General features: G+C 24.7%; 1 protein-coding gene across 2 annotated transcripts; it reads left to right on the top strand.

The window, feature by feature from the left end:
- Window positions 1-45497: 45497 nt before the first annotated feature.
- LOC129612432 (ATP-binding cassette sub-family C member Sur) lies at window positions 45498-119166 on the top strand. 2 transcript variants are annotated; one of them, XM_055526021.1, is made up of 25 exons: window positions 45498-46035; window positions 46232-46411; window positions 48061-48230; window positions 72923-73150; window positions 73481-74929; window positions 78231-78368; window positions 79480-79642; window positions 82038-83612; window positions 83796-83901; window positions 90219-90480; window positions 91288-91425; window positions 92210-92337; window positions 95060-95159; window positions 95473-95553; window positions 98253-98599; window positions 98675-98797; window positions 98886-98974; window positions 100544-101277; window positions 102937-103094; window positions 104602-104797; window positions 106392-107253; window positions 112853-112980; window positions 115991-116282; window positions 117158-117354; window positions 118648-119166. In XM_055526021.1, the coding sequence occupies exons 1-25, from the start codon at window positions 45732-45734 to the stop codon at window positions 118783-118785; spliced, it is 8286 nt and encodes a 2761-aa protein (XP_055381996.1). In that variant the 5' UTR covers window positions 45498-45731; the 3' UTR covers window positions 118786-119166. The 2 variants fall into 2 exon arrangements, with proteins under 2 accessions (XP_055381996.1, XP_055381997.1); XM_055526022.1 differs by lacking the exon at window positions 95473-95553.
- Window positions 119167-144179: the final 25013 nt, after the last annotated feature.

The following is a 144179-nucleotide window of genomic DNA, read 5'->3' as shown; positions in this document are numbered from 1 at the left end:
AATTAAGTCAGAGAGGAAGTTATGTACATACTAACTATATGAAAATTTAATGATTGTTTATTTATTTTGAGCTTCTCGATGATGCCGACCACAACACAGCATTTCCACTAACTTTATACATAGCTCTTTTTAAATAAGTTATGCAAATTTACAAAGGGAAGTTAATAAGCTTGAAAATTGAAAATAAAATAAGTAAAAAAGTTCATATCTCATTAAAAATTAAAAATTCGCGTATTACTAGAGAATTCGAAATTCAAATCAATTTTCTAGAAAAGAAAAATTTCTATATAGCCTATAGATAGACATTTTTATTTATCTTAAATTTTTTTAAAATACTCATGGAACTTTTTAAAATTTTTGCATCAGCAATAGAAGAAAGCGAATCTGCCTCATTTAGAGTTTTAATCTGTAGGCAAAAAGTATACATAAGTATATCTTTGGAAAATTTCGCGTCTTGCCGTTCTCAAACGTGTATTTTAGCAAACAACCTGGTGGACAGGGGAATTCCCGCAAATCTATCTACTTCAAATTTATGCTAAGCAAAAAATTACATATTTCATGTGTTCTAAACGCTTGCTTCTTTATGTTATATAAAAAAACCCAACTACAGATAGTGCTTAGGATTGTGAATAGGTTACACATGTTAGAGAAGTGCGTTCTTTGAGTATTTGGTTATTGAACAATGAATAACGTGCGCTGTAGCTTATACTATTTCAATTTGGATTAAAAATTTGATTTGATGATTTCTGTACGTACAAATAGGATAAATTCAGGGAATATTTCCACAATACTTATTAGCTTTAGATTACCATCGCAACGTAATAGCAGTAATATTGATTAAAACTCCACAAAGTTTTCCGTTCCAATGAAAAATGTAAATTATATGATTGTTATTAAGTGTTCCGTGAAATTTCTATATTTTTCTTTGTACCTTCGTAAAAAAATGTTTATTTATAATTGTCACCTATTTAAAAGTAATAATGTGGTGAATTCATTAAGAGTAAATATTGAAGCTATTGAAATTGAAGCTATAAAACAACATACTCATACATATTTTGTACATTTTTTATGTTAAATAATAACGCTATATGATCTCATGTCATATATGTAAATATATGGACGATGGGATTTCCTTTGTTTTTACAAGATAAAAAGAAAAATTAAAATAAACATTTTTTTCAGTTTGGTAATTACATTTTTATTTTGAAATCCCTTATATGTATATTCATTTCCTTCAATAATTGTTTTAAAATTTGTTTAATGTCATCATTTCAATTGCTGAAAATTATAATCAGATTTAAAAAAAAAATTCTTGTTGACATAATTACACTCCAAAAAAGAAATATTGATCTTAGATGATGGTATCTTAGATTCTTGGAAAACAATTTAAATAAAGTTTTCGTAAGATTATGAATAACAAAAAGTTAGACAATAGTGAATTGCAAACAGAATAGTAGTTCAAACAGGATCTCTGAATCACCTCATCTTACATTTTTGTACCTCTTTAGCGATTTGCAAACTTTTTTGAATTACTTCCAAATGTATGCAATGTTGTGAGTTTTCTTTTGATTAACGTCTTTATTGGAATTAATGTTGGACGAAATTATTTTGGTCAAGTTTTATTTCAGTAAGTTACTTCTTGCACTGGAATAGCTGACTCATTTCATTAAATTTCACCTAGTCTGTAGATAGTGAGCCTATTTTTGCCATGATTTACTTAGGGATTATTACTACTACATTGTAATAATTTTAATTACCTTCATTAACGTAATTAATTACCTTAATTTTATAAATGTGCAATTAATTTATTTTAATAAAATTAGAATAATTGTGAAAATCATGAGCTCAAATCTTATTAATCTTATTAATCAGAAATTCACTGAACTAGATTCGTTTACAGAAAACCAGTGTATTTAATAAGTTCGGCAACAAAAATAAATTCCAATTTAACAATTTTAGTCTCCATATTTGTGAAGAGAAGAAAAAAGTTTATTACTGGAAAATATTTTATTAATGGTTACTTTATTTTAAAAATCGCTATACTTACTTACTGCAAAAGTAATATCCTTAATTAGCCCTCATTGTATAAAATATTAAATAACGATAAAAATTGTTGAACTTTGTTTGGGCGATCACTGATCTACGCCCATACATATAGATATTAGAATATTATTAAGTCATTTATTTTTTTAATTCTCTTTCATTTTTATTCTTTTGTTTTAGAGAACTAGCTAATTTCTGTTATTACGAGATTCTGAAATGAGAAAAAAATATTTTTTGTCTTTCATTTTTTCATTAACAATATTATACAAAAGCAATACAAAGATATCAAGTTGCTATTCACCAGTACTGTAATGAATTTTAGAATATTTAAGGCTAAACTGCGTGTAATACCATTTGATGCTGCAACTTTGAATAAAAATAAAGGCTTTCATATTGAAAACAAAAATTTTATTAATAAAATAAAAATAAAGAACGTGGCCGACCACTGTATCATAAAAATATTGCTTCAGGTACCTACCATTTTATTTATGCTGTGTGGTAATTTATTTTGGAAAAGAAAAAAAGCGCGCAATCCTTATAAAATAAGATTATTTTTTTTGTATTTGGGTTATTTCTGATTTCCGTAAATCCTTAAAAGGCAATTATTACTTCCTTAAATAATTTTCAATAAAATCATTTATCTTCTTGATTATACGGTCTCCCCTATATATCTGATTTTTTTTTTTTGATCGTCTTCTTTATAATAATTAATATTTCGGATTAAAAAGGCAGAAGGGAAAACGTGCATTCACTTTATAGCCTCAAAAACACTTTGCGCCCTCACAGGCAAAAATTTGCGGTTTGAATAGAATGCGGTTTATAAAAATATCTTAATACATACATACATATATATTTATTTTTATTTAAATGGGTATACATGTATGTATATATATGAAATTTTAAGTTCTTCTTGTATTGTATGTTATTCTGTACTATAGTATGACATATATACTCAAACATTTTAAACGTATATAAAATACGAAATGTGAATTAAATATTTGAGTCGTAACCCATAATATTAAGACACTATACTAATTTGTAGAGAAAAACGGAAGAGATTTATGTTCATATGGCTTCCATATAATTAACCTAATCGTTTTTAGAACAACATAACGTACTTGTAAATTCTTTATGCAAGAACACGCGAGATCATCTGAAATGATTCAATTTTTGTTTTTGTTTTTGATTTTCGGCGGTTCAGCATTTCTAAAACATGCGTGCATTTCATAGATACGAGTATATTCACAAACGGACATATATATATATTTTGTATAATGATTTGTAAAATTTATTTTCTGCCTGTAAAAGGTACTCTTTCGTATTTTTTCTTTATTTCATTATTAAGGTATGTATATAGGTATACCGTTAACATACGAATGCAAAGTATTATTGATATTTTATATTCATGAAGTTTAAAAAGGCAAAATTTATGTTTATTATGTGTATGATTGTACAACATATTATGATAATAAATAAATGTAGGTACTATAAGTACTTAAATGCACTGAAAAAAGGATATTTGTATTTACAGAATGTTTTGTTAAACGTACATTACATACTCTACTTTTTTTCATAGTTAAGAATTTTAAAAATGTTCTTGAGCACAATTATTATCTTTTCAATATTGGGTTCACTACTTTTAGAAGCAATTTTATTGTTCTTTTATAATTTCAATGTTTTAATAACATATTGTGTATATATAGGAGCTATTCAAGTGGAACTTCCAAAAATATTTGGGTTTTCCTTTGTTGACTTTTGATATCCTTCTTATTATATACACATTTTTTTGGTCTTTTTGTATAAATTTACCTATATACAATACTAATACAAATATATTATAAGCTAATACAAAATTTTAATTAATACTTTATTCGTTAGATATGGGAAACAATGAAATAAATTGATTTCAGAAGAAATTTTATACAAATAGATTTGACAAATAGGAAGACGCAGCTTAGAATATAATGAGAAAAGAGTTGTGTAGAAATAGCTATTTAAAAAAGTTTTTTAAAACTATAAAATTAATTCTATTGATTAGCATTACTGGGCCAAATATCTTTTAATTTGTTTTAATTAAATTTGTATACATATAGGTATTAAGTAAGTAAATATTAAGTAAGTAGTAATATGAAGTTCCCAGAACAACCAGAAGTATGTTTAACGTTCTAAAATTTTCTTATTATCAATAGTAGAAAGTGAAAGGGAATTTTAAAATTTAGTTGTACTTTCATTGTTGTTTAGTTTCAAGGCTTAATTTTTCAGTTTAATTACTCAAATTGTGAATGATTGTCCAGGTTCTAGCAAATATTTCTAAATATATATAGGCTAAGAAGTCTTCTTAAAAATGTAGTAATATCTAAATATATCTAAAACTAGTAGCTACATAGTATCACAAAAGCTGTGTAGCGTTGTTAGACTTAAACAAGTGGTATGAATAATTAGTGCGATCCTTACCCAAATTTTTCCTTTTATTTCAATGTAGGTTCAATTTTTAGTTGCTGATCATCTAATTTATCCTATGGAATATTCCTCCATTGTTATTTTAAAGAAACTCATTAAAAAAATTTTTCATTAATATTTTTTAATAATTACTTTAATTTTAATGATAATATTTGAATTTTTGTTTTTTAATGTTTAAAGTTTTATGAAACGTAAGCTAATGTTTTCCTTTTTATTTTCACATATGATCGCAATTTATTTAAATATTCATAACATAGTCGTGCTAACTCAAATTTGCATAATATGATCATATGAGCGAAGAAAATCTTTTGTATGTGAAAATACAAACACATATCTCATATTCTATACAAACACTTTCATTTGGTATTATTAATATTCTCTTCGCACATGGTACCCACATATTAAATGCCTGTATTTGATTGACACAATGATGTTGTGACGTCATTATTATAGCACATGGTAAGGTTTTTTTTGTCTTTTTGTTTTGTTTTATTGACACAAAAAATTTCTTTTTCTAAACAATCCAGTAATAATAATTACAATATGTGTTTGGTTTTCTATATAATAAAAAAAAAAGAAAAATTTTACAATACGTAGGTATGATTGTACCACCAGAGTACCATCAGACAAAATTATCATATTATACACTCGCATATAAGAGAAAAAAATAATTTTCTGTTCTAAATGATCGAGATGAAATGAGGAGAATATGTTTTTGTTTCTATTTTAAAATTTAGTTGATCTTAAGTTCTCAATGATTGCGGTCGCTTTTATTAATTGAAAACTTTAGTGGATGAAAATTTTTTTGCCCGATCTTTTCTTATTTTGTTTGGTTTTTTTTTTTTTTTTAATTTTCTTTTATAATTGATATTGTAGTGTAAAGATGAGAAAAATTTTCATTATAAAATAAGAAAGTTTTCCTTAATTTGAGAACAGTTTCATTTGAATAGTTGTGGAGTTAAAATGGTGTAAAAGAATTCTTAAAATTGTAAAGAAAGATCAACGGAAATATTGGAATATAGAATTTTAATGCATAATATAATGTAGAGTTGCTACCAATTAAAGAGTTTTTGGTGTGTTGATCGAATTTTATTATGGCCGTGCAATATCTTTAGTTTATTTTGTGTACCCTTGGTATGTTATAAAAATTTCGGGGCCACATTTAAAACAAAATTTTTCGAAACTTTTTTATTTTTATGTCGAAAATGAAAATGAAAACAAATTAAAAAATCTTGAGAAATGATTTATAAAGATTTAAAAAGAAAAAAGTGAGTGAAGTGACTAATTAAAATTTAAAGTGAAAAATGGAAAAATTTAAAACGAATTGAAATTCTTGTTTTTTGTTTTTTTCTCTTTTTTATTAAATTCGGAAAATACAGTAAAATTTTTTTGGCGAATTTCATATTCTTCATTCATCATAAAATATCTGAATATTCTGAAAAATTAAAAATAAATGTTTATAATAATTTTAACATTTGTTCCATAAATTTTAAAATAAAAATTTTCACTGAATTGATTTTTCAAATTTCCATTTTAGCTACACTTATATTTTTGTTCTAATACAGCAGTTAAGAAATAATTGCAAAATAAATTTCATTGTGCTGTAAAAAACCAATTTTATGTGGCGACGCATAAAATATGTAAATTGTTGCTATGCGTCACTTCATATAACAAATAATATACAACCATTTATTCATGTTGAAATATTTTCCAATATTTTTGTAATTTATTAGAAATATTCAAATAGGATACATTTAATGATCGGTAATTAGTAACGCCCTCAGAGTGTTGTTTTCTTTATTTTTCACATTTCAAAAAATTTTACATTGTGATTTTTTTTTATTTTTTATAGATCTAGAATTTTATATTGATAAATACTAGAAAATTTTGTTAAAAATTATAATATGTTAATAAAAAATATAAATTGCATTATTATGTATTTTTTAAAATTAAAAATTTTCTTTTATAATATCTACATATCTCAATGGGAAAAGTCTTAACAAAATTCATTTGCACGACGCCACAGTAAAATTTTATAATGGTATATTTGAGTTCACATATTTTCTTCAGCATTTTGTTTCTTTGAACCTATGTGTATAGTTACCTATAAGAATAATAGCTTGTTTATCTTATCTTTTAATATTGGCAAAGTTCCCAAAATAAAGAAGCAAAAAAAAAAAGAGAAAACCAAACATCAATCTGAGTGTATGTATGGAAAGGGCAACTAAGCGTACAGGAGATTTTGTTTAATTTTTTAAATTATTTATGGGTTTAATAGCATATATGTAAGTATAATATTGAATTGAGTGGAGAAAACACCGTTGAAGTGTTCTTATCACAAATAAAACAAAAAAATAAAAAATATTCACAGGCGAAATAAATCGTTTTTTTTTTTGCTTATTTTCGAGATTGTTTTTTTTTTCCAATTTGTTTCGCTTTTTTTCAATTTTCGATGCGGTGATTTGCTGTAGTAATTAACGTATATTCGCGAACTCGAACTTTATTAGATACACTTTTGATCATTTAATATTTGTTTTTATTTTGCTGTAATTTTCTTTATTTTTTTCTTGTTTATATTATTGGGAAATATTTACATAAATCTTGAAGAAAATGAATTTTAAGAAAAATTATTATCGTTTTGAAAAGTTTTACAAAATGAAAATTATATGCTGTATGTAGCTAGAATAAAGGAAAGAAATACATATTAAATAAAGTTGGGTCAAACCAATGGTTTGTATTGTAGCACTTTTCCTTTCAACAAGTGAAAATTCTGCTTTTAAATACAGTCTATGTATACCTATCACACTATAAAAATTATTTTCATTCATATACAAAACTATTTCTAGGATTGCATATATTTAGGATGACGCATATATGCAGTCTTTGAAATAAAGCAAAAATTAACATAAAAAGGGGTTAACATAATGCTCGATTTTAAGGGTTAATTGTGTGAGTTAAGAAAAATAATTATATTTTTTAGTGTCATGGAATTTACCGTTAGCTTTTTGAGTTTATAAAAATTTGGAAAGGCTTGCGGTTTCGGAAATATAGGGTGTCAAAAATTCAAATTTTACGAATTTCAAGACGTGATAACTTGAGAGGGGGTGGAGATGGAAAAAAAATTTCTTCTAACGAAATGAACTATTTGTTAATGTCTAAAAGCCCCTAAAATTTCAAAGTTCTAGAATATAGGATCTAGAAGAAAACCGACATCAAAAATTTGGAAAAAAAGGACTTTAGATAACGGTAAATTTGAACGGCCATTTTGTTTTTCTAAAATTTAACTATAGTATATCACGCTAGGGGAAGCAAGCCGCTGCCTTTCTGCATTTGCAAAATTTCAAAAATGCTTATGGTTTCATTGCAACAAATATTTAAAAAAGGCCATTTTTAGGGTTTTGGGGGGGGTATAACTTCTAGAGGGGGGGAGATAGGTAAAAATTTTGTTCTACGAAAATAAGTTTCTAGTAAAGATCTATGCATATATAAAATTTTAGCTTTCTATCTTCAAGGGTGTAGAAGTTTTGTAAACAGACACACGGACGGACGGACGGACGGACGGACGGACGGACGGACGGACGGACGGACAGAGTGAAACTAATAAGCACTTTTTTCAAAAAAATTTTTGGAAAAGTGCTAAAAAAAATAAATAATAAGAAGGCCAAATTAATTATCAAGTTTTTAAATTCAAATATTTTGCAACAATGTACATAGGTTACATATATATATGTATATATATATATATATATTTATGTATCTATACAGACAGAGTGTATAAAATTGGATCTGATTTATCTTTATAGTATAATTAGATCAAAGCATGAAATAATGTGTTAATATGATTTTAATGATGCAATTATGTAGAAATAAATTAATTTTTTTTTATTAATTTCATAAGAGTATAGTTTATTATAAAAAATTTTAATAACTGCAAGTCTTCTTCTTAATGATACAAGGTTGAGTGCCTTATTATGCTTTCTTTATGTAGTAACATGCATACAAAATAAAAAATTGTCGGTGTTTACAATGGTTATAATTAATTTTCTATTTAATTTGATATAAAAATAGGTATAATAAATTTTCACCTTAATTTTCGAGGACATTTGAATTAAATGGGGGATTTTAGAGAAAAAGTGGTCCAGATAACGACTTTATACTTTATCACGTCATAGTTTATATGATATAGAATAGGAAAATTTTGTTGTACCACTTTTGACTGAAATGTCCTTGAACTAGGACCTTCAAAGATAAAATTTTTAAAATATTTAAAACTCTATATTACTTAAATCAATGAATTTTTTTAATATAAACATATCAGTTTTTCGCGATATTGAGTTTTATAAAACGATTTGTTGAACTAGTTATCTAATTTCAAACTAGTAGCATTTAGGCGAACACTTTCTCATCTCCAATTTGTGACAATTTTCTTATATAGTAAAAATATGTTAGTAGACTTTTAAAAAGAAATTCTTTTGAAACACTATAAGTATTTATAATTTATTTATACAGGTGCGCCACATATCTATTAGTGATATGCGAATGCTAACTACTCGTTATTTTAATACTCATTACTTTGAGGACTCGAAGTAGCTGGTTCCACGTAGATCAAGAATACTTGTTACTCATTATTCGCACAAAATCTTACATATTGTCAGAGCATGTACCTAGTATTAACTAGTGTAATTTGCTATATGATGTGGGATAATCAGAATGTGACTGATTCTTTTTAAAATTTTTTATAGGTCCGGTTATTGCATGTGATGTTAATTGCATTAAAATATTTTACTTATGTATAAAAGGAAAGAATTTCTGAAATTTTATTTTTACATTTCAATACTGTCAAATTATTAATGTATGTATGTATATAAATGCAAGTGTAAAATTAAAATTTGTTTGAAATAGCGTTAACGTTACATTATAATTATGATTAAGAAAACGTGTCACTGGATTTTGATAAAGAACTTTAATATTCTCTTATTAAAGAGTTCTGATATCTTGGGAACCATAGCTCCTATCGGCTTAGCTCAAAAAAAGTACTCACCGATCCTGTAATAGGAGAGTAAAAGAACAACAAAAAATTTAAAAAAGCCCCGAAAAGTGGCAAAATATTTTTGGAATCGTATTTTGTTTTGCAAAGCCGAGCGGCTGTACTTTACAATGTTTTTGGTTGAACTTCTGATTTTCAAGATACAAAGCTTCATTACAGAGCCTCAAAAAAAATTTTTAGGAGTACTTAGTAACGGATATCGATTAGTGAAATAACGAGTATTTATGGACACATCAAAGTAACTGGATTGCACATCTTTAATATCTATTTATTGTATGGCTTTTTTTTTCCTTTTTGAATATCCCTAATTAAAAACTTGATTTTATTTTGAAAAAATTATGTCATATTTCTCCTTAATTTTATAAAATCGATTAATTAAATGCATAAATTTGAATTTCTGAATGATTGATTAAAAGGCCTAAAATATAATCGTACCATAATTTTTTAATGTTCTTCAAAATTTCAAATATTTGTTTAAAATTTTTTAATAAAAATTTTTTAAAAAAAAATTTCTTGTCAACCCTTATTCTTCAGTTTGTTTTGTAATCAATGTACCATTCTACCGTAAAACAAATTCATTATCCTTTTAATATTTATAGGTTTGCATATTAATATTTTGAATAATGTGTAATAGTTCCCATTACTTTTCAAAAGATTTAATGTTATACTTAAGGCAATTTATGTGTATAAATTAATTTACGAAAATCTAAATTTTGTTAAATTATACTTTTTCTTAAAATTTAATAAAAAGTTTGCAAATTTTTAATAAACTAAATCTTAATAATGAACAATAAGATAAAAACCAAGTCGATAAAAATGTTTAAAATATTAAAATTAAAAATTAAATTGCAACCGTAATAAATGCATTTAATATTATAAATATATAAATTATAAAATATATTATACACGAATAACGAAATCGATTTAAAATAAAAAATATTTAAAATGTTAAATTTTAATATTTGTAAAATAACAAAAAGTTTTTCAACCCCGAATAATGCTGGAGGTGGAACAAAAGAAGGCGAGTCTCCATTAATGGGAAAATTTTCTGAAAATCTCAAAAATAATATTAATTTTGCTACTGTAATCATTGATGAGGACAACATTTGTCTCACAAATTTATGGCAGCTAGTAATAACAATTGCAGCATGCCTTATATTGATATTAGTCGGATTGTACCACTATTTTGGAGTTAAGAAGAAGATTTTTTCAAGGTAAGTAAAAATAATATTGTTTTTTCAATTAAAAATACTTCATTCAGTTCCTTAATTAATTTCGTGTAAATTCTGATTTTTTTAAATAAATTGTAAAAAAAGAGAGTTTTGCTAAAAATAGCCTAAATTTTGTTATTACAAAAAATTTTATTAGATTTTCAAAAGCTTTCGATAAGTCATCAAAATGTAAAATTTTGATTTTTACATTTTATATTTATATAAAGATTTAGTAAGGTATGATTAATTTGTTCAATCACTCATAATGCTGCTTATACAAAGGAAGATGTTGATTTATAATTTTATATAAAGAAGATCTTCATATACTTAATGGGTGCATATTATATCTCATCTACCCTGATCTATGATGAACAGTTGATCTTAAATTTCGGCTTTTTCTAGCGGATTTTAGATAAAAACTTTAAGATATTTCCACACCATATTATTTTTCTTTATAAATATTGACATGTTTATGTGCAATATAAATATTGTCTTCAATTTTAAAAAGGAAGTAAGCATTTGATATTCAGCTTATAAGAACTAATAATACTTAATATTCAGTTGAAGATCTGAAATTTGGCGCAGTCACATATGCCATCTTTTACCGCGGGAAAATTCGTATATTTTGCACAAGTGAAGTGAATGGCACAAGTGAAAAAATTTGAATGTCATTGCTGCGAGGTGACAAATCTTAAATAAGGTTTTGAGCAGATTGTTCTATTTTCTATAATTATAGTATAATATTTTAACGTTTGATTAAAGTCGCAGAAACTATTTGAAATGTAACTTTATCGTAGTGTTCGAATTATTGGCACACGGTTATCTTAAAGTTGATGGTAAAACGACAATTTACAAATATATTACATATAGCTCTATATGTACTTGTTAAATTTTGTTCTTATTCTCCATTTTTTTCCAATTTATTATTATCCTTGAAATTTCTTATATTACTTTTTGTTTTTAATCAAAGATTAAATTTAAAATCAATAATAATGAAATTGTAAAATAAATTTTCATTTATTTGTTTTTTCTCAATTTCGATGAATATTGTACTTTTTATTATTGATTTAGAAAAAAAAATGAATCTTACACTCTCTTCAATGTGCAATAAGTAACAAAAAAGTAAGGGAATAACGAGAAATAAGAAAACTCAATTTGTTACAAGATTTTTTTTTTTAAAAATAAATAAAAAAATCTGATGTGGTCAGCACATAACCGACCGCATTGTGTATTGTCTAGTTAAATGAAAGTGTTACAGAATATTATAAAAATGTCTTTTAAATACTTCTTTCCAATTTTTAGGACATTAGTAAGCTTATAGTTAACATACTTAGAAAAATGTAAATTTGGCTCTTAGTAGAGTTTCGCTTTGTGCTACCCGAATTCCCCGAAATGCTCGCCAGTTAGTTTGGTTAACAACCGGAACTCAAATATCAAATTTCAAGAAATTCCATCAATTTGTTCTGTGGATATGGTGAAAAATGTAAAATCGGCCCGCAAATCAGTTCTCGAGCCCTGATCTTTCCAAAAAAGTTATATGTTCATTGCTTTAATATGAGGAATTCATATATTAAATTTCAATGAAATCTGTTGATTATTTCTCTTTATATACACAAAAATGTATATTTGGCCCGTAGTAAACGCCCAGTTGCTGATGCCTGATTTCTTCCAAAAGTTAGGAATTTTTGCGTATGATCGAGCAAAGCTTATATATGAAATTTCAAGTAAATCGGTTGAATACTTTCTTCAAAATGGTGAAAAATGTAAAATCGGCCCGCAAATCCGTTTTCGAGCCCTGATCTTTCCAAAAAATTTATATGTTCATTGTTTTAATACGAGGAGTTCATATATTAAATTTCAATGAAATCGGTTGATTATTTCTCTTTATATACACAAAAATGTATATTTGGCCCGTAGTAAACGTCTAGTTGCCGATGCCTGATTTCTTCCAAAACATACGAATTTTTGCGGACGGTCGAGCTGAGCTTATATATAAAATTTCAAGTAAATCGGTTGAATACTTTCTTCAAAATGTTCAAAAATGTAAAACAGGCCCGCTAAAAAGTGCAGTTCCCGAGGCCTGATATATACCAAAAGTTGATCGATCCGTGCCATGGTGGAAACAAACTTACATATAAAATTTCATCAAAATCGGTTCAGCCGAACTTGAGATACACGCGTGCACACACAGACCGACAGACGGACAGACCGACAGACCGACAGACCGACAGACCGACAGACCGACAGACCGACAGACCGACAGACCGACAGGTTGCTAAAAATAGTTTATTTACACTTCCCTACTATGGAGAAGTACGTTCCCACCGAAAACTCGATATGCAAAATTTGTTGCCATCACATAACCTACCTATTGTTTACACAATACGGTCGGTAAAAAGAAATTAAAGGAAAAATTGTAAATGAAGCCATGCCAATTTCAAATGTAAATCTTATAAATTAACTTTTGCATTTGATATGCTGCTTTTATATAAGTGGGTACATAGAAAAATATAGAGTGCCTTTAACGTAAATATTTGCGAAAATTATTTTACATCACGATGACGTTTTTTGTAATGGTTTTGGATATAAGGGAGTTAAGAGGTTAGACTAGTACGTTCAACGTACGTAGTATGGTAGTATTCAACGTAGATAGTATTGTTTTCACGTGGAGTACACTTTATAATCTTTTTTTATTTTTACTGCCCCTGATCTTATTATATGTATATAAAATCCTGTAGGTTTGTAAAATATATTAAATATTTTATAATTGCTGTAAATATTATGATAGTTTTCTAATATCGCGAAAATATTAGTGAAATCGTTGAATTTGAAGTGTGCCAGTTTTGTCCTGTTAAATATAAGAAAACAATGCAAATTTGCAAAATCATTAAGTCATTTAAACTAATTGTTTAATTAATAAAAAAATAACTGTTTCAAGTCCAAAATTACAGCCATAAGACGTATGAAATGAAATACAATTCAACTAACGAGTGGTATTGCTGAAATTTGCTGCAGTTTTGAAGTGATGATGATTCAGTGGGAAAATACTTTTTTTATGTGATATGTAAAATAATTGGCGTTCTCACATTTTACACAGCAATATTTTCAATAGAAAAATTTTCTTTAATAATATTAATCCACAATAAAATTACCAAATTTCCTCTAGGCATTTATTATTAAATTTTAGTTTCATAAAAACTCAAAATCTACTTTGCCTTACCTTATGCACTGCCGAGGAAAATAACAATAATTTCTTAGCACAAAATTATTCAAGCTAACATTTGTGGATCAACACAAATTTATTTTTTAATCTAAAATCCTTTTTACTATTTGACATTATATTCCTACATAGCAGAGAAATACATCCATGTATACATTGTATGTATGTATATCAAAATCATCGTTGTCATCAAAACATTATTTTTATGATTCTATTTAAAAATTTGTTAAACATTTTAATAATGAAGTGACAATAAATTTCATTCTCAATTTATTTTTAATATCATCATCATCAATATCATCATGAGATTGTTTTGTTGCAATTCAATTTGAGTCGATGAATAACAACAAGAAATACGTACACAATAATAATGAATGATAATAAAGTGGGCAACTCAACTATATAAAAAAATTCCTTTTCAATTCAACCGATTCAACCAATTGTACTGCACATTTGATATTTTGTTTTTTCTTTCTTGTTTTTGTTTTTCATTTTACTTCTGAATTCTGATTGTTTTATTATTCATCGTTTATTTTATTTTCTGTCTCTCTTTTCTGTTTAAAAATTGAAACAAATTAATAAAAATTGTTGGTTGGTGGCGGCATTTGCCGGCAGTGCTATAAAATATGCGGTTAAAGTTTCTTATTTGAATCGAACTGGCATACAGAAAAAAAATGAACATATTTTATGTGTAAATTTTTTTTAAATTTTTTATGCAATTTTAATAATGTGATAACACAAATCATAGAATTTTGAAAATAAAAAAAAAAATCTCGATTTGAAATTGTTTTCCGAAAATATAAAGAAGAATTATTGCATATGACTTAATCTGAAATGAATTCGCACTGATATTGCATTTATGTTGAAGTCTTGTGATTATCACAATAAAAAAAGAGACACCATCAAAAACCTACTTCCGAAAATATAAAAAAAACAGAGTTTAAAAAAAATGATAAAGAATTCGATTCAAGAAACACGTAAAGAAATATTTAAAGAATTTAGAGAATAGCTCTGAAGAATTTTTGTATTTTTTAACTAAAAATAATTGGTTAATTTTATAATATTGTTGATTGAAAAGAATTTTTATTACTCCCTTGTTTTACCAAATCGTATACAAGAAGAATATTTATTCAAATATTTCCATGACAAGGTAATTTAGTTTCAATGGAAAAACATTGCAGGAGAACTAAATGGTAACGTATAAGTTTTAAAATTTTTATAAAATATACAAAGTATTTTGTATAAAGAAATCTGACTTCAAAGTTTTTGTCCGAAGATCCATGTCTTTGTGAAAAAACTCTTAAAGTTTGCCAAAATTGCATAGACAAATCTATTTAATATAATTGCATACGCTTTTCAAATACTTTTACTCTTGTAGGAGTCTAAAATTTCAAAAGTTATAGACATTAATAAAATAATTCAATACATCAGAAGAAAAATTTTCTATCTCTTTGCCGTGCAATATTCCAATCTTTCAAACTGACAAAACTTCGATTTTTTGTAAATTTTCCTTGAAAAATATAAATTTTTGCAATTTTTTATAATAAGTGTAGACTAACAGTAAATATTTTCTAATCTATCAATCTATTCATCTATTATAAATCGATAATTGGGTTTTCCTATTAAAACTAAAATAATCGAAATAAATTGCAGTCGAACTTCACTATTGTGCTAATGCTTCTTTTTATTTATATTCTCATTCAAAAGGCATGTAATAATTTTAAGAAAATAATGTAAGTAAATCGTCGTTTTTTATAAAAGAAATAAGAGTTTTGACGCAATTAAAAATGATTCAAAGGAAATTTGTCTTTTGTAAGCTATTTGATCTGAATTTATTGGTATCTACGCGATTATTCGAAAGCACGTTTTTATAATGTTGAATACATTAAATATACGTAACTAACTATAAATTTAGACTCCAATGTCATATGCGATTTCACAAAAAGGATTTGTTTCAGTTGCAAACTCAAACGACTGAAACTAAAATAAACTTGCTAAATATTGAATTCTTTCTTCTTTCGATCTTTTCGCACTCTGAATTATACAAAATTCATAATACATAAGCCTTAAAAAAATAAAAATTTACATTTTCCTATTACCACCTTAACAAATTCTCAATTAGAGAATGAAAAAGTTCGAAACTGTGACTCTTTCTAACTTGCAATTTCATTTTTCTATAGAAAGATGTATAGTACACATGATTTGAACATTATATTTAAAATTGATTACAATATAACAAGGCAGCTCTCTAACAAATAAACCAATTTAAAATTTTATTAACATAACTGGGGAGGACAGGCTTAACGTATCATAAAACTATCGGCTTTTAAAAAATTGTATGTCGTTTGTAAAAAATTTAATTATAAAACTGAATATTATAGATGAAGTTTCAAATTTTTTATGAATATAATTCGAATACATAATAATAAAATCATTTTTCAAATTAAATAATTATATTGTATGCAAAATTTTATATAGACATTATACATAAATACAAACATACATAAACTTTAATAGTACACTACTATCACAATAAAATTCTTGCGAGCAAAAATTTGTATGACAAGAATGTTGACAATAAATTTAAAGCACGAACTACGATTTTACCAATAAAAATTCTTGATTCGATAATACTTTTGATTTTTATATATTAATGTCATGTTGTATAAATATACATACATACTAGTTATAATAAAATATGTAAAGAAGGATTTCTATCCTGGCAAAATAATATCAGACTTTTTTCGCTATTTTGAATTGAGCGAATTGTAATGTGTGTGAAGGTACTTTAAAAAATTTCAAGGTTGGAATTTATAAAAAAAAAACTCATTGTTTTTATGAATTTAAAATATACTCGTAGCATAAATAGGGAGGAAGCTGTAGTGAATAAAATAACAATCTATTGTTTCTTTTTATTCCAAGATTTTATCGTCTTTTAAAATCGTATATTTTGTCAAAAATGATTGCGGCTTTTATTGAAACATTTTATTTTCATTTTATAATATTATAAGAAGTTTTTGGTACCATATAATATTAGACATTTCGGATACATAAGCAAAAGAAAAATATAAAAGACTAACAACATTTGTAATGATTTTCAATTATGCATGTTTTTCATGTGATAACATTTTTGATTATTTCTGGTATTACAATTGAATTTGCATGTACATATTCGGAATGATATATGATTTTTATCTATATATGTATAAGAATAATAAGGGTAGGTATTTATACTATATTGTTAACATTGACAAGATAAACAATTTTATTTTTTCCTTGCAAAATAATTTTTTTATATCAAATTTCTTTTTTCACATATTATCAATACACAATATATTCTGATACTTTTTGTACATACTTTCAATTTTCATAAGAGAATTTAAAAAGGAATGGAAGTATTGAATTTCAATTAACTGTAATGTAATGTTAAACAAGTAAAAACGTTTCAATCGGTATAAACCGATTGAATTATACCCTGCACCTTTTATATTGTGTAGCAATTACTCGAACCTGTGAAATCATTCTATAGAAACTTCACGGATATGTCTGACCTATAATTGGACATCCGACTGCCAAGTTTCATGAATCTGACTTTATTATTTTTCCAAATATTTAGAATAAGCTTTTGGACTTGTACGGGAGCTGCTGGAACCTGTCAAGCAATTCCATCAAAACTTCAGAAATATGCCTGACACATAATTGGACACACGACTGCCAAGTCTCTTGAATCTGACTTTATTATTTTTCTAAATATTTAAAATAAGCTTTTAGACTTGTATGGGAGGTACTCAAACCTGTCAAGCAATTCCACCAAAACTTCGGAAATACAACTGACCTATAACTCGACAAATAACTGCCAAGTTTCATGAATCTGACTTTATTATTTTTCCAAATATTTTAAATTAGCTTTTGGAGTTGTATGGCAGGTACCCGAACCTGTCAAGCAATTTCTCTAAAACTTCAGAAATATATTTGAGTTATAATTGGACACATGACTGCCAAGTTTCATGAATATCACTTTATTATTTTGCCAAATATAAAAAATTTGCTGTTGGAGTTGTATGGCAGCCACCCGAACCTATCAAGCAATTCCTCTAAAACTTCAGAAATATATCTAATCTATAATCGGACACACAACTGCCAAGTTTCATGAATCTGACTTTATTATTTTGCCGAATATAAAAAATTTGCTGTTGGAGTTGTATGGCAGCCACCCGAACCGGTGTAGCTATCCCATTATAATTTTTAGACCATATGTAGAATATAATTGGACACATGTATACAAAATTTTATATTTATAGCTTTATTAGTTTTCGAAATATTTAAAATAAACTCTTGGAGTTTAATGGCAGCTACCCGAACCCGTTGTCCGAATTAGTCCAATAACAATAGGGTTCGTCCTTGGCACAAAAGAAAAAACTTGTGAAAGTTTGGTGTCGATTGCATTATTCGTTTTTGAGTTATCGTGCGATCGGACGGACGGACGGACGGACGGACGGACGTACGGACATGTCTAAATCGACGCAGAATTTTACGCTGAGCAAGAATATATATATATGTCCATACCGCAGATGACTCCTTCAAGTAGTTACAAACTCCATACCAAAGTTAATATACCCTTCACGAAGTGCAGGGTATAAAAATGCTAGAAATCGTTTGTACCGGAAATTATACTTAAATTTCCAAAATTTTGTTTAATTATTTTTGAATGTTGAAAATTAAAAAATGTTTTAAACAACTTTTTTAGTTTATGTAAAGTAGCTATACAGGAGCAGGGCTTCAATTAAACAATGTCTTCAAAATAAATTTGGTTTCTTTTCTCAACAAATTAATAGGTTTTAATAAATTTCTGTTTTACCGCAAACTCTAAATACAAAGATTTTCGAGCAGGACTTCCAATATATCAGTTTTGTGACACTCTTTTATTCTAGAAGAGCAGTTTAAATCTAATGTTAAATTGATATATATATATAAGCATTTAATTCCTTTAGCATATGTATGTATGTATATACACGTAGGTTTGTACATTTCAGTCATGATCAACATGAAGAGTCGCATCTAAATATTTTTTAACTTAAAAAAAGTACTTACATTATCACTTCAAATATTTTTTCAGGATGTCCAAAGGAATTCTCAAAAGTTTGGTATGTGCCTTTAGTACATGAAATATGTTAAATTTGATTATCAAACAAATTCTTGAAAATTTTGTTATTTTAATGAATCAAAGAAATGAACTTCTCTTCCCCCATTCTTTGTAAAATTCTTCTTTTATACTTAACAAAATTAATTTTTCAAATTCATAAAATATTTATTTTGTCCTCCATATACTGCATAGCAGAGTAGATATAAGTAATATTCTTCATCTCATATCTTCTGAATTTTTGTTTTATTCTTTTATGTCTAATGAAAAGAAATTATTTATAGTAGCAATAAAATGAAAATTAATATCGCGTATCACATATATTGTATATCATATGCGCACAATTGTACATATTTCATGCAATATTTAGTTATAATAAGTATACATGTATACATATGTAGGTACATGCAACTACTAAACATATAAGGACCTACATCATAATGTAAATCTCTTGCACGTGATATATTTCAAAATTATTCATTATATTGTTCTCCTCTGATACAATATTTTGCCACACATTAATTTTTTTTTTTACTTTTATGAAAACGGTGTTTAGGAAAAGCTTATTATGTAGACAAAATAATTACATATTTCAATAAAATTTAATAATATCCATACATGCGTATAAAAGATAATATAAATTGACTTTTCAACATCCTAAAATGTGACAAATAGGTATAGCGTTCCCATATTATGAACATTTAAAATCCATACACTCTAACATTACTCATCCCCTATGTTTTACAATCACCGACGGTAAATTTTTATATGATGTATATACATATTGTACTAGAAATTTTAATACATAGTACTAAATTTTACATGTTCAGAGAGAAAGACCCTATTGTATAATATGAACAATTTATGTTAATTATTTTTGTTAAAATAAAGTTGGGTCAAACCAATGGTTTGTATTGTAGCACTTTTCCCTTCAACAAGTGAAAATTCTGCTTTTAAATACAGTCTATGTATAGCTATCACACTATTAAAATTATTTTCATTTATATACAAAACTATTTCTAGGATTGCATATGTTTAGGATGACGCATATATGCAGTGTTTGAAATAAAGCAAAAATTAATATAAAAAGGGGTTAACATAATGCTCGATTTTAAGGGTTAATTGTGTGAGTTAAGAAAAATAATTATATTTTTTAATGTCATGGAATTTACCGTTAGCTTTTTGCGTTTATAGAAATTTGAAAATATTTGGAAAAGAAATTTGAAATATAAGGTGTCAAAAATTGAAATTTTACAAATTTCAAGAGGCGATAACTTGAGACGGGATGGAGATGGAAAAAGATTTTCTTCTAACGAAATAAACTATTTGTTAATGTCCAAAAGCTCCTTAAATTTCAAGCTTCTACAGTCTGGGGTCTAGAAGAAAAACGACATCAAAAATTTGGAAAAAAAGGACTTTAAATAACGGTAAATTTGAGCGGCCATTTTGTTTTTCTTAAGTTGAACTATAGTATACCGCGCAAAGGGATGCAAGCCACTGCCTTTCTGCGTTTGCAAAATTTCAAAAATGCTTATGGTTTCATTGCAACAAATATTTAAAAAAGGCCATTTTTAGGGTTTTGGGGGGTATAACTTCTAGAGGGGGAGAGATAGGTAAAAATTTTGTTCTACGGAAATAAGTTTCTAGTGAAGATCTATGTACGTATTAAATTTCAGCTTTCTATCTTCAAAGGTGTAGAAGTTTTGTAAACAAACACACGGACAGACGGACGGACGGACGGACGGACGAACGGACAGAGTGAAACTAATAAGCACTTTTTTCAAAATTTTTTTTGGAAAAGTGCTAAAAATTAATTTAAATTATTATTTTGCATTGTTTAAACATAAAAAGTAATAAAAATAAGGTGATATAATTGAATGTTTGTGTGAACAACTCAAAAAACATAAAATATCGCCATCCGTGGACCCGTTTACAAAGCTTCTACGACCTTGAAAGAGAGAAAGCTGAAATTTCATATGTATATATAGATCTTTATTAGAAAATTATTTCCGTAGAAAAATTTTTTTACCTATCTTTCCCTATTAATTATAGCAAAACCACAAGCATTTTTTAAATTCTAAAACCGCAGAAGAGTAGTGGCTATTATTTTTCAAGTTTTGATAACGTTTTTCTTCTATCAGCTTTTAGACTTCTATCAGCTTATAAGTAGCTAATTTCGTTAGAAGAAATTTTTTTCCACCCCCAGCCCCTCTCAAGATATCGCCTCTAGAAATTTATAAATTCGGCACCTAATATTTCTGAAACTGCAAGCGTTGCTCATCCTTTATGTATGCAACTTTTGAAATATTTTGGTACATAAAATTCGTGTGAATGAAAGTAATTTGATTATTTTTAAAAGCAGTATTTTCACCAGTTAAAGAGAAAAGTGCTACTTTGCAAACCATTGGTTTGGCCCAGCTTTATTTTTCATAAATTAAAAATGGAAAAAGAAAGAGTTTATAAACAGGGATTAATTGAAGTGTATAAAGGTTTAGCCAGTTGAAGGTCAGCCTAAATTTCTAAGTAAATAATAAGGACTTTTAAAGCAATAGATTTTCAACTCTATTACAAATAGCGAATGAATGATCTACTGAATTTATAACAAGCTGGAATCAAAAAATAAATTTGTTGTATTGTATAAAGCAAAAATTTTTGAACAAGGTGTCTATTTAAATTTTATTACAGAAATTTAAAAAAATTATACTACAGGTAAACATAGCGACTTAGCAATTATTTAATGATTTTTTTTATTAATACAGTTCGAAAAAATATTTCTACGTATTAATAAACCGCTTTTATGGCTAATATGTTCGAAATTTTTCAAAGTATTTCTCTTAAAAAAAAATTTTTATTAACTCTGTTTGTTTATCTTTTCTCTTTTATGTACCAAACCAGAGCCTATAAATAAAATTTTACGAACCTATGTATATGTATAAAATTCATGTATAGAGAAATTAAATTACTGCAAAAAAAAAGAAAAAAAAAATCATATTTCATATTACGACACATTCAGTGGAATCAATAAGTCATTTAAGTGGCACTTAAAAAATTTTCGAGACTTAATGGTTGTGGAGTTCACATTCTGCTTTTTTTTCTGTACTAAAGTTTTTTTTTTATTTTCTATGATCTCAGCCTCCTGTTTCTCTGTTAACATTTTATTTTGAATGAAAATTTTTTGACATTTCAAATAACTCGAGTGTAGAACACAGACACATTATACAAATTTTTATTTACATGTATGCTCCCACCCGCTTTCAATATTCTATAAATTGTTGTTTGTTCTAATGTCTATGCTAATTTAAGTAAAATTTATTGATGACTGATGGGAATAAAATCATGTTAAACACTTTTTGGAATTTCCGCTTTTATTGCCATCTTTGTTTTATAATATCACTATATTGTTTATGTTGTTATTATGCATTGTTGTTTTTATTGTAATCATTATTATAAGCATTTTTCTTTTTTGAAGAGGGGTGCGTTGTTTTACTATGTATATGTAAGTATGTACCTTCAACAATAAATAAAAGAATTGATTCATTACACGCGTATTAAAGTGTAGGAATCTTGAATGATATGCAAAGTTTTATTTTCTGTTTATTGCACACACAATTACAGTATAAGAAAAGATAATCAAATGTCAATATTTTTCTATTAATAAACCGATAATATTATTTTACTATTAGATTACTATAAGCTGGGCCTATACATATTATATTCCATAATAGATTAAAAATTTGTAGTTTGTTAACTTAAGAAATTCATTTTGGCTAATTTTCAAGAAGATAACATTTAAATTTACCCAAAAATCTTTTACAATTGCATTATGTAAAGTTGCTCGTTAAAAATACTCACAATTATCGCTGTGACATAAAATTTACCTATAGTTGGCATTATCAACTTCTAATTTTCTAATTTTTATTTGACTACAATTGAAATAAGAGATGAATAACAACAGCATTTAAATATTGTGATTTGTAAACACAAATTATTGAATATAAGATCATTTACACACGCACATTCATTTTACATATGTATATAATTTTGGGTATTACTCGTATTAAGCATTAAACGCATAAAATTACATAAATGATCAATACTACTTCTCACATATATAATTAGAACCCTCTTCATATTATACAAAATATCATTAATAGGGAAATTTTTCAAATTCAAAAATTCAATACTTATATTTACTTTCTTTATTTAAAATTTTTATTAACAGTACAGTGATGGTTAATAATAGAATTTTTTTTATTTATATCATTCGAATAATGGGAAAATTTATGTGCATACTTAAATTGTTATTGTTCTTGAAATATAATTAAATAATTTTTCTTAATAGTTCTTAGGAATTAGGGACATTGAACGATCGATCATGTAAAAATAAATTGTTATGGTTTGTATTTATTATTTTAAATAATTTTTAAGTGTTACGAAAAGTTTCTTCTGATGAGTTTAAATCATTTATAGATAAGATGGAAAAATCATATTGTTATTTGTATACATACGTACATATACTCAGCGCTTTGAAGCTGAAGCTATATGATCTTCTATACACAAATGAAATATTTGCTTAAAAGATTTTATGAATTTGTGTTTCTTTCTTATCAAAATATACTACTGTTATATTAATGAAAGTGAATTTCATTAGAGTGTCCAATATACTGTTAAAAGAGATTGAACTGGATTTCAATAAGTTAGAATTAATAAGTTTCCTGATTTTGGTCTTTTCCATAATGCTCTCAACTGCTAAACTGTTTGGGCTATTGGCTACGTTCTCGACAATCTCATCAAAAATAAAAAAAATATTGTAAAACTTAAGAGTACAACTTCCTAGAAGTATCTTATAGCTGTAGAACTTACATGGCCTAATAAAGGGTTATGAAATGTGAACAACCGGAAATGTGAAGAACGGATTAAATGTTATTAATATACCAGGGACTAGAGAAAAATGGTTTTGTACCCTCTTTAGGATAGGCTCAATTTGAAAAAATATTTGAAAGAGTGTATATCTTTTAGCAATTTACTGAATTACAAATATGAAGAAGATATGGTAACTTTGAATTCAATTAAATTATGTATATGTATGCGTGCTTTATGCGTATATGTATATACTTTTAATTTCTATTTCAAGTACTTGCATAGTTTTTGTTTTTATTTCAAGTGATTGTTAATTAAAAATTAATTGGTATTTTTATTGTATAAAATAAATATTACTTATTGTTTATATATGTATGTATAGTCTGGAGCCTGGATTTTGAATTTATCTTTATAAAGGGGAAAAAATAATAGATTACTATTAGGAATGAATAAGAGGGAATTTTTAAAAGGTTAATTATTGAAAATTAAAAGAAAAATGTATTATTTTATTAGAAAAAAATTTAAAGTGAAATGCGGAAGTTATTGAATGATTTTCCCCCTTTTTAATTAATAATATTACAAATTATTATTACTAATTTATCCTTAATCGATTACATTATATGCTTACTTCCTCAAAATGTTGATATTGTCATAATTTTAAAGTAAATTATTGAATTTGTTACCGCTCATTATATACCTTAATAATTATTAGCTATGCTATATTAAATTTAAAACTTTAAACTTTCGTTTTTTTAATAATTACAAAATTGTTGTTTTTTTTTTTAATTTTTCATTCAAATATAAAATGGTTTTGACTCTAACAATATTTTTAGCTGCATTTGAACTTTATAATGCACTATGCGGTAAGCCAAATTTTCATATAAAATCCGTGGGTATATGAATCGTCGCCACGTTAATCATGTAATTTAAACAATGATTCATTATTTTTTTTTTAAATAAAATACAAAACAAATTATAAAAGCCGCAATGAAAATTATTTCAATTAATATAGAAAAATCATTTTCACTAAATTTTCTAAATTTCTCAGATTAATATTCCATAAACCAAAAAAAAAATGGAATAAAATTTTTATTTTATTAACTTTTACATAATGAATAACAAAACTTTGTATACGAAATAGACAATACCTTTGATTTACATTTATCTGTATCTGGACAAGCAGAGATAAAAATATATCTGCGGCACTTGTATGATGCGAACTAGTGTGTTCTATCTAACCTATTTTCAACCACTAAAAAGGCAGAAATTCTAATCTATAGCCTTATTCTAATTATATGGTGATTTATTTCAAAAACAGAGTTTTTAACCGAAAAAATGAATAAATGTTGTTGTATATCAGATGAATAATATTACCATACAACTATAAATGCTTTTTTACTGCGTCAGACGATAGTGTGCACATGGTCACAAATTCATAAATGATTTTCAGTAATTATGAAAATATTGAAAAAGTTACACATGTCACATAAAGGAACTATTGTTCATTGAGTAAATAAACATTTACTCTCACAATTATTTGGAACAAGAAAAGTGCGTTTGATACTCGTATAGTGGCTAGATGAATTTAATTAAAATTTACGACATTTGAATGCTTTAGATCAACAGTCGGCAAACTTTTGTGGGTTATAGGCAAATATATACTATGTGAGCATGAGTATGGGTCATTTAAGTTTCTTAAATTACTCACATTTAAAAAAAATGAAATTCAATTACAACAAAAATATGATATTGACATTTATAAAAATCTTGCAAATTTGTATTTGTTTCCATTTTTTGCAATTATCTCAAAATTTTAGTTTTTGTTCTCTTATTGTATCGAATTTCTGACTTTATTTATTGTTTTGACAAATATTACATTTGTATGAGTGAAAATATTAAATTTGTATTTTAAATTGTGATTGAGTTCTTAAAATTTTTTAAGAGTTTGATGGACTTCGCATTGTGAAGTTGAAAGGCCCACTTATTGTCGATGGTTACTTTAGATTATGTTATTAGTGTTTAAATAAGTACATATTATAAATGATCTTTGAGTGTAGGTTAAATTCTCTTGCTGCCTGTGAGATATTTTTTATGTTAACAAAATTAAAATTACTTAAATACCAACAGGTACAAAATATTTCACATACAAACACATAATTTTTTTTAAAATATCGTATATGTAATAAATATCCTGCAACTATTTAGACATATCCTCAAAATATTTTACATTTATAATTAAAATAAAATAATTTTAAATATTTTTATAAAATATTTACATAATAAAATGTTTATGTATAATAATTATTACCATAATTATACCATATCCATGATAAAACGATTATTATTTAAAAAATAATTTCATCTTAAATTCATAATTGAAATATTTTTTAACACGTTTAATTGTTACAAAATTAAATTCGTTTTTTTTTTTTAGATATTTTTGTAATAATAATTATTATAAATAAATGTTAAATATAATTGTAAAAGCAAGAAAAAAAAATATGAAAAAAAATGAATTTCAAATTATAAAAGTAAGTAAAATTATTCAATAACATGAAAACCGTGTTAAAAATTATGACATGTACAACAATTTCCTATACTAGTTTTGCATTTGGTTTTTTTTTTTTTTTGATTTCATGGCAATTTTTATGAAATTTAAATTTATATATTGCAAAATTTTTTAAATTTAAATTTCATTTGTGCGGAAAATGGAAATGATTTTCACAAATATTATAATATTTGTATATAATATACAAATATTATATTATATTTTGCAATCATACCTATATTTATATACGCATATCTGCCATTATGTATGACATGAAGTATTGAAAAATATGTAGGGAATAACACCCATTCATAAGCACATATAGTATTCAATTATAATTTTTGTAAAAAAAAAAAAAGAACAAATTTTTATAAAGTAAATTTTTCAATTTTACGAATGTTTAAATAAAATATAGTGATAGTCAAAAAATGAAAAAAGTAAAATCAAAATCAGAATCATTCAACTATAGAAAAATTTTATGCGATAAACATGTAGGAGATTCTGCAAAACATGATGCAGTTAAACATTTTGGTATGATATTTGGTTTTGAATAAAATCCCGCAATATTGCTAAATTAAATTTAAACTGAGTCTTAGAAGTAAAATTTTAGAAAGCTAAATTGAAATTTTCTTTGACAAATTTTTTAAATGACTTTAACTTATATATTTATCAAAAAATTTTCATGTCTACTTGATTTAAGATAAAAGAAAATGAGAATCACTTCTTTTTGCCATTTTACAGATAATGTAAAGTAATTACTGTTAGTGTATGTCTAGAGGTTATTGCAACTGTTTGATTGCTTATTTGTATTCCACAGGTTTATATTAAAGCGTTCACACATTCAACTGTGTGATTGCATGCAATTCAGCAATTAATCAAATTGTAATTTTTTTACAAACTGATTGCAATTTTTGGTTGTTGCAATCCATTTGGGTTCAAGCAGTAATTGCAAAACTAAAATTTGCTTGTCTGCCTTAGGACTCAGGCAGAAAAAATCAAATTGGTTAATCAGTGAACCGATTATTTTAAATCTAAGATTAATATGGATCTTATTAATATTAGTTTTAATTCATAAAGGTGGCTAGAACAGATGAATACACTTTTATTTTATATGTATGTTTTTATGGTATTGTCGTAGAGATTGTCGTTTATGGTATTGTCGTATAGATACCTACGTTAAGTTTAAGTTGTGGTTGATGAAATTTCTAATTATTTTTTTTTTTTTAATGAAATTCGCTATTTAATTTTTTATATACCTAATTCAAAATTGGAAAAGTATTTCATCAAAATGTATTAAGTTTTTTTTTGAAAACAGTAATTTAACCTTTTCATTGAATTTCATATGAAATAACTAAATACTGCTCCTAGGAATATACATAAATTAAACAAACGTACTTATATCTTTCAAATAATATGTTTTAAAGAGAATTTTTTATAAAGGATTTTCCACTTTTTTTTTGTCTTAAATATACTAATAGGCATAAGTTATTAATTTTGAGAAAAACTTAATTTTCATTTAATTCTTTGAAAAATTTATTTAAATTTTATACTGTAAGTATAGTAAATAAAATAAGCACATATGTAGACGAAATAAATTTATAAATTTATGAGGAAAATAATGTTTTTTTCCTGGAAAAATATTTTATTCTATTATTATTATTGTTGTTCTTTAAAAATTTAAGTACCTTTAATTTAATCATGTGAAATTTCTAAAAATTTCTGTGAAAATGTTTGCGTTTCCATTGTAAATTTTTTTTTTTAATAAGAAACTAATTTTTTATTTATTATTGCGTTTGTTCTTTTTTTTTCAAAAATATAATATGATTGCAGTTATGAGTATAGCTTTAAGGTAAATAGATGGTATAAAAATTTATTTTCTTCATTTTTCTTATTTTTATTATTTGTTAAAATAAACAATTCGCGGTAAAATATACTTTTCAAAGATAAATATACGCCATTCGACATTGTATCTACATATTTTATACATACTTATATAATATTTCATTTTAAAATATACCTTTGTTTTTTGGGATTTTTTTCATATATGAACCAAATGTTGTATTATATTATATGTATGTAAATGTAAGTAAGTAGGTACATATAATAATACAAAAGCTCATATGTGTAACATGCAAATATAGGGTACAGAAATGTTTGAAAATAATGTACTTGTACAAGTTTATGCACATAGCATTAAAATATTTTAATACTATATTGTAAAAATATTGATTCATACATTATATATTATAACAATAAGTATATAAAATCATAATTGTATATATACAAATTAGACATTGTGTATTAGACATTTCGATATACATACATACTTATATTTAAATAATATATGTATTTATGTTTGATACAAATACTACTTGCCGAAGGTGTTATTGACAAAATTTATGAAAAGAAGATCACGAGCAACCTTACTCATCATATACTCTGTGTTCAAGAAATATGACCACAAATATTAAAAGTATTAAATATTATATATGTATGATATTATATATGTTTGTATATGTACATACATATACAAATATATTATATATGTTTGTATATGTATGAAGTTTGTTTGGTAAAGCAGAAAATATTACAAATATATTATGCAAGAATATAGACATACATATAAATATTTCAGATAGATAAACATGAATAAACTTTTGAGGGTCATTTAAATTTTGTTTGAAGAATTCACATAAATGACGTGATCATTAACGTCGACAGAGTTGCGCTTATATAGCTGATGACAATTATTATATAGCTACACACCTTTTAGCTTCTTTTCGTCTTCACATTGTGAAAAGATTAAAAATTCCAAAATTGTAAAGACGGCATTCGTGGTCGATCTATTTTTCTTCGAAAATCGGAGTGAATCATCCTTTTCAAATACTAAAGAGTTCGAATTTATTTTGAAAACAAAAATCTGTCTTGAAACGCTTTTCAAAGATCACACTGTAATGTTAGTGCTTGTCAAAGACTATTTATTTTTTTCTTCTTCTTTCGGGCTAGGAGGAGCATAGGGCTAATGCATGATATAATAGAAAAATTATACCGCAGTTTCATTGCGTTATAGATTTTTTTTAACTAGGTAGGTGACCAGACTTCTGTAGTTTTTTCTTTATTCATTTAATTTAAATTTTCTTAATTCATTTGAACTCACAAACAATTTTATTTAATTTTGGTTTATTCATTTTTAAATTTTAAAATGTTATACGCTTTGTCAGACTTTTTATAATTTAATTATTTTAAAAAAAATCAAAAACGTTAAGCTTAAAAATTTAAAAATCAAAAATTAATGCTTAAAAGTTTACAAACAAAAAAATATACGTTGTTTAAAAAAAAAAGTAGATTTTTTTAAAATACTTTTACTAGTTCACTGATCTGGAAAAACTCTTTGAAAAATCTCAAAAACAAAAAAAACAATAAGACCTTTAAAAACATTACAACAGACGCATAAAAACCAGACATCATACATTATAAAAAACAGAAGTGATTAAAAAGGGTTTCCTTTTTTCTAAATCATTTCAATGTAAAACAATTTATGAATTATTGAAGAGCAATATAGCATTTTGAAGATGCTCTCAAGCACCAATTATTTATTAATTAATTATATTTTGAAATTGATACATAAGAGGTTTTCTATCCCATAATAATTTTAAGTAAATATAAATTAGAATTGATATAGAAGAGGATAATATTATTTCCTAATAATTTGGTCATAAATTGCAACATTCAAAGGTTTTATTCAAAAAGAGAAGAAATATTTATTTTCTATCAATTTCCAAAGTGTTTTTCAATTTAAATGACCCGCTATAAAAGAAATTTTTGAAGTTTTCAGTTGTTTTATTTTGGTTTTTCTTTTTATTTTTTATTATCAAAAAAAAAAAATAAATTTATTAAAATTTCCTGATTTTTAAATTGGACTTTTATGTTTATAATATGAATATAGTTGGAATTTATAGACTTCGAATGAAAATAAAATTTAGGTCGGATTTCTATTGTTGGAATCATTTTTGTTATTTATATAAACATGAATACATGTTTGTGCATTTGTATATTATATATTATGTATATATAAGAAATTTCAAATTGAAGTTTGTATAAAATATTAAATGGATTATGAAATTCCATTTCTTCTTTCATATTATAATTAGAATTTATTTTCGATCTATTGCCCTAATTTAGATTCGATTTCTTTATTGGTAAATAAATTCAGTTTGTATTCCAAAATTATTACAAAATTATTATTATGACCGCAAATCTTTTGTTTATATATAGTTTTTTTATTATATAAATGAAATAATATTTGTAACGATGATTTATTTAATTGTAATTTTTAAAATATTTCAAAAATTAGTAGAATTTATTATCTTTAAGGAATGTGTTTTTTGTTATATTCGTAATATTTTTTGAAAAAATTCTAGTGTCCAGATAGAAATGAGAATTTCCATTCATGCACTTCAAATTTTTAGAATTTTGTACTCGTTAATTTAATATATATATACTTAAGTATACCGAAATATACAATACCATATTGTGTATAATAGTAATATGAATGTATTACAAGATTATTAACAATTATAATTAATTTTGTATAATAATAGGAAATTTAGTTTAATTGTTTCATAATTAAATGCGATATGTCAATTAAAAATTATTGCATTTTAATTATGTTTTTTCATAAAATATTAACATGCAAAATAATAGCCGAGATATTGATGAACTCTGCAAACTTATCAAATAAAATTTATTTACCAATATTATTCAGTAAACAAGTGGTTTAAATCCATTAAGTCATTGCTTACTTAATTTAATATCTTTTATTTTAAATGTAATTCTATAATGTTATATTCTCTAATATTTCTGCTTTGCTTTTGAATAAAGTTTTCTCTAATAATATTACTTATGTATTATATTGGTTTTTAATTTTGCAAATTTTTAAAAACTTAAGCAGTTTTTTATTCAGGAAGTTGAAAGATTATGCAATTTATTACAGGCTTTTTTTAGTTCCATTATGTTAAATGGACATTTAAGAAATGCGATTTTATATAAAAAATTCCTTTTAAATACAAACAATCGAAATTGGTATTGTAGGATGATCGGAATTAGCGAATTTTCGTTCAAAATTTCTTAAATTTCACAAAATTATTTTCCATGTTTCATTATAGAAGAATATTTATTTTATTATTTTTACTCACAATTTGTTTTGTTTTTATAACTACTTTTCTTCCCAAATTTCTCGACAACAATTGAATCATATTTCCGATTCAATCATTTGGCAGTCTAGATTACCAAATGGGGTTTGTTTCGGTTAATCTATCTGACCAGGTTTCGGTAAATTTAACTTAAAAATTATTCCAAAATTGAAATAATTTGCAGTTAAGCTTGTAAACAACGGCCCATTTTGTAGATATGCAAAAATACAACTTGTATGCTTATACAAGAATTAATTTTTAAAGGAAGATTAAAATAATAATTTAACTATTAATATTTTAATTTACCATAATTAATGCCTATTTTTCCCATAATGTGTTTGTGTATATTAACCTTTGTTCACATAAATTTACAATAATGTATTAGAGATTATTTTGAAAACTGCAAAACCAATTATTTTTTATAATTCATATTTGAAATATTATGAAATGTTTTTTTTTTAAGAAATATAGCTTAATAATTAATTATAGTATTTGATAAATTAAAAATATTATTATTATTATTGAAAGTCATGACATTTACAATTGCAGCCAATTAAAAATTCATTTTCATATTTTAATTGTTTTTAGATTTAATAAACTTTATATTTTATTTTATAGATGTATGAATTTAATTGAAATATAATAAAACTACTTATATTTTGATGGAATATTAATGACAAAATCTATATTATAACAAATTGGTTCTGTCATAAAATTCAAGTATGTGTGTATATTTTATAAATAAATTTTATTTTAAATAACTATAAATCTAATATTTCAAAAATAATAATGTTCAACTATCTACTACATATACTTAGGATTTTAAGTACATAATTTAAATTTAAATTAAAAAAACTAGGTCAAATACTTTATAATAAAAAATATTAAATTTATGTAGGTGCACTGTCCACAACAATTTACTAAGTCTATTATAATATATCTACAGTTCCCTTGATAATTGATTGACAAGTCCCCTTAATATTTTATATATTATGTACTTACATTTATTTAAATTGATTTTATATTTAATTTTCAAAAGAAATATTTTTCTTTTGTTTTAGTTAGATAAAAAGTAAAACAAAAATTATGTATTTATTTATTTTGAATGAAAAATAATTTATCAAGCTGACACTTCACATATAGTAAGGGAAAAATTATTATTATTTTTTCTTTGTAATACATTATATTGGAAAATAAATAAAAAATATAAAATCGGAGTGCCAAAAAAATACACTGAAAAATATTGTAAAAAAACTACACAGTATTTATTTAGTATTAATTTTGGAATTCTAAAATATTTAACTACCATTTACTACTAATAAATATAAAATAATCACATTTTCTGGTTGGAAAATTTCCAAAAAATAAAAAAAATGTGAAAAATATTACAAAAAATTTCAGAAAAAATGAAATGTTGAATGATCTTTTAAAATACCATATCAACAATATTAAATTGCTGATATAAATACATTAAGAGTCGAACAGATATTATTAAATTCATGTAAAAAAACGGATAAAAATAATAAAAAAGTTCATTGATATTTTTTCAAATGGTTTTTATTATTATTTTTAAAATATCTTTGAAATGGGAAAACAAGAGAGTGAGAGAGAGAGAGATAGTGAGAGAAATTCTTTTGGGAATTTTGTCCATATGCGAACATATTTTTTTATAAATAATTATTTATTTTCTAAATAAGTTTACCAAAACATTTTATTTCATTCTAAATTTAATTTAAAATATTAAAATGTAATTTTAATGTTATCATTTTTAAATTTGATATTATTTGGAGAATTAAATGATTGTAAGGCATTATGATTAAAATTTGATAAAGAGCATAATAAAATTTTGAGAAAGTAGCGAGCCATTGTTTATTTAGTTAATAATTTGATGATCATTGATCATCAGAAAAAACTGAGAAAGATGGAGAGAGTACTATTATCGAAGACACTATAATCTTATTTTCCATTACTTTATTGTAAATTGTAATATGTTGTGTTGGTTTAAATTGCATGCATTTAGGAATTTATATGTAACCATTATTACTCCTTGTTTGCACAATTTTTTAAACATAAATATATTGTCTATAAATTTGTACTAACATATTTAATTAATTTTGAGTTTAAGTTTATTTTTGAATTACAAATTATTTTGATTTATAAATTCGAAAAATCGCAGTGTTAATATTTAATTTTAGAAAACATGTTTCGTTAGAAATATTTGATTTTCATATACTCTAGATTGCACTACAACTCTACTCCATATGAATACATACAATCCAAAATTAAGTTTTCATAAATGCATATTGCATTTATTGTCCGACTTATTTTTTTTTTGTTTTTATATTATATAAATTCTAATATTATTGCATTCCATTATTCTACTTGCAACTTAATGTTTTTTGCATTTTTCATAAATATAATTTGAAAAAGAGGAAAAAAGAATTATATGAGTACTTTTAATGGTTTTATTTAAAAATAAAAGCAAAATAGAAAAAGTGAATCACTGCAAATTTTTATATTGTACAAAATGAACGTTTAAACATACAAATACACGCACACACATTGAATAAATATGCAAAAGAAAAACAATAACTTCAAATCTAGACGCAATTTATTTCAATTTTTATGAAAAATTGGAAAGAAAAAATTTTTCGTATACATAATAAAATTTTCCATGGAATAAATTTCACTTGAATTTTTGCTGGCTAGACAACTATGTCGAAAAAAAGCATTTAATTTTTTTAATAATTTTTTTTTTTTTCAGTTTCTGGTTTTTAATGCTGTGAATTTTGGAATTTATGATTTTTTTGTTGATATCTTTAAAATACAAGTTTTTGCCTTTCCTCATTCTAAAATAAATAGAAAATGTTGTATAAATACATACATATATGTATATAAGTATAAAAAAAACGTTTATAATATGTATGGTAAAGTGAGTATTTAAGGAAAGAATGCGCGATTTATTTATAATTTAACGTCAATATTAAAATATAAAAATAAATATTTTCGTTTTATTCTTTTTTTGAGTTTTCTAAATAATTTGAAATCGGATTTGGCAAAAATGGATAATAATAAAGATATTTTAGTTTTTTTTTTTTGTTTTCTGTTAAATATTTTTTTAGTGTTTGAATAAGAAGGAAAAAAATAAATGAAAAGGCAAAACGAATTTGAATTTTTATAATTTTCATTTAAAATATGTAGGCTCAAATTTAACACTCAACTGTCATGTAGGAATTGTGCCTCATCACATTTTTAAAAATAAAATTGTATGCACCTGTAAAACTTGACGCACTTCACTTTTTAATATTCAGAGAAAATAAATACTGTTAAAAATTTTGTTACGGATTAATTCATTGATGAACACTTAAAACACGATTTTCATTGTTTTTAAGACAATGCAAAATATCATATAATTTTCCATATTTTCCTTACATTTTCCATTAATCAAGCCCAAATGTTGAGAAACATTTTTAAATCTATTTTGAAATATCATTTAAATTTATTCAGAAAATTCAGTATTAAAATTATTAGCATCACTAAAAAATAGACATGTGAATGAATTTTAAAAGTAAGATAAAAATAGGATCTTTTTAAAATTCATGTATGGTTAAATATTAAAAATTTCAAATGTATGAGTTGTCTTATGTACGAATAATACGTACCGTACGTACAGTAAGACACAGTTTTATAGAACACTTTTATGTGAAGCAATTTTTTTAAATATATATTATATGTAACGGTATATCTGAATTATATTTAAACTTAATTACAAAAGTATATGCATATATTTTTGTAATAAAGTCTAAACTCATTTTTAGTTGCTTTTTTAAAAATTAGTGTATTATTTTGATAAATTTGCAATACAAAAGTATAATTTTGAAAATTTCATGATCCAATGGTGTCTTACCTTTACAAATGTAACATACTAATTTAGCATTTAAGATGCATGATTCGGTTAATTTGCTTAGACAAATTCGCATATCTTTTTGTGTTTATATAGTTGTCAATATAATGTAAAAATTTATGCACTGCAGCCATTCGATATACTCAAAAATTCAATGTGACAAAATTCGGTTTTACCGTATACTCAAATAATATGCGTACATTGCATAGCTAAATTGTAGTTTAGTGTTAAATTGCACATTAAAATATGATAAGAACGCTTGTGAAAAATATAGAACAAAGCTTCTTTCTTTTAATAAATTGTACATATATAAAATATTACTATTAACATCGAGGAAATTTACAAAAGAAATAATTTTCCCTATGAAAATTTTATAGAAAAAATAAATTTAATTTTTAGAATAAAAAAATATTTAAATAAAAACTCAAATATTTTCCACCAAAACAAACTGAAATAATCTAAAAAGAATTCCTTTTATTCAAAATTCAATATGGAAGGAATTACAATGGTACTTAGACCAATATAATTGCTTAAAAATTTAATGCACACACTTATGAAAATGACGTTTCAGAAGTATGTTTAAAACAAATTTAATAAAAAAGAAAAATACAAACGTCAAAATAAATTTTCATTTTGTGTTCTTGTTTTGTGTATAACATTGCAATTTTATATGCCACATGAAGAATTAAATTAGCATTACAAAAACTTAAAAAAGAGAGACACTTTTATAAAATTTGTCAAAGTAAGGTTGTAAAAAATTTTAATTTTTATGTAAACTTATAAAATGTTCGTGGTTTATGATAATAAAATAATTTGTCATGGTTATTAAGTTCAAATTAAATTTTTTTTTAGTATACTTGACAGAATTTCAGTTTTTTTAAAGAGAGATAGCAAGTATTTTGGTATTCATATTTTGTTCCGAACAATTTAAATTGTACAGCGTGCAGTTTTGTATGTACAAAGTATTTCTTTATATTTTATGTACCTTAAAATTTAAGAACTGTTATATTGGCATATAGAGGTTTTCTGGATAATGCATGGTACATAATAATACTCGCATATGAATAAAATAGAAATGTTTCCATACAAATTTGCCACCTCATTTTTAACTCCCTGTATATCACTCAACCCTCTATTAATGTTTGCCCGTCAATCAAAAACAAATTCAGCAAAACTTACAAAATTTTCCTTATTATTGTACAACAGTATATTAAAGATACAGTAGTATAAAAGATTAAAATGTAAGGTATATTTGAATTGGACGAAGACATTGTTTGGCATACCTTGCATAAGAAACTATTCAGTCCAAGTTAAGAAGGTATTATTGTCTAACATTTTTATAATTATGTGTAAAATGACCTACAATATAATTTAAGTTGAATGAGGTTTTTATGCTACTTAATATTCAATCCCGAATTTTTTGCATATATAGAGAAATTTTATAATTGGCTCTATTATGTTTAAAAAAAAATTACGTGTAATTTTTATTCTAGTGTTCTGTACAGCTACCGATTCTTAAAACTTGAAAATCATTTAATCAAATTATATTTCAAAAAAATATTTGGGTTGCTGCGCTCTTATTCCATACTAACTAAATTCGTATACCGTTACTGAAAAATGACACTATAAACCCTACTTATTCTCATTTTCATATGAATAATATTAATGATTCATTAAAACCTTAACTAAAACAAATATACAACATAAACTTAACTTCTTATATAAGAAAACGGAAAATATTTTATTTTGGGTATTAGACTATTGTAACCCTATGAATTTGAACATCTGCAAATTTATTAATTTTTAACTCTTTAAGTTTAAAAAATTCCTGTTTTTAAGTAGAGTTTTGGTGTATAAATTTATATCAACGTGCATTTACATATACAAGCTTTTAGATACGTAGGTGTGTAGATGAAATGAGATTAATTTCAAAAATTTTCAATATTATTTTACAATTTTTTTTTTCCTTTTTGATTTATTTAGATAAAAATTTTAATAAAACGAAAAAATCGTCATATTCTTTTGTCATGTTTATATTAAAACATATCAATTATAGTTAAAATTGAGAGGTAAATATTTGTTTATATTCGAGTATATCACCACATTTGTTTATGTGTCAATATGTGTACATATATTATGACATGTGAATTTGAATATACATATATGTAGATTCTTAATATTATTGATTTGATATTGGCAATATGGCATGATAAATTTATTTAACATATTAAATATTTTCCTTGTTATCCTTTGCTTCTCGCTTCTTTATAATAGTATTTTGTATACATACGTACGTACGCCCAAATACATATAACTATATTTATTTAGTTTTAAAATATTATTAATGTAAATTTTGAATTTATACATATACTGAATATAATATTATGGCAATATTAAATATATAATTTATTTATATTTTATAAATATAATAAAATATATCATAGAAATTAATATGAAATTTCCAAAGTATAACAATATTTGAATCAAAATAATAAAAGTTTATTTTATTTAATGTTTCAATACGAAAAATAATAGTATAGCAAATATTAAAACAATAAAGAATAGTTATTATATTAAAAGTCAAATAATTTTCAAAAGAAAGTTTAGTTGTTTTATTATACATTTATGAGTCAAACAGTATAGCTTTTTGTTGTTTTAGATCAGACTCTCCAATAAGTCAACTTTTTCTGACGAAGCCCATTTGATTTTTGTCACTCATTAGATTTTAATTTTATTTTTCTGTTTATGTGGAAGCACATGCTATTTGCGATTTCGTTTAGGTTTTTAAGCTTTGGTGAACACACATTTTAAATATTTCTAATGTAAAAGAATCATAAGTCGTCAATTTTTTTTTTAAGTAGTTTTAAGGTTTGATTTTAAAAAACAAAGAATAGAATTTATAAATTATTAAAGTTTTATAAATTATATTATTTTATCTAATTTTTAAATTGTAATAGAAATAAAATCCAAAAACCAACTTTAAATAGCTCTCCCGGAAAGTTTTCATATTCTCACATGCTTTTTGAAATAAGCTTTGGAAAAAAGAAGGAATCAAAAAATAGCCTTCCCTCTTCTGTTATTTCATTACATGATTTATAAATAAGATTTCTTATGTTTAATATTTTCATTTAAAAAGGATCAACTATACACAACATTTTAAATTGAAATAAACGTACGAGTACTTTGAATTTGATACTGCAATAATTGTTTCAATATTTATATTGGCTTTTTTAATTAGATAGGAATTGCTTGAACATAAAATCCCAAAATCTGTCCAGAAAGGTGGGGCAATTTTATGAGAAAAATTGCTCCTATGAGAGGGGGGGTGCAAATGAATATTTAACCCCTTAAATCTTAGTTGAAAATTTTTGGTTTCAACTTAAATGGCTATAACTTCCATAATTATTAACCGATTTAAAAAGATTAATATACAATGGAAATTTTTTCCTCCAATCCCCCCTCCCCCTCCTGTGAATTTCTGAATTCATAAACTTTGAAGGTTATCGTTTAAAGTATTGCAATAAACGAATTATAATGCAAATTATTTTGTAATAGTAAATAAATTGTACATTTTGATTACCTTTGACTCAAAACTGAAAATTACTTATAAACTATTAAAAAGTCAATTTTTTTTAAAAAAGACAACTCAAATTAATTAATTTTCCAAATATGTTTTAAACTTGTTTTGCTTAAATTTTTTACGCGTAACTAACTGCTTTTAAAAGTGCACGTTTATTGAATAAACAATACGATAAACACTGTATGCAATCATACATATAAAATATTTTTTTAAATATTTAAGTAGTTTTTAATTTTTTCTTTTTTAAAATATCTGTATGGTTCTATTTGAATAAAATATTGGTTTTTAATATTATTGAAAAATTTTAAATAAATAAATTTAAAAGCTGAAGAGCAGCAAAACCAAAAAACAAAAATGTTGTTATTTAAAAGTGAAAAATTGTTTATTTGGAAAATGTTTACTTTATATTATTTTTCCAGCAACATGTAGTATTTACGTAGATTATTGAAAATATTATACAGCGTAATGGTTTATCATAACGAGCCCACAAGGGATCAAAATGAAATTCAATTTTAAAATACGAAAATTTTTTGCTTTCCGTTTTTGTTTTTTTATTTTCAAAATAAAATTGGTTTGGCATGTGGTAGAATTTTTGTTTTTCTTATTTTAAAATTTGAATAAATTCTAGATACATTAATAATATTGCCCAGAACATTAAAATTGATCGATATTGTACGTACTTACATATATACATGTGTTCTTGCTTTCGTTATGCATTCTATTATATTGACACCCATTGAGTTTTTGAAAAATTTTGAAAAAAAATTGCAAAAATCTTCTAAAAATAAAAATTTAATGACCTCATGATTAACATTATGAAAATATCGATTTTCGGTTTCTAAATTATAAATTACATGTGAAAATAAATTTTAGGAAACTTACTTTATTACCACCCCGTAGTTTTTATTATTCAGTCGGTCATCTTTGTGCCTTTATTAAACGATCTATAAATTTTAAGTTGACTGTTTCATGTGTCTTGCAAAAAACTTTTCATTTCTTTATTTGAAAATATCGAAATTTAACACTTTATTTTATTGGATTCAACGGAATTAATACTTTTAAGTTGTTCTGATAACCAAAAAACAAAAAATACCATTCCTGTTAAAAATATTTTGGTTTTTTTTTCTAAAAAGAGAACTAAAGTTGATCTTTAATTCTCTTTGTACACATTTAAAGTGGCCTAAATGTCAAACCAATGCAGTGCATTTAATAATTACAGTTATTTTATAGTTAATATCACCATATACCACTAATATTGTTATATTGTTAAGGGGAAAAAAATAGAAAAAGTAAAAACGGTTTAACCTTAAAAGTGAATTCAAATATATAAAGGGCATATTTACTGCAGTAGTTAAACTTAAACACCAAAAATTTTATAAGCACTTTGCGTATATACAAAGACAAAAACACAACAAAAGTTCTGCAATTTTCTCGATTTCATTTCAGATCATTTTATACGTAATCACAAACCGGTGATATTGTCAAGAAAATGTTGAAATGAGGCCTGTACACATATACTGTATCAATTGTATACGTAATTATTGTGAGTCCAAACCCTGGATTTAGTGGTTATGTTCTTGATATTATGCTTTATGATCTTATCTTGCGCTTTATTTTGTCTTAGACAAATTATGAATTCGCTACATCGGATTTTGTATTACATATATGTACATATATAATTTGACGATTCATTTCATTATGTTAATGAATCATTGAACAGTACAAGTTTTTTAACTTTAGAATTTCTATGTTATACTGTTTCGTAAGGGTCTCGAATGATTCAGCTTCTATCAGTATGTTTATAAGCTACATGCTCATTATATACATACGTAAGCATTCTTATTTCGGATTCACAATGTATTTTTATTATATAATTTATGTTGACATAGATTTAGAAATATTTGTAAACTATTATCAACATAAATAATTCTGCACCCGATTAAAATATTTCTCTAATAAAGTCGGGAACTTTCAGAATAAAGTTATAGAATAAAGTTTAACAACCAAACATAGAACACAAGATAACAGTATAAACTTTTTTGTATATGTCCTATTGTAATATTTTTACCTTCAATGCACAAATTGAAAATAAAGGATTCAAGTATTTAACAACAAGCTATAAACTTTAAAAACAAAAATTCTCACATACTTTCACTATAAAGCAATTAAAGGCGCATTGTAAAATTTTGTTACTAAAATATAATGCCATAAATGTAAAAGGACCATACTTTTTTAAACTATAAAAATTTATGTATGTTTACTTGTATGGGATATATTTGGTTCTAACACATAACTTTTAGCTGATAATAAAAACGATGATAACAATATTCCAAATATAAATTTTAAATGTTTTCCATATAACACAATTTTATTATACTGTAACAACGATTATGTATTTTGAAAATGAAATTAAGAAGAGAAGTCAAAAAAGGAAAAGTATCCTGCTGTTTTCGCAGGTCCTTTTTACAACGAATATAATTTTATTGGTGTATATGAATATTTTCTATGGATTATGAATAGTTAAAGTGTTATACACTTATGAAAGTATGATTTATATCAAAAAAATGTGTGTGAAATTTTAGTTTTTCTCCGAAAATTTCTTATACCATTTACACAATACATTATTATTATTACACTCTCGAATTTCTAAATTATTGTTTTATGAAAAATAAGGGCGCAAACAATGAAAAATTGTAGTTAATTATATTTTGGCATTTTTGTTGTATTAGAAAAAGAATAAAGGTTTAACTTGTTTATGTGTACTATAAGGAATAAATGTGCATCCTGAAATTTTCAAATATTCTTATAGTGCGGTAATATGTGATGTATTTGAAATTTAAAAGAAAGATGTGAAATATCTAAATTCATAAATTTGTTTTGTTGGTCATACTGTTAAAGTATAAACGAAATTCTTTTAAGATTTGCTATGTAATATGGAAGAAATTTTAGAATTGTTAGAAAACGAATACGTTACTGTTAGTTTAGTATTAATAAAAGGTCTGCCGATTTAATACACAAACGAATTAATTTGCTTTTTTCCTCATATATTTAATATTAAACCTGAAAAATATTCGCCAAAAAGAAAATCTAATCTCAAAACCTTTAAGTTACATTATTAAATTATTCAAGCTTTACAGTATTAAATTATGCTCATATTAATTAAATTTTAGATTTATTTTAATTCTAGTCAGAATTTCACATATTTTTTTTCCATTAAATGCATATAAGTAGTAAATGTATCTCTTGTTATAAATAGCTATTATATGGAATTTACATACATCAACAATTTATGAAATGTATACACTTATAACGTTCTTTTATAAAATTGATCTCTTAAAATTTCTTTGAATATTGAAACAAAGGAAAATATTTTATATATGTAGCTATTTTCATTTACGAGTTTATGAAATTCTTGGAATTCATGAAATATCAGATAATAATTGAGTATTTCTGTCATGGTATTTCTAGTATTCATATTATAACATTTATGTTTCCGAATGAAATTTGATCTTAGTATAAAAGTATGTATGCATAAATGATTGTAGATGTGGATAAGAAAAATTTCATTATTAATTCTGTATTTCTATAATATATAATATGTATAGTAAAGTAATCCTTACAAGGACATTTTAATTAAAATTCAATTCTTTTGAAAATCAAAACATTATTAAGATTATTGAGATTTCTTAAAGCAATTTTCTTATTAGAATAAAGGTAAACAATGTTTTTTTCTTGTTATATTTTATTGTCTAGGTTATTGTTAAGGAGATCAATTTTGTTGTTTGTTATTTTTTCATTTTAAATTTTATTCATCTACACACTTGTATTTCAAATCTTGTTTTATTTTCAATAGAATAACTTAACGTACTTCTTTATTCTTATTAAAGAAATTTGCAAAATCTACTGTACTTTTTTCATTCTGCAGCATTTTTGGTACAAGTCGTATGATATGAACTATCTCTAAACAATAAATACCCAAAATTTTATAACAATGTTACATATTGTTCGCGAAAAAATAAATGTACAAAATCTCTATAACTTATAAGAATTATTCTTACTGATAAAGACAAATTATCCTCTTAATGGTATTAAATTGTGAATTGCATATGCAATAATAAAGAATATCTAATTCTCAAATGGGCGGCAAGCTTGGAAAATGTACCTATAATTGGAATTAAAATTAAAATAAAACACATTGCAATTTTTAATATTTGATTTCAATTTTAATATGTGGATCTACGAATTGTATATATACATTGTATTGCAATAATATAGCAGTAATTCTTGAATAATTAGAAAATATTATCCTGAAGAGCAAATTCTTTATTAAATTTATTTACAAATAAAATTAACTTTATGACTGAATTATGTACTTCAAAACCTATTGTTTAGTTATTTCAGCTCTTTTTAGAGTGTTAAATCATTTTTACATTTTTCATTCTAATTACTAAGCTGTAAAATGAAAAAAAAATTGTAATAATTGATTGTAGTAAAGGAAATATTAATTTTCTTAACCTATATATTTCAAAAATGAAATAATTTCTTGCATTGCATTTTATTCAATTTGCCATTTTAACGATTTCAAAGTATTCCAAAGTTATTATTTGTTGAATAATTCTGAATATTAATTTTGAAATTATTTATAACATTCTTTAGAGAGATTTGCCCTGAATTTATAATGAAAAGAAATTTTTTTTATTTGGTTTTTAAGTATGTACTTAATAAAGTCGATTATTATAATTGAAGCTCAGTTTTTTATTTAGAATTATTCTGCAACACCGTATAAATTTTCGATTTTTCTAATATTTCTTTAGACGTTCAATAGAATCTACACTTGATAATTTTTTTTCGAATAAAAACTGCACTTGATGCTTTTTTTCGAATATTATTCAGATAGTATTCAAGAAAGAATTAAGTAAATGAAATAAAGACACTTGAATTTAATTTTTAAACTAAGAACAATAATTTACTTAGTAGGACTGTAAAAATTAAAGCGGAAGGAATTTATTTTTGTAATAGAATTGTAATTGCAGAAGTCCTATTAATATTTTTATATTTTTATAAAAGAAGTGGAAGTTGAAACGATAGTAATTTCATGATTACCTTAAGGATTGATTCCTTTGCTTGCTTCTTTGTATAATAATTTGAACAAAGATCTATAAAAACTCTCACGCATTTTATTGTTTGATTTTAAATTGTTTAAAATTAACAGAAAAGCGTCCTCATTTACCGTTAGAAAAATACAAAGTGAAAAACACGCTTGAGCAAACCTGAAGAGTGCTTAAGAAATCTTAAAATATATGAAAGATGGCCGCTCTTATTAAATTATTTCTCGAGGTTATCACATTACTCTGGAGTTTTACCGAAAATAGTTTAAACAATTAAAATTTTAAATTATGGAGGGGTTTTAGGATCAAAAAAATTAATAAGTCATAATATTTTTCCTTGGAATTTTCAAAAAATGTGTAGGTACAATTGTACGTTCTTTAAATATGATTAAAAAACTAGTTTCAAAGTAATAATGTGCTTTGAAAAGAGAATATATAGCTTTGTCATGTTAATTTAAAAGAGAAAGGAAAAAGTTTTTATATTTTGTAAAACAAAATGAAAATAACTTCCATTTTAAGAGGAAGTAAGACACCGAAAGAATTTAAATAGGACACAATAAATTTCTAAAAAAAATTAAAAGCGGAAAATAGTAACGAATCGAATGGAAGCCCACAAAAAATTTATTACCAAAGACAAAATGTGACAATTAAATTTTTTACGTTATTATCATTTCTCTTTGTACCCTGATTTCTTTTACATTTATTTTTAACTTAGTCCAACAATAGTGTACAGTTTGTGTTGTTAGCTAAGTATAATTGAAAATGTATTAAGCACAAATTATATTACCTGCGCTGGTATTCGAATCGTTCAATAGCCCTTAAATTATATTGTAAAAGTTCTTTGAAATTATTGCAGTTTGCAAATAAAAGAGTAACTCCGATTCTAAATTTTACCTTGGGTACGGCAATTTTCATCCTTATTTCATTGAATTCAAATATTAAAATAATAAAATAAAAATAAAATAAGTTCGAATTACGTTAAATTTGAAAATATACCAAATTTCTTGAGTACGAAAATTGTGTATCAAATTATCCTTACATATTCATTGAAACACAAACATTTTTGTATTATGCTTTTAATTATAGTATAGAAGCAAATATTTACAATATATTATTATGTAATAAGTATACTATCAATTTTGCTTTTCTTTTTCAGATTCAATTTATCAAGTGAATATGTTGACCATAATTCTCATCGTCATTATAATAATCAAAACAATTTACATAATAATGATAAAGAAAATAATCAAACGATTCCTGTTAATGATGATCATAATGGTGATGATGATGATGACGTTGATAATAAAAAAAAAATTATTAATAAGGATAATGTAAATATTAATAAAAATTCTATTAAAACAACAACAAAAATTGGTGACAGTTCTTATAATAGTCATAATAATAATACTAAAAATTATATGACAACAACATCTGCGACAAATCCGTCAACAACAACAAAAACAACAACAGCGGAAACGATAACAACAACAAATGAAATTTATCCCATTCCGATATTATTCAAATTTCATGATATACGATGTGCATGTGAATTATTACTTTTAGCAATTAATTCACTAGAAATATGTAGATCATTATTACCATTACCATTTTATTCAGTAACATTTTGGACACAAAATTTAATAAATTTAGAGACGTCAACAATAAATACAGCATCAGCGACATTTGAATTACATAATAATAATAATAGTATAAATTATAAAGGTAAAGATATACACATTACATACACATATTCACAAGAATATTCACGATATAATATAAAATAAAATTAGTATGTATGTGAGTATATGTTGTGTGCATATAAACATATATATATAAAAATAAAATTTGTTTCCTATATTATGCGAATAAATAATATCAATAATTTTATTTTATTTTCTGTTTAACGTTATATAAAAAGGACATACAGTACCACTATCAACACCATTATTGATGAATAGCAATAATATCGATGATAATGATAAATTTCAATTGATATTACATTCGCCACCATTTATAATTTACAATTCAATTTTTGGAATATTTATGACATTTATTTTAATTGGATATCATAGGATTTTAGAAATGAGAAATATTCCAGGTGAGTAAATAATAATAAATAAATATTTTGATATTCAATAATATAAAATAGCTCATAGCTGTCTATGTATTGCATGTATGTAGGCCAATAACAATAAAATTTTGATATAGTATTTGTAAGAAGTTTGTTTATCGTTTTTGTAAGTTTTAATTTCTATTTTAGACTAGATTTATTGTCAATATTATGCAAAAAACAAAGGAAGTAATATTGTTCTAAATAGTAAAGGATATCGAATTTTCATGGAGGTAGAACTTTTCTGTTTAATATTACAAACTTATTTATTTTAATAATGTTTTGAGTTTACTAGACTAACTGAATATACTATATTCATATATACGTAAACATACATCTGTATATGTGCTAAATTTAGTTTTCGAAATATTAGTTTACCTTCATTAGAAAATTTAAAATTTTTTATTCCTTTCATTAGAAATTCAATTTTTTCAGCAGTATTGAATGAATTTGAACGATTAAATATCATTAATTATTTTTAATAATTATTATAATTTTTTCAAAAAATTTTAGTTATCATATTAAATTACAATGATAAACTTTAATTTTTAAAATTATCATTAAAAAAGGATTAATTTACTAGTATAATTTAATTTTAAATTTAAATTGCTATCTTGATAAAATGTTGTTGCATAATAAATTATAAAAGTTATAGTGACTAACTGACTAACTATTTTATATAAAATTGTGTTGATTTTCATAAAATAAAGTAATACGAAAAAAAAACACTTAAAATTTCGCATTATTGGTTGTAAAATTTAAAATCTGAGCAAATAGAAAAACTTGATGAGTTTTGAATATTAAACTTCTTCATAACTTCATAATGTACTACAAAACACTAAATAAACTTATTTAGAATGAGGGCAAGGTTTTATGTATTAAATTAATGGTTTATAAAATTATTGTTATATAACAATAAAAATCAAATTTTCATTGAAAGTTTTCTAAAAATATTAATTTATAATATAAACAATACAACCATATTTAAATTTGATTTTATATGCTCGAATACAAAAGCTTTATTGCCCATTAAATCAATTGAGAATTTGTTATCATTTTATTGTATTATTAATATGTAGAATAAAATATTTAAGCAATTCGCTTTCCGTTTATGATCCAAGCAAAAATTAATTGTCGAATTTAAGGAATTTTGATATTAACATATAGATAATGTAAGTATAGGCTGTATAGTGAGGTTTTAGCTTTGTTGATTGGTTAATGAGCATTTATTTGCATGATAAAGGATTGACCCCTGAAAGTATGCAATTTTATAAGAATTGTACCATGTTGATAATAAATCAAATAATAGTAAAATGTAATTAGAATGTAGTAGAATGTAGTTAGAAAATATGAAATTTTTCTCAAATTCAACCCTCTATTATGTTGAATTTTATGATTCAGCCGTTTTTGTTTTCATTCTGTTAATTTTTTCCACATTTCAAAAATTTAAAACGATCTCAATATTAAAGTTTACCAAATTTGTTTTTCGTGTACGTAAATTTTGTTTAATTAAAATTCAATAAAAAAAATCAGTAGAAGAAAAATAATTTAATAGATAAATAAAAATTAGTAATTTGATTTAAAAATAGATTTTTTTTTTATTTTTTAATTTTTTTTCACTAAATTTTTATTTTTAGAATTTTTATATGTATCGATGCCATTGGAAATTGTTTTAGGAATTATAAGAATTTATCAAATACATTTTAATGTACCAAGTTATTTTGATTTGGAGCCATTTTTAAATTGGAGCACTGGTTTCTGTTTATTTGGAATAGCTATAATTGATGGATATGTATTATATAAACAGGTAAGTTAATGTATTGTAAATATTTTAAATAATACATGTATGTGTATGTAGTTCAATGATAGATGACGTCAAATAATTCTATAAAAAAAAAGATTTCTTGGCGAAATCTCAAAGTGTGCTAAAATTGTATAGATATTTTATACATATACAAGATTAATTTATTGATTTACAAAAATAAATATATGAATTTGGTTAAATTTTTTTGTGTCTAATAGAAGTTTTCGTGTAAGTAATTTAAAATAATGTATGCATAAAGTTTATAAAGACGATTAATTTAATTTTTGCCTATAAACAAGCAAGAGAAGTCAAAGCAAATATCACTAAGATTGTTTTCTTTACAATTTATGAGACTAAGATTTTTGTAATTCAAAAATGTATTTATTCTTGATTTTTGATGATAAATGGTGTTGCCTTACTTGATTTTTATGTATCATTCTTAAGATACTTAATTTCATTAAGTGTAAAATTTTATTTGCATGTCAAACCCAGATTAAGTACAAAACTTACTTAAATTACAAGATATTTATAGTATAAGTTGCATGTAATTAATTCATAATAAAGTGAAAATCCCTTTAACTGGCACATACAATTTAACTTAATCTTTAGTACGTCTTTTATTTTATTATAAGTAGCATTTATCTGCAATAAAATTAATTTTCATTATAAAATACTAAAAAAAAAGTTATAAAAAAATGGCAAGAAATGAGAAAAATAAAAAAAACACAATAAGGAAACCGACAAATTGCTATGATAATTTTCATTACGTGACCATTCCATTCAAATGACATTTTTAAAATAGATTTTGGGTCAAAAATAGTACAAAAAAGAAAAAAAAACATAGGAAAGTGGGAGATTTTTTTCTACTTTACGAGTATTATAAGGTTTCTTTTCTGAACGTAAAAAAGGAAAAAAATATAGTTAACTAGGAAAATTTAAAGAAAACTTTCTTGGAAAATAAATTTTTTTTTTGATTATCCTTGATAGCTACTAAGGCAACATTTAATTCGTTTTGGATGAGAAATCATGAACAAAACTACAGAATTGTTACGTTACAGTAAAAAAAAATTCAAATGACATGAAAATTTTATGAAATCCTCCATTTTTTTTTCACTTCTTTTGCATTTTTAAACTAAAGTAATATTGTAGTTGGATCGTTATCCTTTAAGACTAATAGTTAGAATTTGAATTCATAATATTTAATTATAAAACTTTTATGTAAATTTAATGAAATTTCAAATTCAGCCGGTTTCTTTTTTTTTTTGGTCCATAGTAATATTTATTTTAAAGTTTAATTGAAACTATATAAACTTGTAAATTGCTGCATGAAAGTTTGCCAAAAACCAATTTTAAAAGAATTTAAAAATTCATTTCAGTTTTTTCGTATTTTCTTAGATTGCATCGTTTTGAAGTATCGTTATCATATTTTTTTTTTTAGAAAATATTTAAGCCTTTGGGTATTTTAAAATTAAAGAAAGAAATCATTTTATTTAGTTTTTCATTTATACAAAAAAACCCAACAAATAATATTGCGTTAAACTTAGATTAAAGTTTTGGAAAAGAAGTGGTTGCATATATCTAGGTTGGTGAGTTGCTCTGTTGTTTCTACCCGATTTTGAAAAAATAAAAAATTTTGCAAATTTAAATTTAAATTATCTATTGATTCTCATACCGGAAAATTTATTTGTGAATTATTTTAAAGGTAAATGTTGCAGTTATGGGAGAAAACGAAACAGAGTTTTCCGCAATTTAAATTTAAATAAAATATATTAATTGAATAAAAATGCTATTTAAAAATTTAGGAAAAGTTTATTTAGTTCTAAATTGTGCTGTTTAAAGAAGGCCTTGAAAGAGCTATGGTTTAGATTACTTATTTCAGTACATGTTTGTAAAAATGAGAATTTTTTTTATATACCAGCACCACAAATTGTCAAGCAAATTGCTAGCATCAATTATCAAGCAAATTGGAGGTATCAAATTGCCTAGCAAAATCGTCATCTTTTGATGATGAAAAAAAACAGGACTGAGCTATAATACTATTGATGTTTAATCCTTAGTTAAGTATAATTAAATCCCCGAAGTATAGACATTAGAGCCATCTTTACCAACACCAAGATCAAAATAACAAGAACTAGAATTGGCGGCACGCAACACCCCAATCCCTTTATTTTTCATCGACGGTTAGAGTTTCTTTTCCAATTGAAGAAATATTTTAAGTATTTAAGGAACAAAAATCGTAAATTTAGTTTATTTCTTTAGTTTTCTACTTCTGCAATGTATAAAACTCATTGTATATAAAAATATAATTCATTTTATACATTGTATATAAGAATTATTTTCACAGAAATAAAAGAGGATTTTCTTTTTATGTTGTGCCTTATAAATAAATAATAGTTTTTCTTTTGTTAAATTATGGTTGCATCAGACGATTTAATAACAATAATAATAATAATATGTTTTATTATGTAAAGTTTGGAGACATACTTTATGACATAAGGGAGTGCAATATTAATTTAAAATGTGAGGGAAATTTAGAAAAGCAAATGAGTTTATTTTCTTTTATATAAAAGTTCTAGTACTCATTTTTCTTTACAAAGTTATGGGAAATCACAAATCTGTAGTTTCGCTTATCATTATTTTTGTTTAATTTATATACAAAACGATTAGAAATGAATAAGATATTTGAAAAAAATCTGATGTGGCTAGCACATAACAGACCGCAATGTGTATTATTTAGTTAAGTGAAAATGTTACAGAATATTATAAAAATATCTGTTAAATACTTCTTTCCAATTTTTAGGGCGTTCGTAAGCTTTAAGTTAAGATACCTAGAAAAATGTAAATTTGGCTCTTAGTAAAGTTTCATTTTATGCCGCTTGAATTATACGAAAAGTTCATTAGTAACTTCTGGTAACTCAAATATCAAAATTTCAAGAAATTCAATTAATTAGTTCCGTAGATATGTTCTAAAACGTTGAACTTTAAGGAAATTCAAATTTTTCTTTTGTTTTATTTTTCCACTTTTATACAACTATATATGTAATTTCGTTAGAAATTTTTGAACACCTTGAAATTTCTTTATAAAATTTTTCCCAGTTGCTTAAGCTTTAACTTAAGTGTTCAAACATTAAAAAATTTTTTATGTTACAGTAGATATAGCGCGAAAACCATTTCAAAGACTAAAGGCAAAGATTTTAAGCGTTGTAATTGTCAACTATTATTGATTTTTGGTGACAATAGTCACTTGAGAAAACGGTTGACATTTTGAAGAGCCGCAATTTTGATAAAAAATCTGAATTTTAATGTTATTATTGAAATCCAACAAATAATAACAAAATCGAAACGAAATTTTATACAAACTTTTTAATTTGAATAACAAAATTTTATTTTAAAAATTTGAAATTTTTGAAAAGAAAAACTAAAATTAATTTTGTATTACTAAAAGCAAAACAAAAATCTAGTAATCAAAAATTTTTTTTCGAAACTTTTCTTGGTAAAGAAAACTGACCGGTTTTTAATTTTTGCCAATTTTTATAAGAAATGGTACCTATATGGTTTGAAAATTTTAAATGCATTTTTCTCACATTGGGTGCACTTTAAAAATTTGAAAAAAATATTTTCGAAATCTAGACACCATTTGGCATCTGATGTTATTAAAATTATCCACCTGGAGCGAATTTTTAAAGACATGCCATACAAATTTTGACATTTATTTTAATAGAAAAAAATTTTTTTTAATAATAAAATTTTATTTTTTCAAACAAAATGGAGTATGTAAATGATATGTTATTAACATTATGAAGCCAATAAAATAATTTATTAATAATTTAATGCGATTAATAAATTTTAAACAAATTTCGACAAAAACTAAATTCGCATACGGTTGATGCAACTAAAGAGGTGTTCCAGTAAAGCAATCAATTTTAAACATGTGATTGAATAGAAACAGATTTAAAAGAAGAAAAAGCATAAATTTTTTACGGAATAGGTGAATTTCATAGGCGAATTTCATGTTCGTTTTGAGAAATTTATAAATTTTTTAGATAAGGGATTCGTATTTTTCCAAATTTTTTGATTATTAAATTGAATTTAATTTTAGTTTTAGCAAAATCTGGTTTGGTTTTAATTAAATTTGTGGCTCAGAAAATTTGTGGTTTTTGTACTATATCTTCTGTAACATAAAAATTTTTTTAATGTTTGAGGACTTTAATTAAAGTTTAAAGAGCTGGGAAAAATTCTATAAAAAAATTTTAAGGTGTTAAAAAATTTCTAACGAAATTATCTAGTTAGAAAAAACTGGAAAAATAAAACAAGAGAAAAATTTGAATTTCCCTAAAGTTCGAATGCCTAGTATTCCGAAGGTACATAAAATGACATGTCTTTTTTAAGCCCCTTAACTAGGCCTTTCAGAAACTGTTTGTTTGAAGTTCCTATCTTTTTCAGCATTGAAGTTACAATCAAAAAGACCTGTATAAGTAAAAATTTCGTGAAAACTCGTTAAAATCCCTGGAACTCGGAAACCCTTGAGATTTGGCACCCAGTCGCAACAAAAGTTTTACCCATTTTCGATCTTCTAACCAATGGTATATTATGTTGTTCTAAATTTTCAGAATCACTCTGTATATGAAATTGCAAGTAAATCGGTTGAATATTTCCTTTAAAATGGTCAAAAATATAAAACAGGCCCGTTAAAAAGTCCAGTTTCGAGGTCTGATATATCGCAAAAGTTGATCAATCCGTGCCATAGTCAGTATTTACTTTTTCATATAATTTGAAATAATTATTTTGAGGTCATCTTCATAATTTTATGCAACTCTTTAACAATGCTTAACTTACGAGGTAGTGTTACCTTGCCTCTGACGAGTTAGAGAAAAGTTTGGGAAAGAGTAGAGTTTTGAACATGTTGAATTGGTAATTTTACGTCCCACACAAATAGTTTTACATATTGGTTTTTGTGAATAGCTATTAAAAGTTTTGCATTTACTTTACTGACAAATTACTTATGGTACACCACTTTAAAAAATATTTCAAAAAGGTAGGCAACTTTGATTTTTATAAGCTTCACTATTTTTTTGTTTTAAAACTATACAAAAATCTTCCTTTATTAAGCAGGAAGTTTTTTATAATAATTTTAGTTTTTTATTTAAATATTTCTGAGAATTATTTTAAAAGTTCATTCAACTCCCCTGTGCTTTTATACTTTTATTATTTCATACACTTAATTAACATGTTATATAAATATTATTATTAAGTATGGTCAAGTTTATACTTGAAGTTTAGAACCATAATTCCTTATATAAAAAAAATTTAAAAATAATAAAAATTTAGAAAGTTTGAAAAATCTACCAATAAAATAATATACATAAGTATTATTAACGTGAATAAGTTATTACTATTAAGGTAAAATAAAATGTATTTTAAGTTTTCATCCAACGCAACAGCTTTCAGAAACTATGATATAAAGTCAGCTTCCAAGAATTATCAAATATTACAACAATTTTAGAGAATTAACTAGTAAATTGTAAACAAAATTTAAACAAAAAGCAAAAAAATTTACAATAGCACTTTGAATGAATGAGGAGGATTTTTCACAACTTACTTATCTGCATTTAACCTTACATTTAACCTTTAACCTTATGATACTAAATAAAATCAAAAGTTGTAAAAGTTGTCAAAATATTAATGGCGGCTTTGGCAATTATTTTTAATCATTCGCAACGCAAAATTTTATATTGTTTTTAGTAATTTAGTTTTTAACTTTTAATAGTCAACCATGATAATTTCAGTTTTTTCTTTAGAAATTTCGAATGTAAATTTGGCAATTTGTGAAAGTAAATCTATCAATATTTATGAAAGGTGGCAGTAAAACATAAAGTCAATATTCTTGTACTCATATAGTGGTGCCAAACCGTCACTCTTTTTTAATACTTTTACAACCATAATACTGCTACTTGGTGTTGTAAAAAAAAATTACAAGTTTTAAAGTTCAATGTTTTCTTTAGCACAATAGAAAACATATACACTTCAAAAGTACACAATGTAAAGAAAATTAGGAAAAGCCAAAAAAATTTTCCATCTTATATGAATTGTGTTAAAGTTTTCTTTTTGTTTAGTTAATCTAATGTCTAGTATATTTGATAGAGTAACCTATTTTTAAAAAAAGTTCGTGATTTCGTGCATTTTCCTCAGTTTAGTGTATACTTCTATTTGTTGTTATCCTTGCACATACATATACATTTCTATTTTCTTAAACAATTCTCTCTGTTATTGACTTTTAACTTGACTTCATTAAAATGCGGTTTTTGATTGGAAAAAAGAGAATGAAAGAAAAGTGCTAGAATATTATATAAAATACAATTTACTCTATATTGTTTCAAGAATTACTTAACACATACACACATTCCAACATATGATAATATGGTATTGCTTGTTTTTTGTTTAAATTTTCTTTCACAGTAATACAACAAGCATTTTTGGAATAACTTTTCATTTTATCCTTTTTTTTTTGTTGTTTTTTGGTATAAAATACTAACTTTCTAAACTATTTTTCATTCTTAAAAAAAAGAAACTTAATTCTACTTACATTTATTTAGTGTTTTCATAATGTATTGTATTTGGTTAGAAGGCAAATGTTTGTATCATACTTTTTCGAGAAGAATACTTGCCAGTCAAATACAGTCAAATTTTGCACTTAAGATAACGAGGTAAGTGCACTGAAATTCTGTACTGGAATGGTGCATTGAAGTAATGCGCTGAAGATTGTAAGCTAACATTTCATATCTTATTTCACCAAAATGAGCGCAATTGAAAAAAGCAATTACAAAAATGAGAATTTGAATTCTATATTTCTTTTTACACTGCGGGTTATTAAGAAAATTATAGAATTAGATTCAAATTATTTTCTTTTAAATCAAAAGTGTTGAAATTTTAATTATTGTAATCATTAACACTAAATTAAATCTAAAATATTTTAAATACTATGATTTTGTAAAGGCATGTTACAGATTTATTTTCCTTGACAATTATTTTAAATTGACAGCAAGTAAAATACTGTTTTTAAAAACAATTTACTACATTATTAAAACTATTTTTATTCATATAATAAAATATTTCAAAGACTGTACATTTAGAATGCTCGAATTCAGGGGTTAATTGCGTCAGCTAAGAAAGACTGTTACATTTTTTTATTTAAGATAGCATTTTCCCGTTAGTTGTCTAGAGATTTGGAAAAACTTTCAGTTTCGAAAATACATGGCACGGAAATTTTAAATTACGAAAATAAGTTTCTAGTAAAGACCTATTCAATTTCAGCTTTCTATCTTCAAGGGTGTAGAAGTGTACACTGTGATAAACAGAGCTTAAAAAAGACAAATTGAGTTTCCACTAAAAAGAGTCTATTAAGAGCTCAAACATTCAAATGGGAAGTCGAATAAAAATTGCAAAATTTAAAAATTCTTTGAAAAACCGAACAGACCGATAAAAAAATTAACTTTTATACATTCTGTTTCCATTTTTTTTCAGTCTTTTAACGTTTTAAATAAAATTCAATGTGTGAACAATACATTTTATTTATTTGTTTAACAATATGGTTATTATGCAATACACTTTCATGTATATTAGACTATTTTGCATGTATGTATATGTGAATTCTTATTATATATTAAAATTTTATTCTATAACTTTCCGCTATAAGATTTTATTTAATATTTTTTTGCTTTTTTGCATAATAGAATTCATGATGCATTTTTTTTTTGTTCCAATACAGTTACCATAATAACTATACAGCACTTGTGGTTAACAACAGGAATTTACTTTATTTTCTCTTGTAAAAAAAGAACTAAAAAGAGACAAAAAGAACAAAAAAACCAAAATTTAAAAAAAAATGGAGTTTTTTTAACCCACAATGTTGTATTCTTTGTTAGAGAATATGGTTTGTAATTATATGAGAATGCAATGTATAAAAATTGCCTTTTGATAAGGAAGTTACTTTTGTCATTTATTTTCTATACTTTTATTATAATAACTTAAGTATTTTTACCACATAATTGTTACAATAATAAAATTTCATTTACTTAAAAGTTTTTTGTTTTTTTTTTTGGTTGATTTTATGGCAGTATTAAAAATATTCAATGTTGTACCTACTACAAACTGTAATAATAAAACTGTTGTACCTACTGTTAGACTACTGTTGTACTGTTCCACTACTGTAGATGTAGACTACTGTAGGATTTTCTTTAACAAATTTTAAAAATTGCATAGGTTTAGGTGCTCCAAATTAATGTTTGGTAAAAATTTGTTAGAAACAATCTTTGAAATTGTCATCTAGTTTTTGAATATTTAATAGTCCTTTTTACTGCTCCTTAATATTTAACAGTTCTTTTTGGTAAAAGTGTTCTAAATTTGCTTATATAAATAAATATTTTCTTATATTTTCCATTCTGTCCTTTATAAAGTTCTCTAATTCGTTGAACTAATGAAAATATTGTCTTTTTATTTACTTTATTACACGTCCTGTTTTTATTTTAATTTTTATTTTAATTTTTGTTGCAAAATTCTAAAAAAAAGTGAATTTTAAAAATTTTTACTTTATATTTTCCCCGTTTATTTTTCACCCACCAAATTTTTATTGCATATTTTTCTATACCGCATACAAAGGAACAAATATGAGAAAAATAACAAAATGAAAGTAAAGAAGCAAGGAAAAAAAGAAAATAAAAAATTGAAATAATTTTTTTTTTATTTTAAAAAAATTTTTAAAATTCCACAAAACATAAGCAAAAAATTATTTTATTTTTCATTTTGTTTTACGAAAGATTTACAATTTTTAAATAAACGTTAAAAAAATTAAAGTAAAAATTAAAAAAAAAAAACCAAAAAAAAAAAAACAGAAAATTTTTAAATGAAAAGGATTATGGCATCAAGGCGACTAGGCTTGAAAAGACAATAAACTAGAGGGAAAGATACCAAGATACATATAGAAGTAAAGTTTGGGTAGGCGTATGGAAATCACAAACATCAAACAAAATTGATAAAAATATTAGAAGGGGGTTCGAGTACTGTTTGAATGTATGTTCCAAAATCGATTATTTCCTACTCTAGCCACTTAGAACATAGCTTAAAAAAATATTTGATTGCAGTATTTGGTTAATGGCGAGAGCATATTATGATTTCAGTAGAACTTATTAACAAAAAAAGCGATTCTCTGCCAGTTGCCACTAACTCCAGATTAAAACACTGTAGTTAAGTTATTATGTAAGTAAAACATCTGCCATTCTATATACACCCTGACTAAAGTTTTCAATGAATTAAATTTGGTTACCCCCCAGCTCTCAGCACATCTAAGGAGATCCTGTCTTATAACTTCATAAACCTAGCATAAATAAACCTTAAATTTTAAAAAATTAACTTAACCTCAAAGGACAATTCACAGTACACGATAGCAATGGGTTTTCAAAGTGCAACAATACTTTATTTATGTTTTAAAAGGTCTTAGAAAAAGACAAAATTCTGTTTTGAATTTTTGAAATATTTTCATTTTATTGTTGCTTTTTTTTTCTTGGAAAATTCTTAGGACATTTTCTTCTCTTTTTTTTAGGTATGTAATTTATGAATCTGTGTTTACACTTAAAGTAAAGTACAGAGCCCTTTTAGCAATTATTTTAATTGTTTTCGCTTGGAAATAATTATTTAAAGACCTCTTTAAGAAATCTTAAGACACATAATATAATATGAAAAATATACTCTAAGGAGCATTTAATTTTTTTTTTCTAACTTTTTAATATGACAAGTTGCATACACAATTCATGCACATATGATAAAAATGTAAGGAATAAAAATAATCAGAAAAAGAAAGACAAAAAAAATTTTAAACTTTAAACTGGGTTCATTATTTATAAGAGTGTGTGTTTTAACATCATAAGACGACGTGCCGACAATAAAAATTAAAATGAAAAAAAAGAAAAAGAAAACATACAAAGAATATTAAAAAAAAAGAGTCCTGTTTGTCGCAAAAAACTCATTAAAATGCGTGTCAGTACGAAAGGGCTTTGATCTTTACTTATTTTTTTTTCGCTTATCTGCGTATAAAATGTTTTCGTCATAAAAGTTGAATACGCATAAAAATCTTAATAAGAAAAAATTAAAAAACAGAAAGGATGAAATGGGAAAGGTTGGTCTAATGTGATGATTTCAGTTTTTCTTTTTTCAAGGTTTTTAAAAGAATGACAATTTTTTATTTGCAGTTTTCAATGTTGAACTTTTTATTTAAAAACAGTTTTTTTTTCCTTTTCAAGGATTGCTGTTCAAAAATCGGAGAGAAAAAAAAGAATAATTACATTTTTTATCAAACATATAAAAAGGTGAACTAAAATAAAAACAAAAAACGGGAAAAAAATTATTAAGGAACGAGTTCCCCTACAGCACTTTTCTGTTATTGCGTATACAAATAAGGTTCTCTTTACAATATACTAGTTCTTTACTTACTTTGAAGTGTCGCTGATTTAAATAAAAGCATACAAAATAAAATAAAGAAAAAAATATTTAATATTTTATTTAAAATTATTTAAGCATAAATAATTTATTTGATATTTCATATAAATATAGTTAAGGGCCTTATACCTTTACGTAACGGAAACCTTGTACTTAAACTTTGCTACATAAATTTTTAATATTGGGCTCTTATTGTATTTTATTTTGCAAAATTTTATTTTTCTTCTGATTTTTTTCTTTTCCTTACTTGGTTCATAATATTAGAAAGAAGGTTTAATCTCAAAGGACTTTCCCTCTGTTCATTGTGTGTTTCTTTACGAGAAAACAAAAAAAATATAGAAGAAGAAAAAAAAAAGATTTGTTTTCCATAAGGAAAGAAAATGTAACATAAAAACAAAAAAAAAAAAAAAAATTTGGTTATTGTTTTTCATTTTTTTTTATTTTTTGTTCTTCTTGTACAGATTTTGCATTTAAAATTTATTTTGAATTAATAAAGATTTATCGTATCGCACTATTTTCATATTTGTAAACTTTTTGTATAACAATATCGTTTTTTCGCAAATTTTAATGTTGCCATATGAAATACAATAATTTTAGTATTAAGCCTTACTTGTTTATTAATATATTGCAATACCCTTGCAGCCAATAACAATTGGTACATCGGCATTTTTTTGTGGCCTCATTTAATTTTCAAAAATCCAATTAAATGTTTTAAAAATTAAATATCGTAGCAAAAAAAAAGCGATTTTAAAAAAATATTGTTATTGAAATTACAAAAATTCAATTTGTGGTCACTTAATGTTCTTCTTATAACTCAATCAGTGAGGCACAGCTCATTTTTAAGGGACCACAAGAAAAAAAAGTAAAATTTGGGGACCGCGGAGACTCTTTAGGGGGCTACGGTGATTTCCGTGAAAAAACTAAAAAATAAGTATGTCAATTTAAATAGAAAAAAAGGTAATATTTTCATGGCAAATAATATTTGTGAATGGGGATAGATTATGTCGCGTTAACACTCAAACACACGAAGCAAAAGTGTAGTTAAAATACTTGAGAACAAGAGTACACAGATCTTCTGACGTTCGTTGCGTATTCATATTTATAGAAATTGTATCATACATTGCTATGTAAGCGCGTAAAGAATAATCTTTAAATAGTGAAGTTAAAATCATTTGTGTGAACTTGTTCAAAAATAGTATGCATTCTAATGAGTAATTAATGAAAATCCAAAAGATGTTATTGAAACAAAGATCAGGTGTTACTGAACCCAGGAATCATTTTCCTTCTAATGAAACAACGGCGTGCTCGAACTCGTTTTAAAGCTTGCAAAAATTTTATTTTTTATTATGGAGATAATATAGATATTTGAAAATTGGCTTATTAGCCAAATTTTTTATGCTGCACCTTTTTTTTTGCAAAATGTTCCTAATTTTATAAAAATTTGAGTTAAAAAGCATTTTGTTTAAAGTTTAAAGGGGGAGGCTACGCAAGCAAATTGATTGTTTTGATGGGGGAACCACTGACTTATATGACAATAATTAAGATGTTTTTGATTTTAATTGTTATTTACATATGATTTGTAGTTTAGTTGGCAAGCTTAATGTTGCATAAACTACGTTTAGTTAAAGTTTACCTTAAGTAAACTAAATAAGAAAGAAAGAAAAAAAAAGCAGAATAAAACTTTTAAATCCTTTGGGGAATAGGGTTTTTTTTCGGTTTTTGTTTTTATTAGGTACCTTATTTTACCCGATATAATTTTGATACCCGCTGAAAGTTTACTTTTTATTTTTTTGTTGAAAAATTTCGTACTCCTTTTATTTCATTTTCTGCTTTTTCTTTTATATTTAGTAAATGATTAATACTTTTTACTGTTTCTATAGATTATACACTTATTCATACCCACATGCGTTCATTATATATGGTTCATTACAATTTAAAATAAATAAATTAAATGTGAATATGATTTGTAAATGCTCTTTTAAAGAAGATGATTTATAAAATAAATTCAATAAAATTTTGTATTTCGAGCTCAGAATGGCAGAGTTTAGATTCTTTTAATTAATTTTTTGAAGTAATGAAGAAAATAAAAAAAGTTGGAAATGAATTGATATTTTGCAAAGTTGTATCTTATGCTCTAGCTAGTTTATCTGCAGTTCTCTTGGAAGCATGGTTTCAGAATGTCATAAATTTCTTTAATAGTATTAGCGACGAAATTTTAAAATCTAAAACGAAACAACTAAATGATTTGCAAATTTGGTTTAGTTTTTTTTTTTTTTGTTGAAAATGTGCTCACAAGAATAACTTGATTTTGTCCGGAATTTCATTTTTGTTTTATGTATGTGAAAAGGATTCGAAAATAAAATTTTGCGTTTGAGCAAAAGTTTTTTTTTTTCTTCCCAAGTGAAATTTTCGCGAATGTTTAATTATATATCGAAAAAGATTTTTTTTTATTTTTTTATTGAATCTTTGTATCTACAAATTTACGTATTAAAAAAATCCTAAAAAAAGTATGGCTTCTAAGTATATGTGATTATTTTTTGCATATTTATGGGGATAATTAAATTACCTGAAAGGAGTAAAAGACGTAGTCGTTATTAAATCGAAATGAGATTTAAAATTTTGATTTCTGAATTATTAATAACATTATATGAAAGGGACCAAAACCTTGCCTAATACCTAAATTATACCTTAATATGAAAATAATTTTGCGAATGTTTGCTGTTTGTGTATAACTTTATATTAATTTTACAAAATTAATTTTTAAGATGTATATGATAAGATATTACTGTACATCTTAAGGTATGTTAAGATGTATTGTTATGTTTTTGAAGGTAATAATAAATAGCATTACACTGTTGTTGTTATAACAATATGATATTTGACTATTAGTCCATGAGAATCTTAAAAATGCGATTTTTTGGAGAATTTGTTATATCGGAACTACAAACATTTTTAATAATTCCATAACAGCAATGTGTTTTGTCTTCCGTGATATTAAAAGTTATCTAAGATTAACCTAATAATTTTTATTAACCATCGTATTTCTTCTAAAGGGTAAGCTTGTAAACGCCTTAAATTTCAGCTGCTTTTAGGAATTAATAAATAGCTTATTTAATTAGAAGCTTTTTTTCCCTCCTTCACTACCCTTTTCAAACTATCGCTCCTCCAAATTCGTAAAACTTGATTTTTCGGTTACTTATATTTCCGAAACTCCAAAGTTTTCTTAATTTGTATATAAACAAAAAGCTAACGGCAAATTGAATCGGCCGTAACAGTCGAATTACAGTCCTAACAGTCGAATTATGGTATAAGAATGAAAGTAATCCAAATAATGCAGTAGATTGTTTTAAAGACTCTATTTTTAATCGTAGAAGGGAAAAGGGGTATTTTACAAAACTTTTTTAATTTATATTTTCATTTAAAATTTAATAGAAAATTTCAAAGACATTTAAGTACTCGTACCGCAAAAAATTAATTTGATTCAATACGTTATTCACTACAGAATACTTCCTGATTTTAAATTTTTTTTTTTTGTATAAAAAAGAATTTTGAAATTTTAAAGCATGTGCAGTTGGAAACGAAATTTTGTACAACAAAAATTTTGTACATAACGAGGAGAAGTAAAGATTTTTACTTAGTTCGATTATCAGTAAGAATTGTTTAGAAGAACAGTACTGTCACACATTTGACGTTGAGCAGTAAATTTGTTTTCAGCTGCTATTGTAGTAAAGTTTATTCAGAATTTTTTTATAGTATAAACTTAGGTTTATAGTAATTTTTAATGTTTTATAAATTTTAATGCGTTCACTTTGGTCATTTTCTTTTATAATTTAGTTTTGTTGATTTACATATGTATAAGGCAACTAGATGTATATAATCTAGTAAGTTACGTCTTGCAGCATAAAAAAATTTTATAATATTTTGTACAAATCGAAATCAATATAAGTTTTTTCTATACAAAGCACGCAAAAAATTCCCTCTAATTTTATTGTTAATTAATATTAATCTAACTATTGAATACTCATAACATTTACACCACATACGATTTTATCCTATGTATTTTCTTAATACTCTGTTACAAGAGGGCAGGCGTTAATCATTAAAAATATGCTTTTTTAGGAGAGTTAGGAACCCTAGAGACTAATAAAGTATGTACTTTTTTTTTTATACTTATCAAATATTAATATTATTTTTTTGTGTTTTCAATAAAATTTTATATTCCCTTTTATATTCCCTTGTTTGTATTAATAATATCTCAGAAAATCAAGAACGTCCGGCGTTCTTTCTAAGGTATTATAATAATAAAAATATAATAATATGAAAAATTAAAAACAAACATTCATAATAAAACACATAAACATTAATTTATTTCTGAATAATAATTTTATACATAACGCATATGTTAGTTAAATTGAATTCGTATGCGTTTATGTCTAAGTTATAAGAATATGATGCTTGTATATACATATGTATATCCATGCTATTTTATGTTTTTTTTTGCTAAATATGTGCACATTATAATTTTTTGCGAAATTATTATTAACGATTTTCTTAATTCAATATTCCTTGAAAAAAAATCACATTTCCACGAAAAAACAAGAACTCAGAGGAAAAATCATTTTATTTATTCATATTTAAGTAAAATATATGTATTAATGTTTTTCCCCATATATAAAATGTATTTATGTATATATTATATGTATATATGAACCTGTACGAAATTTTATTTAAGAAAAAAATTTTAACTTTTGTAAAAGGATAAATGAGTGTTCTGTTCTGGCTACGAAAAATATACAACGAGTGAGTTTGTTATACGATGCTTTTGTGTATTACAATATAACATGTTGTGTGATGTCATTAAGTTTTTAATATGTATGAATGTACAATAAAAATATCACGATAAAAAAAAATTTACAAAAAAAAAGAAGCAAAAAAAAAAACAGCAAATCTTTATTTTTCATTTTATAAGTATAAGAAATCTCTCCAAGGATCTAATTTTCATTTTAATTTCCAAAATAAAAAAAAAATCCTTTTTTACTCGGGGAAATGTTGCTACACCAACTGGATAAATATCGTATTATTTTGGAAAAAAATATAAATTAAAGCACGGTATTCATGCACATTAACAGAAAATATATGTATAAATGTTTATCCATGGATAATTATATAAATATTGATAATACATTGCTTGCGTTCCATTTAAATTAGAAGAATACAAGAAAATAAAGGGGAATATTTTGCAAATGCAATACTTTCCATATAGCAACAACTCTGTGTTACAAAAAATATAACCTGTAAATTTAAATATCAAGGATTTCAAATTATTTTTTCATATAAAAACGTAAAATTTTTTTGTACGTTTGAATAATTTTGGGCAACTACTGTATTACATGTTATAGTAACAAACTCTTTGCGTGAATTTTATGACCTACATGTTGTGCGAACAAGTACGACGATTATTACGTTATGAGCAAGTTGTATTCAATATAAAAATGTATAATTCTTCTGTAATCGCCGAATTCTGGAACTAAAATTGAGGTAATTTCAATTTTTGAAATTTACATTCAATTCCCTGAAACACCAATTCGACTGAATTGGCCAAGTTGTAATGGTAGATTAAATTTTAAATTTTGATGATTTTCGAATGAGATTTTCGTATTGCTTTATTAAACTTTTAGTATATCAAATAATGCAAAAAATAACATATGACACACTCTGTAACATTAAAATAATATTATTTTTTATTTTGTTATATAGTTTCGAACAACTATATTATTCTCTTTAATTCACTTTAAATGTTACACATCCTTTTATTATAGCTAAGTACCATATATGTGTACAATTTGTTTCACTTCTCAGTTATTCATTCTTTAATATATCACCCATTCTCTCTATATTCTTTATTAATTCATTTTAGTAAATTTTTAAATTGTTTCTGATCTTATTCGTGTTATTCTAAAAAGATTTTTTTTATTACGTATTCCATATACCCAAGTATACATACATACATAAAAACCTGAGGTATATATACCTGTATATATGAACGAATTTGTGTTTCCGTTTCCGTTTTTATAATCATAAATTTGAGAACAATAATTTTAAACACACAGATAGATGAAAATGTAGAATAAGAATGAGAAACAAAAATGAGAAAAATAAAAATAAAAAAGAAAGAGAATATAACAATAATTTTAAGTAAATAATAAACTATCATTATGATATTTTTTTTATTATTGTGTGATATTATATTTTCTCTCATTATACTCACCCATACGAAAATAATTCAAGTTTTTATAAAAACATCACATACCTTTCTAGGCATTTAAATTTTCTGTTTCTCTTCGTGATACCTCTTTCACAGTCTTGATAATAGTTATATTATAATTTTTTTTTTCCTTTTCCAGTCCTAGGAGTAATAAGGGGCTAGTGCATGACATTATAGACTATGTCATGCCCCAGTTTCATTGTGTCATGGAGTTTTAACTAGGTAGGTGACTAGCCTGCCGTAAGTTATATTATAATAATGCTATAATAAAGAACCAGATGTGGACTTACCTCAGTTTTTTATTTAAAGATTTTTTTAATACAGCATAGGTACACATAATTAACCAAAGTTTCCTTTGATAATCCCTTTTAAAATTTAAGTGATAAATGTTCGAAATAAGTTCCTATAGAATGAAATCCTATAAAAGATTCTAAAGATAATAAGTCCTGCAAGGATTTTAGCAAGATAATAAATCCTATAAAGATTTATAATTGTTTAATTCGATAATTATCTACAGCAGCTATATTGGAAAAAAAAAATTAAAATTTTTTTTTATTATAGGTTCCTTAAGATACTTGGAACTACTTCTAAAATTTTCTCAAATTATAATTTTATTAAATTTTTTTTTCTATTTTTCTTATTATAACCGTGTTTTGTGTTATCTTATTATTCCTGAAACTTTGTCCTCCTTTAATAAAAATTTTATATGAATGAATGTGGCAGTAGAAGATCTACTCACAGGATATAAAAGTAACAAAACGAAATCTACAAATTTTATTTAGTTTTTACTTACATTTTGTATTTATTGTTGTTTTTCTTTTTTTTTCGTTTATATTTATTATATTATTTTGAAAAAAAAAGTAAAAACAATAAAAGCTTTAGAAATATTTTGTGACGTGTAAGTTGTTTTGTTCTTATACAGGGTTCATTTATTTATTTATTATTGTTTTTTCGATATTTTTTTTGCGCTACTGCCCTTTATATTAAGAAAATGATTCTTTAGGGAAATGTGAAGAAAAAAGGAAACTTATTTCTCGTTTTATTTTTCTGATTTTTATTTTTTGGTTCTATAGGCCGCCGGGACAAAAGGAATAATAAATTTGTATCCTTTTTCTATTCCCGCAAAAAAAAAAAAACAGAAAAAGAAAAATAAATAAAACGAAAAGGGGAGAAAAATGAATACAATTGTTGTGAATTTGTCATTTGAGGGCAAATCACTGTGATAAATTGTTGTATAAGAAGTGTTTTTGTGCCATGTTTGTTTTTATTCAGTATTCATTTTTAAATCTTTATAATACTTTGGAGAATGTTTTAGAATAAAAAAAAATATTATGTACACATATATACTTTTTTAAATATAATTTAGGGAGCCGAAAGAAAATATAAATATGCCCATAAAGAATATAGGTTATTTAAATTAATTTTAATTTAATTGTGATTTGAGTTTTTATGGGAATCGAATTTATGTCGTAAATGTAATTCATTTCAAATTATATAGAAATTGTTGATTTTATTATAAAACAATTTTGTTTTGTTCACATAAATTTTTCTATTGTTCTGTATTTTGATTAACGATATAATTTTTATTTGTATACAAATTATACTTTTTTTTCATAATTTAAATTTGATGGAAAGATGGTAAGATACAAATATATTTTATGAGGAAGTTTATCTCTTATATATGTTGTAATTTTCAAATACTATTCCTTCTTAAAGTGAATATAACTCAAATATGATTTTTATGTGGAGTTTGTTCCAATTTTTATAATAGTTTTTATGATTTAATCTTATTTCAATTTTGTTGAGTATTTTGCACTAACTTCCACTGAATTTTAGCGAATTCTAACAGAACTATTCTAAACAGACTTACAATAAAAGTTTTCATTGCATTTGTGAATGCTCTTAACCATGCGCATGAATCTATAAATTTTTGTAAACCAAGCTTGAATAAATTTTTCAATATTGTGAAGCTAAGTTTCTGGAACATTATTTTAAAGTGATTTACATTTAAGATAAAAAATAGAAAAAATATTAGTTTTAGTTAGAGTTGCAATAATAATCACAAAACAATAAGATTTTTTAACGGGAGTTACAATATTCTCATAAAAAATGCATTTGTTCTAACTCTTTTTACCCCGATCATTTCCAATTTAAATAGGGTTCTGGCACTTACTACAATAAATCATTTGTGAAAATTTGGTGTACTAAGCTCAATTAGTTTTTGAGTTATCGCTGGGACGGACGGACGGAAGGACAGAAAAAGCTAAATCAACTCAGAATTTGACGCTGATCAAAAACATACACTGGAATCTATATCTAAGACCGTTATTTCTTAGCGTTTAAACGGTAAGGCAAATTTAGTATACCCTTCGAACATACGCTCGTACGGGTATAAAAATGAGTAATCTTATTGCAAAAATGAAATGTCCATTAGAAAATTGTAAGAATTCTGATGTGAAAGTGAATAAAAAGAGAGTAAAAAAGCGACATACACGATCAGGCTGTAAAAATGTTATTTATTTCACGAATGTATGTCACAAAAAAAATAAATTTTTAGCAGGATCTATTAAAACCTATGTTTTTAGGTACAATAGTTGTATTGGAACCGTCGATTTATATGTAGAAAAAATGAAAATGCTCTTAATAACATTAAAATTAATTATTATATTATACAACCTAATATTACACACACATATTTTATAAAAGTGAAAATTATTTCATAATTCAAATATACATGCTTTCGTTTTATTATCAAAAAAAGTAGTACCTATTCACTATAAAGGAATGAGCAGTATATTATTTAAACACTATGTTATAAAATTTTTATTTCACTGCAACACATGAGATGGTAAATAAGCAAAGTTTTTAAATTTATTATGTAAATTTTTGAATTTATTCAATATAATGTTCAATACAATTAATTCCTGCAACATTTAAAATCTTCCTGTTCTAAATAAATATTAAATTCTATATGTTCTATAAATAGTCGCCACAAAAATTTCATTAACTTTAGTTGAAACTTATACTTTTAGTTGAACTTTTACTTTTACAACTTTTTTAAATAATATCAGACTGTTTACCATAGCTATACAGTGTTATATACCAATATAGTAACATCTGAACATGATTTATAAATAAATAAATTCTATTAGCCTTAAACATAATAATAAAAAGAAGAAGAAAAAAATAGAAAAACAAAAAATTGTCGCATCCCCATTTAAAAATAACATTCTCTTTTATATCCTTATATTTCAATTATAGCAATTTAATAATATATTAACTTTTATTTAACCTACATATATATAGTTAGATAAATTAACCTGAATAAAATATTAAACGTTAGCTAATTCCTAATTGAATCGTTTTTTACAACGCGGAAACTGCTTTTAATATAATTTTATGTAATTAAAAGGGTATAGTTATGTTTAACCCTGTGAAGATTTTGGAAAAATATGAATTTTGTAACGATTGGAATATTAAACCATTCAGTGAAGCTGCTAGCTATTTAAATATTTTTACTTCAAGCATTCCAATGACCATTCTAGGAGCATTTCTTTTTCTTCTGTTATAAAATATGTATTAATAATAAGATTTAATAAGTAACATAAAATATTTATTTTAGATAATTTTTTGTATTAACAATGATTTTATTGAATTCGCAAACAAAATAAAAGAAATGTTTTAAAACCTGTAAATCTTAACCATTTCACTCGTAAATTTTTAATATACCATATACGGAATGCAAAACAAATATTACAAATATTTCATTGCAGTCATGGGTTAAACATAATGATCCTTTAAATGATTTTGATGTGTAATTCCTGTTAAGTTGAGGTACTATATATATTTTATGTACAATGGATATACATACATACAAATTGTTTAGAAAAATATAAAATAATACTTTATATAAAATTGTATATAATAAACTTTTACCATAAATTAACAATCAAAATGATAAAAACTGTTATCTGGCGTTACCTTAGAACAAAACCAAGTGAATAGGTATATGTTCAACTGTATATCATACATTATATAGATTACGACATTATGACATATGATTTTTAAGGATGCTATCAGTGACTTTTGTAATTTTTCTATCACGAAAAGCATTAATAGAACGTAGTAGTAGTAGTTGTTTTTCATAGCAATTTTATGCAGCAAGTTTATATAAAATGTTTATGAAATAATATGAAAATGATGGCAAAATAATAGTAGTTGTTAACATAATATATAAATAATGATTTATGAACACATATGTGGGGGTGTCGGGTGTGTAAGCGACAGGGAAAACGTTGACCGTTTGCTTTTTAAGCATTCCAGCGTCGCAACTGTGTCTAGCTGCCACCAAGTGCTCATTATACCTCCACGTGGTGGCCCCCGGGCAACTGAACAGATTTCAGGCTAAATAATGAGTGCGTCTCGTAGCGTCTGTCCTACAATAGGCGGCTACAAACAGCGTCTGTTTCCTTAAAGGACGGCTGATTTTTAAGATGGAAAACTTTTAAACCCTTCAGAAGGCAACGGGAAACCACTGAAGTAACTTCCCTAGAAAAATCATATGACAAGTACAAAAGAAACACGGCCCTCAGTCTCCGGCAAAAAGAGGGTGCTAAGAATCCCCGGAGGTAAAACAAAAACAACACTCAAAATAGGTACTTGGAATGTCAACAGCTTATTTGAATCAGGTAAATTAGCAAATACGGTACAAGAAATGCAACGCTTAAAAATAGATATCTTGGGCATTAGTGAAACATGGTGGCCAGATAAGGGTGAATGCCGAGTAGAAGGAGCAAAATTTTATTACTCAGGAAACAATACCTCAACTCATCGTAATGGCGTTGGCATTATAGTTACGGATAAAATTATAGATTATGTAACAGAATGTGTATCGTATTCAGACAGAATCATGCTAATGAAAATAAATGCTAAACCAGTAAAACTCAACATCATTCAAATATACGCCCCTACTGCTGATTCATCTGAAGACGAGATAGAAGAACTCTACGAGCAAATTAATTATCTCATGAAACAACTAAAACCTCATGAAATCAATATGGTGATAGGAGATTTCAATGCAAAAGTTGGAGCAGGAAGAGTAGATGGAATAGTTGGGCCTTTCGCTTTGGGTTTGAGAAACGAAAGAGGTGATCGGTTGATACAGTTTTGCCAGGAACAAAAACTTAAAATAACCAATACATGGTTTTGCTTACCGTATCGAAGATTATATACGTGGACATCACCCCAGCATAGCAGAGGAAACATTATTCGTAACCAAATTGATTACATATTAATAAACAAACGCTTTAGTTCATCTGTAAAGTCGGTCTGTACATATCCAGGAGCCGATGTTCCATCAGACCATAATCTTTTAGTAGCTAAAATAAACATCAAACTAGCTAGAACTAGAAGAGAACTTCGTCAACCCAAAATAGATGTGGAAAAACTAAATAATACAGATATAAAGAATCAATTGGCTACTGAAATTAACAACCAACTAAGATCTGTTATGGAAGAAAGCGAAAATATTTGGGATCATGTAAAATTAGTTCTAAAAGACACTTCAAAAAATATATTGGGTCACAAGAAGTACGTCGCAAAACAAAAATGGATGACACCAGAAATATTGCAGATGATGGAAAAAAGACGTACTTTCAAAAACAAAAACTCTGCAGAATATAGAAGTATTCATCACCAAATAAGATCTTCAATCAAAAAGGCAAAAACAGATTGGCTCAGTAAGGAATGTAGTGAAATCGAAAGACTTCAACAAAATCACAACGATTTTAACTTACATAAAAAAGTTAAAGAAGTATCTGGAGTGTATAGAAGATCACATACAACCACACTTCGTAACGAAAATGGGCAAATCATTATTGAAAGTGATGAAATAAAGAAGGAGTGGGAAAAATACATTAAGAACTTATTCTCAGATACCTCAAGAGATTTACACCCAACTGAAACATTCAATTTGTTATCAGAAGTCCCAATAACGATAGATGAAATTAAAAAAGCAATAAAATCCATGAAAAAGAACAAAACGCCTGGACCCGACGAAATACCATCGGAAATAATTAAGCTAATAGATGATTCAAATCTTAATCTGCTTAAAAGAATTTTCAATAGCATTTTTGAAACAGGAAATTATCCAGAAGATTGGCTGAATTCTACTTTCATTCCGCTTCCCAAGAAGTTCAATTCCAAAACATGTGATGATCACCGGTTAATAAGCCTAATGAGCCATTCTTTGAAACTATTTTTGAAGGTGCTACATAATCGCATATACACGAAATGTGAACCACATATGGGCAAAACACAATTTGGTTTCACAAAGGGGACAGGTACCAGAGAGGCTCTGTTTGGCATTCAGGTACTTGTGCAAAATTGTCGTGATGTGCACAAGGATGTCTTCTTATGTTTCGTCGATTATGAGAAGGCTTTTGATAAAGTTAACCATAATAAGCTAATGGAGATATTACGAAGAATAGGAATTGATGAAAATATTATGCTATGTATAGAAAATCTGTATTGGAAACAATCAGCAAGTATAAGAACTAAGTATGGCATGACCAACAACATACTAATACAAAAAGGAGTTCGACAAGGATGCATACTATCCCCTTTACTTTTTAACATCTATGCAGAGGCCATTTTCGAAGAAGCAGTTAACGACGTTGATGTAGAGATAAAAGTCAACGGCACTTTTTTAAACAATATTAGATACGCGGATGATACAGTGATTATTGCAGACAACTTAGAAGACCTACAACATATAGTTGACAAAATAAACCACCATAGCAAAACATTCGGATTAAAAATGAATGCACCTAAAACGAAGTACATGATCGTAAGTAGAACAAGAACGCCGTACACAGCGGCCAGTATTGAGATCGACAACATTCCAATCGAACGCGTAAAATGTTATAAATACCTTGGATGCTGGTTAAACGAAGACTGGAATTGCGAAATGGAAATAAAATGTCGTATTGAAATGGCAAGAAATGCTTTTATGAAATATAAAAAGATTTTGTGTAACAGGCAGTTAAATTTGAACTTACGCTTACGATTCATGAGGTGCTATGTGTGGTCAGTACTCCTGTATGGAGTGGAAGCATGGACCTTGAAAATCAAAGACATCAATAAAATAGAGGCGTTTGAAATGTGGACGTTTAGAAGAATGTTAAGAATCTCATGGATGGATCGCGTTACAAACGAAGCGGTTCTACAGAGAATGAATACAAAACGTGAACTATTCCTGAGTTTAAAACGTCGCAAAATGTCTTACTTTGGCCATGTAATTCGCGGAACAAAATATGAGCTTCTTCAACTAATAATGCAGGGGAAGATTGAAGGCAGAAGAGGAGTAGGGAGGAAGCAGTTGTCGTGGCTGCGAAACATCAAAAACTGGTCCGGAATCAACAACATCGGAGATCTGGTACATGCGGCAGCAGATCGAAACATCTTCCGTGATCTGGTCGCATCGATTCAATAGCTATTGACTGTATAAATATGATCGCCAACATCTGGAAACGGATAGGCAGCAGAAGAAGAAGAACACATATGTATGTGATTATAATTTACTATTGTTTTATCGAAAAGAATTAAAAGGCCATTAAACCATTGCCATCTCCAGTTTATTGAAAATAATCACAATAGAAAAGAAACTGAAAATATGTTTAAACAAGATAAATTATTTCAGTTTTTTATTTTGTAAGATAAAAAAATTGATTTAAAAAATTAATGGATTTTATAAGCTTGTCAAGCAAAGTTCAGTTCATCTTTGAAAACGAAGCTAACAGAACTAAATTGCACCAGTTAGAGATCCTTTCTAATAAAACCTAAAAAGTAATTTGAATTTTATTTATTGAAATACATACTTTGAATTTTGAGAAATATTTCAAATTTAACAAGGCTATTAAAATTAAAATTTTTTTGTTTTCAGCGTTTTAAATCGAAACCGGCCAGTAAGAAGTTAAATGAAGAAAATATTGGATATAAACATTCAATTTCTACATTTTTCTCAAAAATATTATTTTGGTGGTTAACACCATTTCTTTGGTATGGTTATCGTGAACCATTAGAACAAGAAGATCTTGGTACTTTACGTGAGGAGGATAGTGCTAGAGCATATTATGATCAATTCCTTATCATTTATAAGAAATCAGCTAAGGTAATTGAATTTATATTGTAAAATTATAAAAGGATTGAAAAAAAAATCAAAATTTAATAAAAGTACAATTTTAATTAAAATATTTGAATTAAAAATTTAAATAAATTTTATGATGACTGCAATAAAACTTTACTGAGACGTTTCTTAAATTATCTTTAATTTATATTTCTTGATTGCATCCCAATTGAATATTTCCATATAAAAAGGAAAATATTTTTAAGAAAATTTATTTATTTCTCAATTTAAATTTATTTTTTCACTTTATTGCCTTTAATAAATTTTAAAAATCTTTATATGTTTTTATTTTATGCAATTATTCTTTCATTTTAGGAAAATAAAAATCCTTCATTATGGCTTTGCTATTTAAAAAGTAGTTGGAAATGGTTCACATTAGGTGGGATACTTAAATTGCTTGGTGATTTATCAGCTTTAATTGGTCCATTGTCAATACATCAAATTGTTGATTACATTGAATACGAATATAATCGTTCCTATTTGAATAGTACTTCAATATTATACAATATTCAAAATCATTTTAATTCCAAATATAGCATCAATTACAATAATAATAATAATAATAGTATAAATAATGATAACAACAATACAACAAATAATTTTGTTGGCATTGGTCATATGAATCGTATGAATCTATTCAATAGAAATAATTTAAATATAATTTGGTCATTGTTACGTGCACATTCAAATTATCGTAAGTTAGATGATATTATAGAATCCCCTGGTAATATACATAATGTTGATACATTAGTTGAAAGTGCAACCAATTTACCCTCTTTGAATGCAACAGCAATATTTGATAATATTGAAGATAACATAAATGATACTGTTACTAGTTATAATACCAATCACAGAATAGAATATAGTCATGATATTATACGTCCAATATACTCAATGCTATATAGTTTATCAGAATTTTTACCATCATTGACCGGAGTTAATTTATGGGCAAATATTAGTTGGATACCACCATATGAATATGGTTTTTCTATTAGAAAACCGATTGAATCAATCATTTTAAATGCAACTATAAACCAATATAGAAATTATCAAACTAATCAAACCGATAATGTAACCAATAATGATAATTTTAATTTACCATATATTGATAGCAATTATCATGTATCACAATATCATACACACAATTATTACTACTATCCAAATTGGATAGAATTTTTATCAAATGGTTGGATTATTGCATGGATAGTTTTAATCTCAGCAATTGCTCAAGGTGGTCTATCACAAGCCTCAACGCATTTACTCAATATGACTGGTATTAGAATTAAAACATCATTACAAGGATTGATTTATCGTAAAACTTTATTGTTAAGTTCAAGCTGTATAGAAACAAATCGAAATGATAGTCAGAATAATAGAAATGATTTCAATAGTGAATTAGGTGAAGGACACGATAATGAGAATCAAAAAAAGAAAAAAGGTAATACATATAATAATCAAAGAAAAGTTCATGAACAAAATATTGAAAATCCAAAAACTAATGATGTAAAATCGAATAATAATCATAAATTGTCAGAAGGTGATGATAGTTTGAAAAATGATAACGAAAACACTACAAGAGTAAATAATAAAAAAATATTTGGTAATGATAACAATAATGATGCATATAGTGTTAGTGGTACAGGTAATAGTGGTGGCGGTGGTAAGAGAGATGCTGGTTCAATTACAAATTTAATGACTGAGGATTCATTGAATGTAATGTCATTCTTTTGGATTGCACATTATGTATGGGCAATACCACTGAAGGCAAGTAATTTTTTTTTTATAAATTAATGAGATTTTAAACGAAAATTCTTTTCAATAATATTTTTCATTATTATTGTTTTTAATTTAACAAATTTTGTTGTTATAACAATAAAAATTAATTCGATAGTAATTACTTATAGTTAAATAATTAGGTATGTAATATAGATTGACAATATTTATCCATTTATACGATATCGTATAAATAGATCGTAAAGAATATTTACTATATTATTACGAGTATATAGGAAATATTTTAGTAAGAACATTTTTAACATCAGTATCAATAATATATTCCATTGTGCTATTTTTGAATATTTTTTATATTTTACATAAATAAATACAAATGTACAATTTTTAGCACATTTTGAAAAAAAAAAAAGTTGGTAATGCTAGTTTAATAGCTTCCATCTAGGAAGTCACAAAGCCTCATAAGTTTTGTACAGAATTGAGTTTGAGATCTAATTGTGTCGAAATTATGAAGACATTTTTGAAATTGGGAATATATTGGGAGTTGGTACTCGTAATTTACTTTCTTTGGCTTATAGGTGATAAGCCTTAAAGGTGCGGAATTATTGTCCTCAAGCTTTGATTTTTATATTTTAATATAATTGTTCACAGACCCAATTATTTACGGGATTTAATCTCTTAATTTTTAATAAAACTATTTTCTTAAAAAGTTAGTGTCTAAATTTTTTAAAACTAAATGAGCTATTTTGTAAACTGTTCGTTGAGTTAGACAGAATTTTTTATTTTATTTGCTCTTCTTTTCTTTTGTGTTTTTTTTTTGGTCAGTAAAATTTACGATCTCTCAATTAATTTAATTTCTTTAAAGGGACTAAATTCTTTTCATATTATTGATTTGACCTAAATTTTAATGATCAAAAGTAATTTTTTATTTATATTTTTTGCTTTTGTTTTAAAAAGATTTTGAAAATATAAAAAAAATTTTGTAGAAGAAAATTTTTTATGTCATTCTATTTCTGTAATTTTGATTTTCATATGAAATAAATTACCTTTGGGATAAATTAATTTCTTATTGTATGTGTGTCAGTTAACCCTTTTTTGAGTTATTCCAAGTTAACATAAAATAACAAGCAATAAGATTTTCCTTGAAAATAAAGGGTATTTTAAGGAATTTATGTTATTTCTTTTTGGAAAAGATTCTAAAATGAAAATGGATTTCAATTAAAATGTCCTTTGAAAAAAAAATTGAAAAAACAAAAAATAAAATATGTTTTTGTTACAAAAATTCTTGGTACTTGAACCCCACTAATTAAATTCGAAAATGAGAATGAATGTCACGATTTTGTTAGTACTCTTAGAATGATTTATGAGTTTTTAAATTTAAATTATAAGATTGTGCAAAGGTGTAAAAGCTGTATTGTAGTACTCTAGTTATATTTTTTATAATTAAATTTAAGAACCAGATTAAGGTTATAGTAGCAGTTTGCTATTTAATTGATGAACTCGTTCAATAAAATAACAATATTCGCGTATCATTTTAGAATAATTAATAACTTGTTATTAATATTTACAACTGGGGCTTATGAATCAAAATTGATGTATTTTGAATGTATTGTTCAGAATAAAATTTTGGAACGGTTTTGCGTCAAAATTATTTAAAATGGAATAAAGAAAAATTTAAATGTTTCTTAATCACATGAAAATTTTGATAGTTTCATCAAAAAATTAATGATACTTTAAAAATGTTCCCAATTGCCCCAAACTTTTATAAAATATTTACTCTTACTCATTTTCAAAAACTTCAGAAAAAAATATCCTTTTTTTTTTTAATCGTATTTTACGTAAATTAACGATCAAGTTAACCTTTAATGTAACATATTTTAGGTCTAGTCATAATAATTTTCTTTATTATTAATACCATGGCACAAAAACAGTTTATATAAAAAAATCTATTCATATGAGTTGAAACAATCAATGTGGTTTTCTATGATTAGAAGAATCGAATTATTTTAAATATTTAAAAGTTCACTTTAATTCAAATGTGTCTTCTTTAACTACAAAATTTAAAATAAACATTTTTATAAGAAGATTGGGATAACCAGGTTTATTGAATTAATACTATCAATTTTAAATGTGAAGCAAATTTTGTTATAAATTCATAGAATAAGAAATTTATATTAAAAGAATCGATTTTGAACTAATAATCGATTAATGACCATAATATTTTTGTTTTATGTTGAAAATATTCTCTTTATTCAAAAATATTATATAAGAAAATTCGTATGGAAAAGCAGAAAATTGCGTAAATTTCGAAATTAAAAAAAAAACGAGTAAGTCTGGAATAAATTCATTAATCACTTTCAAAATTAATTATGTATTAAAAATGTGCTAGATATGCAATATGATTACGATTTTTTTTATATTGAATCTAAGAATACATGAGTACAAACCTACACTTATATTGTTAATTTCGTATTGTAATACAGAGGATTTTAAATTACTAGATCAGATTACATTCGATTGCAAAACTTAAATTTTAAATCTTAGATTAAAAACGAAGATATGGGTCAGATTAATTTCACCCAATATGAAATGTAATTTAATAAAATTCAAGTGATTTTTTGAAGTTTTGAAATTCGTTATAGGTACATATATCGAAGTTTTCTCTCAAAAACTTTAATTTCACATAATTTTCTATTGATTTCTTATTGATAATTGAATTGGAATTTTAATCTGAAAGCCCTCAAATCTGAAAATACTATGACAGTGGAATAAGTAAAGTGGTTTAATTAACGTAGAATTGCTTTATTTTACTTAAGTATTTTTTTATAATTTTTAAATTAAAGGATCCAAAAATTTTTATTTAACTGGGGTTGAAATGGCAGAACTAACGAAAAAAAAAGTTTTATTTTGAACAAGTTAATTTTTGCTGCAATTTAACTTCAATTTTGTTCCTCGAATTTTATTTTTTTGTCAGGGTAATTTTTGAAAAATCAATTTTTCATTATAATTTTACTGATATTAGTTTTAAAGAGTTTCAAAAGTAGGTCCCTATATAAATAAAATATTCATTAATAAATCAAAAGTATTGAACATTTCTCTTATGGGTTATTCACTTATTTCAAAATTTGCTTTAACAATTTCTCTTTGACAATTCTTTTTTCTTCAATAAAAATGTTTTCTTCGACTTTACACAATCAAATGAAAAAAGGGTATGTTCCGGAGTAACTGAATTTCCTTCAACCATATTCAAATACACAATAATAAAGAAACAAAAATTTAATAAAATTTTTTTAATATTCTTCATTTTTAAAATTCATTCTATTTTTATTTTCAGATTGGTCTAGTTATGTACTTACTATACTTGAAATTGGGTATAAGTGCAATTATTGGTTCATTTGTTTGTATTCTAACAATGACTCCATTACAATTTCTAATTGGTAAAGCGATGTCAAAGAATTCTGAAATATCGGCAGTAAGTATAAAAGCAAATGAAAAATATGAGGCAAAATTAAAAACAAGAAAAGAAAAAAAGTAAAAATCAAGCAGTATAGAAAATTGTAGTATTTTCGTAGCAACAAAAATTTTTCAAAAATTTTTCGTTTCTTTTTGGTTTGAGAAAAAGGATGTAATTTTCTTTTGTTTCGGTATGTGTGCATTGTTATACAATTTTTGTTTTATTAAATATTAAAGGAGAATTGTGTGAATTTTCTTTCAGTGTTTTTTTTTGCAATAAAATTTTATTTATCGAGGTAATATTAGTATTGGGAATTACCGTTATGAATATTGAATGAAATTTTATATTCGTTATTTTTTTTTGGTAGTTGTCGGCATTGGTGTCGATTTTGTCACCACTGTGTTTTCAATAAACCTTTTGTTTGTTTTTGTTTTAATAATATTTCAGTTTGGTAATTAGTAAGAACTTCGGTTAAAATATCGTTTTATGCTTGTTTTTGGATTGTATTTTACCGACGGTATTACATACAGAGGAAGATTATTTGACAACAATTTTTAGGTAGAAATGCATTTCTCCATGCAGGGAAAGTATAAATAAATGTGTTTGTCTATCTGTTTGTTTGTCTGTCTTTACATATATGAGTTCGCAGTGCATTTCTGCGTTTCAAATTCGATTAAACCTTGACTTTCGATTGTCTTTCACATACTTTTATATGAGTTTACTTTCAGGATTGAGTCAACTTTTCGCATATGTATCAGATACAAGTCTCGACAATTGGACCTATGGATCTATGGATCAATTTTACAATTTTTCTCATTATTAAGAAAATATTAAAAAAAGTTTTAAAATTTTTTAATTTAACGTTTTAGATATCTGAACTTTTTTTTCGATTTTACGATAAAATGTCACATTAGTTAGTCCACCAGAATTTAGATGATTCTCTGTGTGTAAATTGTGTTTGGTTTTTTATTTTATATACTTGTATTGAATTCTTTTACTATTTGAATATTTTGGCAAGAAACACATATCCTTATTAACAATTTTTTTGTTTTGAATTTGTCATATTTCTAATATTATTTTTTAATTATTCATTGTTCATAATAAGAAATTTTATTTTTATATTTTCAAGCAATGTACAGATGAAAGATTAAGAAAGATTAATGATATATTCTTGGGAATTAAATTAATTAAATTGAATGCATGGGAAAAAGTCTATAGAGATAAAATTGGTGCAGCTAGAAGAAAAGAATTAAAATATTTAAATAAAGATTCATTTTATTGGACTGTAATGAGTAAGTACGTAATTTATATTATGGTTATTGCATAACATACATATACATACATATATACATATATTACTCTTTTATCATTTTATTTAATATTTTATTTTAAGATAACTATTATATCACAGAGTACTTATGTATGTGTTTCTAACCTGGAAATTTTTCCAATATAAAAAGTTTTATGTAAAAATTTTATTTCTTCGATTTTATAACTTTAAAGAAATATTTTATTGAAAAAGACTTCGATTTATAGAAATTACATAAGTATGTATTTGTAAATTTTGACATCATCTCTACTTTTTAAAAATTATTATTCTGTTATTTTATTTAAATTGTCGTAAACTCGCCTTTCTTTGTTTGAATAAAACACATTTTGAAAACTACTAATTTGAAAAGTTTTTGTCCTTCTTTCCATTTTTATATTTCCATTTTGAAAGTTTATAACTTTTTATTAACATTTTATTTATTTCAAAAGAAACCCAATGTCGATACATAATATGAGAAAGTATATAAAAGTGATGAAAAGAAAATAAATAGGGAAACAAAGTAATAAAAATGAAAAACTTAGGAAAAATAGAACGAGGAATAGTTTATGGGCGAATAAAAGTGTACTAAAGAGAATAAGGTTTTCTGTGGGTGAATTTTAGTTCTGTTAGGAAAATCTGCAATCTTCCACTCGGCATTGAAAATATGATTTATGAACTGAGAACAAATTAATTCGCATTAGTATTATAATTTGTTATATAACAAGTAAATATTTTTCAGTCGACCTTAAACGATTGAGTATACCCTACAAAATGTGATCATAAAGTTAAAACGTAGTGAGCTTCCTGAATAAAATTTTGGGGGCTTGTACAAACTACAATTCGACACTTATACAATATTACAAAATTTTATAAAATTAGCTCAATTATTTTTTTAAAAATATTAAAAGTTCCCTTTTAGAGCTGTGAAGTAGCTCTTACGATACAAACTAAGCGAAGAGCTCATATGACATATTTTTTTTTTCAAATGATGGGTCAAAAAGGTGACAAAGGCTAAAAAAATACTAAAAAAGTGGAAATAACAAAAGTCTTTAATATTTTTTTCTACTCTGATTTTATTTTTTCATATATATCTAGAGTAAAAGAGGAAAATATTGAAAAGGTCATTAAACTCTAATTTGCAATGAAATTTATAAAGTGTTAACAAGCTCTAATCTCCTCAACCTCGTTCTTTTATTTTTTTAATTTTGGTAATAAACTTGGTTTTTTCAGTTTTATAAATATTTTACAATATATTAAACAATGTTGTCTAATGAATAGTCTAGACTCTAAACAATATTTGTGAAAAACAATAATTTCATTTCTCTCATTTGACTGAAGTTGGAATTTACATATGATTACCGATTAGAAGTTGAAGGAGAAGTCGTGGGTGATTGGTAAAATTAAATAAAATTTTACTGATTACTGTCTACATCATGCTTTAATTTGTTGCATAAAGTGTGTATGTACGTTGGTACATTTACATTGGTTTTTTATCGTTTTGCTAAAAAATATCACAAAAAATCAAATATCCTTAAAAAAATCTAAAAATCAAAAAGATTGTAGGTCATTTAAGTTATTTCCATAATTGAAGAATTTTGCACCCAAAATATTTAATGCACAACCAGAAAAATAGCTAACAAAATTGCTATTCTAAATATTTTATTATATTACACATTTCGTACATATTTAAAAAATTATTAAATTTATTGAATTTGCTTTCATTTTAAAATCAATTAAATTTTTTATAATCAATTATAAATTCTTTAAAATTCAATAAAAATTTAAAAAACATGATACAGACATTTTGCTTCCAAAATAATATTATGTGCTATATTAGACTAATTCATATACAATATGCGTCTTGTGTATATTAAAATTGTAATAAAAATTGACATTCCGTGAAATCATTGTAATTTTATGTATGATTTATTTCTTTTCTACTGCTTCATTATATATGAAGGAAATCTCAATAAAAAATTTTAAGATGAATGATAAAATTTCAATAAAAATAAAATGAAAGAAAATGGTATAAGAATAATGTAAATAAAATCTTAATAGCTTGAGTGTTTTGAAAATGATATTTTTGAATGAGAAACGGAAGGAAGAAAGAGAAAGGAGGGCGAAAATACGGAAAAATGTTTTTCTAACTAACTTGAATGGTTTTGATTTGAAAATGTTCAGCAAATATCTAAACTTTCAAGAATTCATTTTATTTATGTAAATATAAAGTTAAAATTTATTTTCTATTTTTATACATACATACATATACATATAGAAACATACATAAATATTGCATGTATAATTTCGAAAAAATTTACATTTCTCACATTCTTTTTAGCACAATTACTACAATGTTAAAAATTATTTTTCTATTTTAGCTTTCTTAACTCATTTGTCATCGGTTTTAATAACATTTGTGACATTAGCTGTTTATGTTAAACTTGAAACCAATAATTTGGATCAATCATCTAACAAGAATTCTACATCTGAGTCATCTGGTTTTGAATCCTTTAATAATTTTGAATTTACAGCATCACGTTTATTTTCGGCTTTAGCACTTTTTAATCAACTTACTGTACCGTTGTTGATATTTCCGATTACGGTGCCTATAATTATTGCAGCTATTATTAGTACAAAACGTTTGGAACGTTTTCTTAGGGAACCAGAAGTACAGCGAGAATTTGAAGGGATAAAAAACATGGCACGTATAATAAGTAAAAGTGATGCTGCCCTGGACATGTATGAAATTAAAATAACAAAATCACAAGAAAGAGAAATACAATCAATACAAAGCCAAGAACAATCAAATCCCGTGGATATAAAAAATTTTTCAATGTCACCAATAAACGAATTAGAATCATCAACATTTGACTATCCATTAAAACCTACCAATACAGAGGAAACATTTTCGAAAGCTCAAAACAATGATTTCAATCAAATTCTTCATAATGAAAATGATACTTGTAAACAAATTTCTTCTGTTCCACTACTCTCATCATCAACATCGAAATTTGACACAAATTTTAAAGGAGATTATTGCGTATATCCTTTAGATATAAATAATATTTCATCGGGCACAAAAACTTTAATGAATAATTCAGAAAACAAGGACAATAATTTTATGTCAACAATTTTAGGTTGTAAAGAAAATCTTTCAAAAAGAAAATCAATTTGTGAAGATGAAATATGTGAATTCGATAAGGAATTTAATGAAATTGATGATGAATTTGATATGGAAAATAAACCGTTAACTACACTAACGCCTACGATAACGAATAGACCTCAGCAAATAAACAATAAAATACAACAATGTTTTGATATTGATAACAGTAATAACAATAACGAATATTGCGACGATTTTCATCAAAATAATAGTAAATATAAAAATAACAATAATATAAATAATAACGACTCTTATAATTTAATAAATAATAATGAAACAAAGGATATTTTTACACTCGCAATTCAAGATAAACATGAAACAGAAAAAGAAAAACGTCAATTAAGAGAATTCGAAGAATCTCAAGGTATTCAAATTTCAAATGATTCGCCAAGAACTTCAATTAATTCAAAATTAAAACGTGAATATAAAAGCCATACGCTACCTAAAAAAAGACGTAATAAAGATTTAATAAGAGGAGGTGGTGGTGGTTTATGTGGCAAAAATTCTACTCCCTGTGAAGACAATAATATACAATTACGCAATAAACATAAAATTTTATCATCAACAGATCATAATGAAGGAAACTTAATAAATGTTCATGATAGTTCAACTGGTATTCTTGTTGATATTAAACATCCCACGATTCGCAATTCAAGAAAACTTATTTCTGGTAGAGAATCATTCCAATTTCAAATTGCTGATGATACTGCTGTATCAATATCAGATGGAATATTTTCATGGGATAATTGTAACATAGCGCTAAAAATTAATAATTTAAATATCCCAAGAGGTAAGATTTATTAATGTTAATTATATAATGTAAATATATTACACATACAAATACGTATCGAAAAATTTGAACTTTTTTCACCTCACTCATGAAAATGATTTTTAACTAATAATATAAAATATAAATTAAAATAAGCTGCATATTTATTAAACCCAAATTTTTTCAATTTGCTAAAATACATAGGAAAATTGACAGTTGTTGTTGGTAAAAATGGTAGTGGCAAAACATCATTATTAGCGGCTCTGTTGAAGGAAATGCATCAAATTTCTGGGGAAATTTCATGGAACAAGTAAGTTATTATAAAGTCTAAATGTATTACTGGGTTAAAATTCATATGCATTCGAGTATACGTTAACCTTTTGAGTGCACACATGTTCTACTTTTGTCCAGCAATATTTTAAAAATGAGATCGTTTCTAAATTATCTAATTAGTTTACTTTCCACTCTCAACAGCGAATGCAAAAATACTTGTAAACAATTCATTTGTTTTTTCGAATTGGAGCTTTGAGTATTCTTTATAAAAATATTTTTCAGACAATGATTTAAAAATTTTGTTTCGTGTTAGTGAATACTGCTTGAGTCATTAGTGGATTTTCACAATTTATTTAAATATATAAGATATTGGAAAATTTAAATTTAACTTTTTTTTTATATATAAAATGATCAATTTATCATCATCACACAATTATTACAACACTTTAATGTAGGTCGAATATGTTAAAAATTACATAATAAATTATAAAATATTGAAATTTTTCAATAGAATATTATTAAAATTATTTTATATTAAAATTAATATTTATTATTACTCTGCAACCCATATATTATGTATGTACACTATTTTTAAACAAATACTATGTAAGATTAAATAATATCCTTTAATATTTTCATAGTGAAATGTTCATATATTTTATTTATACACTTGATGATATTTATTGTTTGAATATTCTTATATATTATGTGTTTAAAGAGTGAAAGTAAATTATTGCCTTCATTTTTTAATTTTTATGCATACATATTGAATACACAATATACATTATTTTTCCAATATAAGTTTTTTTTTTGCCGTGGAACAAAAAGATTAACGAACGCATAAGTTTGTTTATACATAAGTATAGCTACATTGATTCTTTTTTTGAAACATTTCTCTCTTGTGGTATTTACATCCTTCTTTTTTTGCTGTTTTATATGCTTTTCACCACTAGAATTATCATCAAATATTGAATAAGGTCAAGTTTCATTTGAAGTTGTTTGAAAAGAATTCCGGATACTCTGCATTGTGTATACATACACAATGCACATTCTGTATTATACATATAGGTGGGGTTATACAAATATAATCAGATATACTTTATATACCAATATAAAAATTTATAAAATATAAAAGCAATTTAAAAGTTTTTTATAAATAAATACTGCAGCTATTGTTTTTATTTCCATTGATTATTTGAATGGAAATGAAAAAGCTGGTAAAAAACAATAATATTTACAATATAACAATTTAAAATTATTTTTTTTTATATATAAAAACAAAATATGGAAAACTATATATATTTTTCTCTTTTAAAAAAATTCTTTGCTCTCCCTCTACATATTAAAATTTTTATTCATTCATTCGCGTATTCATTAATATTTTCTATAAACAATATACGAGTATTTCCCATATAAATATGCTGAGGCACTTTACAAACAGTATTGACATACATGAATATCAGAACAGAAAATTCCTTGTATACAATATTATGTAAGTAAGGCATAAAATATTTCTGTAAGTATGTACGATATTACAGCAGCTGCCTATTTACATTGTTGCAGTAAAACGATTATACAATTTGTATATATATATATATACACATATAGTAAATAATTGGTATTTAAATATACGTAAGTATGTACATAAATTTTATTCATAAAAATGAATTCGGTATATTTAAATACATATATACATATATTATATATGTATATACATATAGAAACTGATGGGCGGCCTGTTAATGAATTAGAAAGTAGAGCGAAAATAATGCGAATGAATAAAGAAGAAAAATTAGCAAGTAAAACAAGGAAAAAAGTAGAACCTAATGAAAAAATAATTATGAAAATTGCATCCTTTTAATAAAAAAAAAAAATAATTTAAAATACAATTTACATTTAAACAGACGTATGTATAGCTAAAGCGAATACCTATGTATGTCTAGTATAAGAGTAAAACTGCACGTAATTTTCATAACCTTTATTAGTTCGTAAAGTTCAAATAGGTGAAGTAAAATAAAAAAGGATATACCTTCGTTAAAATACCATAAAATTAATTGTTGTACTTCCATCATAGTGTTTTGCTTGTTGTCTCTTTAACATTTCAATTTAATAAAATTGTTTTTGACATTAATAGATTTACACGCGACACTTTTATAATAAATATTATGAACATCGCGAAAATTGTATAGCCATTTTCATAGTATTGAGTATTGCTAAGTTATAGTTATAGTTTGAGTTAAATGACTTCAGTTATAGTTTTCAATTTTATATTTGATTTTAAACTCCAAATATATAAAATACATCTTTCAATTGAAACTTAGCATACTAACTTCAGAATTACTATTAACATAAACCTTGAGAATATCGTATCTTTGGAACATGCTAGAAGCTAATTTTATTTATTATACGACTGATGTCACTTTTATATTGCACTTTCTTATGAATTTCATTTTCATAATTTTGTGTGTCAGTTTGTAAATATATATTAATTATTAACTTTTTATACTAAAAATAAAAAGACTTAAATAATGCGTGTATTTGTTAAGTAGACGCATTACATGTGCATACATACAACTTTGAAAAAGCTTTACGCAACAAAGTAAAAGCATATGTTCGATAATTATGTGAGTTCTTATTTCAGTAAAGGAAAATACTTTATCCTAATGATTTAATTAAATTGGATCAGATTGGTACACAATGTCAATCAATGTTGGAAGTAATAAATTTATGGAATCAATGTATGTAATTCAAATTCACGGACTAACATTGATTCATCAAAAATTCATTTGTATTCAAAATCATATGATTTATTTTTATGATCTTTTATTTGTATTATTGAAATTCAACAGAACATCGGCAAAAATGCGGCAAACGAATAAAATTAATATAAAACTAAAATCGTGTTAAAAGAAAAAGCTAAAGAGCCGGACATAACAACTTCGAACACAATTTGCATTATTATTAACATCCAACATCAGCCTACAATGAAAGAATTTTTAATGGAAATAAAAAATCTCGAAAATATTGAATTTGTAAAATTTTCGGGGATTCTCGAAATCTCTTCATTCCACCCGCCGATGTAAATAAGTTGACCTCGGCAATTCCAAATGAGTGTTTGAAATGAAACTAAAGTCCCTTAGGTTGGATTTCAATAAGGTGAAGACTGAAAAAAAAATAATCTTCACAAAAACTTCCAACAATTCAAACAATTTCCAAGTAAGAAGAGAGTTGCTTTCAATTGACGGTTTCAAAATTTACCATGTTACATTTTTGAAATATTTTCATAAATACCTTGTTTCCTTATATTCATAATAACGCCCAATGTTCCAATTCGAATGAATATTTTAAGTTTTCGTATTTAATGGCACAGTTCTAATGGTGATCTCCTTACTTTCTTTACATACATCTAAGATTATTTGTTTTTTTATATATTTATTTTATGTTTTCACAAAAAAATTATGTGCTTGTAAAAGATTTGAACTAAAGCTAACCATAATGTTTGCTTACATGTACATTCATATTTGTGAACATATATGGCGTACACATGCATTATTCTTCATGTTTCACAATTCATCTGGGAATTATTTTAAAATTTAGAAAACACATTCTTACAATATAAGAAGATTTTCATCAATATTATCAATCAATTTGTATCAATGATCATAAATAATGTATATAGATCGAATATTGTTATATCTGTCGAATATTTCTTGAATGTGTATTAATATTGGGAATATTCTGTAAATAAATATAATTTGCTTCTGTACATATAAAACCCATATGTATATATATACAATATGTGTGTATGTTTATAACATTATTTAAAAAATGCACACATATTTCAAGTGTATTGTTACGTATATGCGAGTATGTCATGTATTGTGCAGTGTATACTCTATGTATATATAAAATATTGCATATAGAAAGTCCCAGGATATTAATTTTATTTGCTATAATAAATATTTAGAAAAACTTTCAAGTTATTTAAAAATTGATGAAGCAAAAAATAAGAAACAAGAGATGGAGAAGATGATGTGTGTTGTGCTGTACATAAAAAATAAAAATTTGTAAGAAAAAAACATATGAGTCTCATGAGTATTTTTTCAGTGGATTGGATATTTGGCAAAAAAAAAACAAAAAGATGGAAAGAATAAAGGATGTGGGTTCTTTTTTCTCTTCCATACTTTTCTTCTTTTTTGTTGTGTTTAAAATTCACAAAATTTTTATAAATTTTACTTTTTTAAAAGGTTATTTTGGTCAATTTTGGTTTTTCAATTTATTGATTTATGAAAATGTTTTACAACAATAATGTTGGCTTGATATACGGTTATTGGTATTTGAACGTTACTCTTATAAGTTGTTTGGATAATATTGATAGACTTTATAATATTATGTAACATGAAGTTTATATTTTAAAAAGTGGTTTTGCATGTACCTGCATAATATTTTTATAGTACTAATATTTCAATTTCTTACTCAAGTTTATGTAAAAGTGACCTTATCGAAATATATGCGTATTATTGTGTGTTTCATAATTTACTATTTCATTTAAAAATTTGAAAGCAAAATTGAATATGAATCATTCATCACGTGTATTAATTTATTCATTATTATGTAAGTGGCGAGGTTCCTGATTAAACCTTGTTTTTCATTTTTAAAATGCTTTTATATTTCAATTTAATAAAGAATAATATGCCTTATAACCATAAAATTTTTCTTTGCTTAATTCTAGTAATCTAAATTTTTTTCAAAATGTGGTAATAATAAAGGACTGCAAGAAGAAAAAATTTTTTGGGAGTGTTTTTCTTTTATATTTTGTGATGGCTATACACAAATCGGATTTTATTAAAGTTTCCTTTTTAACTGTCTCAGTAGTGTTAATTTCATTAAAAAATATTAAAATTTTAAGTCAATCGGATCAGGCATTTTGGTAAGACATTTTATTGAGAATGTATGATAAAACTTGAGCTTTCAATGCATTTTGATATACGTCTATCCGAAATAAAGATTAATAAGAAAAAATAAATTCTCATTTTTAATGAGAGAAAATACAAAACAAATGCAAAAAATGAGAAAAAGTAGAATTCCAGTGTCTTGAAATCTCTTGCGCTTGAAAATTGGCTCTAGGACAAAATGAGTTCATCATATGAACTCTACAATACTCATATGAACTTGTCACCCTTTTGGAAAATTTGTAATACCTTTCGGACATATGTTTCCAAAAAGTATGCAATCATTTCTTTTTAATTTTGTGCTTTTTGTATGTTGATGAAAAAATGTTTAGGTAGCTAAGTGATTGTTTTTTTTTTAATTATTATTCCCTTTTTCAACGGTAACATACTATTTTACGAGCCATTGGGTTGATTCTTCTTGATTTAGAAACACCGTTCTATTTCTGTCTCATTTTTTTTCAAATAGAACTATTTATTCCAAAAGATATTTCAATTGCCAAATTTTAATTATTACATACATAGGTACTTACAATTTTAAAAACTTAATAGCAAAGCATCTTTAATATTTTATTTCATTGTTAATAAATAAGCAATAACTTTTCCAGTACGATGTTATGACATGATCGAAAAAGAAGGGTATTTTTAGTAGAAATAATACGGAAAGAGAGGAATAAGGAAAGAGAGTTATAATAATTTGCCATTTGAAAATTATTGGTATTTCCTTTTCTTTGTCTCTTAATTTTCATACTTTAACCTGTTAAGAGATTATGTCGTATATATGAGTAAATTTCAAAAGTTCATTTTTTAGTTAATGTCGTATATGTGATAACATCGTAATTAAATCGAGCTGTCTAAGAAAAACTAATCGTTTAAGAGATTAAATCATAAAAAATTTAATGGTCAAAAAGCTTTGGTAACTCAAGTTGTCATATTTTTTAATTGGTAAGATTCTGTGCTAATAATTGCATATGAAACCTCTTAGGAATTTTATATTAGAGATTGCGTTGGAAGACATTTACAGTACTGACCCTCTCTTTCTAGTATTGAAAAGTTTTACTGTGGTAATGTTTTTAATAGCTAGTAACTTAAATACTTTGTTTATTATCAATAAAAAATATTTTATAATCATATTTTACATACTCTAAAAACAAAATTTTAAAAACTACTGAATATCAAAAATTCAACTCAAAAATTTCGAATTTCAAATTAAAAGTGTCCTTGATACTCAATTAAAACAAAAACATTATAAAAATTTGTATTTCGTTAACTTCATAATCCGATAATTCTTTTAATAATATTTTTATAAATATCTCTTGTATACATTCGTATAGTTTAAATTTTGTTGTTTTTTTTATTTTTTTTTTTTTTTTTGGAATTCTTTAATATGTTAATGTATACGTAGATATTCAACAACAGCGTATGTACCACAGATGCCATGGTTATTAAATGCAAGTATACGTGACAATATATTATTTGGTGAATCTTTTCGTCCAAAACGTTATGAAAAGGTCCTTGAATCTTGTGCATTAAAACCAGATATTGATCTGATGCCAGAAGGTGATATGACACTAATTGGAGAACGTGGTATTAATTTATCCGGTGGACAAAAGCAACGTATCAATATTGCTAGATCATTGTATTCATCAGCAAATGTTGTTATGATGGTAAGTTTTCTGTTATTTTTTCTTGTTTCTTTTCTTCCTTTATCTTCTTTTTATTTTCATAAAATTCATTTATTTGTGTTGTTTGCTCTGTTTAACTTTAAATCCTTTATATATTTATATTGCAAGCTTACATATATGAATGATTTTATGAGTGTATATTTTGAATGTATAGATAGTTTCGGAATGATATTGCACTTTTGTTTATGTGCATTATAATGGAATGACTTTTTAAAACATGGAAAGAAAAACAAAAGGATATGCGAAGAATAAAAACAAGAGGGGGAAAAAAATAAAACATACATGCGAAGTGAAGTGAAACGCTTATATCATATGATTGTCATATCCTTTTACTCAATAAAAAATAATAATTGAAGGGATTGACGTATTAAAGAGATAAAATTTATATGGTTTCCTTTAAAAAAAAATTATGAGATTTATTATGATTATTATTTCCTTTTCAAAAACTTTTGTTTGTGTTTTTTTTAAAGGTAATCCATTTTAACCTGATTTAAAGATTTTTTAATTTTACAACAATATTAAAATATAGGATTTGTGGTAAAAGGGGGGGGGTTGGTATGTTAGTGTGCATGTTACTATAGTAAATTTATTTTAAAATAAATTTTTATTATTTATACAATTTTCTTGTGGGTTAAGATTTAATTATAAAGTAGTGTATGTATGCAATCGTATACACCTCAGAATAATATTTTAGATTTTATTTACTGTTGGTGTCTTTACAGCAAAAACTTCAGTAGCTTTACAGCAGATATTCAATTATTTTTATCTTTTTGTATTTTATCGATCTAGGACGATCCCTTATCATCACTGGATAATGAAGTTGCAAAACATGTTTTTGAGAATAGTATTAAAAAAATGCTATTGAAAGCCAATCGGACTGTTATTTTAGTTACACAAAAATTACAGCTATTATCAAGTGCAAATTATGTAAGTATTACAAAAATTAAGTTTGATATCAAATCAAAATATAAATTTTGTATGAATATAAAAAATTTTTATCAAAGTGCCCTAAATAAAAACAGTTCGTACTTTTGTGATTGAATTTGATCTTTAGATATTGAAAGTGAGATCAATATAACCATATAAAACGAAAATCGTATTATGCAGCTCCTACTGTTGTAAGATATTTAAAAAGGACTTTTACTTATGCTTAGGCTACATAAGTAAAACCGTGACCTTGATTGACTTCATGAAGGCCACAGAAACTAAAGCATTCAAGATGTTTTGTAGTGTTATGAATTTTTAACGTCGTATTTAAAAAACACTTAAAAATAAATTTCTCACAATTGATTACACATAAACATATGTTACATTACATTAATTTCAATTTAATTTCAATTTTGTTCCTCTCTATATTCATTTTAAATCTACTAATTGAAATCAGCAATTATAAGTTTTTAAGTAAATTATTTAACAATTAAAAAATTTTCAAATTCAATCAGAAATAGACTGACAGCAAAATGAAAACGTCAAAATATTCAGTAAATTCTTCAAATAACTTTTCAATTTTATATAAATAATTTTATAATTTCCAATTTACAATTAAACTAAATTGCTGAATATTTTAAAAATTTAAAATAAAATTATGAATTTCAAATTAAATGCTTTTTATTAAGAATTTTGTTGTTTCATTAAAAAAATGTTTTTTTTCTTCGCTATGAATTAATTATTTTATATTTTTCTTCTCGATTTTTTTTGTTTTTAATTTCAGATTATTGTTATGAAAGATTGTTCCGTACAATCAGCTGGTAATTATGAACAAATCGAAAATGATCACCCGGAAATTGTTACGGAATGGAAAGCTCTTATAGCTAAAGGTCTAGATAAAGATCAAATAAGGTTTGAAAATATTTGTTTTTATCTTAATACTATATAGACAATATACAATAAGTATGACCATCTCTAGTTGCTAGCAGATTTCAAGTAAATTTTAGAAAAATAATGTTTAGTAATTGCTCAATATTTTTCATTGTACGTGTATCCGTTTAATTTTGATTGTAAAAGTCCTGGATAGATAAAGCTGTACGAACGTATATTCGAAGAGTCATACAACTTCAAAATTTATTTAGCTATGTCTTAGAAACTATAAAAGCTGTGGTAAGTTGTTGAAATTACTTGGCTCCTTCAGGTACCATACAACTTTAAAATTTATTTGGCTATATCACAGAAACAATAAAAGCTATGGTATTGAAGTCTCAAACAAACGAATATATTAGTAGGGCCGATGTGTTTATAAAATTCGTTAAAATTCCTTGGTTCTTTCTGGTAGCAGCCATACAACTTTAATAGTAGTTTGGTACATACAGCGTTTTGAAAAACACAGTACTGAAATTTTGCATAAATTAATGTGGTAATACGGCAACTTAAGGTCATAGTCTGTCCCATAGTCAGTTATGGCATATTTATTCGCACATAGGACAATTCGTACGGGTATCACATAGTTGACAAGGTGAACTCTATTTTTCTCGTTTTTTCTTATTTTTCTCCTAACTTGTCTAAAATGTGTTCACATTTTAAGCTGGTCCAACATGTTGCAAATATACTCGTAAGTTCAAAATTTGCTCTTATATATGAAATAATTAATTCTGGAAATAATTAAATAATTTTAACGCAATTTTGGTTTTTTATAAAATTTCGACCCTTAAATTGTTCAGTTTTTAAATAAAATTCTCAAAGTGCAATGTCCTACACATGAAACTAATATTTTAATATTCGATTCCTTCAAGCCACACATGTTTATCAAAGTTAATTCTTAAAAAAATAAAATTCTCACTTCATATTAGAATTTCTATGAAATATTCGAAAGGGATCTTTTATGTACATAAAACATATTTTTAATGTCAAATCAAAAAATATTGAAAATCGATTAATTTCGCTCAATAAATTTTTATCGTTATATGACAATCAACGTCATTTTATAATGCAATACTCGTATAATGAATATTCTTGAATGAAATTTATTGCCACTGTAACATTAAATTTTCAGATTTTAAATTAAACCAGACTTAAAAATTAATGTTTCAGTACGTACAAAACTACAAAAATATTTTTTACTTTTACTCATATAGTCTTGTTTATCTTGTAACATAGACGCTTTTTCACAAGAAATTTTAATGCACAATATTAATAATTGAATATTTTACAAAATAAAAAAGAGAAAAAAAGAATGCAAAAAATCAAACTAAAATAAAGGATTTAAGAATTTCCAATTTCTATTGCAAATAAAATTCATTTTATATTTAAATTTCATTCATAAAAATAAATTAATGAATAAATGTTTTCAATTAAAATTTAAAAGGATTCTTTTGATAATACAAAAAATAATAAAATATACGAAAATTATTTATAATATAGGAATAATGTTTTTATTGTTGTAATTTTAAATTCAATTATATAAGAAATTTTTTTTTATCATTAAACAATATTATTCTAACAATAATAGTATATAGAACATTCATTATTATATAAATTACTCGTATAAAAATCCAATATTTTCACTTCAAAAATTTATTAAATTTTGCTTTAGGTGTTTATTGTTGTGTGATTAGTATTTTATTTAAAACATAATTTTTAAGAAAAAAACATTTTTTTTTATTATTATTAAAAAACAACAAAAACAAGGATATAAAATTGATTCATTTCACTTAAAGTTAATATTGATAGTTGGTTAAAAAATTGAATTTATTTTTAAATATTTTGTTATTCTACTATTATTTGAGTTATAAATTTAATTTAAAATATTATTTAAGTTGTGGTTTGATATTTTATGTGAAAATGTTATTTGGTACAAAACATTATGTATAAATATTGAAGGAAACTAAGTAGAAGTTGCAATTTGTGTGTGTTTTGCACAATATTTTAAATGTTCTTTAAAGAAAAAAAACTAATTGAATTGAAAATTGAATTTAAATATTCGGAAATTTTAATTAAATATGAAATTTACTGGGTTAGCTCTCTAAAATACATACAATATATAAATACGTATATAAAAATTCTTTGAATATTATGAGCATTTGAAAATTCTATACATTAAAAGCAGAACCTATCTTAATATGCTAAGTTGGGCCACAATTGGTTTAATTTCTGCTTTCGGATTTATTTTTATAATTCTTCCTTAAAAAAAAATTTTAGTTTCCGAGTCCTGTGTAAAAAATCGATTCCTCAAAAATCTTCTGGTCTAAACGCAATCATTCATGACAAATTTATAGAAGTTATTAGACAAAATATTAGACTTTTTTCCTTGTTGTTTAAATATAAGGGAGGTGGCTCATAAATACTTTTGTTAATTGATCTTTATAGTATGAAACTATGTAAAATTTTGTTCTGTTAAATAAAAATAATTTCATAAAATCTTCAGTTTTAATTTCCAAGTTTCCCATAAAGTTTTCGTTTTTAAAAAATTGCAAAAATTATAAGTAGTTTAAAGTTTTTTCTTGAAAGCATTGAATATCACTAAAACACAAATTAAATTTTCTCTAAATATCTTATATAAAATCTGATATCGAAAAAATTTATTACATATAAGAATAAAATTAACCAAAAAACGTCAATTTAATTACAGTCCTGGTAAAACAGCACGTGAACGATGGAGATTATTTAAAAATGTTTCAAGAATTGGTTTATTACGACCACAAGATTCTGATCAAGAACATCTATTGTCGGTAAGTTTATTGTTGACCTAAAATAAATAATTATACACTTGATTACAAATTATGTCGTCGTAGCATAATCAAACTAAGTATTTAACTGAAGCTCAAGCTGAAATTAAAAATAGCTTTCAATATAAGCTTTTAAAAGTTATTTTAAATGTAATTTTAATAAAAGAAAAAGTTCTTAACTTAAGAAAACGTAGAATATAGAAGAAGGACAAAGTTAATAATTAAAATTCCATAAAATTTATAAAATTATAGCTTCACATTAAATGATATTGTATAAGTGCTCGAAACATTAAGAAAAAAATTTTGCAATTCACAGATATTTCTAGTTGGAATTAAAGTAAAATTAAAAATTATCGAAATGTTACAAAGAAATTCTGATGAAAATCAGATACTTGACGTAAGTAAAATTGAAAAGAAAAATCAAAGTAATTACGAAAAAGTTTTCATATTATTTAGCAGTAGTCAGAGTGGTAGAACTAGAATTTAAAAAAATTTAGAACAATTTTACGTCATCAAAAATCACTTTTGTGATCGTTTCTTTTGAATACTAAAATTTTAACATTGAATGACGTAAACAGTAGAAAGTGACTAATATGGTATAATTGTGTAAGGTTTTTTAACAGTAGGTATTTATAGTGTTTCAGTAAAAGCATGTTGTTCTAAAGTATTACCTAACAAACTAACTTAAATGTTTTTTTCTTGGTATTGTTTAAAAATCGGAAAAATTTTTATAGTTTTTGAAAAAAAATTAAATTGTATAAAATTGCATAATTTCAGGTGACATTAAGGTATAAAACAATGTATCTGGCATTTACGGTGAAAATGATAATAATGTAGAAATTTTTGACTAATAAACCTATACAGAATTTGTTCCTATACTGAATTTTTATGTTGAGATTATGCTAAATTTCATATTCCGCTTGCAACACTTTTAAATTCATAAGCAAATGAATAAGTTCTTGCTCAGTGTAGAGAAATAAAAAAATAATTGAAATTATTTTCCAATTTGGAAAAATTTAGCATTATAATGTTGAACTACATAAACTTATTTGGTATTAAAACTATTACTTTGAAAAAAGGTGATTGTCAGGAAGAAATCTAGAGAATCAATTTCAATGTATTACTTTTGTAATGGACCAACCACTTTAAAAACAAAACAGCAATATTAGACAAACCCTGTGTTTGCAATGGAAGTGCTAAAAATATCTATAAAACCATTACAACTTTGTGATGATCAACTTTATTTAATCTTAATTTGAAGAAAATTTACTTGAGCCGAATAACAATTTGATAAATAAAATTCTTAAGGAACTAAAATAAAATAATTTTTCTGCTTTAAAGTGCTTCTAGAAGGCGTCTTCCTTCCCACATTTCTCCTTTTTGCTAATCTAGTAAATAAATCATCATTGAGTAAAAATGAGTTAATAGTGATAAACTTTTTTATATTGTCGAATATCAACATACCGCAAGAAAAACAAATTTTCAATAAAAATTCTATCACTTTAGATCTCTCAATAATTTGTATGCAGAATTTAAAGAGCAAAAATAAAACTTAGAATTTTTTTCCTAATAAAAATTCAATAGTTTTTTATATGCCTTTTCTTCATTTTAATATTTCTATATTTTTCTGTTCAAAAAAAGAAAAAACAAACTGTAAAAATTAAGTAAAAAACAACTAACAACCTTTAAAAAATCTTGTTTACAACAAGTGAATTCCTGTCAACATTATTTTCACTTTTATAACAAAAACTTTTATGACAACATAGGAAAAAACATTTCCAAAATATCGTGAATAGTTTTGTAGTTTTTAAAATATCCTTTAACATCCTTTAACAAAGCACAGAAGTAGATAGGAAGAAAGTGAAGAAGTGAAAGAATAAAATTCAAATCGACTTTTGGGAATATCCTATTTTGTTTTTTTGTTTTTGATTTTTGTCATCTAACAATAACTATAGCAAGCAATATGAATTCAATAACAATAAATTTTCTCTTTTTAGCTGCTTTTTTTTACTTCTCTTCGTTCCTTTTTATTTTTCTTGTGTTGTGATATTATGATATTTGTTTCATATCCTTTTTAGTTTTTAATATGCTTTCTTGTGTATTTTTATCCTTGTGTAGTATTTTTAAGTTCTTAAGAACTTTTAATATGTTGGTAATTCAATAGCATAGTAGTAAAATTCGTTTTATAGTTTTGATTTTTTGATTGTACTTTTAATTTTTTGTGTCTCTATATATCCTTAAAATTTCCAAAATCGTTATGAAAATGTATTTGTACACGGTGTTTCAATTTAAGTAAGGAAACTCAATAATATTTTAGATGTATCGAAAATAAGCAAATAGTTTATTCTTAATTTTTGGCAGTCATAAAAAATAAATTCGCATAAAACTCATGTAGCACATCTCCTTTGAACAAGACGAAAATTCTCTTTTTTTCAAAATAATCCTTTACTTATATTATTCTGATTAATAATTCGATTGCACAATAATGTGCACCAAAATCATAATATATAAATATTGCATACTTTTCGGATGAAAAGAAAAATTGATTAACACAATTAGGTGAGTTAAAATTAGCAATTATATTTTTTGGATTAGAAGACTTTTTTTTAAAATATCTTTTTTCTTACCATACTAATTGGGTAACCTAACTTTAAAATTAAAAATAACAAGTATAATTAATAAATATTCAATGAATAATTGATCCAACTCTCATCTCATCGTTTTTTGAAATTCATAATATCGTTCTAGCATTATGATTTTATTTTGTATGGAATACCATGTACAGTACAATGTAATGTAGTTTTTAATAGTTGTTTCTAATCTAATAATCTCTAATATTGAAAAATAAACTTATATAATGTTATGTTATCTAACTGATATACATTAAAATGCTTTTAAATCTAGTACTTAGACTAACATGCAGCGTTGTTGCTTAAAATAAAGCAAATGTGTTTTTTTTTTAAAAAAAAGGAAAAATGCAACAAATAATCAAATTATCCTTTAAAAACCTTTCCGCAGATTTATGACAAATTCTTATGTCGTTTACAATTTTTCATTTTTGTTTTTCGTCTATTTTTCTTTTTATTACCTTTACAGACTCAATCATTGTATATGCAAACGAAACGACGTTCAAGTATATTTGGGTCACGACATTTAATATATGATATACCGTTACCAATTGATGAATGTCAAAATGATGATATCATAATAAAACGACGTGGATCTAAACGGTCTATTCTATTGATGGGCTTAGGTAATGCAATAAGTGGTACAAATTCTGATTTAAGGCATAATGATGGCAACAATAGCAGTTCAGGTTATAGACGTAAAAATAGTGTTTTAAGAGTAAAATCATTACAACCAGAAGTCAAAACAAATATAAATCGTACACCAGTTTCGAGAAATATTTCATCACCTGGTAGATTTATTGATACGAAATCAAGGTTAATTTATTTGTATAGAAACTTTAAAAAATTAAAATTTATTAAAACTTTTGATTTCATTTTGATTTTATATAGGATTAATGAAAATGAATTTAAACCAAAGACAGGATTTCGGCAATTTTTAAATAGAATGTCATCAAGAAAATCAAATTTAGGAACAAAATTACATAGACCGATAAGTGAATCAAATTCAATACAGTAAGTATACTAAATATTTATTTTGTCGATTGAATGTTTGCAATACCGTCTGGTATTTATGAATTAAAAAAAAAATTTGTTCTTTTAGAAGCATAAGTGAAGAATCACATCCAAATTTACAAAGAGTTGAATCATCTAGTTGTAGTAGTGAATTTCTTGATGATGGATCAGTTCACGGTGAGTAAATTTTTTCTTATTTCTCTTGATTGATTTTTGATAAACTCTTAGATAGTAAATTTTACTACTCAAGATATTATGAATTATTATTATATATCTCGTATATGTTTAATGTTTATAAAATAAAGGATATAAATATAAAAGGATTTATTAAATCTCATCTGATATTGCACTTACCGAACACATTAAATTTTAGACGGTATACCTATATGTACCCATATACGAACATTGTAAGGTAATTCTTATTGGTTCTTGCAGGAAAATTGAATCGAAAGAAGAATTAATTTTGGAACGAACACAGAATTGCATGTGATTTTTGTTGAACTTCTTGTAAAGATCTTGAAATGAATTAAAGCAATTTGCTATATGTGAAAATACATTAAAATAATTTCATAGTGAAGTTTTTACAAATTTTGAATGATATTTCTTTTACTATGTTTTTATTACTACTTTTTTTGAATTTTTCTAATACGAATTGAGATTTTTAGTTTATCAATCGAAATTTTCATGCTATGATTTTCAGATTTCTTGCATGTTTTACAAAGTATTATACTAGACTTTTAGATAAATAAATGAACTTTCTGAACCTTATATAAATTTTTTGCTTCGAAATCCAAAAATTATTTATTTTTTCTGGAAATTGCTGAAGGAGAGTAGGTTATTCTAGGAGAAAGTGACAATCTAAAGTGGTGATGATTTTAAAAACTTTTCAGTCAATACAAATTTGTAACACGCTTCTGTCAGAGCACATAAGTTCTGCCGGTACGCATAAATTGTGCGCATAAGTTCATTTTTCAATTTCTCTGAATTGTTTAAACGAATACCCACCATTTTTTACACATTGTATACAAATATGTTATGCTTTTCAATATTAATATATCAAAGTAATTTTCTTGCACATAATCAAAATATGAAATAAGGCAACTCGTTTAATTCAAACAGCTATAGTTTCGTTTTTGAACGAAAAACACCGAGAAATAAAGACGAACTTGTGCGAGTTGGATAGAAAATTGATAAGAGGCAATGCGGCAATGACACAAAATTCAAAGGAAAACATCGGTTATGCATGGTGCGCTTCTATTCTTGACTTAATCTTTTTGTTGTATCGTTGATTTAAAAGAATGCCTAAAATTTATTTTATTTGAAAATTATTGCAATGGTTCCCTTCTAAGGGAAACCCCAATTTTTATAATTTATGAAAAAAATCCTTTTTAATGTTTCAAGATATGTAAGTATATAAAATTGAAATTTTTTTTTTTCCAAAATTAATCAGTATTAATTTTTACAGTTTTTTTATTTACACTTACGTTGTATTATGTAATATGTTACATATTTTATGAAAAGTGTTTTTTCTTTTCATGTAAATATTTTATAGACATATAAATTTTTTTTAACAATTTAAACATTTTAAACAAATTTCTGCAACATCAAACAATAATGTACCTACCCAACATTCACAAATATACCATACAAATAAAAAACAAAATAAATAAATTACAAACAATCAATATTAATTTTTCATATCCACTTACCAACAACAATAATATGTATGCTTTTATATTTATTCAGATTTAAATAATGAAAACAATGAAAATACAGGATCACCTTATGATGATGAACGTAAATATGGTGAAATACCATTACAAATTTATATGCTTTATTTAAAATCCTGTGGATTACCAATAGTATTAACATTTTTTATAACAGCATTAATATGGCAATGCTTACGTATTTATACAGATGTTTGGTTAAGGTATTGGACTGAAATGGATTCAAGTTATTCTACAATTGCTAGTATTGGAAAATCAGCAACCGAAACATTAAAATCATCAATATTTTATTTAAATAATAACAACAGTGATATTAATAGTAGTAAAAATTTTAATTATTTTAATAATAATTTTCATAGTATAAATTATAATAACAATGATATTGATAGTGATAATAATTATTACAATGGTGGTAGTAGTAATGGTATAACCAGTATATTTAATATTGAAAATGATACAAGAGAATACAACAATAACAATTATGAACAACAACAACAACAACAGCAGCAGCAATATCAAACGATATATGACGTAGCATATTGTTTTAATATGTACACAATAATATCAAGTATTTGCATTTTAATGTCAATCATATCAATACCAGCTGGACAAAAAGCTGGTTGTAATGCAAGAGAAAAACTTCATGATCAACTATTGGAATCATTGTTGGCAAAACCATTACATTTTTTTCAAATAACATCATTGGGAAAGATTATAAATCGTTTTAGCAATGATATGGCTATCATTGATAAGGTGAGTCCTTTTTGTTTTAACAACGTTTTTATAATGAAAAAAATAAATATAAATTTTTTCGCACAAAATTTTTTTTTATGTTTTGAATTTTGATGTCAGCTTTGTTTTTGTTTTTTATTTGAAAAAAAATTTTGTTTCGAATTCCTTTTTTTTTAACGGGGTTCTTTTTTTGTCGTAAATTAATGCGATAACATTTAAAATCATTTACACAACAAAGCATTAAATTGGATTTTAAATGTTATTGCAACACGCGTACACAACAGATTTTCATATTTATTCAGCTGAACATTTTCATATGAATTTTTTTTTTTGCAAGGGGTCAAAATTTTTTAGTAAAACAAGTGATCTATCTGTGTTTTTTTATTTGTTTCGGCTTTTTTTTACCTATTTCCCTATTTATTTATGATTAAATGCAGATTAAAATATTAAAGCACTTTATTGTAACACTAATTTAAAAGCATTTTTTGATTCAAATTGTAAATGTGGATTTAAAGAATTAATTATGAAAAAAAATTAAAAATTTATAAATGGAGTAGGATTAAAAGAGTATGACAGTTTTTTGTCTAGAAACGTGGGACTCTAAAATATTAAATTTAAGTTTCTCTTCTTTACGATTTTAAGCGCATATTTTTAGAAAAATTAAACAATTTTTAGTTTCAATCTGTTTGTCATTTGGAAAGTCTGTAAATCATATTAGTCTGTACATCATTAGTTTTATGCGTTTATAGAAAAGACTTGCAATATCGGAAATATAAGGTGCCAAAAATTTAAATTTCAGCTTTCTATATTCCAGGGTGTAGAAGTTTTGAAAACATATCAACGGAAGGACGGACGGACAGAGTGAAACTATAAGAACTTTTTTTTCAAAAATTTTATGGAAAAGTGCTAAATTATGGTTTCGCTTTTCCCTTCCGTATTCTCTTACAGTTCTTAATTTGAAACCACTAACTTTATTGAACTCCTATGAAAAGTGAAGAAGTAAACCGTATAATTCGATCTCTCGGTTAATATTGGACTTAGTTTTTTAATTCTCCCAAATGTATGTAATTAAGGGGCGCATTGTCATATTAGGAGATATTTGTCGTATGTACTTTCGTATTTGGGATATGCACTTTCAAATTTGTATGATCATGATAGCTATTTTCAATATGTAGCTAGTATGTTAAGGATTATTTTGGATGTTATCAAATATTATTCATTGAATCGAATTAGATCATGAAAAGGTTCTTTAGAATAAGCTAGTTCTGATTTAGCTTACTTCAAATTAATTTGAATATTTTTAAGACTTTTAGTATGTATATTTGAAGGCTTGTTTCAGTTGAATTTAAAATTTTAATCAAAAAATTACGTTTCATATTTCTATAATCTTTAATTTTACTTTAATTTTCTTTAATATTTTCACTGCTGTATGGGAGATGTCCATAAATTCATTAATCTTATTAAAACAATCTGTTGTGCTCAGGAGACAGATTTAATTTCAACAAAATTTTTGTTTTCAAATTAAAAGTTATAAATTAAATTAATTTTTATTATTTCTGTTTTTTATTTTTGTCTATTAAAAAATATTTTTTTTTCTTAATTTTTAATATTGTTTTTCTTGTTTTTATGAGTCTTATTATTTATTTATTTTTTTTTATTTTTTCATTATATAATTTATAGAAAATCGCTCCAACAAGCCAACGTCTTTTACAATTTACATTATTATGTTTATGTGCTGTTCTTATAAATTTAGCTATAACACCATGGTTTATTATACTGACAATACCGATATGCTTTGCTTATTATATTATACAAAAATTCTACAGGTGTTCTTCAAGGTAAATAACAAAAAAAAACAAAACAAAATTTATATATTTAAGGTAATTTATTTATGTATATAACCAAGAGCAACCTAGTATCATCAGTAAATTTATTTTATACATACAATTACATATACATTCTATATACTCGTATAAGATTGTTTTTATATGAAAACGTAAGCTTAAGATAGCAAACTAAAGTTAAAATAATATCCACTGGTTAAAATTTAAAAAAATTTCACATTTTTATCTTTTGTCATAAGTCAGACATTCAGAAAAAGTTGGCACTAAAATTATTTTACTTCACTGATTTTTATTGTATACAATGTATTTGTTCATAGTTCATATCATCCTGTGAGGGAAAAAATCTCATGATATTTTAACACTTTTCTTTTATTTCAGTATATTTTTCTAAAAAAAAAAAATTTAAAAATTATCTGTTAAAAGTACATAATATAGAAATAAAAAATAAAAATTTTCACTTTTATCATTTTCAGCAAGTAGATTTTCTCTAAATTTATCTCTGTACAGATTTAAATATTATGCATATATATATACAAAGAATATACAATTACACATTATGTAAAATAGAAAAGAGGTTCCAGCATGGTCGATCCTTTTTGTACAACGAGAAAACTGGATCAAGAATTTAATTATCCGAACCGAGAATTTTTATTTAGATTACAAATTTGCTCTTATTCAAATATATAAGAAAATAAAATTAAAATAACTATTTTTCTGTTAGTGCAATGCATCTCATATTGGAGTTAATAGTGTAAGTTACGCTGTGACAATTCATAGAATTTTTTTGAGTTTACTGCACAAATTTCTGGTTCCTTTTAAATTCTAATCTATACAAAATTGGATTTGAAGTTCTAACATAGTGTTAATGAAATTCAACTTCAGATAACGTTGCATTAATTCTTTAGCAAACGCTTTGATATTTTCTTAAATTTGGTATCCAATTAAAGTTGAGATTTAAATTTGTAAAATTGGACACGAATAAAAAGTACCCAGCTCAATTTTTAAAATTTGGATATGAATAAATACATCTTTAATGAGGAATGATTCTTTTCAACAAAAGAAATTTAGAAAGTAATTTTTAGGTTATACATATTGCTTGCAAGAAATAAAATCGCCGGGAGTCTGCTGCCAAAATTTATTACATCGGCGATTCTCAGTCGAAACCTATTTCAAATCTCTCTGTTTAAATTCTTTCTAATACAAATTCGGCAGACATTGATTTCCATTACTCGTATTTCCAAAAATTGTGTAAATTATTTAAATGCTACCATAAGCAGCAATTCTTTTAAATGCTGTTATTACTAATATTCTCTTAATTTTTAATGTTACTTTGAACGACTAGGGTAGCTACGATATACATAATATATAATCCTTTGTGAATTTTATCTTAAATTCATGATGAAAAACTTTTCTATATTTCTTCACTCTTTTTAATTTTTTTGTTTTTTTTTCTTAAATTTTATTCTTTTATACTTATGTTATACATTTGGAAATCGTCCAGAGAATTACAACGCCTTGAAAATATTACAAATTCACCTGTCATCTCACATTTTAACGAAACAATACAGGGTGTTACGACAATAAGAGCATATAGTCAGGAATCTCGTTTTACAGAAACATTATTTCGTCGTTTAGAAGCGAATACAATTGCTTTTGTGATGTTGAATACAAGTAATAGATGGCTTGGAATTGCATTGGTAAGTTTCAATTTTATTTTCATAGTTTTTTTTTTTTTTTGATCCTAGTGTTTCTTTTAATTTTCAAAATTAGTTTTTAAAAAAAAACAAAATAAAAAATTGTTCTACATTTTGATGAGAATAAGGTTACAACATGGCAGAGGATGTTTGTAAACTCATAGAAGAAGACTATGTATAGTTAAAGTTTCTTTATTGTCATTGGAAGTTAAAAAGTTTATAAAAAAAAGAAAAAAAATGACAAAAGTGTGAACGAGAAGAGGAAAAAGATGTTTAGTTGTTTTATTTTTTAGTACGACTTTTTATGAAAGGATAAAAAAAAATTTCCAGCTTTTTCTTGGTCTTTTTTTTTCGAATAAAATTTTCTTGTTTGGTAAGAGAAGCAACATAAATTATTTGTAACTTCTTAAGAAGTTGAGTAGGTTTTTAAATTTAAGTTTTTCACTTTTTTCGTTTGTACTTTCGTTTGTACTCATGTAACATAGAATTGCCCCATTTGTTACATAAAGCTGGTTTTTATTGAAATGTAAATTGCATACTTAAATATTAACTTATAAAATTTAATTGAAACGAACGAAATTAAGGAGATATTGATTTTCGTAGGTATTGATTTAGATCTTCAAATAGAATTCAAATTGTTCTAAGATGAAAATTAAATCTTTGTTAAATATTGAGTAATTTAGACCTTCTTCCAAATTGACCTTCTTTAGACCTTCTTAAAATTACATTAAAACGAAGATTTAATTTAATTTGAGAAAATTAATTTAAGAAAATTTGGATTTAAAAGAGTTTCTTTTAATTTATATTGTAGGGCTTAATACTATTAGGGACTATTACAGTTTATTATGATTAATAACTGTCATTAAAATTGCATGACTCCATGTGATAGCTGCCATTGTACTTCAAAATATATTTGTTTATATCTTTAAAGCAATTGATTCACAAAACTGAAATTTGACTCAAACGATTATGTTTAATGTTGCAATTATTTTCAGTTAAATTAATTGAGATTGCATGAATTTATATAAAATAGTCGTCATAAATTTTAGGATATTACTAAACGTAAAATGCTCAAAGAAGAGCACAAATGTTCTAAATTGGGCGCAAATATAAAAAAGTAGTATATTAATAAAAGGCAATTTATAAAACAACAAAATTATACGAAGCAGTGTCTCAATATCATACAGTTCCTAAAATCATTGACTCGAAAGGGTATCGCAGAGTTGACACGGTCAGATTTCTACTCATTCCACTTTTCATAAAAAATAATTTTTAGAAAAATTAATTATGATTTAAATCAATATTTTCTAAGAACTCTAATAACAGAAAGCTAATTAGAATTCAATACGATTTGCTTTACGATTTGGTTTTTCAATTATACCAAATTTCAATATAAAGCTCAATAATTGTATAAACTATATTTTGGCTTTTTCAATAATATTCTTAATAAAGAGCTTAATATATTTGCATACAGATTTACATACACGTATCCTTTGGCATTTATTATCAAGAATTCATTTAATTCATTTTTATTAAAACTGTTGTTGAATAAATTTTATACGTTTTTCTATTATTCCATTTTCATATTCCCCAAAAGGATTACCTTGGTGGTGTAATTGTTTTTGTTGCTATTATAACAGCATTATTGGCAGCATCAATTGCAAAAGAGCAACAAAATTTTCATAGTCCAGAACGTTTTTATAGCAACAACTATCATAATAATAATAATCAACAGCAAACATTATATTCAACATCAAATAATTATTATTCAAATTCAAATAGATCAACCGTATTACCACCTTCTTCATCTACATCATCACCATTATCTGGTGATGGTATGAATTTTAACTATGATTCAAATAATCAGAATATTTACTTTGAGAATAGTGAAGATTCATTATTATTCCAAATATCACCATCACCATCACTTGTTGGATTAGCCATAAATTATACATTATTGGTACCAATTTATTTAAATTGGGTTGTTAAATTATTATCTGATATGGAAATGTATGTTGGTTCAGTCGAACGTATCGCTTACTATCAGCAAAAATTAAATGAAAATTTGAATACTTTTTGGCAAAGTCATAATGATAATAACAGTCAAAAAAGAAATAGCAATCATCATCAATATAATCATCATTGTAATCATAATCACAAACAAAAAGAAGAGAACAATACTATAGATTGCGGTCAGCAACATAATAATCATAGTTTAAGATGTCAAGTTCAAATATCCAATGAAAAAATGCAAAGTACAGATAGTGCAAAAGGGAACTTACAATATGATGAAAAAAAATCAAAGGAAGTAATGAAATCTAAAGTAAACGATATACCAGGAATTGAAAAAGAAAAATCATATTATGATAAAGTTGAATATAATTCTCAAGCTGCAGGAAAATGTTATTGTAATGAACAACATGAATTAATAGCCCCAAGTGAAGTGAATCAAGTTATTTGTAAGTATAAATACATATAATATACGTGTGTATGTGTTATGTAGAAATTATATTAGTTTCTGGGAATATAACAATAATTATACATATGTTTACATATTCTTATTTGTAAGGAATTTTAATTGATTTTAGACAAATTAAGGATGGTGTTTAATGAGAAAATCAATTTGTTATTGACCTTTAATTTTATTATACAATATCTGACTTTACAATTCCAATATTTACATTACAAATTGAAGCATTTAAATTTTGTGTTTACTAGATTTAGAAAGATAACTATGTATGTACAATATATTCATTAATTTGTAATAGAAAAACAAGATATATCTGGGAGTGAAATTAACATTTTTCTTCGTTTCTATATTATATGTATTACAAAATAAAACAATTTTATATTTTAAATCAAAATGAATTGTGTGGTCATAATATTCATTAGATTGAAATTATTTAATTTCAGTGCATGTAATAAAGAAAATTTAATTTAATTTTGTGATTGTATATAGCATATGTGCATAATGTACTTATATATACAGACATGATTTAATAATTGATATTTAATTTAATAACATAACTGTTTTGCATATTTTAGGGCAAAAAAATTTATATTGTTATGGATACGAGCCGAAATCGATTATATTTTGGGTATTTAATAAAAAATTTGAATACAAATTACGAATTTAATTTGAAAGGAAGCCTAAAGTTTTTACGTAATCTTACTTGAAGTTCTACAAATTTTTGTGGCAGTTAATGTTAACGAATAACCTTTCTGCAGTATTATCTTTTATCTTTCAGAGTATATCGGAATAAAAAATTTTTAATTGAAAATTGATTCTTTTGTTGAATTTTTAATATTTCTATTTAAAAAGTTTCTTTTTATTGGATCAGCTTATTTCAACTTATAATATGCTAGTTTAGTTATGAAAGTATTTTAAAAAAGTGATTCAGTACATCTGATCTTATCGAGTATTAAGAAAATTTTAAATTATTAATGGGGTTGGCCATGGTCAAATTTAACTTAATACTGCAATTGAAACTAAATCAAACTTACGTGTAGAATATTTTCTATTCTAAGTTCGAACAATTAGCAAAGGAATAGAAATGAAGACAAATTGTTAAAAATAGAGCTTGTTTAAGAATATTACATCACAAATACGTATATTGTAAGCATCTTATCCTTTCCAAAGATTTAACTTTAATTATCCAAACGAGAACAATACAGAATTACAATTCTATTTTTCCCTTTTACAAGTATATATGTAATTTATTTTATAATTTTTGGACAGATCTTTTTAGAAATTATACTCATTTAATGCTATTCAAATTCATATATTGTTCATAAATTCATTAAGTTTTGTATAAAAAAAAGTTTCCTTTTTTATTATTATAAATAAAAATTTAAGTCCTAATTGTGGTCAAGTTCAAATCCTTTCGTAAAATTCTAAAATTAAATTGAAGATTTCTAATATAATTTTTCTTATACATACTTGTTTTGCATATACATACATATCAACTCTACATCATTGTACATGTACATACGTATATAATTTTCACTTAGATATACTGGAATGTAAAATACACTTACATAACTCGGTTATGGTCCTATCCTTAATTAAATATTATTTCATTTTTAGAAAAACTTTTTAAATTTATTTGCCTTCAAGCATATTAAAATTTTTCTATACTATGTTTATAATTTTTACCTCAATTATTATACAATATTAAAAATGATTTATACGATTATATAAGAGATCAGATTTAAATACAATTACACAATTACATAAAAATAAATTTAATTTAATTTTTAATACTTGAAAAAAATGCTTTTCAATCGTATTAAACTTTTCGAAGAGAAAATATCAAAGATAGTTTGCTATATACAAGTTATTCGTTTGGTAACAACGTTTAGAATTTTAATTTTAAAATATTATGATAGGAAAAAAATCAAAGTATAGTAATCCATCGAAAACTATTTAATATAAACACAAATTAAAATTGTTTTGTAGAGAAGGAACACGAACTGTTTGCTCTGTGATTTCTGCCATTTTGGAAGGAAAAAGTAGCCCAAAAGTGAATTACAATTAAAAAGTTTGTATGAGGCTAGAAAAACGGGTTTTGTCGGCTTTTGTTTTAGTATATTGTATTTGATCGCGGCACCAATGTTTAGGCATATATTCCGAGAACGAATAAACGCAAAATATTATGCTGTAGTCATTTACGCTATAAAACATATTCATTGGAGATAAATATTATATTTGCCCGTATATAGCGCTTGTACAATAGCACTCCTGAAAAAAAATTCTAATAATGTTTGCTTTTCCGAAAGTATAAAAAATACAAAACTTAGCTAATTGCAACCCCATTGTTAGTCCTGTCAAAAACTACATATATAAAGCTTATATATTGTTAGCAATTACTCAAAAACATTGACAAAGAGAAAATTTGTAGAAAAATCGATGAAATCCCTATATCTTAGAAACGCTTGAGATTTGTTAGCCCTTTCGGACTAAGAGCTTTACTCATTTTTTAAAAAATGCTACAATTACATGTATCACTTCTTTACAATCCTTATTTATATATTAAATACAACAATTATTTTACAATATCAATTAAATCTATTAAACAAGAGAATAGCCTTTACTGCTGCCTGTACACTCCTTTCTCGATTAAAACAAAAATCTTTAAAAATTCTTTAATCTTAATAATTTTTGATTAATATAAAGGCAATACCAATTACATTTAATTATCTACACATTTCTATCTAATTAATAAATTAATTAAATTTTATTAATTGCATGTTATTAAAGAAGATGAAAATTAAATAAGGAAGAAATTTTGTATTAGGAAATTTTCAATTGAAATCATCGTCTCATTAGTTTAATTAAAAAAGAAACAAAATGGAAAAAAAAATTTTCTTCTTTTATTATTGCTATTGTATTTTTATTTAATACTCGTATTGATGAAATAATGAAGATAATTAATGAATTTTTTTGTTTAAAACTAGTGTAGAAATTTACCGATTTTCAGTTAATATTTTCAATTAGAATTTTTTTTTTTCAATGAAATCAAGAAAAACAAAAAAATATTTAAAATATAGGGGTTTTTAGTTTTTTTGATTTTTTCTTGTTTTAATTAATAATTACGCGTAATTGTTTAACGCGTAATAATTACGCTTAATTGTATTGTTGATATTTTCGAAGATATAAGATAGACTTTAGTGAAACTTGTTTAAATTGTACTAAAATTTGTGTCATTCTTAATATTATTAAATTTTTTTATACACGCATATCTTGTGGCATATACTTAATTTGTCACGAAGTATGTAACACCAAGAAGTTACTCCCCATAAAGTATTTTTTTCTGTGCATGTAAATCAATATTGAAAATAAGTAAGATTGGCCTGCTGAAATTGGTACTTCCCGGTTCACGTACGAGCTCTCAGTAGAAATTTTAAAGACAATTTACTAAATATAATTATGCGTTCATTGAAAAGTTCAAATTTTGTTCGACAACTTTTTTGTTCTCGCTGCTGAGGAAGATCTCTTCAAAAATTAAACTAATATATTAGTCTAATTTTGTATTAGTGAATCATAGAGATGAAAAAATTTTAACATAATTGTATGTGTATATCTACTGGGCAACATAATGAAATCTTTAGCTGCAATACTATTAACCATCATACTATATTGAGATAATCATAATAACCTACTACGTTTACCGAGTTTAAATATATAATCTATATAGTGAGTGATAATATTCCGTATCCAACATTATACCTAAAATGTATCGCTTCAACCTATTTATTTATTTTAAAAATTTTGAAAATTAGATTTGCAAAATATCAAATTATAAATTTTTTACGAGGTCATTAAAGTACTTTTTAAAATATTTTGAATTTGTAGAATAAATACAGGAATCCCCGTTTTAAACAACCCCTATATTACAAATTTAAATTACAAACGATTTAAACAATTACTAAGCCTTGCCCCCGTTTAAAATAATAGTTCACCCCTTTATAGACACTTTTTTTTTTAGTTCTTTTGACATATTTTACATATTTATTAACATTTGGTAATCCCCAACTAAATCTATATTTTATGGTCCCAAAAATTGTTTATAACGGGGGATTCCTGTACCTCATTCTTTTTGCATTACAAACTGGACAAAATCGTTTTCAATTATTTTTTAAATTTTTTTTTGTAAGTTTCATCCATGTTTAAATATTTAATTTGATTTGTCTAAATAAAAAAAAATTGAAACTAGTTACCAAATTTTATTCATTACTACATTTTCTAAAAAAAAATGAAAAGTAACGAGTGTACTATAGTTTCGGTCTTTCGACAGCTCACAAAAATGTTATATGCTTTACTTACTTATGGGGCTGCATTTTTATTTAAGTCTTACTTGTTACACGGATTCTTATGCGAATTTAATTTTTCAAAAATTTTTACTACTATCTCCTTTTTAAAATTATTAATGCCTTAAAGATTTGAACTTCCTCCTTTTTAAAAAAATTATTGAATCGAAAGTCAAAACAATAAATCGCATAATATATTAAGTAACAACATGGAAGAGAAGCGGGTTTTATTTTATCAGAAATTTGACATAGGAAAAATAAACATTTTTTTACTTTTTATTTGGTCAGCATTTTCAAATTGTCTACGTGTTTTTTTAATTTTTGACTTTGCTCCATATTTCTTAGATCATAATCTCCTAGAAGCCTTATATTCTCATAGCAAATATCATTTAGCAAATATTTTTCTTAACCAAATTTTAATTTTCAGTAGCTTATTTTTTTAAAAACATAAAATTTCTACAAACAGCGTCCTATTAAGCCAAAATAATTTTCCAGTTTAACTCGCCTAAGCAGCGCTTCATTAAAATTTCTAGCTCGATAATTCATCTGGCTTTCTATTTTTTCTCTATAGATTTATTTATGTAAAGAAATGTATAACACAAGAATAATTTAAACTAGAGATCGGTTTTATCAAAATTATCAATCAATCGCACGGACACTTGTACCAACTACAAACTAAAGAAAATGTACTACAATATTTTACAAATTATTTAATTGATTTGTGCTTAACTTTTTCTTCCTATTGAGTTCTATTGAAGCTGATTATTTAAATTATTTTTATTTTACATATATAAATTATTTCATTTTGGCAACATAATAAAAAGTCTGACACGCGATTTCATTTAGATGGATTGATGAGAGTAGAGTTTTTATAGAAAAATTTTAATTTAAATAATTTTTTTTTTTCAAATTACTATTCATGCTTACAATTTATTATATTTGAAAATATAAAATTATAAATATTCTAAAGCACATGCATGGAAAATATCATGAATATTTTATTATTTCCGAGAAAAAATTTTTGTTAAACGAATTAATTTCTCTTTCATTTTGAAATGTTATTGACATAAAATAATTACCCATATATTTTAATAAACACTATATGTATATGTACGTTACATAACGTACATATATATATTTTACATGTACATCTATATAAGCGTATTTTTTACTAAATTGTATGTTTGTATGTATATATCATTATTATTTAAATAAATATTTTTTTTTTATTAAAATATCCTTTTATAGATGATACTGTACCAATTTCATGGCCACAAAAAGGTGATATTGAATTTAAAAATGTTACCCTTCGTTATCAAGGACAACAGAAAAATGTTATTACAGATCTATCATTAAAAATTTCCTCAGGACAAAAAGTAAGTAAATTGAATTTTAATTTTATATAAATGCTATATTAAATTAAGTGAAGTTTTAGGCATAAATAAAATAAATGCTTACCCAATAATATATTAAGTGTAGATCATGTTTTCTAGGAAAAAATTATTGTAATTATGTATTTGCAAAATGTTGAAAAATTTTTTAAGTAAATGCTTATTGATTTGAAAATCTTTGTACGTCTGCTTATTTGCGTATTCATCTGGTTACAAGACTCTGAAGCCTTGATTAGCTTGAAGGTATAGGAATATCGCAACTCGAAGACTAAAAATTGCTATTTTCTGACTATTTATTTTAAAGAAACCATAAACATTTTTTTAAAAAGACATTTTTTTTTTTCAAATTTTTGATATCGTTTTTCTTTCAGACAGAAAAATGTAGGGGTTAGGAAATTTTTTTTGTACCTTCATCCTTTCTTAATTTATTCTCGCTTAATATTTGCAAAATTTGAACTTTCGGAATCTTATTATATCGAAACTGCGAGCTCTTACAAATTTATATAAATGTAAAAAGCCGTGCCATCAAAAAACTGTAATTATTGTAATTAACGCCTCTTTCAATTTATTTTTGGCCCATCCTAAGTGTATGCAATCTTTGAAATATCCAACTTTATTTTTTCTCGTACACTGCAACTCGAGTGGATCTAAAATTTCAAAAGTTTATACAGTATAACAAATATTTTATTTTACTTGAATAAAAATTTATTGTACGTCTTTTCTTTCTAAACTTTTTACCCGTAAATTTGGCAAAATATCAAGTTTTAATAAACTTTTTTTTTTGAAATTATAAATTATATTGGACTTTTTGCTAGTATAAATTTTCTTAAAATTAGTATTTTAAAATTTTTTACTAAATTTATAAAAAAATTAAATGGTATTAAGAAATTTTTTTGTTTAAAATGGAAATTTTCATTATGTAGACTAAAAACGTTATAAATAAAAGTTCAATATATTAATTTTTTAAGGGAAATGTGCTATTTTACAAATCCTGGATTTGGTCGACTACATTTTGTTATCAAGTTTATCAAAAATATTTTAATAGAAAATGAAAATTAAAAGGTTTTACTGCACTACACTTGTTAAATATTTTATCGTGTACTTACAAAAATTTAGTAATTTATTTTAAGAATAAGCCATTTCGTGCACTGACTGTAGAATAGCGCAGTCAATGGCACGTGTTTGACTAAATAAAAATTCTTAAATTATTCCGCTCTATTTTTTGTTTAATATTAATAACTGTCAATTTGTACTTTTTAATTACTAGACATTCCGGAAATTTAATTTTGTCAAAAAAATTATAAGCAGGGAAGATCTTTTACAGATTTTACATAGTTGTATTTTATTATAATTAATTTAAAAGAAAAATTATCTTCTTAGAGTGTTTTTCCGACAACTAATCCGCTTTTTCACATATTTTTTCTGCTTTTTTTTTGGTATAATCTAAATTTTAAACTTTAAATTGAAAATTTCTTCAAAAATATTAAAAAATGAAAAAAAAAATTATTTAATAGCTAAAATTTATTATTATTTTTATCATCATCATTTTTTCTTATCTTACAATCTCGCATTTTCTTCCTTTTGTTTTAGTTTCTTTTATTTTATTCTTTATTTTATTTACTTAATTTATGAAAAGGAACCCTTTTTTTTAACGCTTTCTTCTTCTATTTTTTGTGCTATAGTGGTGGTTTTCCAATTGTTGTTTTTTTTCCATCACATTTTATATTGCCTCAGACTTTACAAGTCATCAACTCCATTTCATTTGGTCAGTTTATAAAAATTAAGTAATAGAAGAAAGCGATATACGGCCAACTGAAATAGAATCTTGCAAAAAGGATAAAAGCTGTGAACATTCAAAACACCAAAAAAAATGCAAGGCGAAGAAAAATTATAAAAGTAAAAAGAACGACGAAGACAAAACAAAAAAGAGAAAAAATTATTAAAATGATAAATTGAAGGACTTTTGAAATATTTTTAGTACACTAGGTATTAAAATTAAAATTATTTACTAGAATATCCAAAAAAAAAAAAAATAAATTTTCCCGATGCTTTTTTTTCCTTTACTTTTCTATTTTTGTTTTAGAAAGTTTATTTTTCTCAAATATTTTGTGTTTTAATGAAATTAATTTGAAGTGTTTTTGCATTTTTTTTTTTTTTTTCGAAAGGATCCATAGGAAAAATTCTAATTAAAATAAAATATCCTTAAGATGTCTAGAAACTTGAAGGATGCGGTGTAATATTTTATGAGTATAGATAATGTACCAAGTCAAGAAAGGCAAAATAAATAATAATAAAAAAAAAAATAATATTAAAAAAATTGAAACTTGTATCCTTAATTAGGTGAATTAAGAGTTTTCATCATCATGGAGTTTTTCCGAAAAAGAAAAAAAAAAAAAATAAATAATTTGAATTTTTTCTATTTTGGTTTTTTTTTGCTTCAATAATAAAAGTAGAAATTACTTTTTCGGTTTAAATACGATACAAATATTTGTGAGAACCATACAACTTTTGCTATTTGTTGTGTCTGCTCTAGGTTTTTGACAATTTGCGGGAGTTTGCAACATGTGTTTTGCTAGCATAATTTTTTAAACATTAGAGTTGTTAATGATTTTATTCAGGCTTATTATATCAAAGACATGAAAACAACCTATACCCGCATAACAAATTAAATTTACTAATAAGCGTATAGGTTACGGAACTTTAAAAAACGCCTGACTTATACTAAGCTCTATAATATTTCATGGCCACTAAAAGTATCCCAATATTAAAAAAAAATATTTTGCAATTATTGTTATTCGTATTACAAACTAACTGCCAAATTCTTTACATAATACATAAAACAATTCAAGTAATGATAAAGTGATTTTATCCTGACTAAAGTTGTAGTAAAGCTTTTTTTCAAAAAAAAAAAAAAATATTGAAAAAAAACAGTATTTTTTCTTAATTACCCTTCACTTCTTAATATATTTGTTTTTCTTTTCTTTTACAATTTTAGATTGGAATTTGTGGCAGAACAGGAAGTGGTAAATCAACATTAGCTTTATCTTTATTTAGTGTAATGGATGTTATTAATGGTCAAATATTAATTGATGGTATCGATATAAATTCAATACATCCAGATGAAGTACGTTCACGTTTATCAATTATACCGCAAGATGTACATTTATTTAGTGCAACAATAAGAGAAAATTTAGATCCAAGAGGACATTATTCTGATTTAGAATTATGGAATTGTTTAGAGTTTGCACAATTAAAGGAGACTGTAACACGTATGGCATGTGGATTAGGTACATTATTTGCATTTATATTTTTCTAAAATATTTAAAAAAAATGCCACATCAAATAACTTAAATCGTATTTATATAAAAAATTTTAAAGCATAATTATTGTAAAAGTAAACCACTTTGAACGTAATAAGGATTTACTTCCCCGTAATGACGAAATATTAATAACTTACTATTTGCTTTTTCGAATTTTTGTCTGCATTTCCTTCCTTGCTTTATTGCACTTCCATTACGGCTAAATTCGAATTTTGAAGATATTTATTTTTAAGTTTTCTATGTCAATGCGATGAAGACGTGAATTTTTTTGGTATATCATGTTCAATTAAAAAAAATCCTTATTCTTGACTGTAATTTTTATTACAACAGTAATTCGATAGTTATTATTTTTAAATTTTTGGTCCTGTGATTTAGTGAATTTGTTTTTTTGGAATATTTTGCTTAAAAATTGTATTTATTTAGATTGAAGAATGTAAGAAGATGAGTCTATAGTACCTGTTCCGATAAATTTTGTAAAATTTCATTGCAGTTTACTGTTGAGGTGACTAGGAGTTTAATAAAAAATTATGATAACGAAATTTCTCGTCACAACAATATTTATAAAGAATTTTGTTCATAAAATATAAAACTATTTCAAGCACAACAAATATTGTAGTGCATCCTTTGTGGTACATTAACATAAAATCCTTTAATATCCTTTCGAAAGCACAAGAAAAAAACTCAAAATTGATATAGAAAACTTTGAATTTAATCTGAAAGTAATTTTTTATCATCATCACCACTAGGTTTTTTTTTCTAAACCGTTTTAGTCCTTTTTTTATAACAAAAATAGATTTTTTTTATTTTAGTTTTAAACATATTTTGTGTTTTGTTTTTTTTAGATACCGAAATAATTGAGGGTGGATTTAATTTAAGTGCTGGACAACGTCAACTTTTTTGTTTAGCTCGTGCTGTACTTAGAGGCTCAGTGTGTTTAGTTTTAGATGAAGCAACAAGTTCATTAGATGCAATAACTGAAAAAGCACTTATGGATGCTGCACACAATGCATTTAAAGGACGAACAATTTTAACAATTGCTGTAAGGATGAGTTTTTTTTTTGTTTATTTTTTTTTGTTAGTTTTTTGTGCACTTGTTGGGTGAACAATGACAGAGTTTCATTTTTTAAATAATAAAATTATTATTTTTTTTTTTCGTTTAATTTTTTTTTTTTTGGGCGGATAGTAAATATAAGTAGTAACTAGAGGGCAAAAAAATGAATAAAATATTAAAAGTTTTTTTTAAAAAAAAAAAGCGTTTCTTGTTTTTTAACACATTTTATATAAAAGTCAAAAGTATATGAACGCTCTGAATGACTGGAAACTTTTAGATTTATAAAAAAAAAAAATAAAAAGTGTTAAATTTTTAATTTAATACTGGGAATTTGGTTATTGTGTTCTGAAAGTAACTTGCTAATTGACTGAATATACAACATTTAATCTACATAAGTTGTTTGACAATTTCATGTTAAATTTTATATAAACTATAATTGTCAGTATGTGATCTTTGACAAGGATAAGAGATTTAGCTATATTTTTTTTATTATAGAATTATAGGAAGTTTGTAAATTAATGAAAATATTAATAGGAACTTTAAGGTGTAATTGAATTAACCTTGAGTTTTAAAAAACGAAAAAAAGAGTATTTTTATATCGCGACACTTTAAGTAATATTGGATGAAATTAAATAAAAGTTAAATTCGCATATATATTTTGAACATCATTTCAAATAATGTTTCGTAACTGGGGTTTGAAATTGCGAAAAGGGGGCGCAATTTGAAATTGTAGATTAGATTATAGATTGCGGAATTAGGCAATGTGACCTGAAAGATTTATTATAACCTGACCACGAGCGCTCAATGCTTCGTCTAGAGCACCCCCTCGACACCCATATTTTTGGTGAATCCGAGCAATTTTATCGGGGAAATGTCCAAAAAAGGCGTGCCCATCAGTGAGAACCCGCCCAAGCTGTCTCTTCTCTTGTGGATTAACGGTCCACATTCATTGAGAAGGTGTGTCGGAGTCTCCTCCTCCTTCTCGTCACAGAACCTGCAAGACCCGTTAGTCCTAGGCCAAATTGGCTTAAGTGTTTCCTTAGTCTGCAGTGTGCTGTCAGAAAACCGGTGAGATTTCTCCCATGATTCTTCTATATCTATAATTGTATTCCTATAATTATCTTAAAACGATTCCGGTCATAATTCCCAAAATCCACTTCAAATGTGAAATTATCAACCAGATTACGGAATGAGTAGAATATAAGAAAATATTTTATTTTTAATATTTTAAAATATTTTGTAGTTTCATTAAACCTATCTTTTTTTATTATTCTATTTTAGCATCGCTTATCAACATTAATGAATTATGATCGAATAATTGTATTAGAAAATGGTAAAATTATTGAAGATGGTACCCCAAATGAACTCAAGGCAATACCAAATGGTAAATTTTCATCAATGTTACAGTCAGGACATTAATTCTTATAAAACGAATTATAAGAATGACAATGTCGTAGGACTGATGGTTTAAAAAAGTCTAATTAATTTTATATGGTATAGGTGGTCAATATTACAGAAAAGTATTATATATATTATAATTTTAGAATTAAGTAAATGTTAAATATATTAAGTTATGAAATAATTATTGTAATTATTAAAGATTAGAAATGTAAAATTTATATTTTTATATTCAGTTTTTAAAAGAACAATGAATGCCCAAAATTCAATCATATATTCTTCATATTTCATTTATAATTCTGTAATTCTTAATAATTTTGTATTCTGCTTGTATAACTTAAAATTATATTAATAGCTATATAAAATTTGTCTTTTTTTTAAAGTAGAAGAATTACTTGCCAATGGCTTAGCACACATTTTCTATAATTGCAATTAAAAAAGCAATAAAATTTACTTTAGAATTATATACGAGTATATTTTTTTTTTAAATTAAAAAATCTATGTTAGATTATATAATTTGCATTTGAATTATTTCTAGTCATTGATCTATAAATTATACATAATTATTGTTAAAAATTTTTAAAACTTTTCATTAAAATTATTTTTAAAAATAATTTAATTTACAAAATAATAATTGTATTAGAAAATTGGGATAGTAATGTCAAATTATAACTAAAATTGCATATTTCTCGGGGCCAATATTAATAAAAAATAATATTGCAGCATTTTATTTAGTTTAATAAAATTGCCTGGTATTAAAATTTCATATGAATGATACATGTGAAATTATTTTTTCATCCATTTGTTGTGAATTTAAAATCCCAGGTTAAAATTCTAATTTTTAATAAACAAGAAGCGGATAACTAAGTAAAAATTTTTGCTAATAATATAGAATAGAAATTGTATAAGCCTTGATATTGGAACAGAGATAATATTTAACAGTCACACAATTTAGTTTTTCACATTTATAAACCGAATCGCGTTGTATTTGTTTTATTACTCCAGTTCCGATGTCAGTTTAAGTAATGAAAATTTTGCAAACTGAAATTACAATAAAAAATTTTTAATTTTTAAATAAAGAGTGTTTTTATTTTCAACGAGAAATTTAGATTTTTAGGTTCATACCTTAAATTTCTTAAAATTTATTTACATACGTACTTAAAATATAATTTTGTTATATTGTTATGACTTTCCTATTTGGATTTTGGGTTTTGGATTTCCCTTATTCGAAACATTTTAGAATTATAGAAAAATAATTTCTGCGTATCACGGAAGAACCGTTAGTTATACTATACATTTTTCAGGATTAAAGACATAATTTAGGCGGGTATCTTTGGTCTTCTTATTCAGATATGGTCTTCGAATTTAGCACAAACGGTTTTAATCTTTTGAATCCCACGGACTTGATATGGCCAACTCTAAACTGACTGAAAATGAATTCTCCTTTTTAAAGTACCAATCACACGAGGCATTCTTTAAATTCTTTTGTTATTTAAGAACTTTTTTTAAATGCAAAACGTTTGTATGAAAACATTTCAAACAAAAAATTAAAATATTTATGAACTTTAAATTAGTTTTCGTTTAAAGAAATCTCCTTTATGAATTTAAAAGTTTTCTGTTTAAATTTTTTTAAATTGAAAATATTTTTTTAACCATTCTTTACAATATTGACTTAAAATAAAAAAAAAATATTAATTTAATAATATAGTTATGCAAAAAAGAAATGCTAGATTTCGTTGCGTTCTTTAAAAGTATAGGAAGCGTTTTTGTTGTCTTGCTTTAATTTTTCTTTCCTTTTTTATTCAATTTTTTTAATTCAATATAACGAAAAAATTTTCTTAAATTATAAAAATTTTTCACCCCAGTGATTTTATTTTCAAAATCATATAACCCAATTCATTGTATTTATTCATATTATAAAAAAAAGCAGAAAAAAAAACCTTTTTTGCATGATTGTCTTCTTTGATTTCTCTACCATACTCTGATGCCGCAAATAATCCTCCCCTCACCACACCAATTATAGAGAGTAGATGCATAAAACTTTAACTATATAATATAGCCTTATAAAAATGTTAATAGTGTATAAGATTCTAAAATTCACGTAGAAATTTCCGTAAAAATTTCCCCAATTTTATTTTTATTATTATAATATGCAGGACATTCATTTGATCCTTATGCTTTTTTCTTTTTACTTTTTTAAATTTAGGTACTATGTTTTTTGATTTTTTTTTTGGCTATTATCTTAAAAGGCAAACGATTCTTTAGCAAGGCTTTCTACTTAGTTAGATATAGAGTCCTATTAAAAGCAAAAAAAATAGATGCTATTTTTGTTCTGAAATTTTCTTGAGTTTCTTCAGTATATAAAATGATAAAAGGATATAAAATTCATGATGATTTTTTTTTAAGAAGAAAGATGGTCGAAATTTTTTTATTTCTATTTTTTTTTTTGCTATATTTTTTATATATGTATTTTTTATTTGTTTTAATAATGCCTTATATTTTTTATAACATGGTTAAAAGCATATAGAAGAAAAAAAGTAGAAAAATTTGCTTTTTCGTTTTGTTTTCTTCCATATTTTTTTTTATTTTTATTTAAATGATGCACGAACGCAACTACTATTACTTTTATATTGTATTTCTCGCATGATTATGTTCAACTCACATGTTTATGTATATGTATGTGTCTGCCTTTTGAATTGAAACACATACAGATATAAATATCTATAAATCTAACAAATTTAAATGTATTTCATTCCTATTTTCATTTCCTTTATTCTCATTTCATATATTTTATAATAACGATGATGATTCTTTTCTTATATATTTTAACATCTAAGGTAACAAATTTAATATATATTAACAAAATGTAACAAAAATTTTATTTATTGGTTTGTATGTCAGTAATTCCTTGTGTATGCATTACAAATCTTTAAAGACTCAAATTTATGTTTTAGTTTTATGAGATTATGCAATAAATTTTGAGAAAAAAATAATAAAAAAAAAATTTTTTTTTTGTTTTATGTCAGTAGAATATTTTTTACTCGAATATAGCAGTTTATTAAGTATATTATGAAATGGAAATTTCGTTTCTAATGCTTGAAAGATAGCTACTGTGTCCACATTAATGATTCTCAAAGTCGTCTATATAAACCCCCAGGGGTCTATGCAGACCTGCTAGGGGTCTACGAAAATATATGAATTTAATGAAATTAGTTTTTTATTTAAATTTCTCACATAATAGGTGTACAGTGCTGCTGTTAAAAATTTTCATCTATCAAAGAAAATCGCATGGGGTCTATCAAAAATTGAAAAACACGACAAGCAGTCTACGAGAGTTAAAAGTTTGGGAACCTCTGGCCTACAATAACAAATTGTATAAAAGGACGATACGCCCCAAACAGTATGCAATTTTTAAATAATAGACAAAAAAATCAAAGCTTAAAAATTATTTTGTTCAGTTTTTTTCCCTGAAAGGACAAATACATATACTGGTATTGTTGATTAAAATTGGATTTGTTTTGTTTCTTGATATTTAAATCTTAGAACAAATATGCAGATTTCTTATGCTTTATTCCGAATAAAAGGAAGTTTTCTTTTCATACAACATAATAAAAACATACAATATAGGAAAAATTATCAACCATTGAAAAAATCATTGAATGCAGATTTCTCTATACCCAAGAATTTGGTTAGCTTTAACTTGAATTCAAAAGTTTTTGCAGTATAATTCACGTTTTGGAATGCTTATCTATTCTCTACCCATTTGTACAAATTTTGTTAAAGAATTCAGTTCAACTCAGAACAAATTGAAGTTCATTGAAATTTAAAAAATTTTTAAATGGTTTCTAATTTCTAACTCCACTCGCTCAACTAATATTCTCAATTACCAAATATCCTACATTTAACAGCAACCAACTTTACATTTGTGCCAACTTTCGTTTTTTTCTTTGTTTTAGTCCAAAATTTGACTTTAATTTAAGACTCATCCTTTTACGTATATACATAGTATGTAGTGTATGTACTTACATAATGTGCTTATGAATATAAACCAAAGAAAATAAAAAAAAAAAGAAGCGAAATTCATGTATTAAATATCATGTATTAAATAAATCAAAAAAGGAATTTTTATTACGACTTGAATTAGTGATTTTGGGTGATTCTTTATTATTCTAGAATCAGGATAATAAAATTGATAGCAAAAAATGTAGATTTTTGCTTATCTTTTCACTAATTTTCCTTTTTTTTTTTGAACTTCAAGAAGAAAGAGGTAGTAAGGGTTCACAAGAATAAATTATGTGAGAAAATTTTGTTTTTATACGAAAGTATGTGTGTAGTACATATGCGTTAAACTTGTAATATTTTTATATAAATTACGTAAGTCCTTAACTTGAAGAAGGGATATGAGAAAAAAAGGATATTTTTTATCCTTTCATTTAAAAAAAATGTACACTAATAATGGTTTTTAATATTAAAATAATTGCAAAAAAAGTAATAAGAAAAAAAGTTAAATGAAAAAATTTTACATTCTTAAAAAAAACGCTCGCAAATTTTAATTTAACAGACTTTTTAATAGCACACACCATTTTTTAATAATTGATTGCACAAAATATATTGTGACTTCGGGTAATTTGTGTTTTAATAAATTACAACTTTAAAAATAATTTCAATTAAAATTATTTAAAATTTAGATTTTTGATTTGCTGTGTAACAATTATTTTTTAATTGCAAGTAAAACGTAAACTTTTCATAGTTTTATGATCCAAATTGTAAACTGAAGAAGGTTTACAATGTCTACTGACTCAAAATGTTAAGTAAACGCCGAAAAGAAAAGCGAAAATAAAGCAAACCGTGCATCTTGAATTGATTTGAAAAATTTGAATTCTTAAGTCGCAATACCGTAAAGTAAAACGTAGCTTAGCTAGTATATGAATGCACTTATATATATAGGCCGTAAAATCTCACATTCGGTAATTCGGAACTGTTATCATATTAAATGTTCCGCATTATTTTTACCATTAAATAGGACTGCACTTCCATTTCCACACTATTTTTTTAGTTGCCAGCAATATTCATGCATTTTTATTGCAGTAATTTTAATATAGATTTTTAGTATTATGCAATTATTAAAGGAAAATGCAACCCTGATTACATATTATGAATATGGTATCAATCAATTTCTTAGGACAAAATTTTTAAGAATATTTTGTTTACTTCTCCATCGATTCACAATTTAAAATCTCAGTTTAAAACTTTTACCTAAACTTGAATGAAAATTCTTGTACACAAATCTTATTTTACTCATATCCTTTTCAGAAAAAAAAAAACGTAAAAAAAAAAATTTTTATGAAATTTAAAATTTTGTAATTTATAATAAAGTGTAACTGATTTTCATCTCATGTATATGTATGAATGTTAAAACAAGGAAACAAAAAAAAATTTTTTTTTATAGACCTATAAAAATTGACACGAGTTCTTACGATACCATTTAACTCCTATTGATGACTCCTTCTTGAATCATTTTACAAAAAAAAAAAAAAATTTTTTTTTTTTAAATTGTTTGAGTTGTCGATGCATACATTTTAGGTCTTCAAAAAATTATGTGGGCACCTGTGTATATTGTGCAGGATTAGAAAATATCGTAAAAATAATTTAAAAATAGAAATTAAAATGCGAATTTTATATAAAGAAACGTGTCCTTATATACAAAATGCAGAGGAAGAAAAAACAAAAACCATCGAATCGAAATTATGGCAAAAATGAAGATTAATTTTTCTGTTTTAAAAAATTCTTGATTAGATTCTTACATTTTTGATGATTGTCTGTCAACATCTTGTGAATTAAAACCTTTTTTTTTGAAATTTTTGTATGGATTCGATTAAAGCTAATCGAGTTTACGATTTGTAAAGACAAGATTTATCTTTAGTAAAATATTTCGAAATGAAAATTTTGTACAAGTGATTTTATACTTTTTCAATTAAAAAACTGTCTTGCTTTATTTTATCTAAGATTGTATTGTCGCCCCTTTATAAGCCTACTATTGCTTAAATTTTTTTCAAAATCCCAAGAGGCATAATCTGCCAAAAATATCTTGTGTATAGTAATCAACAATGTTAATTGGTAAGGCTATTAAGTATGCTTATGAGAAATTTAATTTGTCGTTTTTCGCTGGTCTCATTTCTATGGAAAGTTTTTTGGAATAGTCTAATTTTGGAAAATTTCCTCACCTCTGGCGAAATTTTTAGAATGACCCTTAAAGTCGGAGAATTTATTTCATTTCAAAATTTATAGAATCAAAATAATTTTCTGTTCCGCGCTCCATTTGTAGAACGTAAATTTTTAAATCCATTTTAATTAAATTTGTTTGCAATGTAATCTTAAAAGGATATCAGAAAATTATTTAAAAGATCCTTTTTTATTTTTTCTTATTCTATAATTTTTGTTCAATTTTCATGCTGCTTCTTGTTGTGTTTATGGATTCTTTTACAAATTTTTGTATTCTTATGAGAGAAATCATTGCATTTTATAACCACATTATGGTGGTTACATTTATTTCCCGTTTTAATATGTTATTTAAAAAACTACATTTTTAATGTTCATATAGAGGACTTTAAACGTGGAAACTATATACACTAAACTTATGTAATATGTAATGTGCATATATGTATTGTAATATTCTTAGAAAATTTAAGGGCAGAACAAAAAAAAATATAGGAAACCAATCGATTTCTTGTTCTTCCTTGGTTATTCCTGTAAATCTCATCAATATTCAAGAAATTGTATGCAGATCACGAAATATAAATAAAAGAAAAAAAAAAGCTCTTGCTCTCTTCTGATTTTCTATGCTTATGTGCATTCGTTTATATTTTGTATAGTTTTTTTTATTTCACTCCCTTTTACTTGTAAAATTTTTTTTTTTTCGTTCTGGTTTTTGTTTTTAAAACATATCCTTTCGACAACTTTCTTTAGTATTTAAAAAAATTCTACCTCAAATGCATACTTTACTTGCATACAAAGAATTTCAAAATTACCAACTACTCCCAATTTATTAAGAGTTCATTAGCAAAAAAGTAAGGGCTTTCACGTTATTGTGAATAAGAAATGGATGTGATCAAAGAATGATCTCGTAATCTCTTGGTGTTGAACGGTTACAAGTCACTGCGCTGTCAATTGCTTTAAATAAATGTTTAAATGAATGTCTTTTCAGAAATATTTACTTTATTTTTATGAAACATATTTTTGTTAAAAATTCGACGAATATTTTTATACTGATCGAAGCAACCTTCAAACAGGTCATTTTGCTATAAAGAACAAACGACTGACGTCCGATTAGCGTACCAAAATTTTTGATCTTTATTTCAAAAACTCGCGTTCAATGAGAAATTTAACGTCATTTAATGAGAAATGCGACGTAATAACAGAGATTGTTAGTGACTCATATTAGCCATTCAGGTGACCGTTTTACTGGCTTCTCAATGATACTCTATAAATTCCAATAAATCAAGCGGGATCTATTATTCTAGCGAAAAAAATATACAAAAACTACTTTTTGGTAAACTCATTTTGTGTTTCAAGTATTTTGCTAAGCTATATCATTAAAAATAAATTATAAATATTATTTCTGACTGGTACTAAGTAAGGGTTCAGTTTCGTTTAATTTGTACAGTCGAGAAATCCTTTGATCTCTTTATTTTTACAGAATTAGTTGAAATAAAGAATACAATATTAATAAAATAAGTCAGTAAACAGTTGCTCAATTTAGCATATAATAAAGTAAAGTACCTGATGGGATCAGATTTAATCTAGAGATTTACCAATTATAGTATTTGTTGTTTTAGACATTCTACAAAATTGATTCGTTATTAGACCATATACTTCCAAAAATTATATTGTCTGACTTAACTCCCGATAAATTTTTTTAACTTTTTCACATCTCAATGTAGAACAAAACAATGCTAAATATGTGAAATATTTAAAATTTTTTCAAAAGATGGCAACTCTACGGTGAAAAATGTAAAGAGAAAAAAAAATAAATATTATACACTAATGGTATAAACATTACTGCAAAAAGAGTTCTTGTATTGAAAATATGAGAACAAGAACATAGCACATAGATAAAAATAAAAATATAGGAAAAATTGCATTTAGTTCATTTTCATAGCACCTCATGGGCATACCATTTTAAAGCACCATTATAATATTGAGTAAAATAAAATAGTAAAAAATGTCAGGGAATCTTTGATCAAAAACCATTTTTTCTTTCTTTTTAAATACTGTGCATTACCATTTATTTATTTTCGTAGTTTTTTGCCCTTTTTTTTCTTTTTTAAAAAATTTACGAGTTGTACTTGATTTTTTGTTTAAGTTCATTTAAATTTAGAACTCGTAGTCATCATTATTCGTTCTATAGGTTAAAGATATAAAAAAAAAAACATTACAGGAAGAATGAAATCATATTAGAGGGAAAATAAATGGTTGAAAACAAAATTGGAGCATCATTACATCCTTTATTTTGTATATTATCCTTTTTACATATTTTTATTGTTTTCCTTCATGTGAACAATAATATTCTTAAAATAGAAAATATAATTAAATCGATATATTTATATTTGTATCATAAACGCTACAAAAGTATTTAAAAATTCATAATAAATAAATATTATTTAATAATAAATTGAATATGAATATTGAAAATCTTATTTAAATTCTCTATTTGGTAAATAAAATTTATATTATATAAAATTTTTAATAAGATTATAAATGAAATAATAATTACATAAAAATAAAGTTTCATATTTCAGTTATTAAGTGTGCGAATGAAAAATTCAATGAATGAGAACATTTTAAATACGATAGACAAATAAATAAAAATTTATGCTGTAGTTGCAATATCTGTGCAAAAATAAAAAATCAAAATTTTGCTTCTGACCTAGAATAGACTAAATTTTAGAACCATGTTGAATTTAAAATATTATTGAATATTTTATGAAGAATCCTTGAACATTTTTCCGAAAAACTTGGGTCTGTTTCTTCAATTTTGTGTTACCATAATTTCGATTTAAAATATTTGTTGTTTCGACTTGACTTAAACTTAAATCAATTAAGTGATTAATTGCAACTTTTATTTAAGTGATTAATAAGTCGTTCACAAGTTAAAAGTCACAGCATACCTGATGAAGGATCCTGGCGATTGGATGCAATACCAATTGTATAATATTTGTTGTTAATTCTAGATGGTTTAAACTTTGTGATTACCCAGTCAATGTCTTTAAAATACGTTTTGAAGTACGAACGAAACCAGGAATACTTTTCGAATGAGAAGTAATCACTGTTTTAACACTGGTATTATTGGTGTATACACCATTTTACTTCTTATATCTATTTACAAGTTGAATTTTGTTTAATAAAATTTAATTTTTCATTTATTTTAAAATGTGTTACAGAATTAAGCCAATACATGAGTCTATAGTTGAAATGAGTTTAATCATTGCATTTAATTACAAGAAGCAAGCGAGTATAAAAATGGCTTTGAGAATATTGAAAAAGTTGAATGTAACTAAAATTTTTTGATTACGTAAGAGACCGGTTACAAAACAAGCGAATCATATATTTTGTGAGCCTTTAAAACTTACTTTATTTTCATTAAATTTGCAATTCAATTACCTAATCCTTTTCATTTGAAATTTTTGATTCATTTCTTTGATTTACTTATGAATTTGAACATGAATTCATATTTTGAATACCCAATATAAAAAAACATATAAATTTAAATTGAAATTTATTTTTTATTTAACAATATTTGAAATTTAACTCTACAATTATGTTTTTACTTATCATTTTGAAATTTTAAATATCTAAATTTATTTATTTGTGTTATATTTGCATATACACAAATAATATATCAATATTAAATTCATATTTCTAACCTTTTTCAAGACAAGGTTATTATTCTTTGCCATATAATTGATCAATATGTGATGCAGTTGACCGACAAATATGTTCAATGGACATTTACTGAATTTAGTTCTGAGTGCGATTACTTTTGTGCATAATTTTCAATAAAAATTTCTTTCTTTTCCCATCAAATAAAACGCACAAACACAACCAGAACTGCTGGTCTAAAAATAAATTGCATAATTTAAATGTACATGACAATTTAATCCAATTATGACTAAGCCACAGAAATTTTAAAACGTAGAGAAAAGTATGTCCAGTGAATAATATTTGGCGCAATGAGGGTTAAAGTATAAAATCAAGAAAGTTTTTAAATTTAAATAAAAAAAAATAATTAATTTGTATTTTACATTCAAACTTTTCAATAAAACTTTTTTCTATAAAAAATTTTGAATAAAAAAAAAATTAAAACAATTTCCACATAATATTAAAAAGTTTCCTTCATTTAATCCATTAGTAAACCCTTGGAAATATATGTAAATAATATTTTTAAGTTAAAGTTTAAGTCCTTTAATAGTTTTCATTTTCATAAAAAACAAACTTTAAATTAAAATTAAAAATATATTTTTTTCAAATAATTTTGGTCGTTAGTCTAGCCAAAATCCGGTTTGTTTTTTGACTCAGAAGTTGTTATTAATAACGGCTCCAGGGAAAAAGTACATTTATTAATTATTCTCTATCGACCTACATTATCACTTTAGCCAGTTTCTATGCAAAATTCCTTGTAAATTGAAGTGAACAATGTAACCTTCCTAAAACTTATATGTTAGAGATTGCGCAAAAGCAACTCAGTTGACTAAAGTTCCAATGTTAAAACAAAAAAGAAGTGATTACATTTCGACTTAAAATCATCATTTATGACCTCACCATTTTGTTTTTATTAAAAATCTTAAGTAATATTTAAAAAAATATCCTAAAAGAAACTGACCCTGTAAAATTGACAATATAAAAACTATTAAGAAAAACTGTTTTCTGAAAACCCACTAAAAATGACTTAAGTCCTTTCTCCCTAGAGAAATAGTGTTAGGCATAAATTTCTTCAATAAGCGCTAATTGAAATTTTTGACATCAGATTTTGTGTTTTTTACCGACCGTATTGTGTATACAATAGGAAGGTTATGTGATGGCAACAAATTTTGCATATCGAGTTTTCGGTGGGAATGCACTTCTCCATAGTAGGGAAGTGTAAATAAACTATTTTTAGCAACCTGTCGGTCCGTCGGTCTGTCGGTCTGTCGGTCTGTGTGTGTACGTGTGTATGTCAAGTTCTGCTGAACCGATTTTGATGAAATTTTATATGTAAGTTTATTTCCCACATGGCACGGATAGAACAACTTTTGGGATATATCAGGTCTCAGGAACTGCACTTTTTAGCGGGCCTGTTTTACATTTTTGGACATTTTGAAGAAAATATTCGGCCGATTTTCTTGAAATTTCATATATAAGTTTTGCTCGACCGTCCGCGAAAACTCCTATGTTCTGGAAGAAATCAGGCATCGGCCTGATGTTTACTGCGGGCCAAATATACATTTTTGTGTATATAAAGAGAAATAATCAACCGATTTCATTGAAATTTAATATATGAATTCCTCGTATTAAAACAATGAACATATAAATTTTTTGGAAAGATCAGGGCTCGAAAACTGATTTGCGAGCAGATTTTACATTTTTCACCATATCTACGGAACGAATTGATGGAATTTCTTGAAATTTGATATTTGAGTTCTGGTTGTTACCGAAACTAACTGGCGAGCATTTCAGGGAATTCGGGTTGCACAAAGCGAAACTCTACTAAGAGCCAAATTTACATTTTTCTAAGTATGTTAACTATAAGGTTACTAATGTCCTAAAAATTGGAAAGAAGTATTTAACAGACATTTTTTCAACATTCTGTAACACTTTCACTTAACTAGATAATACACAATGCGGTCGGTTATGTGTTGACCACATCAGATTTTTTTTAAATATTTTCTTTTTTAACAAAGGAAAGAAATTTTAATATTGTTAGTAATGTTGAATAAATCGAACCCCTTTTTACTTGTTGCATATTTCCGATTTATGTAACTGTGGCCTATTTAATAGGGTCATTTCCTCGCAGTTGTCGTAGGCTAATGTAGGTTGACTCAAAATTCTTTATATTTTTGTAAAATATTCAATTTTATATAGTTCACAATGGAAAAAAATCATTTGAATTCAATTAAATAGTTATGATTTCCAAGAAATTAAATTATTTGAATAAAATTCTGAATTATTTTTCAATTTGATTTTATTAAGAATTCCTAAAATATAAACAACCGCTATTATCATACAAAACAATTTATAATGAAATTTTCCTTTAAGTTTTTCCGAGGTTAAAATCTTTAATTCTTTTTATCAGTTTCTTTTTAAACTTTTTTTTTCAAAAACCATTTTCACAAATTAGTTTTCAAAATTATATCCTCTAATTAAAATCTTTCGTTATAAATGAAAATATAAAAGTTTTTTTTTTCCGAGATTTGCTTAATTTTTCTATTATATAAATTTTCAATATAAATACACTCGCATACAAATACAAAAAATATATTTGTAAGAAAAATCATTGAAAACTTTAAATTCGTAGATTTAAACTTAAATGCTTAAATCTTTTATTGGTTTTTCGTATTTCTTTAGATAAGAAAAAGCAAGTTTTTGGCTAAACAAAAAAAACAAAAAAATTTTAAAAATTCTCTAGAATTCAAGTTTTTTTTTCAAATGGTATAAAAAATAAAAATATCAAACTAGTTTTCCAAATGTGACTATAATATTAAGTTTAACGGGATAACAATAATAAAAACAAAAAACACAAACAAATATAAAAGGAACTTTAAATTTTTAGAGCAAATAAATAAGAACGCACATGTGAAACATTTTCATTAAGAAAATTGAATTTTTCTTTTTCCTTGCTTGTTTGTTGCATTTTCTATATAGATTAAAGAAACACAAAAAAAAAAATTTGGGTTAAAAATAAAATGTTTACCATCTTGAAACTTATATTAAAAAAAAAATTTAGTGGGTCATTTTTAAGTTATTAATTAGCGCGCTTAAATATTTTTTTTTCCTTATTTCGCACAAAAAAAAATTGTTCATGGTTAGTGGAAATAATAAAAGAATTAAATAAAACTTTTAAAATTGCTTTGATCGTGTATATAAGTGCCCTGAATGGATTGAAAGCAATGCACTTGTTGAATAAAATCTTGAGTAAACAGAGAAAAGAAACGCAATAAGATAAAAACCAATTTGTTAGCCAAATTTTTCCTTATTATCATTTTTTAATGTTATTTACTTCTGTTTACTCTATTAGATTATTCCTGGTATAAGGGTAAACTTACATCGACTTTTTTTGTTATATTGTGGGTAGGCGTAAGTTTCAATATTCAAAACCTAAATATTTTTATTTGAAAATCGAGTCACAGCAACAGAGTTTTTTAATCCAAGAACAACCGGTATTTGTTAATTTTTTTTTATTTGGGTCCAGGAACGCAATACTTTTGCGGAAAATATTGTATTGGTAAACAACGGTCTTGTTTTCTTGTTATATGTTATTTTTATTATAAAAATTTTGTTATTCAGCCAAGACTTGGTAATTTTTTGCTAAAAAGACTTTGATTTTGTATGTCATATGATTATTTGTGTGCGAGAAGCTATGTTAAAAAAGTTAAATATCTAACCAGTTGGTAAAAGTCTTTTAATCTTTAATGCAAATATAATTATTTCTCTATGCTATAGAGATGTGTTAATAAACTATGTTTTTTAGCAAATAATATCTATTAACTGATATTTTCAATTGTAATTGGTTTTATATTTTTCAGAAAAAGGCAACACTTTTTACATGTCTTATGAACTTTTAAATATTTTTCCATCGTAACTATATAATTAATTTTTTGACCTTTCAGAAATATATTTCAAAATACAAATATGCGGCAATACTGTACTTCGTTAGATTTGATTGAATGTAAACATAATTATGCAGAAAATCTATAATATTGGCATATAAATTAAAAAATTTTTAAATGAATTACAAGAAAAAGAAAACAATTTTATTGAAAAAACAAAATTTAGAAATAATAAGGTTATGTCAAACCAATGATTTGCAATGTATCACTTTTCCCTTTAGCAAGTGAAAATACTGCTTTTGAAAACAGTCTGTAGTACTATTAAAATTATTTTCATACATACACAATATTTCAAAAATTGCATAGCATTAGGATGAGGCAAAAAAATTGAAAGACGCGCTAACATAATGCTCGAATTTGAGGGTTAATTGTTTGAATTTAGAAAAATAATTATAGTTCTTGATGACAGGGCACTTACATACGTCAGCCTTTTGCATTTATACAAATTTAGAAGAGCTCGCAGTTTTGATATAATAAGATGCTGAAAATTCAAATTTTACAAATTTTGAGAGACGTGAACTTAAGACGGGCGGACTGGCGGACTGATGGACTCACGGTAGGATAGAGTGAAACTAATAAGCATTGTTTTTCAAAATATTTAGTTGGAAAAGTGCTATAAATTGAAAATTTCTGAATTTTCGTAGTTTTTCATATAGGATATTGAATTAATGAATATGATAAGTAATAGGATGCATATAATATAATAGAATAACAGCTAAAAACAAACTGAGACACAAAACCTAATATATTTTGTGCATAATTACATACATATGTAAATAATTATTTTTTTATTTCCCTCCAAAATTTATCTTGTATACAAATCAGAAAATAAAATAATCAAAATAAAAAACAAGTATAACATGTTAAAACAAAAAATTTCCCACATAACAATCCAATTTTTTCGACTGAATTTTTTATTCTGCATGTAGATACAAAAGGTCTACAATGAAGAAGTATTAAAAAATCTCCATCTTGTAGAGTAACACTTTAATTACGTTTTATTGCGCACTACTGACACAAATATTATTTTAGTATTTTTCTCTTAAATTTTGTATAAGTACATGTGCGATGACAATAACAAAAGAAATTTCAAAACCAAAGTAAAATAATTTCCAAAATAAACTTGATGACGTCATTGTGTATTTTATTTTTAGAATTTTTTTTCTATTGTTATTTCCTATACATACATATCTACGAAAAAATATAAAGATAAAAATATAGACCTACACGAGTTTTTGTCGCTTTACTTTAAAATTTCATAGTGGAAAAAAAGTAAATTAAAACTTTTTAAAATTTTCTTTTATATTTCATTAATTGATTTTAAGCTGCATCACTACCTTTAGTTAGATGTTAGAGCTAGTTAACATTAGTCAAGATCTAATTATTAAATTGAAATGCAAATGATTTTCAGAAAAAGAAGTTTAGATATTTTAAAAACTTCAATTAGGAAAATGGCAAATATTGCAATGGCCAATGGCACAATGAAAATACAAGTTGTTAACAAACTCACTTGAATTAGTTTGTATATGAATAAAAGTTAATTGACATGATTTAATCAATGAGACTGAATGTATGCAAAATTATAAATTATTGAACCAAATTTAAAAGTGTGTCACAAGTAGTACCTCAATACAAGGAAATTCGTAACAAACTACAAACAAGGATTTTTTTATACGATGCTTTTTACTCTTATTCCTTAAATTTTCGTGAATATTCAATAAATTCTCAATTTTTGGAGAGAATCTTTTATTCTTTTTCTTTCATATTGAAACCATATATCTCCATATAACCACATACTCAAATACATAAAATATATTTATTTAAAAGTTGTTATTGTAAGTAAAATACAATTGTTCTCTTTAATTTTTATTTATCAGCTGTTGCATTTTTATAATAAAATATCACGTTAAACCTTCATATATCTTCATAAATCTACAGCGATATTTTATAAAAAGTAGTAGTATATAGTAGGATTTTAACATTTACTTGTATTATGTATTAAATGTATATTCCACTTATAGACGAAATTTCTCTTTGAACCTTATTTTCTCTTAAATTCAAATCACAATCCACATTACTCCTCGTTTATTTAAAATTTAGTAAGAGAGATGATTATTAAAATTTCCTTTTTCATTTCTCTATTTCATTTAAAGGAAATTTGAAGTATTTGTATAAAATTTAAAGCGAAAATAATTTCCAGATATAGAATTTTTATATTATGAAGAAATTAAAAGAAAAATTGAAAAAAGAAAGAAAAACCTTTCTTTCGTCATACATGTTTTACCGTTACATTAGAATATTTTCCATGTTTTTGAGTGTATTTATATTTGTATTTAAATATTACAATACTTTATGTGTGTAAGAAGGAAAATTTTTGCTGGGTGACAGAAAATGGGTAATGGCAAACAAAAACGGAAAACGAAAAAAAAAACTCAATATTATAAAATACGCAAAAATGGAAAAACAAAAACTAGAACATACAGAGAATCTAAATAAATTCTTACGTGTTTTTATATCTATATATACATATTTACGTAAAATACATATGTGTATGTATAATCGTATGTGTATACATAAAATAAAATAATTCTTTTCCATAGATCCTTTTTCTATATTTTCTTGTATCACTGTACCATTTTTTTTTTGATCTTATTTTAAGGATATTTTTTTGGTCAGTTTCCTCGTGTCGGTTCTTTAGGACGGATGTTCTAAATTTTATTTGATGCGTTTAATTGTATGCGATTTTTTCATAATAATGATAAATCGGGTTTGAATAACAAAAACGACTACAATAAGTGTTTTCGCGAAATTTTCACATGAAAACTAATGTGTTAAAAATTATACAGAAATTATACAGAAATTAAATTAATTAAAAAAGGACATGAATAATTACTACTTTTTGCTTTGAATGCGTTTACATTAATAATTTCTATTACTGAGCAAGGATATTTTAAAAGTAAAATTGTTTTTTTTTAATTTTCGAATATTTATACGGGTTTTTTAAAAATTGAATTACAAAATTTGATTTAATCTAAGTGTGAAGATGTATTGACATTATTTTATTGCTCTTATATTTTCAGTCTCTTTATTACCACAATTAATAAGGGTGACAACAGTTTCTTTTAAAATTTAATTTAATATTGATTACAATATTTTGCTATGACGGGCGGTGTCGGGTTTTTTTTTAATTTAAAATTAAATACCCCATATTGTTATAAAAATTTTCACATAAAAAGATGTTGAATTAAAATATAAACTCAGAATTGTATTGATTTTAAATTTAAAGTATACAGTAAGAAATACAAGAAAATTTTCTAAAATTTTGAGTGAATTAATTATTCAAGGATCATAATATTAAAATAATAAAACAAAAATTATAAATAATCAATATTATTAGTTTTAAAATATAATGTTTAAAGTAATGTTTAAAAATATAATTAAGTGAAGTAAAACGAAAAAAAAAATCAATTATCCAATTGAAGAGAATCTTCCTGTACATTGGTTTTAAATTTTTAAATATCCTTACCGTATGAATAAATATTTTTAGTAATTATAGTGGGTTTTTAAAATTAGATAAGAAAATAAATATATTGTAATATCTATTTTAATTGTATCAGAATGACTACAAAGTTTTCACTAAAAAATTTAGTATTTAAAAAACATCAATAGAATATTAAGAAAAAAATTCTTATAATAAAAAAAAATTTTTCAAAAAATTATTGAAAAATCAAAAGTGTAAAAGAAACAAGACAAGAAATAAAAATTTAAGTGTATTTTTCATAATATAAAAAAGTAAGAATTCATTATTTTAATTAATTATTTTGAAGTTCTCCTTTATCAAGATTTATTTAGAAGCATTTTATTATAAAATCAAGGATCTCAATTTCCATTCTTTATAAATTTATATGTTCTTAATAATATGAAATTTCTCAAAAATTAAAATATTCTGATTTAAAAATAAATTTTAATAACTATATACCCTTGCCAGAATTAAAAATTAAATGGCATTTGTTTTCCTTTTCTAATTCTTGAAATCAAAAAAATAATTTGATAAGAAAAAGTTGTGGGCTTAAAAAAGAGGAAATTTTAATAATAAATTAATCATTCTTTAAAATCAGAATCAGAATTTGTTTTTGTTTTTTTTTTTGTCAACTAAATGTAATGAAATTTATACGAAATATAATTTAGTTTATAGGTATAAGAATTAAATTTTATTAAAACAGAAAAAACAAGATATCCTTAATATCCTTTTTCATTATCATTATGATTTTCATTGGACGAAACAGAATTTAGGAAATAATTTACTATAGCAATTGTATTTTTCATGTTCCATGTTAAATAGTTTGCAGACTTGTCGTTATACAGAAATTTATAAGAGTTTAATCATGCAAGATTACAAAGAAATAGCCTTAATACGAACCGAAATATAGCGCGAAAATGTTAAACAAAAAAATTCGTTTAAAACCACACAGTTGACTGATATTATGTGGGTGTAAAAATGTTTCTCTTACAGTTTTTTGTGAGATTACCTTAAAGTTAATAATTATTCTTTTTATTTTTTTAATTTTTAACCAGATAGAGGTTGTATAGTAGAAATTTGAAAAAATATCAAGAGTTTTCAAGCGAAACAAAAATTGAAAATGAATTGAATGTTGGATAGTACAAGTAATTAAGGACGGAATATTAAAATATTTAATATAAGTAATTAAGGACGGATAAAATCAAAATAAAAAAAAATCAATTTTGTAAATTTGAATTTCCGCTCAAAGATGTTTATTGTTTGTTTTTGTATTTTCTATTTAGAGTAAATAAATTATATATTAGTTAAAGAACATTAAAGAAAACATTATTTTTAATTAAAAACAAAGAAAAACGATATTATATTTGCTCTAAATATCGTACAAAAATAAATGAGAAAAAATTCTAAAAAGAAAACAAACCGTAGCCATTTTCAATCATAGACCAGTAAGGTGATTTATAAAACACGATATGACTGAAAGGTTAATAGTTGCTTGAGAATTATAAGCAACTTAAAAAATTTTCAGTTGTCACACTTAATCGAGAAAATGTTCATAATAATTTACAAATTTCTTTAAAGCTCAGATTTTTTGAAATTTTGGGTACTTACGGTATCTAAGATTATTCTAGAGCCAAAAATTTTCAGTTGTTTTTTTCTCTCATTAAAATATAATAAACGTTATTTACAAATACTTATTTTAAATTAAAACTCCTACTATTCAATTGTTCTGGTACATATATTAATCTTTAAATAAAAAATAATATTATACCCGTTTATAATTAACATTTTAAACATTTTTCCCCAATCCTTTCGAATGTACGATAAAAATATATAATTATGTAGATAATGACATTGACAAGCCCCCTATTTTTTTCAATTTGTTCTCTATTATTATTAAAAATATATTATTATCATAATGTCGTATGGCGTATGTGTATGATTGCTTTTCTATATAATTGTATTTTTTAAATAAAATCAAAATTTTTCAATGGAATAAAATTTACTTGCATTTTTTTTTTCATTTTAGAAATTTTCCAATATATGCAAAAATTTTTAATTAAAAATTATAAAAAGATTTTTTATATGCTTTTACCTTTGAGATTTTTAGGAAAACTCTTAAGAATTTTGCATTCCTAAAAATTTTATTGAACATAAGTCTGCACTTAACACATATATGTATGTACGTTTTAAATTAAAAATTTATTTTGTTTTTGATTAAAATTAAATAGGATAATTATTTCCGATCCTCTTTATAGTGTTGATTTCTTGATAATTACAACCAGAAAACTATGGTATACATGCAAGTTTTTAGGTTTTCGAATATAGAGTTTTATTTAAGAGAGCTTGCCATGATCCAGGTTTTGGGTAAAATTTTAGAAAAAGCTATCAGTGACAGTAATTTACTCATAATATTCTTTGGTTCATGTAGCATCTTATAAACCGCTTGTAAGAAGTCTACTGTGATAAAATTATGATTGTAATGATTTTTCCTTTACTACTTGAGCGAAAACAATCCAAAACCATCCTATGAATATAGTCTGAGTTATACCAATACCATTCTAAGAATCAGTTTAATAGCGATCCAAAAATAATACCCTGAGATATTCATAAACTCTTCAAAATTCAAAGACATTTATTTCTTTAATAATAAAACACAAAATATTTACGCGCTCTTGCTTAAAGTTCACTCTATCTTCAAATTTATCTTCCAAATTTTTGAAAAATTATAATAAGAATGGTACTACTAAAACAAATACATTCTGCATTTTCAATTTAACCTAAATCAATAAAATAATTGCATGTTGGGATGTTTGTTGTGCTAATCACTTCAATGATTCTTCTAAAATCTGACTGTCTACCATAAATAATTGTACAATAGTCGCCGATGCGTTTAAGTATATTTTATAAAACTCCACTGCAAATTAACTTCATTGTAATTGATTGAGCAATTAAAATCTTTACCTATATAAATATTTTATATTAAGGTTTGTGTTTTACCTTTGAGAATAGGTAACATTTTACCTATAATATCTGTCTATAAGAATAAGTAATCATTTATCATATATCAACATTTCCTTATTATATAATATCTTTAGTATAAGATACTCTGTCCCAAAAGTATTTATTATACTATAAATTATACGTATAACAGCGCATATATTATTATTTCTAGTTATATAATTAAAAATGGCAGATTATTCCCATGATCCAACAAAATGAGACTGATTATAATTATGTTCAACCCAAATACTTACTCACTATACCTATAAAAGTTTGTGTATGTACATATTTGTAAATTATAATTTTAAATCATTTTAAATTTATTACCAGAAATTCTCGTGTAGAGAAATGTTATCATTTAATTTATTATGACAACACATAGGAGCGCTAGCGATTACCATAATGTTATACTATGTATATAAGAATTTATATAGTATATGGGATTAAGATATAACTGTAATATGGGTATTAATAGATCACTCCGGCAAATTTATCAAGTTAAATATTATAAAGTTAAGTATACATATACATTTATGTACACATAAAAACTTCATTATTAATTTATCAAATGAATGTGGTTGAGAAATTCTTTGATATTATATACATTAGCAATTAATTTTATTATTAAATTTCCGTAATTTTCTTTTTAAATATTTTTGGAGAATTAAAAACATGTCATTCGTTTTTCTTTAAAATATAATTAAGTAAAATTAGTAAGCCGCTTTTTAATTATTTTTCAATTTTTTGATCTCCTACTTTTGTAGTTATGTGCCTACCTAAAACCGATTTTGAATAAAATCGAAAAAGTTGCATTGTAATAACATAAGGCTTTAATAGCGCCAGATTCCTCTCGTTATTAAAAAGCGTGACATGATTAGATTGAGAGATATTTCTCTATAGAGGATCAACAATTTATGAACGAATTCCTTAAAACAAAGGAATGATTATGATCGTTCGTTTCACAGGAAAGAGGTTTGAAAAAAAAAACGACACAGCTACGCTTTTTTAATATCTGCCAAGGGATAGCGTTGGTCATCTTAAAACATTAAAGCGCTAGAACTATTTCCATTCTGTTGCTGTTGACCAGTCATTCCTTTAAAAGACCTTGAATCATTTTACAAAACTCATTCAGTTTATGTATAAGAAAAATCTATATAAAGAGAGCTCTTTTTTCAAACACTCATTTCTCCATTATTTCATTAATCAAAAAACCAGTAATCGAATCTTGGATTATCTTGATTTTTAATGAGAACTAATATCAGCGTAGGTTTTATTTAAAATTTGTTGCGGAAATCAGTTTTATGAATTACAATTTTTAAAAAAACGTGAAATATCCAAGACAAATCTTCAAACTCAATTTCTAATTAAACAACAATTTAAATATTGTACTAAAACCTTTTTGGATTAAGGATACAATTTCAACATTCCTGCCTATTCTTGACTTTATTTAAAAAAACGTATCTGCTATGTCAGATTTAAAGATAATTATTTGAAAATTCTTTGAATTTAAAAATTAATTTAAAGGGTTCTGTTTTTTTAATTTCTTTTTTCCTTTTTAATGGTTATATCCGCTGGTTTAAATTCCATTCTACTCTATACATATATAAATACATATAGAATTCTCTCTGTGATTTTGATTTGAAAATTAAGAGCCTTTTGTGTAAATTGTTTTGCGATCGTTTGCCTTGTAAATTTAATTACCGCTATTAAAAAGCATCATCTTTATGCGCGACTTTTTTTTGGAATTTCTAGGTTGATGGGCTTTTTTTTTTTTGTTTTGGCAGTGAAATATAATTTTAATTTCATAATAAAATTGAATATGTTTTTAAGAATTTTTTAAATTGATTGTTACTTTTAGTAAGCCTCAAAGGATTTAATATTTTTTTATTTGTATAGAGAATGTTAGAAATTTTTTGTTTTGCTTGTACATAATAAAAAAAAATTAAATGCGTAGGAAATAGGGCGCTCTGTATACACGAGGACTACTTGCTCACATTTATACAAGTTGAAATATAAAAATTACGCTCTTTTAATAACAATTCAAGATAAATTAACGGCTAACTATAGAAGACTTCAAGCTTTACTAAAATAACAGGCTCTCCTGGTTTATGGCCCCCTATTAAAATAAGGACAAAATAATAATATGCTTGGGACCCACTTAAACTTTAGGATTATCTTCTCATATTAAACCCGGTCTTTGTTAATTTGACATTTGGCTGGGACTCTGGTATGGAAAATTTTTCTATCTCAAACTTTTTTTTTAATATTAATAGATTGACTTGAGTTATGGAATTAACACTATCTATATTACCGATTTTAAAATTGAATACCTTGTATATTGAAAATACAAATTGCAAACCTTCATATTTTTATTACTTTTGCGATTATGAAAATGATGAATTGAAAAATTTCTTTACTCTTCCTATATTTTTTCGTTACGCTTTCTAATAATAATATTTCAGTAGTATGTAGGTGTAGAACGCAGTAGAATTTCCTTTGTTTTATTTTTTTGTATTAAGAAAATGAAAAAGAAAATTATAATGAAATTTCTTAGAAAATCTATTCTTAAATAAGATTTTTTTTGTACAAAATACAATAATATGTTCTTTTCGTTTTTTTTTAAGGAAAAGACAAAAGCAATAAATATAATTCGCAATATTATTTTACATTTACTCTTAAATTTTTCTCTTCTACATCAGGTTTTGTTTACCATATTGTATACTTTAATATTATCCTTAAGAATAAAAATCCTTTAACAATAACATTATTATTGTGAATATAAAATACAAAAAAATAAAATAAATAAAAAAAAATTGATGGATTATTGAAAGCAGAGTATTAGAGTTGAAACGCAAATTATTAAAAAAAATATTTTTAATGCATTTCAAAATATAATAAATATTATGAGAGCTACATACGTAAATACTAATAACAAATAATTTAATACAATTCTGTGTACTCATATAATATTGTACAGAGTGCCTCGATCTTATTTCATATGGGAAGAAAAATAAGTAGAATGAATTAAAATAACTCTCTCACATTGTATTTAATTACATTCAATTGCGAAAAAAGGACGCTCTTCGCCAAAAATCGTTTATAAGTGACTTATTACCTTTTCATTGTGAGCGAGAAAAGATCAAAGGAGATTTCATTACAGTGACCATAAGAATGTAAAATTATAGCTGAAATGTCAGGGCTCAATTTTTGTGTATTCAATAATAAAAAATAATCAAATTATTTCTATTTTTTAATCACACTTTCAGATATTATTGAATCAATTATCAAATATCGAATTTTTACAACTGATATATTGCGTATAAATGTACCATACTGGTCTAATTGGAAATCAATTGAAATTTCAAATATTTTGCATTTGCTTTCAGTTCTTGTACCCCGGAATTTCTAAATCAAAAGCAATAAAAATGTTCTGGAAGAATAATAAACAATTTAAAATAACCTGTACTTTTATAATTTTGCAAATCTTTAAGGAAATCTGTATTATTAAAAGTATGTATATAATATTATAAAATTGAATTTATTTCAATCAAAGTAATTGAATCATTACATTAAAAAAGAGAGAAGAATGAGATTTTCCAATATTTGTGTAAGTATAAAAAGAAACGAAAGGGATACAAAATACAAAAATATTTATTTTAATATGCAATATGAACATTTCTACTTACTTATGTATGTACATTTTCTGTTTGTACACAGAAGTTTCTTGACTTTAAATTGAATTTCTTCATACTAATATAAAATCTTTTAAATTTATTATTTATATTATCAATATTTCGAATATATGCGTGTGTGTTTGTTTAAATGTACATTACATTTTTTTTTCTCTCTAAATGAATTATTCATAATAAAAAACAAAATATCAGGAAAGGAATTTGTAAAATTTATTGCTACGTATAACATTTCAAATTATAAATTAATATAAAATAAGAAAATACAAATGCTTATACATAAAATATCGAAATGAGTTGGGTATCGATATTATGAAGTATTCATCCATATATATGTATGTAGGAGGATCGATCCAATAAAGGATTGAATTTGGTTTCGAGGAAAATTTATTTTAAAATTATTTTTATTTTAAATATTTTAGTCAAGTTACCATACCTAATTACACATTGAAAGTTCGACGTCTTAAGAAATTTTTCGATTTAGTTACGTAAACCGTAACTGTACTGTAATATTTCTATGGAGTATTAGAAAATATAAAATCCTTCCTTTAATCCTTGAAAATTAGCTATATTAGTTGAATGCTTTCATTCTGTTCTTGATCGTCATATTTTATATCAAGAAAGAAATTCCTACTGCAATAAAATTTTTTTTAGTTCGTGTATGGTTTGTTTTCTTTGCTTTTAAGTTTTTCGAAAAAAAAAATTAATTCACTGTAGAAATATGAGTTCCGGGCCAATAATAATGTGAATGAATAAACCAAGAATAATGTGAATTTTCATTATATGAGATAAAAGTCCAATGTCCATTTTACTGGTTGCTAGAAGTTTAATCAACTTATACTCAAATTTAAATTTTAAGTATTTTTTAAGAATTTTTGTTCAAAAAATAATTGTGCCATTAAAATTTTCTTAAAAAATTTGAAAAGTCAAACTTTAGTCTATGGAATTAACAGCTTAAAGTTCGTATATGTATGTATATATTTAAATATTTTCTCTTTATTTTTATTAAATAAAAATTCTGAGTGACAGAGAATTGAGTTCATGAGTTTTATATGTAAATTTAATTTATTTGTTCTAAGAAAATAAAATAAAATTAAATAAAAAACTTTATTTCACTTTCTGACTGATTATTTGTCTAACTGATTGTCTGATCCCAAAATAATTTTACGCTTAATTTAATAAAATTTTGTTCTAAATTTTTTTTTTTTTTAAGAATTTTCCCAAAAAATTTTTTTTCTTATTGTTCACTATATTTTTGCATGTTTGTTTGCTTATATAAACAGAAGAGTCAACAAAATATTTTCTTACTAGACATTCTTACATAAGATGAATAGTTAGATTATG

This window comes from Condylostylus longicornis, unplaced genomic scaffold, assembly GCF_029603195.1.
Source record: "Condylostylus longicornis isolate FDR11 unplaced genomic scaffold, ASM2960319v2 ptg000072l, whole genome shotgun sequence".
In the NCBI taxonomy this organism is placed as follows: domain Eukaryota; kingdom Metazoa; phylum Arthropoda; class Insecta; order Diptera; family Dolichopodidae; genus Condylostylus; species Condylostylus longicornis.
This window is presented reverse-complemented; position numbering and strand designations above follow the sequence as displayed.

Coding starts and splice junctions, on each gene's coding strand:
- LOC129612432 (XM_055526021.1), top strand. CDS start 45,732: ATGACAACAACATCTGCGACAAATCCGTCAACAACAACAAAAACAACA. Junction 95,554..98,252: donor ATGAAAATCAGATACTTGAC/GTAAGTAAAATT, acceptor TTACCTTTACAG/ACTCAATCATTGTATATGCA. Junction 103,095..104,601: donor TTCTACAGGTGTTCTTCAAG/GTAAATAACAAA, acceptor GAAATCGTCCAG/AGAATTACAACGCCTTGAAA.